Source organism: Emydura macquarii, unplaced genomic scaffold (assembly GCF_026122565.2).
Source record: "Emydura macquarii macquarii isolate MOO-44397 ecotype Brisbane River unplaced genomic scaffold, CSIRO-AGI_Emac_v2 contig_2246, whole genome shotgun sequence".
NCBI classification, from domain to species: Eukaryota; Metazoa; Chordata; order Testudines; family Chelidae; genus Emydura; species Emydura macquarii.
This window is the reverse complement of record NW_027132383.1, coordinates 1,986,348-2,120,917: the sequence shown is the minus strand read 5'-3', so window position 1 is coordinate 2,120,917 and position 134,570 is coordinate 1,986,348. Positions and strand designations below refer to the sequence as shown.

Sequence of the window (134,570 nt, the reverse complement as noted above, 5' to 3'; positions counted from 1 at the left end):
AGATTGCCGGCCTGTAGAAGGAAAGAGTGGGGCGTGCAGAGACTGCAATGGGGCACTTGTGCTGCCAGCAGCCCGTAGTATGGGGCAAGCTTCCCCCCTTGGGGACAGACTAGCCCCCCTCATGCTGCAGACAGGCAACAGTGATTCATCCTGTGCCCTTGGGTGACCCCAGCAGTGTCCCAGGGAGCTCGTCCCAAGCCTGAGGGGCAGCTCCGGAGAAGCACAAAGGGGCTTGTTTGAAAATTTCCCAAGTGGGCGCTGGAGGCTGAACGATGCTGAATGAGAGGTGACAGGTCGGGCGGGGCCGGGCCATGAAGGCCTTGAAAGTGCAGAAAAGGCCCTGATGTCGGATGTGACGGGCAGGGGAGTCGGGGAGGGATGCGAAGAGTGGTGACGGGGTCCAAGGACAGGCCGGGAGAAGGGTCTCTGCAGCCGTGTTCTGAGCGGCTACGGGCAGGGCGACGCTGCATTTGTCCAGGCGGAGAGAAGACTATTGCCGCAATAGAGACGTGCGGTGGTGAGGGCCTGGCTGGGTGTTTCAGCCGCAGGGGTGGAGAGGACAGGCCGGCTCTCAGAGACGTTCCGCAGGGGGATGGGCAAGGCTTAGACCTGGCCTACACGACACGGTTTTGTCGACAAAAGTCAGCTTTGGCTGGCAAAGCCGAGGAGGCGCAGGCTGAAATCCTCCTCCTGCCGCTGACACGCAATGAAACCACCGCGACGAGCGGTGCAGGGCTTGTGCGACGTCGTTAGAGCGAAGCAGCGTCGGCGTAGACACCCGCTTGGTTAAGTCGCCTGAATTGGCCTCCAGGAGGTGTCCCACAATGCCCGTCCAGACCGCTCTGCTCAGCAGTTTGAACGCCGCTGCCCTGAAGGTACAGGTGTGCGCCCTCCCCCATTTAAAGACCTGGGAAGTTTTGAAATTCCTCCTCCTGTTTGCTGGGCGTGCAGTTCACACTGCATCTTCCCAGCTGAGCATGCCGGCTGAACACACCGGATGCTCTCCTGCGCGGAGCACACCAGAGCTGCTGGATCTGCGGAGTCTACGGGGAAAGGAGGCTCCAGCCATAGGAACTTTGATACCCACGGGCTGGTTGCTAGCGGCGTGCAGGAGAAGAGGCCTGGAAGGGACACGCAGCAGTGCCGTGTGAAGAGCAAGGAGCTGAGGCAGGCGTACCAGAAGGCAAGGGAGGCCAACCGTCGCTCTGGTGCGGCACCAAAGACCTGCCGCTTCTATAAGGAGCTGCACGCCAGCCGCAGTGGGAATCCGACCTCCACTGCCAAGAGCCTGGATACTCCCGGGGGACTGGAGGCAGCGTCCGGCGGACTCAACCCCAATAACAAGGTGGTGGACGAGGAAGTGGAGCTGCAGAACGATGTGGAGCAGACGGCGAGGTCGTCCCCGCACTCCGGCGTGGGCACACAGGATGCAGGAGAGGGGTGCTCTGGTAAGGGTTCATTTTGCTTTGATACCGCACGGTGAGAGAAGACTGAGCTCTCGAGTACTTTGTTACACGGCACAGGAGGGACAAGGGACAGAAATTAAGACAAGAGCCGGTCCAGTGAGGCAGTAGGGCCACGGCGGAAAAGTTTGTTAACGTACAGGGGGTGTCCCGGGAATCCTCCACAGAGATCTCTAGGAAACATTCCTGCAGGTATTCTGCACTCCTCTGCTGAAGCTTCCTTAGCAGAGCTGCCTTGTTTCTCCCCCCACGGTAGGAAACTTTGCTGCGCCACCCGGCAATTATTTCTGCAGGGACCAGAGCGGCGAGCGGCATATGGAGTTGGTCTGAAGCCACACGCATGCAGGAGATGCACCATTGCATCCTGGGTTACCCTTAGGAGTGAGAGATCGCGTTCGATTAGCCTAGCCTGTGGAAAAGGGCACCAATATTCAGAATAGTCTTCCTAGCCACCTGGAGTAACCCCCTTTGCCAACCACCCTTTGTCTCTTCTTGCCCATTCTCCCTTGCCACCCGCTGGCGAACTCACTCGCTGTGTGCTAGCTAAGTGACAGTGGGAAAGAGGCGTGCTAGCTTTTGTGGTTCATGGCTGTGAGCCCACTCACAATATTGCCTCTGTTCATTGTTTCTTTGGCCCACTCCTCCACGCCGGCAGAGCATCTCCCTCAGCTCAGGCGGCGACTCAGGAGGAGTAAGGAGGATATGTTTTGCAAAGTGCTGCAGTCAACAGAAACAAGAGCACGGAGGGAGACAATTAATGACGGACTCAGGCTGCATGGCCTGGAAAGGACACAGGAGCAGGAGCGGATGATAAAGCTCCTGGAGGGCCAGAGAGAGATGCTGAAGTCCCTCATTACCCTGCAATCTGAGCACATCTGTGCATGACTCTCCCTGCAGCCAGGACAGAACTCTGGTCCATGCCCTCCCCAAACTCCCCCATCACAGTCCTCGTGTGTTCCCAGTCCCTCACAGTGCCCCGGGCACGCCACGCCTAGGGACTGGTATCACAACCGCAGCTGGAGTTACACACAACTCTCAGAGCCCTAGCCGCAAGACTGGCCCTCATCGTCAAGTCCCCTGTTTGACCAAAAATCTGTGTTTTGTCCTGTTGTTCATCTTGAGTCTTTGAAATAAAATGAGTTTTTATTTGTGCCACAGACACGTTGCTCAGTGCTAACATTCAAACACAGCGGCAAAAGGTGGGAATATTTGCTTAGTACAATTAACGCTCAGGAAACAACCACTACAGGGGTGATTAAAGGTGGCAAGGAAGCAAACATTGCCAGGCCAAATGCATCACATAAAGACACATTACTGGGAATCATTATCAAAATGCTCCTTCAAAGCCTCCCTGATTTGAATAGCCTCTGACTGCACCCCTCCCATTGCCCTTAGAATTATAGAAGATGAGGGTTGGAAGGGATCTCAGCAGGTATCTAGTCCAACCCCCTGCTCAAAGCAGGACCAACCTCAGCTAAACCATCCCAGCCAGGGCTTTGTCTAGCCAGGCCTTAAAAACCTCTAAAGACGGAGATTCCACCACCTCCCTAGGTAACCCATTCCAGTGCTTCACCACCCTCCCAGTGAAAAAGTTTTTCCTAATATCCAACCTAGACCTCCCCCACTGCAACTTGAGACCGTTGCTCCTTGTTCTGTCATCTGCCACCACCGAGAACAGCCTAGCTCCATCCTCCCTGGAACCCCCTTTCAGGTAGTTAAAGGCTGCTATCAAATCCCCCTCACTCTTCTCTTCTGCAGACTAAACAAACCTAGTTCCCTCAGCCTCTTCTCATAAGTCTTGTGCTCCAGCCCCCTAATCATTTTTGTTGCCCTCTGCTGGACTCTCCCCAACTTCTCCACATCCTTTTTGTAGTGGGGGGCCCAAAACTGGACACAATACTCCAAATGCGGCCTCACCAGTGCCGAATAGAGGGGAATAATCACTTCCCTCCATCTGCTGGCAATGCTCCTACTAATGCAGCCCATTGTGGAATTAGCCTTCTTGGCAACCAAGGCACACTGCTGACTCATATCCAACTTCTTGTCCATTGTAACCCCCAGGTCCTTTTCTGCAGAACTGCTGCCTCGCTCGTCGGTCCCCAGTCTGTAGCTGTGCATGGGATTTTTCCGTCCGAAGTGCAGGACTCTGCACTCGTCCTTGTTGAATCTCATCAGATTTCTTTTGACCCAATCCTCCCATTTGTCTAGGTCACTCTGTACCTATCCCTGCCCTCCAGCGTATCTACCACTCCCCACAAATTAGTGTCATCTGCAAACTTGCTGAGGGTGCAATCTACCCCATCCTCCAGATCATTAATGAAGATGTTGACCAAAACCAGCCCCAGCACCAATCCCTGGGGCACTCCGCTTGTTACTGGCTGCCAGCTAGACATGGAGCTGTTGATCACTACCTGTTGAGCCTGATGATCTAACCAGTTCTCTGTCCATCTTAGAGTCCATTCATCCAACCCATACTTCTGTAACTTGCTAATAAGAATACTGTGGGAGACCGTATCAAAAGTGTCCACCACTTTCCCCACATCCACAGAGCCAGTCATCTCAGCATAGAAGGCAATCAGATTGGTCTTGCCCTTGGTGAATCCATGCTGACTGTTCCTGATCACCTTCCTCTCTTCCAAGTTCCTCTAAATGGATTCCTTGAGGACCTGCTTCATGATTTTCCAGGGACCGAGGTGAGACTGACCGGTCTGTAGTTCTCTGGATCCTCCTTCCTTTTTTGAAGATGGGCACTACATTTGCCTTTTTCCAATCATCCGGGACCTCCCCCAATAGCTACGAGTTTTCAAAGATAATGGCCAATGGCTCTGCAATCACATCAGCCAACTCCCTCAGCACCTCGGGTGCATTGCATCCAGCCCCATGGACTTGTGCATGTCCAGCCTTTCTAAATAGTCCTGACCCTGTTCTGTCAGCCCTGAGGGCTGCTCACCTCCTCCCCATTCTGTGCTGCCCAGTGCAGTAGTCTGGGAGCTGACCTGTCTGTGAAGACAGAGACAATAAAAGCATTGAGTACCTCAGCTTTCTCCACATCATCTGCCACTAAGTTGCCTCCCCCATTCCGTAAGGGGCCCAGCACTTTCCCTGACCTTCTTCTTGTTGCTAATATACCTGTAGAAAACGTCATGTTACCTTTCTCATCCCTTGCTAGCTGCAACTCCAATTGTGCCTTGGCCTTCCTGATTTCACTCCTGCATGCTCAAGCAGTATTTTTATAATCCTCCCTAGTCATCCGTCCAAGCTTCCACTTCTTGTAAAGCTTCCTCTTTGTGTTTAAGCTCACCAAAGATTTATTTGTTAAGCCAAGCTGGTCGCCTGCCGTATTTGCTGTTCTTTCTGCACATGGGGATAGTTTGTTCCTGCACCCTACCAGATCTTCCCTGTTTGTGAGCAGCAGGTCAAGAGGCGCACGGCCCCTAGTTGGTTGCTCCAGCACTTGCACCAGGAAGTTGTCCCATGTATCAGGCTGTTCAAAATCAGCAGCCAGACAATCAGCCTCAGTGGTCCATCCTTGGGGAAACCTTCCCCCTTCGCTTCAGAAATATTATGCAGAGTACAGCAGACCGCAGTGACCACAGGAATATTTTTCTCATTGACGTCTAACTGGCCAAAAAGGCAGCGCCAGCGACCTTTCAATCAGCCAAAGGCACATTCAATGGTCATTCAGCACCTGCTGAGCCCGTTGTTGACATGCTCCTTGCTGATGTCCTGGTTCCTGGTGTAAGGCTTCATAAGCCATGGGAGCAAGGGGTGGGCGGGGTCTCCAAGGATCACTATGGGTATTTCCACATCCCCCATTGGAATCTTCTGGTCTGGTCTGAAAGAAAGTCCCAGTGTGCAGCTTTCTGTATGGCCCAGTTTTCTGAAAGATACGTGCATCATAAACCTTCCCTGACCACCCGCACTGATGGCAGTGAAACGGCCCCGGTGATCCACTAGCACCTGCCACACCCTGGAGAAGTAGCCCTTTTGGTTGATGTACTCCATCGCAACATGGTCTGGGGCCAAAATTGGGATATGTGCCATCGATCGTCCCTCCACAGTAAGGGATCCCATTGCCTCAAAGCCATCGATTATTTCCTGCACCTTACCGAGAGGCGCCATCCTTCCTAGCTGGAGGCAATTTATGGCCCTGCACACTTGCATTACTGTAAGCCCCACGGTGGATCTTCCAGCTCCAAACTGAATTGCGACTGACTGGTAACAGTCTGGAGTTGCCAGCGTCCACACAGCGATCGCCGCTCACTTCCCCACAGTGAGGGCAGCTCTCGCCCTGGTGTCCTTGCACCGCTGTGCTGGGGCGAGCGCCGCAGACCGTTCCCGGAGTTCTGCAGCCACTGCTCGACACCCCAGACTTGCATCACGGGGTGATCCCACCACTCAGGGCTTGTTTCCTGAGCCCAGTTAACTGACAGGTCACCATGGCAAGCTGCCCCGTGAACGCCAGCAGCAATCTAGAATTATTGGGCTCCATGGCAGACAGCAGAGCAGGAGTCACCAAGTCACTCGCTGTCTCGCAGCTCCTGAAATACTGCCGGACTAGCTGCGTTGTGTTCATGACGCCTGTGCCGCTGGCTGGATGAGGGGGACCATTTGTGATACTGTTTAACATCAATATTTCAAAATTACAACAATTCATATGAGATGGGCCATGTCAGGTACCCTTAGAAAGGTTGTCGTTTGCTAAGGATGATGACGTTGTTTATGTGCATGTGTCATATTTGTGTTGGAAGTGATGGAGATGGTTGATGTGTCTGTATTTCAACTTGTGCTGTGTTTCTGGCGACACCCCAGGCAGGATGGCTGCAGCACTAACCTGCTTAATGGCCCATTAAGGAAACTCACACAGGTACAATGGGCCCAAGGGGAGAAGCTAGGAATACACCTGATGAGTCACCGGAACTTACTCATGTGACCCTGGACTCCATCTTTCCTGTAAATTTCCACAAGCAGCACGGCAAAGGCCAAGGGACATAAATGGCAGCTGCACCACATCCATTCAGTCGTCAGTCGTCAGTCGTCACTTGCCTCTGGATCAACTCATCTACAACTGAATCTGTGAAACAAAGGACTGAGACCCATCCAGGTACTGGGTGTGCACCAGAAAGACTGTACGAGCCTGCAAACGCCACAATCCTACTGGAAACCTGATGTAAATGGACTTTCCAATCATTGTCTGTATCTGATTTGCTTTAATCATTTAATGTTTCTCTTATAGTTTGTTTCTTTCTTTTTACAATAAACCTTTAGTTTAGTTACTAAAGCATTGGCTGGCAGCGTGGTATCTTGGGTAAGATCTAAACTTATATTGATCTGGTGCTGTGGCTGACCCTTTGGGGTCAGGAGAAACCTTTTTGATAAAGAGCAGAGAGTCTAAATAACTGGTCTCTTTACTGGATCTAGTGGCTGATTGGGAGCCGGAGACTGGAATGCAGTAAAGGGGGCTGTGTGTATTTTTGTTTTGGCTTCGTGCTAACCGGTGTGGGGAATCAAAAGCACAGTTCGTGGCTGGTTGGGAAGTCTGACTTCAGTGTCACTCACCAGCGCTGGGAGAATCTGCTCTCCGTTTGCAGCCTGCCCTGACCTTGGCATTTTCAGGTGGCTGCCCTGGGCACGGACGGGTCACACCGCTCATCACCAGACTGATCCGCAGCTCAGGATCCACGCCGGCAGGCAGAGCTGGCGGGCGGTTTACAAGGGCTGCTGGAAAACGGCGCGAAGCGAAGTCGGAAGCCCATGGAACGCTAGGCTGGAAAGGACGGCAGCACGGGATGGTGAGCACGTCTGCATGACACCCCGCGATCCGCTCCCGGAGCTCCCGACGGCAGAGCGTGACAGCGGGCGGAGCGTGGCGCAGTGGGAGAACTACTCTACCCACGGTGCGACGCGTTCTCTGCCAGTGCAAGAGCAACGTGCGCGGACGCGCTCCGCCGACGCGAGGAACCTCGTGGGGCCGTGCACAGCCAGGGTCATGAAAGCGGCTTGCCTTCGCTGACTCTGTCTGTAGCTCTGGCTTTAGGCACAGACTGGCTGTGGGGCCCCGAGACACGTCGGCTCCAGGCCAGCGTGACAGGCAGGATGGGGGGTGTCCACAGTGATCGAAGTGGAGAAGGCACCTGGGGACGGGGCCAGGGTACAATGGGCAGCCTGGCTGCGCGTGTCCCCATGTCCCAGGCAGCCAGAGCCCCACGTCCCCAGGCGAACCCCTGGGAGGGGTCGGGCGCTGGGAGCGAATCCTCTGAAACACGGACGGAGGCACCGGCTCTTGTGCACACTCCCAACAGCCGCAGGTACCGGCGCACTGGTGCTAGGACACTCTGCCAACCGCACAGGCTGCTGCTGACAACCGCACACACTGACACACACAACCGCACACTGCGAGCAACACCAGCACACACCGATACCTGCACGCCCTGACACACACACTGACACACACAACCACACACACACTGATAGCAACACCAGCACACATTGATATCTCCACACCTTGACACTCACATTGACACGCACAACCCCATACACACATTGATATCTGCACACAGACACACTGACACACACGACCACACACTGATATCTGCACACCTTACACCCGCACACACGGCCGCTGCTACCATGCACATCCTGACACCAGTGATGACACTGGACACCCACCCACACCAACACAGACGGGCACAAGCTCCAATGCCCACTGGCACCATCGCCCCCTGCCCCGCCACCACTGCTCACACCCCTGCCACCTGTACCCAGGGGTGCTGGCACACGCTGACTTAGCACTGCTTATTGCACAGACCGACCAGCCCCGCACTGGGGCAGCCCACGGTGACAGGCCTGGCCGAGCTGTTCCTGTTCTGTCGCCCCCCGCCCCGAACTCTCTGCCCCCCCTTGATGGCCAGATGCAGAGCAGCCGACGGGACCTTTCCATGGGCACCGATAGGGAGCCCCCATCTCTCCCTCCTGCATTCCCCTCCACACATTCTCGCCTCCCTGCCCCGCTCTGTGGCCCTGATTATCCTAACGAGGGGCTGCAGCGCTAATGAGGCAGCTGTGGCAGAGGCTGAAGGAACTCTTGGCCAGGTGGCTGCAGCGGGGAAGGCGCTGACGGGCGGCTGCGCAGGAATCTGCCCCCCCGCAGCCCTCCCGCCCCCCCACCCCGGGCTAGCAGGAGAAGCAGATGCTCTGGCAGCTCATTAGCTGCTTCTCTGCAACGCCCGGCTGCCAGCTCCCATCTTCATCACCTCTTCCCAACTCCTTTGTTACACAACCCCCCCCCCCGCCCCCCAGGTCTTGGTGTGCATGTGTCTGTGTGCTCTGGGAGGGAGTGGGGTCTAGTGGTTAGAGCGTAGGGGGGGGGTCAGGACTTCTCGGTTCTATCCCAGCTCTGGGAGGGAGTGGGGTCTAGTGGTTAGAGCATGGGGGGGGGGGGAGACAGCAGCAGGGAGCCAGGACTCCTGGGTTCTATCCCTGGCTCAGAAAGGAAGTGTGTCAGTTCCCCCTGTTGCCGGGGGCTAGGAGCTGGGGCTGGCTGGTAGCGTGGCCCAGCAGCCTCCAAACTCGGGGGGGGGGAAACGGCTCGTCCCAGTCCCACAGCCCAGCCGTGCAGGCCCAGCCACCAGTTCAGGAATGGAGCCGGGTCAAACACCCAGCACTGCATGGCGCTCTGCTGGGGGACTGTTCCCTTCCGCCCGCCGGGATCAGTGGGCCCAGCCGAGTGCCCGTTCCCGGCTGCGGGGTGCCAGGCCGTGGTGATGCCAAGTCAGAGCCTCACTCCCTGCACGGCTCAGGGCCGGGGGCAAGGGGCTGCCCAAACCTGCACTCAGCAGAGCGGGCCCAGGCTGGGCCGGAGAGCTCCCCTCCCCCCGCCCCCTGCCCCTGTGCAGCTGGTGACGGGCAGCTCCACGCGCCCAGCCACGGCACAGAGTCGGTCTCCGTGGAAAGGCAGCGTGGCGCCCCCGTGGCTGTTCTGGCCAGGCAGAGGGGCTGGGACTGGCAACCCCGGCATTCGCCTTCCTCTGGCCAGCGAGTCTCACCTGTGCCACGGGGGGGATCCCCACTGACTCCCTCCGGGACCCAGGTGCACAGGAGGTGGGGGAGGGGATGTTTCACAGGGGCACCCCCCCAATATTCCAGCTGCCATGCAGGGTGGCTCCCTTCTGAGTCTTCCTCGCTGGTCCCCACCGAGACGGCAGGATCCTGCCCCCCCATCACCACACGTCCCCCCCATGCAGATGGAGCATGCCCCGTGCACCTGCCACAGGGCGTGCTGCTAGCATGGGGAGCCTGCTCTGGGGAGGAGCAGACAGGCCTTGGCCGCTGTGAACGGCCTGTTCTCTGGGCCACTCCCAGTGACTCTCCTGGGGTTTGTGGGGTGCTCGACTCCTCAGAGAGCCGGGCCGCTTGGCGGGGTGCCAGCGATGGCTGGGCCAGAAGGGCCCCTCAGCCAGGGACGCCCAGCCCAGCCTTCCCGACCACGCCAGAGCCGAGCAGGTGGAAAGAGGCAGCCAGGCTGGAGTTACAGCCTCCAAGTGATGGTGAGTCCCCCCCATCCAGGGAACGTTTCCGCCGTATTTCACACCGTGCGCGAGGAATCGCCAGCCCCGGGAGAGGCAGGCACGGTGCTCGGGAGACGCGGGGTCTGGTCTCAGCTGGGCCCCCTGGGCAAGTCACTCCCCCTCTTTGTACCACAGCCCCAGCTCTGCACAGCGGGAAGCAGAAATCCCCCTGGGCCGGGCACAGCCGATGGTGTCCCCCCCGCTGGTGACGGTCGCTGCCCAAGGCGTGCCTTGCGAGGGACCATTGGAAACCTCACGATTTGCGGGTCGGTAGCGTCCTGGTAAAATACCTGCGGCAACACAGCACGTGAAGGTATAACCGACCCCTGGAGGGCGTGATTAACACACGTGCCAAACCCCACGGCCCGCCCGGGCAGAAGGCGGCAGGCGAGCCCATCCTAGGCAAAGGCATGTGTGCTTGCCTGACTTGGCGTTTAAGCAGCGAGGGAAACAAAGGAAGTTCAAAGGGGTGAGAAAAAGCCAGCCGGGAACATCTGTCCGCACAGACTCTTTGTCTCCTGGTGCCTCGCTGGAAATGGTTTTCAGGAGGGGACTGAAACTATAACAAGGAGGGACAAACACCCCAAGGCCCCCCCACCTCTGTCCATCGCATTGGCGGCACCTGCAGAGGCAAAGGAAGCAGCTGCTGGACTCTGGGGCTGGGGTCCTGACCTGAGCGTTTGGTCAGTAGGAGCACGGAAAGCGTGTGGTGAGAAAGCTCTGCTTTGACTCAAAGCTCGTTCGTTGAGTCCGGCACCAGGGAACGTTTCCTCTTTATTTCTCTTGCAGCCATTTCTGACTTGTTATGCTTCATCACCTGCACTCACTCCACGTCTCTCTCTTCGGAGGTAATACACTGGCTTTATTGTTTCAGCTAATCCGGTGCGTTTCAGCTGCAGCGTCTGGGTAGCTCCAGCCAAGATAACTCCTAGCGTCTGTTATAACTCCCAGCGTCTGTTATTCCCTTAAAGGAGCAATGGATCTCACAGATTTGGGCTGTCTCGCAGAGAGCTGGGCAGTACAGGCCGTATGTTTTGTGTGTGTAGGGAGGGGGGGGGGGAATAGTGCTGGGGTCAGCCTGCGATGTAACCCAGGCTGGTGAGAGCCAGGGTGTGACAGGCACCTCTGGGAACGACCTGCACGCTGGCGGCTGGCTGGAGGCTACAACAGCAAAGCATTGCAGGGCCCCAGGTTCCAGGGCAGGGGTGACACAGCCTCCACGCTGCTCGGGCTTGTACCCGCTATGTCACACCCACCCGCCCAGGAGTTGCTTAGATGCAGCAACCATGGTGAGGCTGTAAGAAAAGCAAGATGGCTAATTGGATCCTTAAAACTGAGGGGGAAGCACAGCCCGGCTACTGAAGATATTGCAGGGGCGCCGTGTTTCAGAATGAAAGCAAACTGCACAGAAATGTGTGCACCCGCACTGCACACCAGGTCTGCAGCTGTGCCCCCCCCGTGCACCCACCCTGCACACCAGGCCTGCAGCTGTGCCCCCCCTCGTGCACCCGCACTGCACACCAGGTCTGCAGCTGTGCCCCCCACCCGTGCACCCACACTGCACACCAGGTCTGCAGCTGTGACACCCACCCGTGCACCCGCACTGCACACCAGGTCTGCAGCTGTGCTCCCCCACCCGTGCACCCACACTGCACACCAGGCCTGCAGCTGTGCCCCCCACCCGTGCACCCGCACTGCACACCAGGCCTGCAGCTGTGCCCCCCTCGTGCACCCACACTGCACACCAGGTCTGCAGCTGTGCTCCCCACCCATGCACCAGCACTGCACACCAGGCCTGCAGCTGTGACACCACTCCCTCCCCCCCCCGTGCACCGGCACTGCACACACATGGACACTATATGTTTTTGCAAATGCCAGGATAAGGGAATTTCTCAGCTGACTTGAAGGACAAATGGCTCCAGCGCCCCATGGGACCGTGACTTAACAAGCAAAACCAAAGGAGTATCAAGCTTTAGACTATTAGGGACAGGGCCCAGGCATAATTTTTTGGGGCCCAGTATAAACTTGTAAGACGGGCCCCGTCCCACACACATCCCTCATCCCCCATCCCAGACAAACCATCTCAGGAGCCATGAAACATTTTTTCTTCATGGTAATGGGGGTTGCAGCCTGGGCCAACCCCCCAGACCTCCGGCCCCCGGTAATGTGTACCCTTCCCCCCCCATGTGGGGGACCTGTTTAGGGAAAGCTTTGACATTGGCTTAGTTTAGTAGTGTGTGTGTGTGCTGGGGGGTGTGGAAGAGGGAGAAGCGAGCAGGTGTGCGTGCGTGTTTGTACGTGTGTGTGCGACAGCCGGGACGAGTATTTCACAGCTCCCTTCTTGTAAAAGTACCCGCTTGGCCTTGGTATGTCTCAGGTGGCGTTTGATCCCTCACTCCCGGCCACCCCCCCAGCTCGCCCGCTGCTCACTGAGCGGTGTGTGGGGGTGCTGTGACCCGTGCGTGTGACAGCGCTCGGCACGGAGCAGGCCTGGGTGCAAGAGAAACACAACTGCTGTTGAGTTGTGTATCATGATTGTTTCGTGTGATGTGCTGCGGGTTTCTCCCCACGTGTGCGTTTGTGTGTGTGAGGGTCGTGCCGGGGAGGGGGTCGTGTGACTAGCTTGTGTGTGCATATCACTATGTACGTGTGATTGGGCGTGAGTGTGACCTTGTGCACATCGGTATCCAGGTGTGCCCGGAGCACTTGTACCGCCTGGCGTGCCACTAAAATCTCATTGACTTGAAAGTGTGTGTGTGTTATTGTCATGTATGGTTGTGTGTCAGTGCGTCACTGTGTGTGTGTGCTGGTGGGGGAGGGTTAGCGTGTGTGTTTGGAGGGGCAGGACCGGCCCCGCCTGGCGGCCAGTGGAGCAGGGATGATCCCCAGGCAGGAAGCCCCCATCCCTAGCCACTCTGCAGGCCTGGGGGGAAGGTGCAGGGCCATGGGGGCAGGGACCCCTCGTCACTCCACTCCCACAGCGCGCCCCACCTGCAGCTGCACGGAGAGCTCCAGCCGCCGCGTCCCTCCAGCCTGACTCACGCTGCTAGCTGCCCGGGGGATGAGCCACCATCCAGCTGCTAGCAGTACACTCGGGGCCCCCATAACAGGGCAGTCAGACCTAGTGGTCAGAGTCAGGGGCAGCATCAGGGCTGCAGTCCCAGCCCAGAGCCACCCCAAGGGTTGGTGCCAGAGACAGAGATGGTAGCCACTGTGACGCCGGCAGAGCAGGGGCCAGCTCACGCCCAGGTCCCGTGTCTCCACTGAACACCCGTGGCTGGCCCCTGTCTGGCCCCCCTGCGTGTCGGTATTGTTCAGACCCGGATTAGAACGATAAGAAGGTGGTTAGTGTTTAGACTGCACGGGATGCGTGTGAGTCGCTGCTGGCATTAATCTCCCCAGAACACCTGGATCCCCCGTGGTAAGGGAACGTTTGAGGGTGGGAACCTGTGACTGTGTAAATCACAAGACAGGAGAGAGACGTGAACTGGTGCGAAGTGCTGGTCTCAGCAGCAGGTGTGACGTCCTGCCCAGCAAGGGAGACTCATGGACATAGCGGAGCATTAAAGAGGACAAAAGACTTTGTTGTTTACTCTCCTCCGCCTCCCCCGCCCCGTGAGGATGAGTCAGGCAAGTGGATTCCTCCCGTCAGCTGAGTTCGCAGCTCAGAGGACATGGGGGGGGGAAGGGAGAAAAACCCTGACAGGGAGGAACTGGATTTCATTGCTGCTTGGATTCAGCCGGGCCAGGTGTCTAGGCAGAAACAAGGGATCCCCAGGGCTCAGCCTGGGTTAGCCCTGCCGGACACAGAGACCTGCTTACCACAGGAGCTGCTACTCCCCTTTGAAACGGAAGATTCTTGCTCACGTGCCTGTGTCTGCTTTCACCTTGAAAGAACTCTCTAGCTCCCTTTCCCTGTGTAATAAACCTGTGTGCAGCTTTTCACGGGATTGGCCACAAGCATCGTCTTTGGTTGTGAGATCGAAGGTGCAACTGACCCTGGGGTACGTGACTGGTCCTTTGGGACTGGGAGTGACCCTAACCCTCACTGCGATCCTTGGGGTCAGGGACCCGCTGTCACACGGGCAGGCTCCCCAGGGTGGCGAGACAGATCGGCGTATCCACGGCCAGGCCGTTCTGGTGTCTGAGGCGTGTACACTCGGTAAGTGGCTGGGGAAGTGTAAGTCCAGGACTCACCCAACTGGGGGTCTGTGCCCGGGTCCCAGCAGTCTGCTGAGGTTGGCACTCACGCTCTGGAGTCACTGCAGGCGGCTGGACGGCCGCACCAAGGATTAAGCTGGCATCGGAATCGGACACCACGCCAAAAGTCACGCCCAGGTCGGTCCCTGGAATTAGGGCCCAGAGAGCAGCAGGGACCTGCTCTGCCCAGCAGTGAGCGGCTCAGTCAAAGGGCAGGCCAGGAACCAGAAGCTTTATACCTGGCGGCAACCAATCAGCCAGCTGCTGCTAGTCACCTGACCCAGCTGAGTCAGTGGGCGGAGCCTCTGGTGGCCTGGCGTTAGCTGCAGTTTGCGTTGCTGGGCAGTGGTGCAGTGGGTAAAGCTATCGCTTGGCGGGCCTGGGTTCGAGACTGCTGGCAGCTGACGGGGGTCTGTGTGTGCGTGCAGGTGGATGTTGGGGGTGGGGCTGTCTGTCTGTCTGTCTGTGCTTGCACTACTGGAGGTGCCAATACTAGGGGCTGAGAGTAGGCCCAGAAACTAGAGGGGCTGCGGGGAGGGCAGGCAGCAGGGCCCCCCGTGTGCGAGGCTGGACGCTAGGTGCTGCAGCGAGGGGCGTGATGGATGGATGGAGCGAGCGCTGGCTGCGGGGAGGGGGAGAGAGAGAGAGTTGATGTCCTCCCCCCGGAGCTGTGGCCCTGCCCCCTGGGTCTAAGCTGCTGACACCTGGCCGCACGTGGGTGGGAGCTGAGGGCACCTGGCAGGATTGGTTCCTCCAGGAACATCCCCCATGGTGCCCCCCCCCAGCCGGGCCACTCATTCAGCCTGGGGCACCCAGCGGGCGCGGGGCTGCCCGGGGTCCGCGGTTCCCACGGGCATTCGCGGCTTCCTCCTCCGTCCACCCGACGGTCGCGTGCCAGGGGCGGGGCCCGGCGTCTCCCTGCGCCGCAGAGCACCGGGCACCCTGCGCGGCCCCCCTCTTCCGAAGCAGGTGGCGTTAGGACCCAGCCCCGCTCGCCCTGCCATCTGGGCAGCCCCTCGGCCTGCCCCTTTGTGTCTGCGCCCGGGCGCCCGCCCCGTGGCTGTCACCGCGCACAAATGAAGCGGTAAATAAAGAAACAGATCACCTCTCCTCTGGGGAGTGCCACAGGCGGCCGGAGCCTGGCAGGCGGGAGGGGAGGGGGTCATTAGCTTCAGATGGAGTCTGTTGCCATTGTGCACTTTATCAAAGCCATTAAAGGGCTCTGCGAAGGGGGGAGGGGCGGGCCGGGCGGGCCAGGGGCTCCGCGTGACACTGGGGGAGGCTGCAGGACACGCCGGGGCGACGTGCCAGGCCCCGGGACGGCTCCCGCCCAGCAGCGAGGAGGTGCTGCCCTGCGCGGGCAGGATGGGCTGGGACACCCCCCGAACTGGGCAGCCTGATATAGCCCCGGCTCGTTTCCAGGACACGGGGGGGTCCGGCGCAGAGAGCCCCCCCCCGGTCCCGGTGCCTGGCCCCAGGAATGCCCCCACGCTCACCCCGCCAGCCCCGCTGCAGAGCCCTGGTGCTAACGGGCCTCGTCTGGGGCGGAGGGGCTGACCTCGGGCAGGGGTCGCTGCAGGGTGCCAAGGGGCGCCCGCTCGGAGGGGTCACAGTGCGCCCCAATGCAGCTAGCAGGGACATCTGTGCAGCAAAACACACGGCCCAAGGCCCCACATCTATCGGCCCCCCCCGGAGGGGAGACGCTGGGAGGGCCCACGCATGCCCAGACACCTGCCCCTGCCGCACGCATGTGCCCGCCTGCACCTCTCTCCGTGCCCCGCTGCAGTGGCAGCCCCCCGCCCCTCTATGCCTTGCGGGCAGATCCTTTCCCAGGCCCCTGCTGCCTCTGATCTCGGGGGCCTTCAACAGGCCCGAGGCGCGGGCTCCGTGTACCCCTCTGCATGCCAGTCGGGAGCACCACGCTGCGGGGCTGTAATAATCACCCCAGGCGCCCAGGGCCCCGCGCTGCCCGCTCGGATCTTGGGAAAGCCACTTAGACTCTCTGAGCCTCAGTTTCCCATCTGGGCACTGGGGCTAACGGCTAACGGCAACTCCAGCCTGGCCAGCGCTGGAGCTGGGAGCTGGGCAGTGATGCCCGCAATGGGCTTGGCAGCAGGAGGAGCCCCTGACCGCAGAGCCGCGGCTGGGCCGGGTGCGGGTCCCGAGCCAGGAGGCTGCCCGGCAGGTCCCTGGGGAAGGGCCCAGCCCAGAGCTGGCAGCCGCCCACGACCCCCCAAGGAGGAGGGATAGCCTGGCCCGCAGGGAGGTCTCTGCTGAGGAATACCAATGAGCCAGCCCTTCCCACCCCATCTCGCCGACACACACAGGCTTTGTCTGCGCCAGGGTGGGACCCAGGGGCCCTGGCAGACGTGATGGATGGCCCAGGCCCCCCAGGAAGGAGGGCAAATATTGGCAGCAGGACGACAGGACTAATGACAGCGGAAAGGCTGATGCTCCTTCCCTTCTGAAGGGGGGCCGGGCCAGCGCCTCTGCGGGCGTCTCTGATCGGCCGGAGGGAGCCCGGCCGGGTCTGCGGGCTGGACGTGGCGGTCACCAGGCAGAGAACTGCCCCGGCTGGGAACCAAGGGCAGGGGGCAGGGCCCCAGCAGGGGTAAAAGGCCCCAATGCTACCTGTGCACTGTGTGGCGATGGACGGTGTCCTGGCGTGCGCACTTGGGGGGCAGCTGGCTGGATGCTCCGCGCCATGGGGGGAGGGCAGGGCATTCAGCTCCGAGCCCCTCTCTGCCCCCCAGCACCAGCCAGACCCTCCAGACGGCGGTGCCCACTCAGGTCTGAATCTCACTGCCTGTGCCTAGGGAGGGGCTGGGGGCCCGCCCAGACTGGGAAGGGGTCGGGCACGCCTGCCCTGGCACCTCAGGGGCCTCTGCGCTGTCGGGCGCTGGGTCAATTCCCTGCCCCCAGAGCCTGCCCACACGTAGCAGGTCTCACCCTGGCTCTCACCAGCCTGGTTACTCCATGCCGGGTGGTACCAACAGCCTTCCCGGGCCCGGGTCGCCCAAATCCAGCCCCTCTGAGTTCTCAATGACCAGCCACTCGGACCGTTCCCCTCCGGCTCATCGCCCCCAACAGCATGAAACCAGCCCCCAGCTACCAGTTCCCTCCCCCCGCCCAGTTTGCACCCCAGCAACCTGCTTGGGAGGAAAAAAAGGTTTATTTAATAGAAAAGCCGCAGATTCCCAGACGCAATAGCCGGCCGGGGGGGACGGACACACAGACACGTTCCACAGAAAAGAAAGACGCATCCTCAGGCTTTACACTTCCAGCCCAGCCCAGCCCTGGGGCTAAGGCAAGTCCCCTAGTGTCTTTAACCGTTTCCCAGCGTTCCTGGACAGCCTCCCTCGTCCCGCCTGGAGACAGGCCCCAGCTTCTGGCTGCTGCTTTCTGAAAGGGTTCGCGGCTGTTTGATTCAGTCTCTATAGAGCGTCCAAGTGGGGAAACCTCCCTCCTTCCTCCGCGTCCGAAGACGGGGATTTCCTGGTCACTTGCAAGCGGTTCCCATGTGCGGCGCTGCTCTGCCGCTCGGCCCTCTCCAGCCGGCACCGGCCGGGGTCCAGGACGCTCCGTCCCTCGTGCTCCCACTCCCGGCGCCGGCAGCACACAGGCCGAGGGCAGAGAGGTTGGTTCTCCGCTGCCCTCTGTGCCAGGGCCATTGGCTGAGAAACTGGTGCTCTGGCCAGCCTAGGGGCACACCTGCCCCGGGGGGGCTGCGGCCTGGGATCGCCAGGCAGGGTAACCAGAGCCCTCACTCTGCAGGGCAAGAACTGCCTGAGCAATGGGCTCCCCTTCCCCCCGGGCGCGGCTCTGGCCGGGGGAGACGCAGAGGAGAGCAGAGTTGGCGTGTGCACGTGGGCAGGGCGTGGATACACCACAGCGCGCAGCCTCCTGCATCCAGGGAGCCCGTCAAACAGAAGCCCCTTCCCTGCCCAGCACCCGCCCACTCCCCACCACGCTCTCCCCTTCCCCTCTGGGGAGAGGGCCCAGGGGGTGCCCAGAGCGTCGGCGAGACGCACAACTCGCTAAAGGGTGGCCCAGGAGGGCTGGGCTGGGGGTCTCCATCCCGCTGGACGTCTGCACGGGAAGCGTACCAGGCGTTATGTCGGCTGAACTGAAAATGATCTGCCGGAGGCCGGGACCCAGCAGGTGAGGTGCCGCAGACAGGGTCCCCTCCACAGGGTGACAGGCACGTACCTGGGCTGCGGGCGCTGGGCGGCCCGAGGGAGGCCTGTTTGCAGACGGAGCCAAGAGCCGATTGAGGTTGTGAGAGCGGCACAAAAGGCGGATACAGGAAAGACGGGGGGGGTAAGGGGGGCTGTTTGTGACTAAGGACAGGGGATTGTCCTGACACGTCTGGGCGTGCAAGCACACACCTGGGCTCTTTCCCAGGGCGGGGGGCAGCTGACAGCGTGCGGCGTCCCATGGGCAGATCACAGCCAGGCCTGGCTGGCCAGCGCTGGAAGGATGGGGGGCGCATCACTCCCTGGCCAGCCTGGCACCCGCTGTGGGGCCGCTCCAAACGCTCCTTCACCGGCCTCGCGGCTCCGTCCCTGCCCTCTACCAGCCTCTGTCCCCCAGCACATCCCACCCACCGGCAAACCCCTTCCTGCCCTGCCTTCCCCGCTCCGGCGGCTGGGCTCTGACGCCAGGCACGCCCGTTCGCACGGGGCGGCCGACAAAGGCGGGAGCGACACAGCGGCGATGGGCATGGCCACGAGAACCTGGCAAGAGCTCGTCGCCGCCCACGGGCACCTCCCTGGAGCAGCGAGACCTGCAGCTTTAACCCTGGCACTGGGGAGACAGACAGACAGACAGCTAGATAGATGGGTGCCTTGCCCAGCTCTATGAAGTGTCCCGGTCCAGGAGGGCATCGGAGAGCTCTTGCCCCCTGTCCCTTGGGGTTTCCTGCTTCTGCTCCCCCTATCCAGCGCCGTCATGCCCAGGCTTCCCTACTGACAGCGCATCCGAGCGGGTGGGGCAGCGTGTGCGCGTGCGAGGCTTTCAGGTCGGGGCAGGCGTGTCGACACGTGCGTGTCTCCCCGCCCCTGGCCGCTCGCCCGGACGAGCCCAGGTGGGCCCCGGCCTCGGGGCAGCTGCCAACCAGAAGCAGAGGCTTTGACCCAGCGGCGACCCGCTGGGCTGGGCCGTGCCCGGTCTGGCTGCCGTTCACACAGGCTGCCCGCGGCAGCACGTGGCTGTGGGACCGCGTGACCCGGCCACGCCAGCCCCAGCGCCGGTCACTCCCCAGCACGGGGCACCGCCAGGCGAGTACCCTGGGGGCGCTGGGCCGCGGCCCGTCTCCTGGACCGCCCGGCAGCGGCACGCTGCGATTCGAGGCTGGGCACCGGCATCCTCCACACGCCCCCTGCGCCCGGCCTCCCAGGTCAATGTCACTGTCCCCATGTCAAACGGGGAAACTGAGGCACCGCCAGGGACGGGCCCTGCCCATGGTTAGGCACGGCGAAGCCGGGAACCGAATCTCCCGGGTGGCCTCTAACCCCGGCCCCGATGTTGCAGGGTTCCGGTCAGCCAGCACAGGGCTGGGAGTGGGTCTCCCCCCCACAGCTCCCCGACCTGGGGCTTTGCCAATTGCTCCCCCCCCCCCCCCCCACCCCAGCCCGGGGCTCAGAGCTGCAGAACCGTTCGGAGAGGAACGGGCCCCATCTAGCGGCGGAAGGCGGCACGGGGGCCCCCCCCCCCCCATCCCGTTCCAGGAGCCCGGGGGCTAATAGCCACGCAGCCCCAGAGCGCAGCCTGGGAAGCAGGGCCTGGGACCCCTTGCACCCGGGGCCGGGGCTTGCAGGGGCTGGGGCAGCGCCCGGGGCTGATACGTTGCAACCCAGGTTCCAGCTGGCCGGAGCAGAGACGCAGCCACGCCAGGCCCAGGGTGAGGGCAGAGCGGTGCCCTGCCACCCCCCGCCCCAGGCCCCACGTGGCAGATGTGGCATGACTGGAGCAATCGTCCCCCCCCGCCCCCCGCCCCCCGCACACACCCTAATGGCACGAGGGCACCCAGGGCGCCGCTGTCTCCTCCCTCAACGCTGCCCAGGCGCACCGCGCGCCGGCCTGCTCGCCTGGCTGGACGAGGGACCCTCCCCTCAGGGCGCAGGAGACCAGCCGAGGAGGGGAACCGGACACGGTGTGGACCAGCCACCCAAGCGGGCAGCTCTGACCCCAGGCGGCCCGGCTGGTGGATGCCCGCAGCGATCAGCCGGGCCCCTCTGGACCAGCCCTACGGACAGCAGGACTCTCCCGGCTTCCCCAGAGCAGGGGCCATGGGCAAGCGTGCCCACAGCCTAGACCCCAGCTCCCGGCAGAGCCCCGGCTCCGTGCTGCTGCCTGGCACTGCGGGCGTGGAGGGAGGGTGCTGTGCCGCGGCGGCTTGGAGCATTCCCAGGTGCTGAGGGGCAGCTGCTCCTGGCCCCGCAGGTACCCAGCCTGCCCCTCGTCTCCGCCAGGCGCAGCTGGGGTGCTGGGAACAGGCTGGCAGCCCCAGGGACTCCCCTGGCACCGCTATCTGACAGCCCCTGGCCAATGGCCCCTTCGCCGCCGCTCAGACCCCTGCCCCCGGACGCCTGGCTGCACCGCCGCCCCGGGGCAATGGCAGAGCTGCTGGCACGAGGGTGGTGCTGGGGGGGTGGCCAGGCCCTGCCCTCGCTTGCCCTCCACAGCCGGAAATGTCCCCAGCCACCTGGAGCCGGTGCCTGGCGTATTCCATCGAGCCCTCTGCCATCACCGCCCCGGGTCAGCGGCCTGCCCTCCCCTCCTCAGGGCTGCGCTGGTCGCACAGCACCAGGTCCAGGATGTGGGGGGAGCAGGTGACCTCCCCACAGGCAAGAAAGGGGGTCATGTCCCCACAGATAGCGGGCATCTCCCCCCAGCACGGGAGCCTCTGGTTCCCTAGAACCCAGCACTGGACCGAGATGTTCTTGTCAACCACTGCCCGCCCCAGCCCCCATGGGCAAGCGTGCCCGCAGCCTAGTCAGCCCCGACCCACCCGGCCCTCCCACCCGGCCAGCGCCTCAGGCCTGGGCCAGCCCTCGGCGGAGGAATGGGGCCAGCGGGGGGGGGGGGGGGGGGTCTGAACCGGCAGAGCCGGGGGGAGCCCAGGGCACGGGCTGAGGAGCCCCAGAGACGGAAGAGGGGCCAGTTGGCACAGCTGGAGGGCCTGGCCCCAGGCCCGTGGTGCCCAGGGAACGCCATGGGAGGTGCCCGAGGAGGGACCGTGAGACACAGTCACTGGGCATGGCCCCTGCTGGCTGGGACGAGGCGCCCAGGCTGCCTCCGGTGCCCCCCACATTCGGTTCCACGTCCCACTCGCTCTCCTGCGCCTAGAGTTTCGGGGCTGACAGTTCTGGGCCAGCCGTGGGGCGCCGGGGGGAAGCCAGGCAGGCTACGAGGTGGGGGGGCGGGAGGGGGGTGATGCCAGCAGCAGGGTCTGCGGGGGGGGGGGGGCACCAGGGCTAAGGATGGAGCAAAGCCCCAGTGGATGCGCCCCAGGGTCTGGGGCCCGGCATCGCGTGGGGGTGGGGGGGGCGACAGGGCCTGCCAGGCAATCAGCTGTGAGCAGAGAGGGAGGCCGACCTTTACTGACCCCCCCCCGCCCCTCACACCTGCAGCTGCCTGTCCTCGGGCGGGGGCCAGTGGCGGATCACGTGGCGGCCGGACACGTCCAGGTAGTCGAAGTAGTTGAGGTTCAGCTTGCGTGCGATCTGCCTGCCCAGGAACGCCATTTGCTGGGGGGCAACAAGCCGGGCAGGGGGCATGAGGCGGGGCCGGCGCTCGGGGGCCATGGGGTGGGAACATGAGGCCAAGCCAAGTGAGGGGGTGCAGATGGGCATCCTGGAGATGGGCAACCGCCCCCCGCCCCCCAGCACCTGCCCCAGCATGTCTCCCCCCGCCCTGGAGGGGGGCACTCAGCATCCGGGGCCCCTTCACTCCGTGGCCTGGCCGTGGGGCCCTGGGAACGCGAGCGCCCCCAATCACCCCCCCACACACACACTTGTCCTGAGAGGAGCAGCCCCCCAGCCCGCCCACAACCTGTGCAAACTCCCAGCAAAGGGGCTGGGCTGGGCTAGCAGGGGGCTGCAGGCTGGGGTGGTGGGGCAGAACGGAGCTCCCTGGACTCTCTCTGCGGGTCCCACGGGCGCGTGGCTGCACTAACAGCAAGCCCCGGGCGGCTGGCACAGCGCGGGGGCACCAGAGCCCGGGGTGGGGAGAGGGCCGGGCCGGGCTGCTCACCTCGTACTTGTCGGACAGGCTGGCCAAGGCCAGCACCTCCAGGCCGTAGCCGTTGATGATGAGGCTGTAGAAGAGTTTCCCGTAGGCTGCAAGACAGGCCCGAGGCAGCGGGTGAGGGGCGAGAATGGGGGGGCTGCGGCTGAGCTGTGTGGGGGGACAGATCTCCCCGGGGCAGGGGCCGTACCGTCCTGCTGGGCCCACAGCCGCACGTAGATCTGGTGCAGGGGCCCCTCCTCCCACAGCCGCCTCTTGATGTAGATCTGGTAGCAGCCCCGGTTGTGGTTGATGACCAGGTGCCGCTTGTGCAGGGCGCTGAGCAGCAGCCAGAAGCCGACCAGGCTGCCGTAGACGAAGAAGCCGGAGTAATCCTGGAAGCTCTGCAGGGGACAAGGCAGCGGGGCAGCCCCGGGGGACGGACCCCAGGAGCCAAGACCCGGAGCAGGGGCCCAGAAGGACCGGCTGGTCCCTGCCTGGGACGGCAGCTGAAAGACTCGGGGGCGGTGCTGGGGGGAGCCTGTCCCAGGGAGTCAGGCTGGGCCGGTGTATCAGGGCTGTAGTCCCCCGTTAGCTAGAACCCAGGAGGGGGGCAGGATGGAAGCGATGCCCTTTGCCTGGGCCGGCTACCAGCCCCTGGGGACCAGCCCAGGCCCCATGAGAGGCCCAGCCGGGCTGTGAGGACAAGGAGCCAGGTGAAGCCCCAGGGATGGGGGGGCTCTGGGGCAAGGCATGGGGGTCCAGCCAAGCGAGGGGCTCCCCTACCTTCTCAGTCTTGAAGTAGAAGATCCCGCCCAGCACGCAGAGCAGGAAGATCAGGGCCCCCTTCCACAGCGTGTCCTTGTAATACTCCATGACGTACACTGGGGACGACGCAGAGTGCTCAGCATGGAGCCCGGACCCACAGCCACCCTGCCCCGGGCCAGGCAGCGAGGCCCCGGGCAACCGCGGCTCTGGGGGCACGAGCCCGGGCTGCCCAGATAGACCAACGGCAAGGATCCAACCTGGGCCCTTCAGCGCCAAGCCTGCCCCCCTCCCGTCCTGAGCCGCATGGATAACCATGCAGTGGGAGCCCGGAGCAGGCGCGTACCGGCCCGTGAACGGAGCCCGGGGCACCCGTGCTTAGGCAGTGAGCTGCACGGGGCGGGCAGAAAGCCAGCCGGTTCCGCGGCACGGCAGCTGAACAGCAGCGAAGGCAGAGCACGTGCCGGTTCCAGATCACGCATGGGAGCAGGGAAGAGGGAGCAGGCGCGGGCGCCAGGATGCATGCTGCAGCACGGCCGGCAGAACGTCTGCTGGGTCTGGAGCAGGAAGCCAGAACACAGGCGGGCTCTGGAGTGGGGAGGGCAGCACGGCTGCGAGCTCTGAGACGGGGAGGATGGACAGTTGCTGTTTCGGAGAGGGGGACGTGGAGGGTCTGCCAGCTCCAGCGTAGAGTTCGGAGCCGGGGGGGCTGACGGGTTGCGGAGTGGGGGACGGGGACCCTGGCTGGTTCTGGAGCGGGGAAGGCAGAACGCCCGTGGGTTCTGGAGTGGAGAAGGATGGACCGTTGCAGGTTCTGGAGTGGGGCGCGCAGAACGGTGGTTCCCGCGCAGGCTCTGGAGCTGGACAGGCAGAACGCCGCTGGGCTCTGAAGCGGAGGATGCCGAGGTTCGCGCTCAAGAGGGAGCAGAACGCCCATGGTTCCAGAGCGGGTTCTGGAGTGTCAAGGGGGCTCACGGCCCCTTTCCAGACCACGCCTCCGAGACATCCTCCAGGAGAGGCTCAAACACCTCCCGGAGCTTCAGGCGACGTGGGACCATGGAGACACCCGGTGCCCGGGCGCAGGGGAGGGCTCCTCACCGTTGGGCTGCTGCACCTGGAAGGGGTAATGCGCGTTCTCCTGCAGCCTGCGCGCCAGGCCCCTCTCCACGTCGACGAAGCTGACGTTCCAAAGCACAAAGGCCCCTCGCAGCATGGCTGCTCCCGGGAGACGGGCGTCCACCCACGCAGACCGGGGCTGCTGAGAGAAGGGCGGGGAGCCAGTCAGCCAGCAGGGAAATGCACCTTGTGTGAGACACAGTGAGCAGCCGGGAACACTGGAATCATCAGGCCCATTTCAGCAGGGGGGGGAAACTGAGGCACAGAGCTGGGACATGCCTCAGCCAAGATCACCCAGAGTCGATGGCGGAGCTGGGAGCAGAACCCACGTCAGTATCTCCCCTTGCCAGCCAGGAGGATCCCAAAGGGCTCTATCCACAGCCACTGCCTCCCCAGCCACTGAAATGCAGCCACCTCTGGGGTGGGATGCAGCGGCTGTTTAACAGCCGCTGTAACAACACAACTGTGTAGCAGCAGGATAAGCCCTGATCTACTTGAAAATACAGGGGGACTTGAAAGGTAGCGCAGCCCCCTAGAACAGCCCCTCCCCCCACAGCGCAGCCCCCTAGAACAGCCCCTCCCCCCACAGCGCAGCCCCCTAGAACAGCCCCACCCCCCACAGCGCAGCCCCCTACAACAGCCCCTCCCCCCACAGCGCAGCCCCCTAGTACCACGCTGGGGCATTGGGGTCAGTGCTGACTCAGAGCCGAGTGCCCCCTATTGAGCTCCCTGAGCACAGCCCCCTAGTGTCCCCCTGGGCCTGAGGTCGGCCCTGATTCTGCAGCAGCCCCGTCTTGAGAAGTGTCCCATGCCCCAGCCCTGCTGAGCCGGCATGAGCTGAGAACATCACAGCCCAGCTGGGGCAGCTGCGGGCCCCAGAAAGACACCCACTGCGATCCCCATGCCCCCCCCCGCAGACCCGGCCACTCTTGGTGCAGCGCTGAGCAGAGCCCCCAGGTCTCGGCCCTTGCCCAGTCACCCGGCAAATTGCCAGTGCCCCGTACCCGCAGGGGAGCAGCGGGTCGGGAAAGACGGAGTCTAGGGCCCTGCCCGCTTGTGTGCGGCAAGGGAGGCTGAACGGCAGGGCCGCCACGGGGGGTGGCACAGAGCGCACAGCTGCCCCATGGCAACTGGCTCCCATGTGTTCTAGAAGGGGTGGCCGGCGTTCCAGACAAGCCAGGACCCGGTTTCTGCGGCAGCAGTGCTCTGAGAAGGTGGGGCCAACACAGGCCGCGTCCTGAGCCCCATGCACCGAGCTCCCGCCCGCTCAGCCAAGAACCAGCGTGGCTCCCGTGGCGATGGCTCAGCCTGGAAGGCTGCCGCAGCTCCTGCGACTACACCCAGGCAGGAGAGCAGGGGGGCTTGGGAGAGACGAGGGCACACACCACCCCACAGCACAGACTTGGCCTTCAGCGCCGGAAGGCGCTTTTCCCTCGCCAGAGGAACACGCCCTCCCTAAGCGGCATTCTTCCATCCACCTAGCTGTGCCCACTGGGTGCTGGCTGTGAGCTTTCACATCCCTGCGCCCCGTCATGACTTTTCAGCACTGACCGGGGCGGCACAGCCATGCCCGGGAATACCCCGGGTAGAACCCCAGGGTCTGACCAGCTTCTCAGTATTTCACTGAAGGGGGCGGGGGGGGGGGGGTCTCAGCCAAAAGCTAAGAACTAGCTGATCGTCGTGGTTACTGGAAGAGGTTTGGGTGGGAATCGACTTGCGAGGGATGGGACGCGTGGGATGCTGGGTTTCAAAACCGCTGGAGTGAAACTTGTCACTGGAGAGGAAGCAGGTCTGAGCTCTCGCAGGCCCCACTGAGAACAAGGGGCAGCCGGCGAGACGGCCGCGCTTCCTGGCAGGACCGGCCGGAGAGTCACAAAGACAAAGGAACCCCAGGCGAATCCCTAGAAGAGGCGGCCCTGGGCTCAGAGCCAATAGCCTGTGACTATCCAAGTGGTTATCCATTGCAAGAGACATTGTCAGAGGGGAGGATCTCAGGACTGAGCCGTGGGTGGGAAATCCCCCCTAGTCAGGACAGTCACTTGCCAAGAAGCGCTGGCTTTTGATTGCATCATCTCTTACCTGTAACCCGGCGTTTCCAAACCCTTCCACTTGCTTTGATTTGAGTATCTGGCTGAAGCTGTTAAATAAACTCGTTTGGTTTCATTATGAACCCATCTAAGTGCCGGCTGCTGCGAAGCTGATGAGCTGAGGTGAGCCTGTGAACCGGGGTGCTCTGTTTCCATGGAGGCAGCGGAGCGGTGTGCGCTGCGGGTGTCCGGAAGGCAGGGGACTGGGCACTCGGGGATAACAGGTGGGGTGTGTAAATTGCTAGCCTGTGTAAAGAAGGAGTGGGGCTCACAGAGCTTGGAGCAGAGCGCTGTGCCGCCAGCAGCTGGTGGCGGGGAGTTTCCCTGAGTGGTGCAGACAGGGGCTCCCTCCCGCTGTGAGCAGGTGGTAGCAATTCACCCAGAAACCCTGGTGTCACCACCAGGTCTCAGAATTCAGCTCAACTCCACACTATTCTCGGCTTCCCCATGGAGCCCCTGGTGGAGAAACGCCCCTTCCCCGTGCCCAGAGTGGCAGGGGAGCTGGGTCCCAAGAGCCATGTGGTTCCTGGAATCCGCTGGACATGGTGGACTGCAGCTCCCCTCCTCCCCAGGGCTGTGACTCCCCGACCCTCGCCACGGTGTCTGAGCCAGGCCCTGGGGACAGATCCACGAATTCCCTGCAGGAACAGCCCTTTATTCTGCAGCACCAGGCGCTGCGCTGGACAGTCAAAACACTGCAAAATCCAAAAGAAACATCATACAAAAAGGGGGCGCTATCAAAAAGGGGAGAGGGGCACGCGGGCATGGCTGCTCCTCCCTGGGGAACACGCTGCTTGCCGCTGCAGCACTAGCTAGGTGCCCAGGTCCCAGGGGCTGGCAGTGAGCTGCCCACAGCCTGAGGGCACGGAGCCCCACTGCTCCACCCACACTGCCAGGAGTAGCGGGTACATCCCGACGAAACACCAAACGCCGGGCGCTCAGCCTGTGTGGGGGGACGCTCCTGGTGCAGGAATGGGCGGGCGGTGGCTGGTTACAGGTCTGGGCCCCGGGCCCATCTCTGGAGAGGTGAGGTGGCTGGTGTCATTAGGACGTATCCTGTGCGGCTGCCGTCGCGTCAGCGCTGGCCAGCAACTTGTGCAAGCAGTGGCGGATGTCGTCCTGGCCCCGATACACCTTCTTCATGCCCCGGGGCAGGTAGCGACAGGAAGACAGGTTGAGGTAGCTCAGAGCAGGGCAGTTGACGATCAGTGCACTGGAGGGGGAAGCAGAAATGCCCTGAATTGCATCCCTCAGCGTGGTGGGGCTACCCCCTCGAGCCGAGCACGTGGGGCGGCAGACGCAGAGTGGAGCAGAGCCACAGTGGGAGGCTGAAGAAGGCAAGAGGCTGGCCCACATGCAAACGGCGGCATGAGAGAAGGTGGGAGGCCGTGTAGGAGTCCAGCAGCGGGACAGGAGCTGAGCTGCGCACAGGGGAAGAGCCAAGCGGGGCCCTGGTGCAGAAGGAGGGGGGCAGTGAAGGGACTCAGGGCGCAGAGGCCCGCGTAGCAGGAGAGGCTGATTCTCAGGGTGGCGTCTGACCAGGGGGAGAGGAGGCGGCAGCCGCTGGGCGGCGAGCCAGCCATGCGGAGAATCGGTTACACACAGCAGCGCTCCTGGCGAGATCACCCAATCTCGGCGTGCGAGAGGGAAGGCAGTGGCCGGCTCTGCAGCCCCACCTGGCTCAGGATCCCCGGGGGGGGAACGCTGCCATGATCAGCGGCTGTGGCTGGTGGTCCCCAAGCCTGGCAGTCCAGAGGGCTGGCTGTGCGCGGTGAAGAGCTTCCTTTGCCCGCTGCCCAACCAGCCCCTCTGCCGGCGCTCACCTGACAGTGCTCACGGTGACCTTGGTCCCCGTCAGGCTGAGGGATCGCAGGGCTGGCCTGCCGCTGCCCTGCCCGAAGGCGGCCATGGCGTGCTCCAGGTCGCGCTCGCTGAAGTTCTGCCCCGCCAGATCGAGCTCCTGCAGGCTGTGGTGCCACTTCCAGGTGAGCAGACGGCTGCCCTCCGCGGGCAGGAGCAGGTGGTTAGCACTGCAGTACAGGCCCAGGTACAGCTGCTCTAGATCTGGGATGCAGACAGAGATGGGAAGGGTCAGGAAGACAGAGCCCGGGTACCACGGCCCAGCAGGGCCAGCTCCCGGAGTGTGCTTCACACAGCTCTGAGCACAGTCAGGGTGCAGGGCCACCTCGAGAAGGACACCTCTGATGCACTTCTGGGGGGGGCGCCATACTTGAGCCAGTGCCGCCCCATCAGTGGGGAGATGATTTAGTCCTCAGTGGCGCTGAGAATCTGGTCCAAGAAGTGAATATAGCTGAACCACTCGGTAATAGCGACCTTAACATAATTACATTTAACACCCTTGAGGGGGGTGGGAAATACCCATGAAGCCCACCACAGCAACGCTGAACTCCAGAAAGGGGAACTACACCAAAACAAGGAGGCTAGTTAAACAGAAATGTAAAAGAATGGTCACAAGAGTGAAATGCCTGCAAATTGCATGGAAACCTTTTACAAACACCATACTAGAGGCACAATTTAAACGTATACCCCAAATTAAAAACATAGTAAGAAAACCAAAAAAACACCACCGTGGCTAAACAACAAAGTTAAAGAAGCAGGTAGAGGCAAAAAGGCATCCTTGAAAAATTGTGAGTCAAATCCTACTGAGGGAAATAGAAAGCAGCATAAACTCTGGCAAGTGTAAAACTATAATTAAGCAGGGCACAAAAGAATTTGAAGAGTTACTAGCAAAAGACTCAAAAACTAACAGCAAAATTTTTTAAAAGTATATCAGACGCAGGAAGCCTGCTGAACAATCAGGGAGCCACTGGATGATCAAAGTGCTAACACAGCACTCAAGGAAGACAAGGTGACAGTGGGGGAGCTAACTGAATTCTTTGCATCAGTCTTCGCTGCAGAGGATGTGAGAGAGATTCCCACACCTGAGCCATTCTTTTTAGGTGACAAATCTGAGGAACTGCTCCAGATGGAGGTGTCAATAAAAGAGGATTTGGAACAAATTGATAAATTTAACAGGAATAAGTCACCAGGAGTAGCTGGGATCCACCCCAGAGTTCTGAAGGAACTCAAATGTGAAATTGCAGAACTACTAACTGTGGTGTGTAACCTATCATTTAAATCAGCTTCTGTACCAGATGACAGGAGGATAGCTAATGTGACACCGATTTTTAAAGAAGGCTCCAGAGGCGATCCTGGCAATAACAGGCTGGTCGGCCTAACTTCAGTACCAGGCAAATTGGTTAAAACCGTAGTAAAGAACAGAATGATCAGACACAGATGAACACAATTTGTTGGAGAAGAGTCAACACGGCTTTTAAGGGAAATCCTACCTCACCAATCTACTAGAATGCTTTGAGGGGGTTAACAAACACGTGCACAAGGGTGATCCAGCACAGAGTGTACTTGGACTTCCAGAAAGCTTTTGAGAAGGTCACCAAAGGCTTTTAAGCAAAGTAAGCAGTCCTGTAATAAGAGGGAAGGTCCTCTCCTGGATCAGTAACTGGTTAAATGACAGGAAACAAAGGGTATAAACGGTAAACATATATATAAAGGGTAACAAATGACAGGAAACAAGGGACTAAATGGTTAGTTATCAGACTGGAAAGAGGTAAATAGCTGGGTCCCCCAAGAATCTGTACTGTTCAACACATTCAGAAATGATCTGGAAAAAGGGGTAAACGATGAATTGGCAAAGCTCGCAGATGTTACAAAACTACTCAAGACAGTTAAGTCCAAAGCAGACTGTGATGTGTTACAAAGGGATTGCACCAAACTGGATGACTGGGTAACAAAATGGAAGATGAAATTCATAAACATAATCCCAACTACACATACAAAATGATGGGGTCTAAAGTGATCTTCAAATTAAATTAAAATTCCCAGCCAAGAAAGGGATCTCGGAGTCATTGTGGATAGTTCTCTGTAAACATCTGCTTAGCATGCAGGGCAGTCACACAAGTTCACAGAACGTTAGGAGCCATTAGGAAAAGGACAGATAATACAACAGTAAATATCATTGTGCCTCTATATAAATCCATGGTTCACCCATACCATGAATATGGTGTGTAGTTCTGGTCGTCTCATCTCAAAAAAAGATACATTAGAAATGGAAAAGGGACAGAGAAGGGGAACAAAAATGATCAAGGACATGGAACAGCTTCCATAGGAGAGATTGAAAAGACTGGGACTGTTCATCTTGGAAAAGAGACGACTACAGGGGGATATGATAGAGACCTATAAAATCACGGCTGGTGTGGAGAAGGGGAATAAAGCAGGGTTATTTACCCCTTCACCTAACACAAGAACCAGGGGTCACCCAATGAAGTGAATAGGCAGCAGGTTTAAAACAAACAAAAGGCAGTACTTCTTCACACAGCGCAGTCTGCCTAGGGAACTCGCTGGCAGGGATGATGTGAAGGAACTGGGTACAAAAAAGAATTAGCTAAGTGCCTGGAGGCTAGGTCCGTCAACGGCTATTAGCCAAGATGATCAGGGATGCTCTGGGTGTCCCTAAACCTCTGACTGCCAGCAGCTGGGACTGGACGACAGGGGATGGATCACTTGAAGCACCTGGCACATGAAGCACCTGGCATTGGCCAGTCGGCAGACAGAACACTGGCCTAGACGGACCCTTGCTCTGACCCAGCGTGGCCGTTCTTATGTTAAGATGGGGGCTGCTTTAGAATAACTATATCCTCTCACACTGCCATAGCACCAGGCACCCAGGGGGCCTTGCCATATTTACAATGGGGTCAGCTGTGCTCAGGACACAGGGGTGAGAGCTGGGACTCCTGGGTTCTAGCCCCCGCTCTGTGCCTCAGTTTCCCCACCCGTGTAAGGGTGCTAATGACACCACCTCCCATTTACAGAGTGCTGTGAGCACTACAGACCAACAGTTCTTACACGCATGGAATATTAGCTAGCGATCCCCAGTCCTTCTAATCCACCTCTGGATCTAGGCCCTGATGGTGTTATTCATAAACCCCTCTGAGACCTTTCCTCTCTCCTCCTTCCTCCCACAGCTCCTCCCTCTCTTCTAACCCTTGCCTTCACACACACTCACCGCCGCTGGTGTCAGAGCCTTCTCCTCTTCAGCGGCTGCCTTCTGTGCCTCCCCTCTGTCTCCCCAGCTCTCCAACTCATCTCTGCCGGATGCACCCCGCTCTGCCCCCTCACTCCCACCCGGCTTTCTTTGGAAATGGTATCACTGGGGGGACAGCTTGCGGGACAGACGCTGCGCCAAGCAGGGCCCTGATCCTACACATCTATAAAGTCTGTCATTCTGAGGGCTCACACACTCCAAAACCCCGCTAAAATGCAGCCACTTCTGGGTGGACAGCAACTACTATTTCACAGAGTCCAAGGGCCCTCTAGACCTCGACAAGGCAGCTGACCAAGAGTGCTTCCTCTCCTGAGTGCTGCAGAGAAGGGCCAGCCAAGGACCTGGAACGGAACCAAAGCTCTCCGGTGTCTAAACAGAGTTACGCATTAGGCCCAGGGCCTCACCTAGAGGGCAGAAAGACTGTCCCTAACTGCACCAGCTGCACCTGGCCTCCTCATGAGACCCCTGCTCCTCCCCGGACCCGGGGACTCCAAGGCTCACCAGGGCACGGCAGCTCTTGCAGCCCCTTGGGCGTCACGCGGAAGCAGCCACGCAGGTCCAGCACCCGCAGCTTGGTGGAGGCCTGCAGGATCTTCTGCAGGATGCTGTCACTGACGAAGGAATAGGAGGTGGTGGCCAGGCACAGCTCCTCCAGCTGGGGGAAGCCCAGGGAGGTGGGGGCGGAGCGGGGGCTCGGCTTCGGGGACCAGATCACATTGAGAAGACGCAGCACCTGGAAGAGAAACAGGTGTGGGGAGGGGAGGGGGAGAAATGAGCCACCAACCCTGAGACAACAACCTCCCAGCCAGCCGGATCAGCTGATAGCGATGGCTATGGCAGGAGCAACCCCCGGCCTGCTCCGCTCGGGGCTGCTTTAAAAAGAGTTGGCGGCAGGCATTGGCCAAATGCAGCTCCTGATGCTCTACGGCGCAGCCCAGTTAATGTGGGTGTGGACCATGGAAACTACAAATCCCAGCATGCCAGGCAGCCAAACGCATTGCATGCTGGGAGCAGTAGTACCCTTGGACTGCAGCTCCACGGCAGGCTCTATTCCATGTATGTGCAGCGTGCCCATCATGGGGATATCAGGGCACATGAAGACTAAAACAACCAATGCAGATCAAACCTACCCCCTCCCCTCCCTGCCTGCCTCCCAGGGGGTGACAGGCCCCCTGCTCCAGGAGCTAATTAAAAGACAGGGAACGAGGGAACAACTAGATTCTGCGCTGCATCCTAGACCTGGTGTGGACAAGCCCTAGCAGTGGGAAGAAGGGGCTTCCCCTGAGAACGCCCTGAAATCCTGTCTCAGACAGGGGTAGACGGCAAGAGCTTCCCAGCTTCAATAGGCAAAATGGGAGCGGTGACCCCTGAGAGGGCCAGGACCTTATGGAAACTAAGCAAGGCCCTGGATGTGCACTGGAAAAGCAGGAGCAAGGCTCCGGCGTTTGGCAATCAGGAGCCAGGCAAGGTGCCGATGCAGCTCTCGGTGTCACGAAGCTGGGTGTGCCCCGGATCTAACTGGCGAGCCCCAGCCCCACAGCCAGCAGCACTAACCAGAGCCGTGCCGTGCAACGACTATCAGGATAACTCCCTCCTGATCCACCCCCCGGATCACGCTAGCTGCAGCAGTGCACAGCACCACTAAAACCCAACCTGCCCCGGGCAGCTTACACCGTAATCGTCTGATCTGCGTCCGTCGAGATGACCAGGGAAACTAGAGGAGGGGTGAGCTACAGACATCATCTCACTCGCACCCACTGCTGGGGTGGGCAAGGCTCCAGATACAGGCAAGGGGCAATGCGAGGATATGCAGGCACCTTATGAAAAGCAGCTGCCTGGCTGTGAATCATCTGTGAGCAGACAGCCCTTCTCCTCTCCTCCTCTCCCCTCCTCCGCAGCTTTGAGATGCTTGCCCACCCTCGCCAGAGAGAGAAAACACCCAGCGGCTGGCAACGCTCTCAGGTGCAACAAGACCCCTCCTAGCTGCAGGGCATGCTGGAGTGAGCAGCCTTTGGTGCCGGGGGGCCCGCACAGGCTACCGACACAGTGGGGACGCGGACTGAACAGGGAAAGGGCAGAAGGAGCCAACCTCAGCTTCCGGGAAGCCTGTTGAACCGGAACTGCCACGTGTCCAAGGGCAGCAAGCATGGCGCTGCCCGGACCCACACAGTGGGAGAAGGAATAGGCTAGTATAGGAGCCGCAGGGTGGCACAGGCTTACAGGGCAGGGGAAGCGGAGGGAGGAGATAGGAGGAGGAGCGGGTAGGGGAAGGGATGAAAGCTCACGGGTACCTGCAGCTGTTGGCAGGCCATTTGCAGCTGTTCTACAGAGAGCTGAAAGTGCTGGCTGCTCTGCTTGATCTCCGTGTTCACCTCCAGGAGCCGCAGCCCAGGGCAGCAACCGCTCTGCAGAGGGGGCGACAGGTTCAGAGAGTGCCGCGTTTCCCTGCTGACCCGTCAGACCCCGCTCCCAGCTGCCTCGCTGAACCTCTCGAATGCGACGTCTGCCTGAGTCTGCAGAGAGCCTGCAACAACAGCCCTGAGAGGTATGATCTGCCCTGTTCTTTGCAGCAGAGCGTTAACTCTGGAGCCTAATGACACCATGCAATATACTAACTGTTTCACAGCTGATCAGAGCTGCCAGAAAGCGGAATGATGGAGATCTGAAACTGACTCAGTGCATCTCACTTTAGAGTCATGAGTGGGGAGGGCCTGGTTTGTGGGCAGAGCCTGGGAAAGCACCACTTCTTCTCCCAGTTCAACCCCTGCCTTCTGTTGCTGTTCCACTCTCAGCAGACGTACCTTCATGGGTCTCGTAACCCTTGGTTGAAGCAGGCTCCAGAAACTCTCCCATCCCAGATACATATGGTGCAGGCAAACTCTGACAGCTAACACTCAGGCCAGGCCAGTCCCTCCAAAACCTGCCCTGCCCTCCCCCTGCGGCCTTCCCCAGGCTTACTGAGAGCGTGGCGATGATGGCATTCATTCGGCTGCTGTACGTCAGCCAGAGCCGCCGAATCCGAGAGCCAGCAGCCTCCAGAAAACTCACCACAGCTGAGGAGTCAATCTGGGAACCAAGCAGAGGCAGCCACACAGTGAGGGGTCATTAACCAGCGCTTGGCAGCCAGATGGCATGCACCGCACTCAAAGCCATCTGAGGAGGGGCTGGCGAATTAGCCACAGAGGAAGATCCACTGCTGTACACAGCTGTTGGCTACAGCAAATTAGGAAGAACCCGTCTGGGTGGGCAATAGTGGGACCGGATAAGGCCCTTGTCAGGCCCCCGCTGGGAGGGGGCTGGGCGCTGTCCCATGCAATGGAGTTTATAGTCTCAGAGTAGGTGCGGGGGGGGTGGGGGGGGGCTCAGAGCAGGTTTGACTGGCTGTATCTAAGTGTTTCCACGTTCCTAGGGGATCAGAGGGCTGGCAAGCGGCTCCGCTCTCTGGCAGGGCACACGGCACTCCGTGGGGGCTATGCCGGATGGGCCTCACGATACATTTCCTAGACTCCCAACCCCCCAGCAGGTAGCAATAGTGATGTGGACGGCACCCTTATATTTCTGGCCAAAACTGAGCCTGTCTGCCACTCAGCCCAGCAGAGCCCCGCATGCCCCTACCTGGGAATGCTGCAGGTTTAAACTTTCCAGCCGGGGACAGCATTTGGCCAGCGCGCTCAGGGACTCGGCGGTCACTCCACCGCAGTGGGACAGCTTGAGGGATACGAGAAGTGGGCAGGACTCCCCGAGGGCCTGTAATGAGAGAGGGCGGTTAGTCAGCAGGACCTGCCGTCCCATGAGCAGAGCCCTGTAAAAGTGGGGTACACAGGTTGGGGGGATTCATAGTCTCCATCTCACTCCAATTCAGTTCCCTGCGAGGAAGACAATTCTGATCTCAGTTCTTCATTTGACAGAGGCTGTGTCCTGCTTCAAGCAGGGGGCTGGACTAGGTGACCTCCTGGGGTCCCTTCCAACCCTCATCTATGAGTCTATGACAGCAGAGAGGGCCCCGAACTCTGGCCACCTTGCCTGGAGCCCAAGGGCAGGATTTCTTTTGCATGAAAGGAAGCAGAACTTTGTGCCACTGGCTCCTGCTGGCAGACAGGCTCCTGGTTCTTAGAGCTATGGCTACTTCCATCCAAGACCAGGGCGTAGACTTCCATCCAAGACCAGAAGGGCACTGCCTGTGGGGAGCAGACACCAAAGGATGGCATATCATGCCAAACCGACCCTCGCCTTCTCACCTTCAGGACAAAGGGCACGTGGCTCTTCCAGTGGCACAGAGCAAAATCCCGGAGAAGGGAAAACCTGCACGGAAATGGAGAGTTAATCCGGCTGCTGAGCCAGCATGCCCGCATCCAGCTGTCCTGGGGGAGGACGATGTAAGGGGAAGAGGGGAGAGGAGAAGGGGAGGGGCCGAGCAGTGCACAGCCCCTCAGGGGAGGTGGAGTGGGAGGAGAAGCCAGGGAAGGAATGGGGGGGCCAAGGCACGTGTCATGCATAGGGGATGGGCCACCCCCCACCCCCATCTGTAACGCAGCCCCCACCTGTTCGGGACCAGCCACTCCAGCGTGCTGAGGATTCTCTTCTCTGTCGGGGGAGGCTGCTTTTTGCCAGGCTCCACCCAGCAGAAGCCGACTGACACCTGCTGCCACAGCACCGGATTGGAGGCTGCACCGTACCACAGCCGGCACACACGGGCCACCCTTGGGGATGGAGACACCGGTCACTGCGATGGCACACGCCAGCTTAGATATGTAGCGGAGGGGGGAACAGAGCCGTCTCAGCACAGCAGACCACCTGGGGCCCACCGCCAGCGGGTGGAAGCACAGCTAATTGTCAGGCAGAGCTTTCCAGGGGCTCAGACTCCTTCCCAGGGTGGATATAAATCAATGCTTTTTGTTTTTTTTAAATAAAAAAAATTTGATTTTTTAAATATTTAAATTGGATTTTTTGGATTCTTTTTTAAAATCATCAATAAAATACTAAATTTCTCTCTCGTTTAAAAAACAGGTTGCAATTAAATCTCATCACAAACATGCTAAACCTACACTTACGGTCTCATCTAAATGAATTAATGGCTCTAGTCTGTCCAGCCTAATTACCAGCTCTTGCTTCTTGGAAGTTCTGGGCTTTCAGTTTCTGTTTCTCAGCAGACTAAAGTCACATGTGCAAAGACAGACACAGGCTGGACAGGATTGTTGTTGTTCTGTGCTTATGTGGTGGTGGAGCTGGGCTAAGCAAGGCAGAGCAGTTAGTTAAGACACTGTCTTAAAGACAGAGAGACAAAGGATGGAAGCAGAGTAGAAAGGAACAGTGGAGTGGACTGGAAAGAAAAAGGGATGACATTATTCAGCACACACACAGCTTCCTATATTCCCCCCCACTTTTGCTACAGAAAAAATGTCATGTCTTCTCGGCGTAAGAGAGACCCTATCTGGGAATGTTTTGAAGAAATTCCTTCCCTGGGTAAAAAAGGAAAACGTGTCAAGTGTAAGCAGTGCAAGAAGGAGATGCAGGGCCTAGCTGCAAGAATGAAACATCATAACGAAAACTGCTTCTTGGGAGAAAATGATGTGGATGAAGATGTGCATATGTCTGAAGAACAATGTGGGTCAACTGGTTAGTAATTTACATAATTCACTTTGCAATGCATCATTCTTCAAGACTCTCTCTATGCCTTTTAGTATAAGTGTGATTTAACAAGTACATTCCCAAGCTGTTTGCTATGTTGGATGTTGCTAGAAAAAAAGGTTTAGCTTAGTTAATCCTTATGGCTTATTTAATTAGTTAACTAGGTTTAGAATCTATCACCCAAGTATACGGTACAGAAAGCTGCAGTAAGAGAAATCTAGAGTTGCCAGTTGCCACTGGGTGTCATTTTCTGATTTTATATTGCAGAATACACGCCCCTTATTTTGGATCATGGCCACAGACCATAATGGTGATGCCATAAATCTATTCCCTATTTTACTTCAGCATAACTCAGCTTTCCCAAGGGAACCCCATCCTATACTTGTCTTCTCAAAAACAGAAGTGCCAGTGAGTTCTGTGAGGCTTAATCCAAAATTAAGTGCACACTAAGTGCAGTCAGTCTTAGCTTTTTTGGTAATTTGGAATCGGATCCGCATCCTTGCTGAAAAAAATGTGAAAACCGTGATAAAACCGATGGAAGTATCTCATCCAAAGTATCTAACACTGGATTAAAGAGGAATGTAGAGGATATGCTCAGTATACTGAAGCCTATATCCATAGCCTTAAACCAACTTCAGAGAAATTGTTGCTGCATTGCTGATGCTGTCAAAATTTGGAAGGCACTTCAAGAGACGTTGAAAGAAATACCTCACCAGAAAGTTAAACTGCAGCCAATAAAGAAGCGAATGGATGAAGCACTAACTCTGCCTCATTTTCTTGCGAACATTCTCAACCCCAGATATAAAGGTAGATGCCTAACTTCTGAAGAAGATGCTGCTGCCATGGCATGGACATCTCAAAATCACTCCTCAGTTATGCCGGTCATAATACATTTCAGGGCTGGAGCGGAACCATTTAAACAGCACATGTTTACTGAGGATGTTTTCAACAAAGTCACTCCCCTGAATTGGTGGAAATCATTAGCCAGGCACCTTGAAACAGAGTTCCTTCAGTTGGTAAGTTAATTTTTCACAGCTGTAGCTTCCTCTGCAGGCACAGAGAGAATATTTTCATCGTTTGGTATTATTCACTCAAAGCTAAGAAATCAACTGGGAGTTGAAAAAGCAGGAAAGCTTGTATTTCTGTTTCAGTCTATGAATAAAAATGACAGTGGGGGTGGGGAAGCTGAGAGCTAGTTGTAGAAGTTTTAAGGACAACGTACGTTTAGTGTTGTGATGGCTTGTCTGTTAGAGTTAATAAACTTTGAAAATTTAAAAAAAAAAAAAAGAGTTTACGGACAGCCGTCAGCTGGCAACGCAGCAGACTGCTGCAATTGCAAATGTGAAACATTTATGTAACATTTAAGATTTAGTTTAATAAAATATAAGTGCTGTTGTGTGTGTGTGTGTGTGTGTGTGTGATTTAGTTCTTACCATTCCTAATGTGCTGCTGCTGCATCTGCAGCTTGACACAGGTAATGAGTGTTATGTGCTATTTCCTAAATTAATAGAACTCAAGTTATCTAAAGAAGTACACACAGTATACCCTCCTCGATGTTGTACAATGCTGTACTGAGTTGTAAATTCACATGTTTTAGTGAACAGATTTGCACCATTGTTTAAGAAATATGTGAAGAAGTATCAGTGGGAAACTTGATTTAAATCAATGATTTTCTCTTGGTGATTTAAATCAATCCACCCTGCTCCTTCCCCCCGAGTCTGTGTCCTGATCTCCATGCTCCATTACAACAATGAGCTTCACAGGGAACTCCCCTTGGAAACCCTTCTCAGGCTGGAGTGGCGGCAGAATAGGCCGCATGGAGGCTCCAGGGCTTCCCTGCTGCAGAACCTCTATCGATGGCGATGCTGTCAGAGGCAGAGATAGAGCCTAGCTCGGCCTGCCGGGCCAGCCAGCTTGCGAGGAGTGAAGGGACTGTGCTGGATCTGGAATCAAACAGAGAAGATAACCCTGCGATCCCACCATGCCACCTCCCTTGTGCCCTGTCTGTCTGTCTGTCTGTCTGTCTGTCTTAGGAACTAATACGTGTTGTGATCACTGAGCCCAGAAAGTGACCCCAATTGTGAGCTCAACTGTGAAAAGGGAGTGAACGTTCATAAAGCGTCATAACAACATCTAACAACAAAGGTGGATAGGAAAAGGTACGAAATGGTGGCTATTGCAACAGTGGCTGACTGGGACACCACTGTGCCTTCTTAGTCCTAATCCTGAGAGATGTCCTGAGCAGAGTAGGCCAGACAGAGGGACCCAGATGACGCCACTTCTACCAACTCTGGCTGAATCCTGAATACTGCCTGGGATGTGAGACTTTGAGACCCCAGCCACCTGCCATTCCCCCAACCTCGTGTGTCCTTTTCCTTCCCCGCCTTGTTTCTTTTCTTTCCTATCCCTCTCCTTTTGCCTTCTGTCTAAGAAGAGTCCGGCTTAGTCGGACAAGACTGCACATTTTGCAACACTGCCGTGAAGCGGTGACCAGAGAGGCAACTAAAAGCAATGCCCTGAACAGCCCGATGCTGGTGCACGTCTGCCAGCTCTGAGCATGGCTGATCAGAGCGGGTGCTGGGCCTGTGTTTTTCCAGCCGTGAGTCTGCAAGTGAGAGTCAGCACCAGAGACAGAAGCTGCATCTTCTCTTTGCTGCTCCTTTTTTCCCTTCCCTCTTGGGTGTATTTCTCTTGTTTTGTCTTTTAGGAAACGGGATCAGCCTTTAACAACATCAGCCACAGCATCAGCTCCACCCCATCTCTAGTACCTTCTTCACTCTTCCGCAAAGGGCAGTTATTACCGCCTTTACCCCCAGCTAAGACTGTCTAACAGGGGGGTTCTCTCTCAAAACTCTCTCCAGCTGACGGGAAAGGGAACAAGGGATGCTGTTAAAATGAAAGTCGTACTTAAGATCTGACGTTTCAAATGCTTTAACTTTTTTCCCTTCCCTTCTTTTCTGTAACTTTAATAAAGGGCTAAAAGGAAGTTTAATGGGGTGTTTGCCATAGGACTAAACGTGCTGAGCTCCCTGTGTACCAAACGTTGAACCGCGTTCAACGCTGTTTAATGTTGGACAGTTACAGTGTCTTGTTAACACGTTTGACTCTTTGGGCACCTTTATCACATCTAAATGAATACAACATACGGCCTCCGTCACCAGAGGATTTGAGCACCACACAGTCTTCAACGGATTTGTGAATTTATCCTCACAAACGTCCATTGGAGGCAGGGCACAGCTGTTGTCCCAACTGGACAGAAGGGGAACTGAGGCACAGAGAGATGGAAGGCCAGATTTGTAAAGATATTTAGGGTGCCTCATGGGATTTTCAAAAGCATCTAGTACCTAGCTCCCGTGGATTTAAAAATCTGGCCCTAAGTGACTTGCCCAAGGTCACACAGAAAGTCCACGGCAGACCAGGGATTCACAGATTCCAAGGCCGGAATTCGTCTCCTGACCCTTGCCCCTATTCCCTGTGACCCCAGCAAAGCAGGAGGCAAGGATGGAACGCTAGCCCAAACGGACAAAGCGAAGCTGAAGGAAGCCAGGGAGCTTGTTCCCGTAAGCACTGAGTGACTGTGCCGTGCTGACTGCATGGTCCCTGCTGACCTCCTTCCCGCTAACTCCACATACCTGCAGAGGAAGGGCACTGCCCCCTCAGATGCCACCAAAGGCTGGAAGATCCGCACCAGGATTTCCACTGGGAGGCGCTCTCCCCAGGAGGCCCCAGCAGCTGCCCTGGTGCTCGCAGTAGCTGCCTCGCTTTCCTCTGCCTGGCCCCCAAGCGCAGGCTCCTTCGCAGGTGGAGCCCCTCCTTTCTCTCTCTTTCTCCCTTCTGCCACGCTGTTCCTTTGGACGCGCTGCAGCTGCTTCTTCTTCGCTGGCGCTTGCTGCTTTCTCTTTGCCACTTTCCTGGGTGGGCGCTCTTGCCCGTCACCTATGTTGGAAATGATCAGCAGCATGTCATTGTCCGTCTCGTGAACAAAGTAGTCCGGGACCACTCTCCTGGCGGCCTTCTTCTTTTTAGGGGCCTTGCTGGTGTCCCGTGGTCCTGGTCTCCTGCTTGCCTTGGCACCCCGCTTCCTGGAAGCATTCTGCCCTGTGCTGGATGGTTCTGAAGAAGTCCCAGCCTCTCTCAAGTTCTCTGCTGTCCTGGGCTCTTCCATGGTAGCCCATATAGGCTGGGTTAATCAGCGGGGACAACCTGGCAGCACGTTTCTGGCAGAGAAGACAGGTGACAGTCACTGCTGGGAGCTTTGGGGTACTTGCCGTATGTTCCTATTGAAGCACCCCTTCATCTAAGTGAAAATCAGCATGGGCCAAGGACAAAAGCAGAATCTCATTCATCGATGGACAGGGCGTGGTGCTAGGAATGACTGAGATCCGTATTCCGTTCCCAGCTTTGAGGGTGATGTTTGACCCCAGGTGACACACATCCCCTCTCTGCAACTCACGTCCCCCAGCTGTAAATTGGGAATGACAATGGATGGATTTTACAGCCAGACGGGACCGTTCTGATCATCGAGTCTGAACTCCTGAATAACACAGGTCAGAGAACCCCACCCAGGGAGATTCTGGATCCAGCCCAGAACCTCTGGCTGAAGTAGGGCGTATCTTTTAGAAAGACATTGAGTCCACCACAAAGGGACTCCCCTGAGTCCAGCACTTATTGATCGACAGGGGAAATAACGTATTACTATGACAACCAGTCATCTCCCTGCTGCACCCGTTTACACGCACGACCCTAGCTTCCCACTTCTTCCACACAGCTCCAAATGGAGCCCAGTCAGCGCCCCAGGAGACATCTGCCTATCTTCAGGGCTGCTCAACCTGGGGTGAGCCCCGGCCCTGCGCCCCACTTCTGATCTGCCTCGGGAGTGGACTTGCTGAGTCGCTCGCGGCCGGGCGCGCTGCGGGAGCTGGGTGCGCACTCCAGGAGCCGCCGCAGCACCTGTGCCCGTGCCAGTGCGAGTGTGAATGTGCTGGGGGCGCAGGGAGGCAGAGGGGCGCTCTCCGGGCCCTGCCCTAGCCGGAGGAGGGCGCTGCTTCAGGCTGGGGGGCTGGAATCCTCCTGCACGTTGCTGCTGGGAGCCCAGCGCTGCAGGGCCCAGCCCCACGGCGGAGTTGATCCTATGGGGGGGGGGATGAGAGAACGGGTTGGTGGGGGAGGGGGAGGTGACAGGACTCGGGGCGGGGGGCAGGGGTGAGAGGATGGAGGGGTGCGGGGGGGTTGGGGGAGGGGTGGTGGGAGGGGATGGGGTGAGAGGACTCGGGGGGCCGGAGGAGTGGGGGAGGGGTGCTGGGAGGGAAGTGGGGGAGGGGTGCGAGGCCGGAAGGGTGGGGGAGGGGTGCGATCTCAGGGTGACGCGGTACCGGGGATTCCGCGAGGGGACAGCCCAGCCCAGCCCAGCCGGGGGCCCGCGCGGAGGATTGTGGGGCGGCGCGGGGCGGGGGGAGCCGCGCGCTGCTGACCGGGATCCCCGCGGGCGGGCGGCGCCGGCTCCTCAGCAGCCCCGGCCGGACGTGGCGAGGCACCATCCTAGATCCGTCACTTCCGGGGCGGGACCCCCTCTCCCGGAAGCCGGAAGAAGGAAGCTGCTGGAGGCCGGGGGCCGCGTGTGAGCGAGCGGGTGAGTGAGTGAGTGAGTGAGGCGGTCCCGGTCCCGGTCCCGGTCCCGGTCCCGGTCCCGGTCCCGGTCCCGGTCCCGGACTCGGAGGCGGCCCGCGGCGCGCTGGCGGAGGCTGACTGCGGGAGACGCTGGCCGGCCCCGGGGCGGGTCGGGGTCTCGGGTCTCTCACGGGTCCCGGGCTCGGGGGCCGGACCGGCGGTGCCTGCCGGGGGGCAGCGGGGACCCGGGGCAGCCCCTGGGGGCCCCCAGTCTAACGCAGCCGGAGCCCCGCGGGGCGGGGCGGGGCGGGGCTCGAGCTGCTGTAGGGCCCTGGCCCCTCCTCCGCCCCCCCGTGCGAGGCTCTTTGGTGGCGGCGCCCCACTCCCCTGGGACGCGCCCCACTCCCCCCCATGAGGAGGCGCCAATAAACCCGCAGCCCGGAGGACGGGGCTGCTCCGTGGAAAGCTGCTTGGGGCACAGCGTGACCCCCGGCTGGGGGCGGCTGTGTTGGGGGGCAGCAGAGCTGTGGGGAGCAGCAGCTGGTCTGTGTGGGCGACTGGTCGCTCGGCCCTTGGGCCCCGCGCGCCCCACGTCCGTGGGAAGGATGCGGGGAGGGAGCGGCGGGTGGGGTTGATGACATTTACCGGGGACCCTCCACTGGACGATGTATGCGCGGCGCAGCCCATTGCGCTGGCGACCCGCTCCAGGTGGACGTGCGCACCGCGAAGGCAGTGGGCGGGTGGGCTGGAGCCCGGCCGGGTGTAAGGCAGCGTGTGTCTCACACAGACGGGCTCTGCCGTTCCCGGACTTGCCGGGAGCGAACTCGGCGGGTGCTGGGGACGCCGAGCGGTGCCGCAGCTCCATCTCGCCTGCGGTCTGGCTGCCTCCCAGCCTGAAGAAAGAATCTTTTTGCCAGAGGATGCTGTGAAGGCCAAGACTATAATGGGTTCAGGAGAGAGCTAGATACGTTCCTGGAGGATGCGTCTGTCAACGGCCCTTAGCCAGGATGGGCAGAGATGCGAACCCATGCTCGGAAGTGTCCTCAGCCTCTGACTGCCAGAAGCTGGGAATGGGCAACGGGATGGGTCAGCTGATGTTACCTGTGCTGGTCACTCCCTCTGAAGCACCTGGCAGTGGCCGCTGTCGGCAGACAGGACACTGGGCTGGATGGACCATGGCTCTGACCCAGTCTGGCCGTTCGGCTGTTCTTAATCTGCTGAGACTACAAAACTGCAGAAAAGGGCTCTGAGGATGGCTAGAGATGTGATGGGGGGGTAACTTAGCACTGGGGTGAGTGAGAATTGGTCCATCCATCCTTCTTCCTCCCATAAGCTGAGCCTCTGGAGTTACACAGGGAAACTAATGGCAGGTCTATTTAAATTAGATTAGATTGTGGAGCAGACTGATACAGCTTCCTGCCGCCGGAGGGCAGGGAAGTCAGTTCTGGGGCTGGATCTGAAAGCTGCTGATAGCTGACTGACGTTTGTAGCTCTCATGTTAAACTGGGAATGGGTGGCTCGCCAGGTGTTTGGAATCTTCTGTCTACCCGCTCAGAAACACCCATTGCACAACTTCCCCCATGCCCCTTGCACAACCGGCTCGGCACACTCTTCCAGAGGGAAAGGAGAAGTGTGCTTTTCTGTAACATCAGGGTTTGTCTTGCTCTTGTTCTAGCACCAGGAGGCTACCTGGCACTTCGCCCTAGAGTTCTGCACGCTCTGTGCCCTGAAGAGCTTTTGACCATGTACAAGATAAGGCGAAGAGCAGCAGTCCAGTGTAGGGAGCTTTGCAGAACCTGAATTCCTGATACAGCCCAGCACAACATGTATTTATTTCCAGGGCAGCTCTGCATTTTTGACTAATCCAAAAGGATCTGCTGTCCTGACTTCGGAAATGCCGGCTCTGTGCTGGCTGCCGCAGGGTCACTGCCTAGATTCTCCCAAAGATGCGTTACGGGACTCGTAATCCAACAACACTGTAGTGACTTTCTCATAACCACATCCTTGTCCCATGGCCCCCTGAGGTTAACACCCTGGAGGGGTTGAAGAGGAAGCAGCGGCAGGCTGGCCGTGGGGGTGAGGAGCCTAGCTGACATTCCGGGGTGTAATCCAGCCCAGTGAGGGGCTGTCACCATTTGCCCTGCAACTTTGCTTTGCTGCTGTAGCTCCCAACCTGGGCTCCTCACAGCCTACCAGCAGGCAGGTCAGACCCTGAGTGTCTGGATAGCTACAGCCGGGGTCCAGCAACTGTCACCCCCGCAGCCTGTCGGCACACGCCACCCACACTCTGGCTGCCAGCAGCATTGGTTACAATCAGCAGGACGATCCCAACACACTCCCAGTCCAGGATTTTCCCCCAGAAATGTGTGTTGTGCATTGTGCAGCCCTCTCCTGGGCTATATTAGGTCCGTTGTCTCTCTAAGGGGGGGTCAACATACAAGAGCCAGCCACTGTAAATGGAGTTACCCAACCAGTTCACAACTGCTATGGCAATTGAGATAAATGTTTAGGAACTGTCTGAGCAGTTGTGTTCTGTCGGGACTACGTGGGTTTGGACATGTCACAACATCACGGTGGGGGGAATTTGTAACTTGACACACAATGTTGCTATTAATACTTTGATACCTCGATACTGTGGACCAGCGAGTTGTTTGTTTTCAAAGGATACCTCGCCAGGCGGATTTTATACAAAGTTTATTGCCGTGGTCTGTAGGGTGTGAGTAGAGGGGTGCGTTCCATCACAGCCTGATGCTGAGGTTCTGTGCCCCGGATATGGAGAAGGGAGTAGGTCCACGGGGAGATTCAGTGGGGAGGTGGGTGGCTAAAGAGCTAGATCTGGGACCAGGTGGTGACAAAGTGGCGGTTGGGGGGCGTGTAAAGTCACTGTGGGGGCATGGGGCATGCAGTAAGAATCCAGACCAAGCTCCAGTGACTCTGTGCCCCGCTCGGCACCTACTGAGCTGTTTCCCCTGCCCTTGAGTTCTGCTGATGGACCAAATGTGCCGGTTTTGTAAGGGCCCCTTTTCATTCTTTCCCCAGCCTCTCCCAGCTCCGGGCCATGCCACATTTTGTGTTGTCTTTTGTATGGTGAGGGGTCTTCCCCCACAGACATCTGAGTAGTCAGTACTGCCCTGGTTTTCCAGGGGCACCTAATCAAGCAGCCTCCCTCAGCTGCCTGCTCCGTAGCAGGACTTGCCACGCTGCTCCCCTGGGTTTTGTGTCTGGGATTATTGCATGTGTGGGGTGCTCAGTCCGTGTGCTATTGGGGGACTGAGGGACTCTGCCCCACAGGGGGTCTAGTCAGAACTGAGACAGGACGCAGAAAAGTGCAGTGAGCGAGTCCCACAGCTGCTCTTGAGCCTGGGTCCAAAATATTGTGTGAGGGTCTGAAGACAGCTCTGCCAGGGCCCCTCAGACGTGCACCCCAGCCCTGCTGCTATCCCACTCCTGCGGCCCTTGCACAGTTGTCAGTGCCCCTGGATCCTGGCCTGCAGCTCTCTCTGCATTGGGCTCTTACATTGCGCGTAGAAATTGACCATTGGCTTGCCTGTATTCGGCTAATTAGCGTTTGGATGTGCACGCTCAGCGCATTGTCCCTCTGCACCTCCCCTGCTCAAGCCCTGGCTGCTGGCGTTTGGAGCGCTGGGCCCTGGTGGGATAGTTCCATCCCTGGCACATCAGGATGTTGGCTTGCTGGTAAAGGACATTGTTGTCTCTTTCAGGGATGGCTGGCTGCGGGAATCCCTGCTCCCTCCGCTTTGGACTCATTGTTGCCCTTCGCCTGGCATAGCGTGGGCTGTTGGGAGCAATTCGGGTTTGGATCCACCTGCCTCTTGGATAACCACAGGTACAAACCCCCTGTTCTCCCCACGCCTCCATTTACCACCTGTCCAGTGAGAGGGAACTTGGGGGGAGCGGAGACCGGCCCTGCTGCCTCATAGGAATCATTGGAGGGAGATGCAGAATCTTCCCTTTGTGACGGACAGATCCTGCCTCAGACTGGTCGTGCCCTCTTCTGAGCGGCCACGTGCTCAGAGAGAGATTGCCAGCGTGACTGGCCCCTTGCTGTCAGGCCTCAGCAGACAAGGCACTGGCTGGGCCATGGAGACTGACTCTCCTGCCGCTCATACAGACTGAGACTCCGGGGCAGGAGTGAGACTGGATGGATGGATGGGGCTGTGGTGGGTGTGACATTCCTCCCCTGCAGTCTGGACTGGTGTGTGGCTGTCCCCCTAATTCCTCACTCCTGGCCCCCGATTTACTCTGCTTTGCTGTGTGGACCACCCACTCCTGGGTCAGCCCACGCCCAGCCTCCTGTGAGTAATCGGTCCTTCACCTAGTGAAGGAGCGCTCTGGCCAGCCGCTCATGGGAGAGACCCCGAGCAAACACCCCCAGTCCCAGATGCAAACCCGGGAACTCCCGTCTTGCAGGGTTCAGTGCTGCACACGGCCCCCTGCAAGCTCATTACGTTGTCCGTCAATTTATCAAAGACGTCGCTAGGCACCAGCTCTGTCCCGCTACGTGAGATCTCTGCACACACGCCGTCCACACGCCCTGTTGTAGATAAAACAAACAAATACGTTTGAGTACAGTAAGATTTTAAGTGGTTATAAATGAGGTAAAATATGAATCAAGGATTAGATCATAACTAACTAAAGAATAAATCGCATGCTAAACCAAGTTCAGCGTTTCGGTGGCTTTCCAGTCCTTGGTGTTGGCTTACCACACAGGCTGGCTGTAACTTTCAGCCAGGCTCCCCCCATGGGCAGTTTCTCAGTGTCCTCGACGTTGCTTAGAAGACGGATTCCAAGGGAGAGCCCAGAAGCAAAGATGCCGCTTTCTCTTTTAAGAAGTGTCCGTGACCCCCTGAGGTCAGGTGATGGGTCCTGTCCGGCCATGGGCCTGATTTCTTCCACTTCAGCCGAAGTGCTCACAGGCGTTCACTTCCTGTGTGCCTGCCGCTGCGAGCCTGGACCTGCACTCGGTGTTTGTCTGCGGCTCTTCCGGCCCCGTGAGAGACACGTTTGGGGATGTGACAGAGCAGAGTTTCATAGCTGTGTGTACGTGTGACACTGCAGGAAACATGCTACCACGACAGTCCCGTTCAGCATGCCATGAGCACTCCCAAAACACCTCGCACGGCACGCTTTGCGTTAGACAATGCACAGCGCACTGTAGGGGTGAACGGGAATGATCCACAGATCATACTACCAGGTGTCCGTGGGGTACAGCGTGTCACGGGGGGAAGCCTCCCCTGCTCTCCATCTTCGCGAATCCTGACTTTTCCATCGGTGCCTTGCCTGGCACACACTAACCGATACTTAGTGCACTTCTGTAGGGTTGGTTTCCGTGGTGTTCCAAATGGTCACCCCTCATGCAGACAGCGTCACAAGGACCTTCTTCTCTTCTCTGTTGCCAGGGCTGAGAGGATGGCAGCCTCCGTGGTGGGCCGGCCCGTGGTCACACACGTGCTGGTGGCCCTTTTCGGAATGGGCTCCTGGGTCTCCGTGAACTCCTTGTGGGTGGAGCTGCCCGTGGTGGTGAAGTGGCTTCCTGAAGGTGAGGCACGTTGATGTGGCAGTAAACGATGGCTCGCTATAAAGCAGCACCCGCGGCCGCTGCGTGGGTGAGCCCAGACTTCACCCAGCACACAGGGGCGGCCGCGGTGGCCACTGGTTCAGTATCTTGCCTTCCACTGTGAATTCATCTTGCCTTTCTAGCGGCTCCAGAGCCAGGTGAACGGAGGAGAGTTTCACAGGGAATTGCTGTACTTACACGGTCACATCCCTGGGATCGTGAATGGGGCTGGGTGGGGGTGTGCGACAATCCCCCTACGAGGGACCCCTAGTTCCGTGCTTTTCAACTAGGGGAAAAGTCAGATCCCACAGTGCACCTAGTGGGGTGTGCAGTGTTCAGGGTGGGGAGGAGGAATCCCGACTTGACTCCCACATATTAGAACCCGGAGGTTTACGCCCTCTGAATGTGACATTCGCTTGCATGGCTGCAATGCCCCTGACTGCCCAGATTGTGAAGCCTCCGCGTGGGAACCAAAGCTGGGCACGCTCTGGATCACCCAGCTGCTTGTCTTGGCTTAAATCTGCCACTCCGTCCCTGCACGAGGCCACAGAAAAGCAGCTGGAGTTTCCTGGGCTCAGAGGGCTGGACTGGGGGCCGTGGGCCGGGGCTGGCCCTGAAGCAGACGTACTGCCCTGGAAGCGTGAGGTACGTGTTGCACCAGCTGAGCTCAGAGCCTCAGGCAACAAACACCACGTGCCAGCTGACCAGGCAGAGGACAAAGGCAGGAAGGGATGAGGTCGTCCGGCTTCCAGCCCAGGGGGAAGAGTCATTGGAGGGTCTTTGGCGGAGAGGGTAGGAGGCGAGGACAGCGCGTGCATGCATACCTACCTACACATGCAGGCAGCTGCTCTCCGGTGGACTCCTGGCTCTGGAGCGCAGTGTTGGCTTAGGAACCAGGAACACAGGCCCCCCAAGGAAGCTCTTTCCTACGTCCCAGCTGATGCCCCTGGCCGGCTGGAAGGATGTGATGGGGGGCTGAGCCAGCCTGGTGAAGAAGAAGAGCTGTGGGGTCCCCGGGTGTCCCCTGCCGGGGGTGATGGCTAGATTATCCTGATCTCTGGCAGTGTGGACCAGAAATTGGATCCTGGTGCTGGGAGCCAGCACGCGCTGTCCCCACTCTGACCAGGCTTGCTGCGTGGCCTTGGCCAAGTCACCTTCTGCCCTCCGCCCACCCCTGGCAGTGCCAGCCATCGGAGCCTGGCAGGGTCCCGTGAGGAGGAGGAGCTGGTGGATTTCCTGGCTGGTGCACTCAGTGCTGTGGGAAGTGACTTGCAGTCTCTTGTTCCTCGTTTCAGCTCCCCTCCCGTCTGCCCTTCTCTGCCTCCCTGCACGCGCTTGCCAGCCAGCTGGGCACCCGTCATGCACACATTTGTTCTCCCCCCATCCCTGCGTGTGCTGCCCAGCCTGGGGGGACCCTCTTTTCCCCTTCCCCTGCTCCCTTCTGACCTGGTGCCTCCACCCCTTGGGGGAAGCTGTTTCCCCTCGTAAGTGGAGGATCCCAGCAGAGGCAGTTTAGCTGCTTCCTGCTCATCCTGACTCCAGCCGCTCTGCCATGTCTCCCTCCAGGCTCGCCTCTGCGGTGCAAAGCCTGGGTCGCTGGGAGCCAGCCCCTCGTGCCCAGCCAGACCCCTGCAGGCCACGACGTGGGAGCCCTGGGCTGGAGCCACCCTAGCGGCATGCAGCGGGGTCAGGCCTGTCCCGCACGGCACAGGCAGCATCCTTGGGGGAGGCTGGTGTGTTTCCTTGGGGCTTGGTCCCTAGCTGTCTCCGTCTCACCGGTGTGCCGGGGCTGCCCTCCTGAATGCTGCAGGCGCGCTGTGTTCCCAGCTAGGCACTACCAGGAGCTGGAGCCGCTACCCGGCCATGCCAGGGGAGAGCGGATCACGTTCCCTGCAGCGTCTGCCTGAGCCTCCCTGACTCACCCCGGGGAAGGAATGGTCTGCGGCCTCCCTGGATTTTGATTCCCTCCCTGGAATCCCCCTGCAGCTCCCTCCCCCCCACCACACACCCAGGCCTTCACCTGCCCCCGTGGGCCCCGCCACAGCCGGGGCAGGAGGCAGAACGTAGGGTTGCTGCCCTGAAGTCTGTCTGCAGCGTTTGGTTCCCTCCCCCTGCGCGGGGCGTCTTCGGCAGGGGAGCAAGGAGGCTCTGCGGGCCCGCAGTGGAAGGGGGAAGAATGAGGGCTGGCCCCACTGTGGGCTGCGTGGGGAGGCCAGGCGCGGGGCGGCTGGGTGTCACTAGCCCTGCCTCTCTCCCCTTCCAGGCTGGAATCTCCCTGCCTACCTCTCGGTTCTCATCGCCCTGGGGAATATCGGCCCCATCGCCGTCACCCTAGCCCACAGGCTGGCCCCTGGGAGGCTGAAGGAGCGCTGGGTCATCCACGCCATCCAGGCCCTGGGCATGGTGGCAGCCCTCTTCATGGCTCTCTTCTGGCACCGGACGGCGCTGGTGGCGGGGGAGCCCCACAGCCTGGCCTTCCTGCTCCTGGCCTTCCTCCTGGCCTTCGTCTGCTGCACCTCCAACGTCACCTTCCTGCCCTTCATGTACCAGTTTCCCCAGCAGTTCATCCGCACCTTCTTTGTCGGCCAGGGCCTGAGCGCTCTCTTCCCCTGCATCCTGGCCCTGGCCCAGGGGGTGGGCCAGCTGGAGTGCCGCAACGCCACCTCCGGCACCAGCTCCCAGCCCCACTACCTGGAGGAGAACTTCTCCGCCGACACCTTCTTCTGGCTGATGTCCGCCCTGCTCGCCCTCTCGGCGCTCTCCTTCCTGGGGCTGATCCTCCAGCGGGGCCGAGCCAGCAGCCCCGCCGCCCACCAGGAGAGCTCTTCGAAGGGCAGCGTGAATACGGAGGAGTCCTTCCCGCTGCAGGACGGCACCCCCACCTCGGACAGCGCCACGCAGATCACCAACGGGGCCGACCGCCCGGCCCCGGCCACCTTCTGGACAGGGAGGAACATCTACCTGCTGGTGCTGCTGGGCGTCTCCAACGCGCTGACCAACGGCGTGCTGCCGTCGGTGCAGAGCTACTCCTGCCTGCCCTACGGCAGTATGACCTACCACCTCTCCGTGGTGCTCAGCAACCTCGCCAACCCCGCAGCCTGCTTCTTGGCCATGTTCGTCCTCTGCAGGTAGGATGGGGCTGGGCGCATGCTGCCAGCCTTACGCCCCTCCTCAGCCCTGTCCCATGGTGCTGCTCCCCATCCCAGAGCGCAGTTCAGCGCTGTCGGACGCCCCCGCCTTGGAGGGGCTCTCACGGGCAGGATCGAGTGGCGTCAGCGCAGCTGGGGGGGCCCCGGACCGGGCCAGCAAGGGGAGCCACAGGTCACAGCTGCATGGTGGCCCCATGCTGGGAGTTGGGTGCCCGGCACGTACCTGGGTCATTCCTGATGATGCCCCAAGCGACCAGCCAAACGGGTCGAGGGCTTGTGAACGTCACACGTGTGTGTAAAGCTGAGAGCACGTCCCCGTCCAGCTGGCCCCGACTCCCACTCTGAGCCCGCCAGGTGCCTCCGTGCATGACAGGCTCCCCCGCTGTCCAGCCCCCAGGTGGGGGGGCAGAGCTCAGACTGATCGGGCTTTGGAAGCAGGGGCCAGCGGGGACTCGGGATGTTTTGGGAAAGCCTGAGAGCAAGGCTGGCCCAGTGGTTGGGCCCTGGCACTTGGGAGAGCTGAGTTCAGTTCCCTGCTCCGCAACAGACACCCTGGGTGACCTCGGGCAAGTCCCTTAGCCTCTCTGTGTCTCAGTTCCCCCTTTGGCTGCCTCCCGGGCGTGCTGTGCGTATAAATGCAAGGGAAGAGTTGAGGTGCTCAGATACTGAAGTGGTGGGGGCGTGTAAGTGCTATCGAGTGGCCGTGGGGGGGCAGAGCTGAAGTCCCCAACATCCCCTTTTATCTAGCGCTGACCCTTTTCCACCCCATTCTTCCCTGCACTGGTCTCTCATCCCCCCACCGCTCAGACTCCTCCCCCACGCGCATTGCTCTGAGCCCCCCTCCCCACACATCCCCACCATGCACCAGCGTCACCCTCCACCTCGCCAGGCCGGGGCTGTGGGAAGCTTGAGCGGGGCTGTGAGGTGGGCATGGAGCAGGGAGAGGCGGGGAGGGGCACAGTCCCTAGCCCAGATCTGGCCTAGCCGACGGGGAAGGGGCTGCGCACGGCCCCTTCATCTCAGTGGGGTGTTCTCAGCTGAAGGAGAAGGCACCATGGGGATGAGACAGCCTGACTCAGCAGGCCGGGAGGTGTGAACCGCTCCCGCTGGGCGGGTGTTGTCATCCCAGCAGCGCCGCCTCAGTGTAGACGGACAGCGACGGGAGCGGACGGACCGCAGCACCCCCTGCAGGGCTGTGCTTTGAGCCCCGGGTGTGCACAAAAAAAGCGAAGGCCCTGTTGATCTAGTAACGTGGGCTTTTGGGGGGAGGGGGCTTTTTCGTTGGAACCCCTGGCTCAGATCACCCCAAATCTTGCTCACACCTCCACCCCCCCGCACCCCACAGAGCACAGCAAATGTCAAGACTGCCGGAGGAGCCTGTCCCTTTCAGAGCACTTCACCCGGCTGCCCGATCGAACGTGCAGGGGGGCTGGGGTGCGGCTCTGATCCCGCCAGTGCACGGCACTGCTCGGACAGCGGGGCAGGGCTCCCATCCGGCGCGCACCGTCGGCCCGAGCCCGCGCCTGGGCTGCCGGGATCAGCAGCCAGCTCATCTGCTGCAGGCGCCTGACCCGACTTTGCCGTCTCTCTGCCCCGCAGGTCGGCAGCGGGCCTGGGCGTCATTTCTGTGCTGGGCTGCATCTTCGGGGCCTACCTGATGGCGCTGGCTGCGCTCAGCCCCTGCCCGCCGCTGGTGGGCCATGCCGCAGGAGAGGCCCTGGTGGTGAGTACGGTGGAGTCTGGCCACGGTCTCTCTGGGGCCGTCTGCATCTGGCTACAAAGGAGCCGTCAGGGCAAGCAGCCGCCAGCCCTGCCGAGATCTGCCTGCGGCGCTGCCGGGAGGGCACAGGAGTGTCCCCGGCTGGTGGGCTGAGGCTTCACTCCGGGGGCCGTTCTCTGGGGCACCGTCCAGTCAGCGTCTCAATGCCGGGGCTTCCCAGGGCACACGTCTCCCCGCTCTTGAGACCGGCAGGGAGGTTCCCCTCCCGTGGCTCCTGGTTCTGCCCCTCCTGCCCTGTGCCGCTCCTCATCCTCCTGCGGGTTTAGTCCCTTGGTACGTGAGGCCAGCCGCACGGGACAGGAGAAGTGACTGTGAGTCCAGGCAAGGCCTGGCTTCCCCGGGGGCTGCCAGTGCCTCCGCCTCACTTCTCTCTTTAGCAGCGCTGCCTCCACCGGCTGGCCTGGCCCCGTGCATCGTCCCCCGAGTGGCTGGCCCCGAGGGGATTTCTGGCCCCCACCTGCTCGGAGGTGGGGTTGGCTGCTTTGGTTCCACCCCCCACCTTGTCTCTCCCCAACAGGTGCTGTCCTGGATCCTGTTCATGGGACTCTTCTCCTACCTCAAGGTGGTGATCGGCAGCCTGCTGCACGAGGCCGGCCATGCGGCGCTGGTGTGGTGCGGAGCAGTCATCCAGGCGGGCTCGCTGGTTGGCGCCCTGGCCATGTTCCCCATGGTCAGCGTCTATCACCTTTTCCGGAGCGGGCAGGACTGTGTGGACAACTGCGGGGCGTGAGCAGGGGGCCCAGCCGCCCCGTGGGGGGGCCCTGCCAGGATCCAGCTGGGACCAACTGGCCGGCACCTTAGCTAGGGACGCGAGAATTGCCGTAGCGGGTCAGAGTGCGGGGCTGTCTCGTCCCACTGCTCATGGCCAGTAGATGCTTCAGCGGGAAAGCCCCTGGCCAGCTGCTGCTGCTGAGCGGAAACCTCTGCTCTCCGAGGAGGAGGCCGGCTTCTCTCCCGCTGCCCGGAGCACTGAGGGCCGTGGGCCAGTCACTGCCATACAGACCATGGGGCTGTGCGGCCGGGTTCCCTGGCAGGGGACGGGGAGCTGGATCCCCACGGCTGGCAGCGGCTGCACACACGGCTTCTACGGCCTGTTTTTAGGATGCACTGAACGGGGGTTGGAGGGGACCCCTCTGCTGGCGCTGCTGCCACTGGCCCGCTGGGGGCCACCGTAGCGACGTGCTCCACAGGGCATCTCCTGCATCCTCCTCCTGTGCCATGCCACGCCACCTCGGCCCGGCTGGCAGGCCTTCCTGCCTCCCCCTTGCTGTACCAGCCTCCACCCAGTGCTCCCAGTGCGCCATAATCATGCACCGCAGCCGCCCCGGCTCTCCCAGTCCTCGGCATCCCTTCCCCCGCCACCTCACCTCTGCCCTTTCCCAGGGGCCTCTCCGGGACACAGACCCATCGCCAAGGCCTAGGCACAGCCCACCAAGCTCTTCCCACCTGGGACCTGCTCGCGTGCTGAGCCTGGGGGGCTGCGGCTGGTACATCTCACTGCCCTGTGTTCACCCACCTCTGTACTGTATTAGCCCATGGGAAATCCTGCCCCGCCCGGCTGGGGCATTAACCCCTGGTCATTGAAGAGCCAAAACTTACCAGTGGGACCTAGGGGAGCCCGAGGAGGGCCCGGTCTCTGAACCCCGGCTCATCCAGGCCAGGCCAGCCTGCTCCCTGGGCTCGCTGGCGGGTGGGCCCCTCCCATTGGCAGCCCCCTGCTAGGCGGGAGGGTTCCCAGCTGGCTGAGCCGCAGGCAGGCAGGCAGGCAGTGAGTTCATCGTGGCAGGGCAAGGGGCAAGCAGCTGACTCTAGGGGCCTGCGTTGCTCCTGCCCCACAAAAACTAGGGAGGCCTGGCCTGGGGTGATGAAACCGCAGCTGCCTTATGGGAGGGGGTGTTTCCTCGCTGCGGGGGGACACGAGGGGAGAGGCGCCCCACTCCCTGCCCTAGAGCAAAGCCATGAGAATCCAAGCCAGCAGGGAGGCTCCTGCAGCAATCTGCACCATGGGGCTGGGTGTCTCCTAAGCCCTGCTCTGCCCTTCCAGACCTGGACTCTGGATCCCGGGGTGGGTGGCCTGCACTGCCTGGCTATTAGCCAGGTCAGCTGCGTGTGCCACTTTGAATGCTGCCTGGGGCGAGCGTGCACCACCAGGCCTGGGCCCAGGCCGCTTTGCTGCGGGACAGGACAGGGTCGCGCTCTGCCTCCGCGGCCTTAAAAACCTGCTGCTTTTGTTGTGTCGACACTAACTCCCCTCCCCCACCAACCTACGGGGTGGAGCAGGAATAAAGCTTCCTATCACAACCGGTGGGGCTCGGCGCAGGTGTCCCTGGGGGGGGGCTCCGGCCTGGGGGGGGGCCTAGGGCTGACAGGTCCCCCGGGGAGGGACTGAGCCAGGCGGGTGGGAGGCTGCGCGTGGAGAGGGCGGCTGTGGGGATAGCTCCATGCAACAATACTCAGCTCCCAGGGCTCTTGCTCCTCAAACCCGCCCGGGGCAGCCAGGGAGAGGTGCCTGGCCTAGCCCGAGGGCCACGCCTGCCCGAGGTCTGCCAGAGCCCCTGGCCTGGGGCGGGAGGGAGCCTTGGTCCGGGGGGTCCCTAGCCTGGCCCATGCAGGTCCCAGGGGGCTCCCTGGTTAGTGGTGCCCAGAGGTTTGGGCCTCGTGTGCAGCTGGCTGCCGAGAGTCAGCGACGGGCGCAGAACAGCGCCTCCTTTGTCCCTGCAACGCAGGCGGCGGCAGCGCCGGAGCACGAGGGCATTCCGGCCTGGGGCCGGCTGCCGGGACGCTCCCCAGCCCCCCGCTTGCTACGGCCTCTCTGCAAGCCAGCATGTGATCTCCTGGGGAGCACATGAGGCGGGGGGGCCTGGAGCCGGGCAGCAGGGGCACCAGGAGGACAGTGGTGACACGCCCTGGGCTGCTCCGCGCCCGCTGTGTGACCTGAGCCTTCGGAGCTGTGGGGGCGGCCGTGCTCGGCCCCAAACAGAGCCCGCGCCAGGGTCCCAGCCACTGGTGCACTGGCAGCAACGCGGAGAGCGCCGGGGGCAGCTGGCCCGTGACTAGGGAGTAGCTGAGTTGTGGGGGGAGCGGGGCCCCACCCCGCTGCGCTGCAGTGAATGCCTGCAGAGGCTGGTTGTGGGGCAGCTCAGGCAGTGCCGGTGTGTGACTAGCGCTGTGGGGGGTCTGTGCTGCACGTGGCAGGGCAGTGCCCGGGGCCACAAACCTCCCCCGAACAGCAGCCCTTTGAATGTAAGCGCCCGGCTGGGTCTGCCCCGTTCCCTTGCCAGGGACTCGGTACTAAGGGAGCCTGGATGATCTCAGGGCAAGTGGGGGAAAATCTCTCCCTTCCCCTCCACGGCTGGCTAGAAAAGACTGTGCCCGGTTTGCAGAGCCAGAGCTGCCATCGTGTCCCACCCGTCTGCGCCTGCCGGGCTTGGTTCCCACCGCTCCTTCCAGCTGGGAATGGCGCTGCCTTGTTTCCGTCCCCCGGTGTCGGCCCAGGGACACAGCCCCCCGGGGGCACCGGGCCATGCTGCCGTGGCACCACGCTGAAAGGAGGGCGTGGGCGCTTCCAAGCCTTGCAGGGTTGGAGAGGCAGCAGCTGAGACCCCAACCTCAGCAGGGCTGTTCCCCTGTGCCAGCGACCCCGCCTGCCCGTAGGCCACAGCTGGAGTGCGGGCGATGGGACTTTCCTCGGGGCCGGAGCTGGCCTGTGGAACTCACTGCCACAAGAGAGAAGAGACCCTGAGGAGGCCTGGCTGTGCTCAGAGCTACAGGCAGGGTTCGGCTTTGGCTCTCTGCACCCCTCGGGCAAATTACCCCTTTTCTCTCTCGGCTGGGCAGGGGGCAGCGATTGCTGGCACATTGTAAACAGGTGGGTGGATTCTGCATCCCCTGGCGCTGGGCCTGGAGAAGCAGCTGCCTGGCTGTGAGTGATGTGCTGCCGGCCGAGGCCCTGGGCTGCAGGTAACGCTCCTACCACCGCCCCTCCCGGGCGTGAGACCCGTTGTATAACTGCTGCGCAGACACGCATGCCCGGAGCTCAGCCGCTTCCCCTGCCTATGGCGCCGAAGGCTCTTCACCGCTCACCCTCGCCCCAGCAGCTGGCACCGCTCCAGGAGCCTTTTCCTGAACACCTGTGAGGGGCAGGGAAGGGGACACCTAAGCCTGGCTACTGCGGTGCACCAGGCTGGGCTGATGGCCTTCTCCAGCTCAGGGCTGCCTTCCAGCCCCATGGGCGCCAGCGCTGACACGCAGCCAGCTGTGGGGTGGCGCATGGCAGGGGCACAGCACTGGTGTAGAGCAGGACCCATGGAAGAACCCCCCGTCCTTGGGACGTTAACAAAAGAACATCTGCTGGCGTTTGGCTGGAGCTGCAGGAGTTAACGCCCCGGGAGCTGAAGAACAGGGCCCAGCCGGTGGGCAGAGTGCAGCCGCCTTGTGAGCCCCACACCTCGCCCGCCCGGCAGTGCCTGGAGTCACCCAGCTGGCAGCCACCTGTCCTCCATGCCCGGCTCTGACGAGCGTCGCCATCGCCGCCAGCCAACACATTCCCTCGGGGGATCCCCCCGTCACAAAGGGCAGGGAGCAGCACCGGTCCCTCTCGCCCAGGGTCCCACAGCGCGGCCGAGGGCTGGCGCCCCGTCTCCTGGCCAGCACCCCGCCTCTCCCGCCCACGCTGCCGCTGGCCGCTGGGCTGGGCCGGCCCAGACGTCTGTGCACAGCTCCATGGGAAGGCGGGCGGGCCGGGGAGGGGCCCAGGGGCTGTGCCCACTTCCAGTGACCGGGGCGTCTATTCCTGGCCTCTGCATGGAGCTCTCCCTAGGCTGCGCCAGGCCTGCAGTCCACCCTGTGGGCGGGCGCAGAGCAGCATGGCAGCCACCCAGCCCGTGTGACAAACGGGCTCCTGGCCTGCGGGCAGTGTTAACTCGGAGCAGGTCAACGGAGAAGCGATGGCTCCGCTGGATTTAGCCTGGAATCCGGGGAGGCCTGCCGGGCACGGGAGCCCTGGCAGAGATGGGCACTGGGATGTGCCGGAGGGCGGATCTGGGAGGGGAGAGCAGGAATCACAGTGCGGAGCGGCTCTTTTGCTGACTCACCCCTGCTCAGCTTCCACCTGCGCCGCGCGGTCCCGGGGGAGCTTCTCTTTTCCGGCAGGGCCTTCCCCCGGCACAGGGCCAGCCTTGCTCTCACAGCACCAAGGGGCCTGTGCTCTGGGAAGCTGGGGGGGCTGCAGCCGCCTGGTCTCCGAGGCCTGGAAGGATCCGGTGTGTCTCGGGAAATGCTCATTTGGCTGCACCCGCCCGAAGCAACATGTCGGTGGCTGGCATGGGCCTGTCCAGCCAGGCAACGGGTGAGAAACGCCGCTGGCGAGCATGGGCGGACGCACGTGCAGGCTGTGCACGCTGGATGTCTGGAGACGGGCTTTGCCAGTTTGTGTTTTAAAGGTTGCCGGGATTTACCTTTTCGAATCTCAGCCTCTCCTGTCGTTCCTCAATCATTGGCTGACCGCTGGGGGTCCCCCCCCCAGCATCCCACAGCCGCGAAAATCTAACTCAATCCAAATCTGCTCAAAACCCGACGGGGTAACCTCTTCCTGCCTTAGCGCCTACGGGCACGGGCCGTCCCCCTGCCCCTGAGACTTGTTGCTGACGTGTGAGCAAGCTGTGTCCGCCGGGAGACAGACCTTTGACACGTGTCCCCCTCCCCAGGTTTCCAGCAGGTAACCGCTCATCCCCTGACCAGTCCTGGCTGAGCAGCTGGTACCAGCTGGACCCTGCAATGGGCTGGGATGGCAGCAGGGTGCAGCTGCAGGCGGATGTGGGGGGGGGGGGCCTTAAGCCCAGCTGCAGTGCCGACTGGCTGTGTGCGCCCCGCCCGGGGCCTGTCTCCAGCCCTGATGAACGGGGCTGGTCTCCATGGGCCCCCTCGGGGCAGTGAACAGCCAGGTAGGGCCGTAATGACCGGACAGGGGCTTCCCGAGTCTGCTGGCTGCAGAGTCCCCGTTAGTTCTCCCAGTGCCGGTTGCAGGCCCAGCGCTTCCCACAGCTGCTGCAGTGCCTGGGATGGGCAGTGCCCGGCCCCGATCCCCAGCCCGGCTCCCTGCAGCACCTGCCCCGGTCCCCAGCCCAGCTCCCTGCAGCAGCGGCAGGCTGTGCGTGTGCAGATGTTGCCTGGCACCTGCTCACCTTTGGTTTGGTGCATCGGCTGCTTCCCGCGGTGAGCCCCGCCCCGGCGGTCTGCGCACTGAGTGCGGCAGGCGCCTGGGCCCCGAGCCCTGGGAATTACAGACACAGGCAGCTTCCTTCTGCCGGCGCCCGACCTGCAACTACAGCAACAGCCCTTCCCTGCCCCATTAGTTGTATTATGGCAGCGCCAGCCTCGGCCCAGGCCCTGGCTGTGCTAGGCGCTGCACAAACCCAGAACAAAGAGACAGCCCCTGCCCCAAAGAGCTTCCAATCTAAGTCCAGGAGGAGTGACGCCGGCTGGATGCAGGCAGACCCAGGGGGGCACCAGGTGAATCTCATCCACCGCGGAGTCACCAGCTGAGCCAGGGGCCTCGGCGGCGCCTCCGTCTCCTGCCCAGCGATGTGGCTTTGTGCCCGCTCTGCTCCGTCACTGCTCGCCCCGTTTGCGGCCCGGCCCCGGCGGCGCTGATCCGGAAAGCTGCGCAGAGCCGGGCAGCCACAAGTGCCAAGTCATCCCCAGCCCCCCCTGCCCACCTCCAGGGCAACACTCCACCCAGCTTCCCTGCCCAGCTGGGCGGCCAATCGCCGCCACTGCCCCTGGGCAGCATGTTACGTCGGCAGAGCCGGCCAGGACAGGATAAGGCAGCAGGGAGGGGCGGCTAGTCCTGCACTTCCCCAGCTCGGCTCCGGAGGAGACGGCCGGCAGGACAGCCTAGCCCCGCGAGGTAGGAGGGTGCTGGAAAGCTGCTCCAGCCCCCAGGGAGGGGACCCGAGGACGGCTGGGCCCAGGCTGCCGAGGGAGGGGAGGGTGATGCAATGGGCAAGAAGGGGCTGGGGGAGCTTTCTAGGGGATGTGTAACAGGCTGTGTCTGCGTGTGTGTGTGAGAGAGAGAGAGACCTGCCATGCAGCTGCATGTTCGCGCCCGCAGAGCCCCAGGTCCCAGCAGGGCACCAGCCCCGGGCGCGGCTCCACGTGAGTGCCCAGGACACGAGGCCGCTCTGGAGCGCTGCCCAGCGTGACGGTGCCAGGAGGAGCCCGGCAGAGCCCTCCCCCCGCCGGACGCCCCCGGCAAGAATCCCTCCCCTCCCCCGTGCCCCCACATCTGGGGAAAGGGACTTTGGGGCTGTGTAGTCCCAGTGGGGCGGCACTGCAAGTCCCAGCGGGATTGATTCCCCCAGGGGAAAGGGGAGATCCTTGGGGCCTTTAACGGGACCCCAGGGAGCTGGCCTGCCCCAGGCCACTGGAGAAAGACCAGACGTGACCCAGGGGCTTTTCTACCTCTGAGCGCTCGGGCTCTGCAGCCCATTCACCCACAGGAGGTGCTCCCCGCAGGGATTTAGCTCCATCTCCCCGGCCGGCTGCGCTGAGTGCGGGGATCTGCCAAGACAGCGCCCAGCTGGAGCCGGGCCCGGGAACTTCCGACTCCTGAGGCCACGGGGGGCTGGATCCTGCCGCCCCCCCAGCAGCTCGCTCCGATCGCAGCGTGGGGGCCGGGGCCCCTGGGCTGGTCAGTAGAGCCTGAGCACTTGAGAGACAGGAAATGCTCCAGTCCCCCCCCCCCCCGCGCCCCCCTCCCGCACCGTGGCTGGCCCAATGCAGTGCCCCAGCCAGCCGTGGGGCTAGACAGTGCCTGGGGTAAGGCAGGATGCAGACTGAGCAGGCAGAGAACGGGGTGCACAAGGCGCTGCAGAACCACAGCGCAGAGACAGGCCCTTCCCCAAAGCGCTTCCAGTCCAGGTGCAAGACACGAGCCGGCTACAGACAGACGTCCCCAGGGAGCCCAAGGGAAGGAGGCGACCATGCTGGGCAGTGGGACGGCCTCCGCGTGCCACGCTTCGCACAGGGCCAGGGCACCCTGAATGGCTTTGTAATAAAGGGGTAATTGAGCGGTACAGAATCCAGCCGCTCGCCCGGCTGCTAAAACCCTCCGCACGGGACTAGCAGCACCAGGGCCGGCCCAGCTGCCGCTGAATGCTTTACTGAGCCTCTACTAGCCAGAGCCATAAAAGGGTGGATCATGGTGCTAATTTAGACCTCGCTGGCTCCGTTCAGCCCCACGGCGCCGCAAACACAGCGCCCAGTTCCTGGAGCTCTTTGCTCTGGCAAACGCCCGGTTCCCTCGCCGGGAGGGCTGAGCCAGGCTGCAGCACTTGGCCCTCGCTGTGTGTGTCTCCGGCAGATCCCAGAATCAGGCTGATGCAGCCACCGCTGGGGTGGACCGTGGCCGCTGGCTGACGGCGCACAGCTGCTCGGGGCGGGCAGGCAAGGAGCGTCCTGCACCCCGTGGGTTTTAGGGAGTTATGTCGTTCAGCTGCTGTCATGATCTGAGCTGGAATTTCCCCAGGACGCCGGGGCTAACAACATGCATGATCCTGACTCAGGCGTTCACCGGCCGCCGACATGAGGGAGTCAAACTGAATCTGGATGCACCGGGGCCGGTGGCTGGACCTTGCCCTCGCGCAGTCTGTGCTGAGCTTAATGATTCACTGGGCAAGGGGGAAAAGTGACCCAGAGCCGCTCCAGGCTCGGAGCGGGAGTTAAAGCCGAACCCAGCTGCAGTGGTTTCTGGCAGCTCTCCCACTGTTTCACAGGCGAAGCGCTTGGCGATTCCCCCCCGTGGCGCTGTCACAGCCGCTGGGAAAGGCAAAGATGCAGTGCCCCCCGCTGCAGGCCAGGCTGACCCCAGCGGCCCTTTCCACGGCCCCGAGGCCAAGTTTGGTTTCCTTTCTGGGTTCGAATGCAAATCCCAGCTAAGGAGAGGTCCCCTTCTCGGCTCTAGCTGCCCCGACACCCTGGGACGAGCAGAGATCCCAACTGCGCTCAGGGATCCACTCAGCAGGGACCCAGCCAGCCACCCGTGTCCATGACCCTGGCAGTAGCCATGGTGGGGAAATGACCCAGTGAGACAGGCCCAGATAATCCCGGCAAGTGACCCACAAGCTGCCGACGGAGGCAACCCCCCCACCCCGCCAGGGTCCCTGCCAATCTCAGGAGGAAAATTCCTCCCCAGCCCCATCTATGGCGGTCAGACCCTGGGCGTGGGAACAAGAACCCGCCCGCCAAGCACCAGCGAGAAAATGCTCCATGCCAGTTCAGCAGGGATCTCGCCGCCCCACACCCCGGCTGGGCACGGCGGTGCCGGTAAACGGCTGCAGCGCAGACACGAGCTGCACCTCTAGGGTGGCAGGCGGGAGCCGGGTCCGGCTTTTCTCCAGAGCCGTGAGAAATGAGCATCTTTGTTCTCCGTGGAAGCCACGATTCGCCCCCATCCCCCCTGAAGCAGGGCCCAGGCTTCACCCAGTCGGTCTGGCTGGCGCAGCTGGAGGAGCTTCTCCCCCCGTCCGTCACCCACAGCCCGCAGCCTCGAGCCCTGAGCTGGCAGAGGGGCCCGTGGGCAAGGGCCAGGCCTGGCGGCCTGCTCCCAGCCGTGGCACGACTCGCTGCCAGCCGGCTGGGTCCCCAGGAGGGCGAGCGCTAGTGATGGAGAGGAGGCAGGCGGCGCTGCTGGGCCTGACAGACGGATCCTCCTCCAGGGGCAGCTGAGTGAGGGCCACCCCCGGGGCAGCCCGGAGCCCCGCGCCCCAGCCCCGTTCCCGAGGGGGCCAGCGGCCTGGGTAGCCCCAGCAGCACCCAGCCCAGCCAACGTCCTGTGGGAAACGGAGGCGACGCGTGAGCCCAACCCCCGGGACACCCCCCGAGCGAGCCCCCATCTCCCCCCAGCTCTGGGGGAGCCAAAAGCTCGGCTGGGCCCTGAGAGCCGCAGGAGAGGGGCAGTGGCAGGGTCCGGCCCCGCCCGGCGGGGATCAAGCCAACTCCTGCACTCGCAGCCTGCCACGGGGGGGGGCCTCTGGGTCCCCGACACTCTTGCAATGCAGGCGGGTCCCCACTGACCCTCAGCCACGTTCCTGCCGCAGGCGGCGGCCTGGGGCTGCCCACAGCTCTGGCTCCAGCGCCGTCCGTCCATCCGTCCATCTGCTGACCACAGCTGGCTCCAGGATCCATGTTCCCTCCTGACGAGTCACTCTGCAGAGGGGGAAACCGAGGCACCGAGCAAGACAGGGCCATGCCCAAGGTCACAGCGAGACGGGCTGGGAAGCTAGGACGCCTGCTTCCTAATCCTGCGCCCTGCCCACTAGACCTCACTGTCTTCCTGGGCAAGTGTCGGAAGGAGAGGCCCAGTCCGTGCAGCCCGGGCCTCTGTGGGCTATTTCGCAGCAGGAGGGCAGGGCTGGTGGGGGACAGACTCTGCCGCCAGCCATGGAGCTGCCCCGGGAGCCGGTGCCCAGTCCACGCCCCTCCAGGTGGGCAGGGTGCCCCAAAGACTGGCCTGCTGCACGGCGAAGGGCCAAGCCCAGCGTGCGTGTGTCTGTGCACGCCCCTGTGTGCGCACATCTGGGTGTGAGCGGATGCACGTGCCAGGCTGTGCGCGTGCCCCTGGCCATGGGCGTCCCAGGGCTGTTCCCGCTGGGAAACTCGCACAGGCAGGGCAGGGCACAGACAGGTGATGGAGGGTCCCCTGGCTGCGCGGGGGGGGGGGGGCGGGAATGACACAAACAGGAGGTGATGCGGGGGGTCCCCTGACTGCGGGGGGAGGGGAATGGCACAGACAGGAGGTGACGGGGGGGGTCCCCTGACTGTGAGGTGGGAGGGGGCAGGGGGTACCTGGCTTCGGGGTCACATCAAGGCTGCGGTGCCGGCTTTCTGGGGAGCCAGTCTTGCCCCCCGCCCCCGTGGGACCTGGCTCCCTGGTTTAACGCCCCTCTCTCTGTTCGACCCTCAGGCCCGGCTGGTCCCCAGCGGACGCCATGGCGCTGGTGGTGCACGTCCTCGCCTGCCTGCTGGGCACGGGCTCGTGGGTGGCCATCAACGGCGTGTGGGTGGAGCTGCCCCTCATCGTGCCCCGGGCGCCGGAGGGCTGGTACCTGCCCTCCTACCTGACGGTGCTGATCCAACTGGCCAACGTGGGGCCCCTCTTCGTCACCCTCATGCACCGCTTCCGGCCCGGGCGGCTCAGCGAGACCGGGACCATCTACGCCATCGTCGGCGTCGGGGCGCTGGCCTGCCTGCTCCTGGCCTTCTTCTGGCAGGAGACCAGCCAGGTGGCGGGCGCGGCCCACAGCACCGCCTTCCTCGCCCTCCTCTTCTTCCTCTCGCTGGCGGACTGCACCTCCTCCGTCACCTTCCTGCCCTTCATGCGGCGCTTCCGGGCCCGCTACCTGACCACCTACTTTGTGGGCGAGGGGCTGAGCGGCCTGGTGCCCGGCCTGCTGGCCTTGGCCCAGGGCGTGGGGGTGGCCCGGTGCGTCAACGGCAGCCTGGCCGGGAACGCCTCGGGGCTGCAGGCCGAGTACCAGCCGGCCCGGTTCTCCACTCGCCTCTTCTTCCTCTTCCTCGGCGGCATGATGGGCCTGTGCCTGGCGGCCTTCGTCCTCCTCAACCACCTGCCGGCCGCCCGGCAGGAGCGGGCCAAGGAGCGGTTCCAGGCCCAGGCCCGGGCGGAGGCGGGCTCGGGCCTGCGGGCCGTGGTGGAGGAGCGGCCCATGATCGGCCCGGCCCAGAGCGGCCGGCTCCAGCGCGGCTTCGGCGCCGGCACCTACTCCTGGCCCCAGGTGGCCTCCATCTTCCTGCTGCTGGCCTGGGTCAACGCGCTGACCAACGCCGTGCTGCCCGCCGTGCAGTCCTACTCCTGCCTGCCCTACGGCAACGCGGCCTACCACCTCGCCGCCACGCTGGCCGCCATGGCCAACCCGCTGGCCTGCTTCGTCGGCATGTTCCTGCCCCGCAGGTGGGCGCCCCGCGGCCCAGGGAGCTGCCGGTGGCAGCAGGAGACCCCCGCCTGGGCGCCGAGTTTAATGTCCCCGGTGCCGACGGGGCCCGGGTGCTCCAGGGTCACCCAGGGGGCTCGTGGGGAGACGGGCATTGCTGGGGGGGTGGGCCGGCTGGTGTCACTGGGGGGGGGCCGGTGGGTATCACGGGGGGCCAGGCCATGGGGGTCTGGGGTCACTGGGGCTCAGTGACGCGTCTCCCTTCCCCAGCCGCTGCTTTGCCTCCCCAGGTGCTTGCTGACGCTGGGCCTCCTGTCCGCGGCCGGCTCCGGGTTCGGCTGCTACATCATGGCCATCGCGGTGCTCAGCCCGTGCCCCCCGCTGCTGCACAGCCACGCTGGGGTGGCCCTCATCGTAAGTCAGAGCCGCAGGCAGGCGCCCTGGCTCCGGCCGGCCCCGGGCCCTTGGGCAAAGGGAGCCCAGCTCCAGCCCGGCTCCCTGACGTCTCCGGGCAGCCGTGCCAGGCCCACTGCCTCCCGTGCCCTAGCTGTGGAGGAGCAGCCCCCTCGGTGCCCGCCGTAGGGCCCGGGGGGTGGTGGCCAGGGCGGGGTCCGCCTGACGCGCTGCCCTCTCGCCTGCCCAGGTGCTGTGCTGGGTGCTCTTCGTGGGCACGCTCTCCTACGTCAAGCTGATGATCGGCGTCATCCTGCGGGACGAGGGGCACAGCGCCCTGGTGTGGTGCGGGGCCGTGGTGCAGCTGGGCTCCATGGTGGGGGCCCTCACCATGTTTCCGCTGGTCAGCGTCTACAGCCTCTTCCGCTCCGGAGACCCCTGCAACACCCGCTGCCCCAGCTGAGCCGCGCAGACGGGCCGCGGCCTCCAGCCCGGGGGGCGCCGTGGGCCCAGCCTCAGCCGCTCCCAGGCGCTCAGCACAGCCCTCGGAAGGCTAGCCACCCTGGGACAGCACCACCGCCCTCTGCTGGATGAAATCGGAACCATGCTGGTGCACATCATCAGCCCTTTACTGCGGAGAGCTAGTGGTGATTCTCCTTCAGCTCAAGTAGCTGGGGCTGGGCTGAGGAGCGGGAGTCTTTGGCCTCTGTACTCGCTGTCTCTGTGCAGGGGTAACTTGAATGGCCTAGAAGGGCACAGACATGTTTGCTCCACTCAGGTTATCACACTGTGCCCCCCACCCTGGCATCCAGCCCCCCTAGGGACCGTACTAAGCACTGGGCTAGTGCCTCTCCATTAACTCCCTGGTAGATCAGGTTTATGCCCATTTTACACATGGGGAAACTGAGGAACCAGGAGGGGAAGGGACTTGCCCAAGGTCACCCAGCGAGTCAGTGGCTGAGATGGGAATAGAACCCAGGAGCCCTGCCACCCGCTGCTGTGCCTTGAGCCAGGCATAGGCCGGTGCCTTCAGAGATCCCCATCCCCCTGGGCACCGGCACAGGGCTGCACTCGCTCTGCCCAGTAAAGGGTCCTCCAGGGAATGACTCCCCACCCCCCGGGCACGTCAAACCTCACAGCCAGTGGTGGGCTGGGACCAGCCCCATGTTCTCTGGGCTGGACCCTGCTTGCCAGCCAGCGGGGATGTCCCGGTGCCTGCAGTAGCTCACAGCTAAGAGTGCCCGGCTCAGGGCAGACTGGCAGCAATAGGGCAGACACCCCAAACTGGGGCGTTTTATCACCCAGGAACCAGTGTCCGCCTGGCTCACTAGATTCGCCTTCCCTTGGCGTCCCGGACTGTCCCCGCAGGCGCCCCGGCCTCTTTGCCACCCAGACAAGCTGCACTTTACGAGGAAGGTTTTTAAAACCAAAATTCCCCGCACATTCAGTCACTTCCAGCCCCAAGGGCCAGTCACTCACCTCGGGCCGAAACACACTCCCCGTCTCACCACAGACGCTCCAGCCGATTCCTTTCGGAGGACCCTACGGTGCAAGATTTATTACGTGAGAGAAAGTAGCGCGCGTCCTAGCGAGATGAAAGCAGATAAAATACATTCCAGGCGAGCTAGAGTCTGTAGGTCCAAAGTAAAAGCCGCGATGCAGCAACCTGCCCGTCTCACTGAGTCTTCCTAAATTCTCTCTGCCCAAACCTGGCTTTTTGGTACCTTGGTCTGGCCTCTGGCACCTCCCTGGCAGCTCCGATGGCTCAGGGGCCAGGCTCGCACCCCGAGCTTCCCTTTTAGGGTTGAAGCAGACTGGCAAGCTGACAGGCACCGTCACCACGTGGCCTTCGGTGGTAGCAAACCCAGCCGGGCTGTGATCCTGGTGGTTGTTCCACGCTCGCTGGGCCGCTCAAAGACGAGGCGTTTGATAACAGCCGCGCCGAGGGGCCGCGGGCGGTTTGCAGTGGGTAAGCCACACGTTTCAGATCGACGGAGACACGGACACTCGCATTGCCCGAGGGTTCAAGCGTTAAATAACTGCGAATCCAAACGCTGAGCCAGCCGTGGATTGGAGGTTCAGCACGCGCAGGACACAGACGTGCAAAAGGCCATACAACACCCGGGTCATTTAGCTACTCACACACAGCGCCCGGGATCCACACGCAGGGTAAACAGCGCACGGCCGGTTACAGGACCAGTGACATTCACCAGACAAGGGACTCGAGGCACTTACCCTGCCTCGAGGTCTGACCGGAGCTCAGCGAGCTGCTAGCCCGCCGGGGGGCAGTGGGGCCCGGCCTCCCTGCTCCAAAGAAAGGGCACCAGGCGTGATGTGTATGAAACCGACTGGTCCGTGTGTCCGTCCCCTCTGGCCGCTGGGCCACGCGGGACGTGAGCCGACCACTGCAGCCGCGGCACCTGCCAGAGCGGCTGCGCCGGCTCACAGGCAGAAGGCCGGGCAGTGACGCTGCAGGGCCCCAGTGCAAACCCTGGTGCCCAGGTGTGCACAGACGATTCCCCACTAGGCCGGGCCTCCCCCCACCAGGCCGTGCGTGCCACCCCTGGCCAGGCCCGCAGTAATTCACGGACGGAGGCACTGGGCTGCTGGTCGTGTGGGCGCTAGGAAAGGCTGGGATACCGGGTGTTCGGGGGGCGGGGGGGGACCCCAACAACACCCAGTGGTGGCCCTGCGGGCGGAGGTGCGTTAACCCCCAGGGGAGGTTGCTCCCAGAGGCGGTGGGGCTGGCTACGGGGCAGTTCGGAGGCAGCGCGAGGGCAGCCGGTGCCCAGGATTACGGGAACTCTGCCGCACAGGCCCGGCTCTCCTCCCTCGCCAGGGCTCTGCGGGAGCCAGCGGCCCAGGTGTGGCCTGGCAGCCCCGAGTCACGGCAGGGCCAGGACGTCGCTCGGCTGCCTCCGAGCCCAGCGAGCAGGCCTGCGAACCCGCCTCGCCTCCCACTCACCCATGCCAGGGGGAGACGTCCAGGGATCCCCTCCCCCCCCCCCCACGGCCTCAGGGCAGGGTCAGCACCTTCAGCCAGAGACGGCACCTCCAGAGGGGCCACGTGCGGGGCAGGGGCTCTGGGAGGCTGGGTGGCAGGGCCGTCAGGCGGGGCAGGAGGGGAGAGAGGTGCAGCCGCGCGGCTGGGGTGGCTGCCCCTGGAGAGCCTGCACTGCAGCCCATCACTCATGTCCACCGGGCGCCCCTGGGCCAAGCAAGGTCGGGAGAATGACTCGGCTCGCTCAGCACCCTCTGCCCGCGGCCGGTCCCAATGCCAGCCCAGGCAGGCCCTGCAGCGCCAAGGGGGGGAGGGGACTTTCACCTCCGTGGCAGGAATCGGCTCAGGACAGGGCCAACGGGCTGTGGCACTTGTCCCTGCCACGGGCCCCACGGCGTCCCCAGCCACGGTCCCACAGGTCGGACCCAGCCCTGCCGTCCTGTGGGCCAGACACCCCCCCACCGGGCCCGGTGCCCCGGAGCACCCCACAAACCCTGGAACTGGGCCAGTGGTCGGGTGACTGGCGCATGTGGCGAGCCCCTGTCCTGGGGTGTGTGAGCCTGAGACACGGGGGCTGGCATGGCAGGCCTGGCACAGGGCCTGAGCTAAAATACTGGTCACCTCTGAAGAAGCCAGGCCGTGACGGGCAAGGACCGAGCGGGTGTAACAAACACCCCTTCCAGAGACACGCTGGACACAGGCACGTTCCAGAAAGGTCCCAGGCCATGCGAATACCCCGAGATAACACAGGCCCGCCGGCCCCTGCCGATGGCTCTGGAAGGGACAGACACGGCGTGTTAACACGAGGAATAGAGATGTTTGACAAGGGGCTGGGTGGCACCTGCCCACGTCAGGAGGTGCCAGCGCCACCCGTCCGAGGGGTCAGACGTGTTTTTTTGCAGCGATGTGTAAAAGAGGGTCTCGGAGGAAGCAGCTTTGTCCGGCCGAGTGGGTAGCGGACAGTCCCGCCGTCTCCGGGGCCAGCACCGCTGTCGGGGGCGCACAGTGCTAAGAAAACTTGTAGCACGTCGGAGGCGTTTTTCTGCTGCGCTCGTTTGGCAAGACACCTGGCCGGGCGCCTTCGTTGCTCAGCGGGTCTGTGCACGTGTCGAATGGCTCGGTCGCGGCGCGGTGCCTGGGTTACCTGCGCCCAGGCCGGGACACTGCACACACAGGGAGCATGCACACACGGCCGACAATCGACAGCAACGACACCAGCCGGCTCCTGTCACCCTCTGCCGAGGCTGCAGCTCCAGGGGACGTCACCCCAGGCACTGGTGGGCAGCCAGTGGCTGGCAGGGAGGGTGCGGACCCCGAGGCAGACACAGGGGGGTCACTGGCACATGTCGCTGTCCACGTTCCTTTGATTTTCCTAACGTTAACTGAGCGTATTAGGAACAATTGCCAGTGCGGCCACCAGCAAGAGAACCCCCGGCAGACCACACTGCGCCGGGTGTGCTCAGGCAAGCAGCTTCCTGCCCCGTCTTGCATAGGGGACCGTGACTGCAGTGCTCTGGGAATACGAGGGAACTGCTTCCTCTCGGCGCCTGCAGCAATCACCCCTCCGCGCGTCGTGCAGACACACCCACGGACTTGGCCAGACCCCAAGGCCAGACAGAGCCAGTGTGATCACCGGAACACAGGCCAGAGACCTGCCCCCAGATCATTCCCAGAGCAGAGCTGTTAGAAAACCAGCCCGCCTGGATCTAAACTCTGCCAGGGATGGAGAATCCACCCCCACCCTTGGGAAATCATTCCAAGCGTTAATTCCCCTCGCTATTAAAATGTTACACCTTATTACCTGTCTGAATCTGTCTAGCGTCAGCTTCCAGCCTCGGACGGTGTCAGGCCTTTGTCTGAGCTCAGTATCTCTTCCTCGTGCAGATCCTTCCAGACTGTGACCCAATCACCCCGCGACCGGCTCTTCGCTCAGCGAAACAGCCCGAGTGCCGGGAGTCGCTCGCTACAAGCCGCATCTTCTACCCCTTCAATCGCGCTCGCGGCTCTTCTCTGACCCCTCCCCAATGGACCAAAACCCTGCTGGGCACCAGACCTGGAGCCAGGATGCCAGCAGCGGTCGCAGAGGTGAAATAACGCGGGACGCCCCTGTTTGTAACCGAAGGATCCATTAGCCCTCTGGGCCACGGCGTCACCCTGGAAGTGCATGTTCAGCTGATTATCCACCCCCAGTCCTTGTCTGGTCAGGACTTCCCGGGACTGAGCTCCCAGCCTCCAGGCTGAATTACTGCAATCCACTGCCTCCGGAGACAAGGCCGCCCACCCTGACAGATCTCCCGCGGCAGCCTGTCGGCTCAGCAGCACCGGTCACCGTGAGAGCATCGCCCACTGCTCCTTTCCCGGCACGAGCCCTGCACCACGGTCTGCTCCTGGTACTCAAAGCCCCAGCAGGGGACTGGCCCTGGTAACCCAAGAAATTGTCTGTCCCTGGACCCCGACCGCCGGCAGCAGCCACGGCCCAGGGAGACAATCCGGCTGAGACGGGCTCTGCGACGGGGAGGCTGGCGGGGGCAGGCGGCTGCTATTTCCCAGGCTGCGGAACTCACTGCTGCAGGAGTCAAGCCCGGGGGCCTGGCTGCGCTGAGCGCTGCCTGCGGAGCTCAGCTCGGGGCACAGCACGGCCCCCACGCGGCCCTCGCAGCCCTCTGACCAGCGCCTGCCGGGGAGCGGGGCTGAGGGGGCCGTGTTGAGCCCCAGATGGGCCCCGCCTCTGCAAGCAGCGCCGGCCCTGCGGAACTCCCGGCCACAAGGGGTGGGGGCGGGGTCAGACAGCCCGGGGATGGGCGCGGATCAGCCTGGCCCGAGCTGATCCTGACCCACCCACGTGGGTCCCAGCTCCCCCCCCCCCCATCCAGGGGCGGGACCATCTCAGGGCACCGCCCATTCTGCCCACCGACGCGACTGAATCTGTGGACCAATCAGCGGGCGCGGTGGGAGCAAGGGGGCGGGGCCTAGAGCCGCGTGGCCCCGTCAGCGCGGGGCAGGAGAGAGCCACTATCCGGACGGGCCAATCGGGGGCGCGCGCGGGAGCGAGGGGGCGGGGCCTGGGGGCGGGCGGGCCAATCAAGGGGCGGGCGAGGGAGGGGGCGGGGCGTGGTTCTGGAGGTCCGGCGCCGTCCTGCCCGCGGCGCTGGCGGTCGGTGACAGGCGGCGGTCATGGAGCTTCTGCGGACGGTGAGGAGAACTGCGGGCCCCACGCCCGGCCGGTGGGGCTGCCGGGACCGGCCCCCCGGGGCCCGCACCCACCTGGCTGCGGGGCGGGGATGGCCGGGGCACAGGGCGGCTCTCGGTGGGGCCGGGGCCGGGGATGGCGGCTCCCTCCGCCCTCGGTGCTGTTATTATGTGCATTACGGTAGCCCCCCCCTCCCCGTGTTTCCGCAGTGCTCGGTATTATGTGCATTACGGTAGCTCCCCCGTGTTTCCGCAGTGCTCGGTATTATGTGCATTACGGTAGCCCCCTCTCCCCCCGTGTTTCCTCAGTGCTCGGTATTATGTGCATTACGGTAGCGGCCCCCCCCGTGCTTCCTCGGTGCTGGGTATTATGTGCATTACGGTAGCCCCCCCCCCCCCCCCCCCCGTGCTTCCTCAGTGCTCGGTATTATGTGCATTACGGTAGCAAACCCACCACCACTCCGGTGCTTCTGGAGTGCCAGTTATTCTGTACCTTACGGTATATCCCCCTTCCCCCCCCCCCCCCCGACCCCGTCTCCCCCCTCTATCGTCCCCCCCCCCCCGGAAGGGCTGGCGTAGCCGCCCTCGGTGCCCCGAGCGCTGGCCCTGGAGCGTGGCCAGTGGAGCCCAGCTGCTGTCAGCCGCGCCCTGCTCCCGCCTGGCTTTGACCACGGTGCTGGCACGTGGCAGCCAGTCCTGGTGGCCGCCTGGCGTGGCTGGGGGCTGCTCGCCGGGTCAGCATAGCCCCGGCCCGGCCTGCTCCAGGCCTCAGGCAGCACCGCTGGGCGCCCGGGCCGTGGGGGGCCGCCTGGCCAGGCACCCACCCGCCGAGCGCGTCTGGCGCTGGAAAAACCCCAGGCGGCCGATTCGCCAAGGACAGCCGGGGGGTCCGTGCCGGGGGAGACGGGCTGCGGCAGCCTTGAAACGCCCCCTCCCTGGCCTTCCACGTTCCCGCCCTCAAGGACGGCTTGTCCATCCGGCTGGAGGCTGGAAATGGGGAAAGAGGAGCCAGCGCCCCCCTGCCAGGGGCTCCCGGAGAGCGCCCGGGGGGACTGGGGCGCCGGCTGCGCAGGCAGGGAGCCGGCAGGGTGGTGGAGCCGGGTGAGGGCCTGCCCCGGGGCGAAGCTTCTTTCGCCCACAGGCTCTTTTGGGACCGGGCCTGTCCTGCCCTGCCAGCCTACGTCATGTGACACTGTGGCCAGAGCCCAGCCCGGATGGGACTCGACCGTCCCAGCTCTCAGCATCACCCACCCTGGGGGCAGGACCAGCCACCCCTCCTCCGGCCAGCATCACCCACCTCCCCTGGGGTCAACACCCTCCCCCCCGCCAGGGGCAGGACCCAACCCGCTCGCAGTCAGAATGGTTTAAGGGGACTTGGTGGCTCTCGGCCCCCTTCAGGTTGCCCTAAAGATCCATAAACGGGACCCCTCCACGGACTAAAAAGCAGCAGCTAGCCGGCCCAGAGGTGCACGGCCGGCGTCCCCCCGCCAGCGGGCGTTCTGCTCGTGGCATTAACCCAGCGCGCGTCTGTGGAGGCGACGCTGGCCGAGCGGATCGAGCTCTCCCCCCCGTTCCGTTCACCCGCGGCACGTCTCCCGCGCAAAGCCCGGCTCGGCGGCCGGGAAAGCCGGGACAGGGACGGGGCGGCCTAGCCCGGCTGCCCTGGGCCGTAGCAGCCCCCCCGACCCCGCAGCGGAGAGAAGGCCCGTTCGGAGCCGCTGCCCGCCGGCGGGCTGGCCTGGGGTGGCGTGTGGCTGTGAATGCGGCCGGCGGGGCAACCAGGCAACTGGCCGGCTGCAGCTGTGCGTGGTGGGAGAGGCGGCGAGATTGGGCCGCCCCTGCGCCTTCCGTGCCAGTGAGTGCCGGGGGGGGCAGCTGTCTGCGATCCTCGGGGGGGCCGGGCCCTGTGCAGCCAGCTTCCTGGGCGGCCTGCAGCCGGGCCGCGGCCCTGGCCTGGCCCGGCCCATCGTGCACCCTGCAGCTGCATTTGCAGAGGGCTGGGATTCTGCAGGGGGGGCCTCAGGAGGGAGGCTGGCGTGTGGGCGGGGGACAGGCCTACATCCCCCCCCCCATGCACTCACACGGGTGACTCGCAGCCAGAGCTGCCTGTGCACGTGGGCGGTGACAGCCGCGGTCTGCGCCTGCCAGGCCCCCAGAGGCGATCCCGGCCCCCGAGGGGCTCCCAGGGCTTTCCGTCCCCCGCGGTGCCTGCTGCGTTCAGCACGGCCCAGGCGGTCACTGTTGCCAGGGAGGTGGGGAAACTGAGGCACAGAAGGGTGGGGCGCGAGGGACCCAGCCAAGGTGTGGCGGAGCGGGGAGCGGGACCCAGGAGTCCTGGTATTAACCTGGGAGCAATGGAGGAAACGGGGCAGGCTCTGCGGTTCTGCTCCGGGAAGGCTTCCCGCAGAGGCCGATGTCCCGGGCCCTGGCGGCTCCGTGCCGCGCGGTGGCAGTGAGTCCCGCAGGCGGCACACACGGGCCGGCCCCTCCTCGTCCGCGCCGCCCGGGCCCCGCTGATCTTCGCGCCTCGGCCCCCCAGGTGCAGCTCTGCCGCTTTCACTCCCTCCTGCTGCGCAGGCGGCGCCCGGACCAGCTGCCGGCTCTGCACTTCAGCCAGGAGTCCGGCCCTTCGCTGCCGCCGTGAGTCTGCGCCCGGGGGCGGGAAGCCGTGCCCGGGGCCTGGAGTCCCCCAGACCGTCCCCTTCCCCGGGGCCGGGCACTAGGGATTTCTTCCCTGGTTACCCCTTTGGGGTGCGATGGAAACGCCCCCCGCCCGGCCCCCCACGGGGCCTGTCTGCAGCTGCCTGCCAGCTCTGGCACCTCCGCCCTGCCCCTCTGCCAGCGGGCGCCTGGGGTTCACGCTTGCCTGGTTGGAGAGGGTGGGGCCCGGGCCTGCCCGGGGGGGGCTCTCACCGCTGTGCCCGTGTCCCCCCAGCTGGGGCCAGCTGTGGCGCTGGGGGCGGCTGAGGAAGGCGCTGCTGGCGGCGGGGCTGGGGCTGCCCCTGGCGGCCCTGACCCGCTACGGCCTGGCCGACGCCCAGGAGCGGAGGAGGACGCGGCTGCTGGTGGAAGGCGTCAGGCGCTTCGGAAGGTGGGTACCGGCCAGATCCCCTCCCCCTGCATGGGGCTGCTCCAGGACTCCGGGGTTCCCTCCTGGCCTCAGGCTCTGGGTGCTCCCCGGCGAGGCGTGGCCCTGCCCCCCAGAGCCCCGCTGAGCCGCCCTGCCCTGCCTTTGCAGGTGTCTGCGCCTGGGCCTGGGCATCTCGCTGGATTACTGGTGGACGACCCATGTGCAGCTGCGGGGCCAGGACGAGGTGAGTCGCCCGCGGCGCGGCTGTGTGGCTGGGACCCAGCGCCAGGCCCAGCTGGACGGGTCACGCGCTGGGAGCCCCGAGGCCACGGGGATGGGCGCGGTCGGTGTAGCAGAGGGCGCAGAGGTTGCCTGGTGGGGGGCCCTCGCCAGCCGGTGTCGTGCTGCCGGGTCCCGTCTCCCTGGCCGTGCAGGACGCAGGCCCCGGCTGGTGGGTTCGTGTCGCCCCTCCTTGCCCCGGTGCTGACGGCCGCTCCCCGCCCCGGTCCCTGTCGTCAGAACAGCCCGGAGTACGCGGCCGTGACCTCCGCCTGCCACCAGCGGGCGGCCGACAGCCTGGTGCAGGGGGCCATCCTCAACGGGGGCGTCTACGTCAAGCTGGGCCAGGGCCTGTGCGCCTTCAACCACCTGCTGCCGCCCGAGTACATCCGCACCCTGCGCGTGCTGGAGGACCAGGCCCTGACCCGCGGCTCCAAGGAGGTGAGCGCCGGGGGCGGGGGGCAGCCGGCTCCTCGGGCACCACCCTCGCCCCAGGGCAGGGCTGGAGGGCGTTTGGGGGGAGCAGCTCCCTGACGGCCGGCCCGCCCGCCCTGTCTCCTGCCCCAGGTGGACGAGCTGTTCCTGGAGGATTTCCAGCTCACGGCCGACCAGCTCTTCCAGAAGTTCGACTACCAGGCCGTGGCCGCGGCCAGCCTGGCCCAGGTGCACAAGGCCAAGCTCCAGGACGGCACCCCCGTGGCCGTGAAGGTGCGTGAGCCCCAAGGGCTGGCGGGGCGGGGGCAGCGACGCCGACCTCCCTTGGTGGGGCAGGCTCCAGCCGGGGCCCCGCTCAGCACAGCCGGGCCGGGGCCCTGGAGCCAGAGGGGCCGAGGTGCAGCTGCTTTCTGCCCCAGAGCTCCACGGGGGGCAGAGTCTTGGAGCTGAGCCAAGCGCCCCGAGCAGAGACCCCCACCCTGGGTGGGTGCAGGGGAGGGGGGCCGGCAGGACGCAGGACAGCTGGCACCCTGGGGCCGGGAGGGACACGGAGGCTCTGTCCCAGGCAGGGGGCACAGTGCCCGGAGCAGCCCCAACCCCCAGCGGGAGCCTCTCCCTGCTGCAGACGCGGATACTTGTGGGTCTGGGCCCTGCCCACCCCAGGGCTGTGGCAGCATGGGGTGGGGGGGTGAACAACCCCGAGGCCGGTGAACTGCATTCTGGGAGGTGTAGTCTCCAGCCCGCGTCCCTCCCCAACCGGGGAGGTTGGGGGGTCTCTGCGGGCTCCCAGCACGCCCCGTCTCCGCCCTCCCCAGGTGCAGTACATCGACCTGCGCGACCGCTTCGACGGGGACATCCGCACGCTGGAGCTGCTGCTCCGCATCGTGGAGTTCATGCACCCCAGCTTCGGGTTCAGCTGGGTCCTGCAGGTACCGGCCTCCGCTGCGTCCCCGGCGCTGGGCAGGCCACGGCCCCTCGGGCTCTGCGCAGGGAGGACGAGGCGCTGAGCCAAGGGGGGGGCTCCGTGCCCCAGTGGAGGGTGGGAATCGGGACCGTGGGCGTCCCTGTGCTGCGGGGCGGGTGAAGGCTCCAGCTGGAAGGGGCCCTGGCCGTGCCACCGCCTGCCCTGCCCTCCTTCCCCGCAGGACCTGAAGGGGACGCTGGCCCAGGAGCTGGACTTCGAGAACGAAGGCCGGAACGCGGAGCGCTGCGCCCGGGACCTGCGCCACCTGCCCTACGTCGTCGTGCCCAAGATCCACTGGGACAAGTGCAGCAAGGTGGGGACAGGGGCCAGCCCTGCCCCTGGGGGTGCTGCCCTGGGGGGCTCCCCTGGCCACATCTCCAGCAGCCAGAGGGTGGGACACCCCCCGGTAGCCTAAGGTGCTGGGCTGGTTCTGGGGCAGCTGGGCAGGCAGCTCCCCTCTTGTGCCCATGTGGATTTAGCACCCCGCCCTGGCAGGAATGGGGGGGGGGGGTCACCTTGCCACCACAGATGTGGGCTCCATGGAGACCATTACTAGCCGTGGGGGGGGGGGGGGGGAAGCACAGGAGACCTCCCCGCCCCATAAACGAGCGTGGCCCCGCCTTGGAGAAGGACCCAACCCGTGTCTGTCCCCACAGCGAGTCCTGACGGCGGATTACTGTGAAGGCTGCAAAATCAACAACGTGGAGAGCATTCGGGCGCAGGGCCTGAGCCTGCAGGATGTGAGCGAGTCGCTGGCTGTTCGGCCAAGGGGGAAGCCGAGGCAGCGGGGCGGCCGGCAACTCTGCCCAGGCTGGGGGAGCCCGACGCGTGCGGGGCTGTGCCCAGCTCCCCGGGCCATGGGCAGAGCGCCCCTGGATTTGGTGAACCTGCTGCTGGGCTTAGGGCCTGTCGTAGCGTTCCTGCGGGTTGGGAATCGGCTGCCACGTTCCACCCCAGAGGCAGTTGCAATCAGTGGCAGGCAAAGCACTTCTCTGCCACGAGCACTGGAGAATAGCAGTCACGCTGCTGGCTGGGGGCCTTCCCTGTAAACGTAGCCCCAGCGTTACCCTGCCCGGCCTGGGGACACAGCCCTCACGGGGAGACTTCCACTCAGCTAGCTCAGGCCCCTGCAATGGGACCCGATGCCCTGGGCCCGCCTGCCCTTGGCTGGCAGGCGGCTCTGGCCTGGCCCGTCTGCAGCCCCCCCTTCTTGCCCTCTTGCAGACGGCAGCCAAGCTGATCCGGTTGTTTGCTGAGCAGATCTTCTACACGGGCTTCATCCACGCGGACCCGCACCCTGGGAACGGTACGGGGGGGAGCCCAGGCTGGGACCCGGTGGGGGGGCTGGCCCAGGCTCCCTTGCCCTGCCCATAGTGATGAGGGGAGCTGGGCCTGGGGGGAGGCGGGTTTGGTACCTGGGGTCGAGGAGGGCAGGGCTGGGGGGCGCCCCGCAGTGACCCGCTCTGTGTTGCAGTGCTGGTGCGGAGGGGCCCCGACGGGAAGGCCCAGCTGGTGCTGCTGGATCACGGCCTGTACGAGTTCCTCAGTGAGAGGTAGGGACTGGGGGGCCGGGGGCAGACCAGCCCCAGGGGACTAGCGCTTTAGGGCCCAGAGGTGGCCGCCCCCTGGGGCGGGCTGGCCCGGCGCGGGGCAGAGCAGCTGGCAGCTGACGCGGCCCCTCTCGCTGTGGCAGGGACCGGATAGCACTGTGCAAGCTGTGGCGAGCCATCGTCCTGCGGGATGACGCAGCCATGCGAGTCGGGGCGGCCGAGCTGGGTGTGAAAGGTGAGTGGGGGGGGGCTGGGTCGTTGGTGGGGGCAGCGAACGGCTCGGGCCCCCCCCTGACAGCCGGGCCTGTCCTCGCCCCAGATTACTTCCTCTTCTGTGAGATCCTGATGCAGAGGCCCATCCACATGGGGCAGCTGAAGCTCTCCAACATCCTGACGCGGGAGGAGACGCGCTACATGCAGGACATGGCCCGGCACCACTTCGATCGCATCATGCAGGTGCTCAAGGACCTGCCCCGGCCCATGCTGCTCGTCTTCCGCAACATCAACACCGTGCGCAGCATCAACATCACGCTGGGCGCCCCGGTCGACCGCTACTTCCTCATGGCCAAGAGGTGAGCGGGGAGCCCAGCAGGCTGTGGCGAGTGGCTCTCCCGGGGGGGGGGGGCTGTGCCCTGAGGGGCATGTTCCGGGCCCCGGGGGAAGCCCAGGGCCTGAGCCGCAGCTCTGTCCCCGCAGTGCCGTGAAGAGCTGGAGCAGGCTGGCAGGTCACAAAGCCTCAGGTCTCCGCCGCAGCAGCCTCTACTGCTGGTTCCGGGTGCAGTGGGAGAGCCTCAAGTTCGAGATCGCGCTCAGGTAGGGGGCAGCGCCGGGAGCTGCGGGCACCTGGGCTGGAAGCAGGGGGCAGGCGGGGCCCTGCAGCTGCTGGCGCGCGCTCCATACGGCTCCCGCTTCCTCCCCAGGCAGGAGACCTTCTCCATGAGGCTGATGGCCTCCCTCTTCCGCTTCCTCGCCTACATGGGCTTCCTCCACGACAGCGAACAGATCTACCAGTACCTCCAGGCCTAGCGGAGACGGCGGCTTGGACGCCCCGGGGCAGCGACCCCGCAGCGTTCCCTGGGGCTACGGCCCAGATCCTGAGCGTGCACGAATAAAACTCCTGCGGGTGCCCTGCAGCGGGTGATCAGTGGTGCGGCCGGGGGGGAAGGAGCTAGGACGCTGTGCTCCACGGAGGCTGTCTGTACCGGGGGGCACCGCTCCTCCAGAAAGGCTCCCCAAGCAGCCATGGCCTGCCCGCTGCCCCGGCGCAGCCTGGAGGGCCAACTTCTCACTCCACACCCGCTGCCCCATTAGCACCAACCCCCTCCCCCAGCAAACACGCCACAGCCACGAGTCTGTTCTGCCTTTTCTTTACAAACCCTTCCCAGTTCATACAAAGCTGAGCCGGGCCCTCCTCGCCCGGACTCCAGTGAATTTACAACAGCGGGGGCAGGCGCTGGCCCTGCGGGGCCCCCCCCAGGCCATTAGAAGTGAGCCGTGACGCGGTCAATTTCCAACAAGTCCTCCAGGATCTGCGGGGAAAGAAGCAGGCAGGTCAGGGGCAGGGCCTCGCCCCCAGGTTACTGAGCGGGTGCAGAGGGTGAGGGGATGGCTGCCTTGGCTTTACGGGCCCCCCCAGCCGTCAGAGCGAGGGGGCTGTGCCCCCCAGGAGAGGGGATGGGCCGGGGCCCTACTCACAATGTCCGGCGTGGTGCCAATCTTCTTGGCCAGCTCGGTGCGCTCCATGGCGCTCAGGTAGAGGTAGCGGTTGAGCAGCTCCCCGTCCAGGATGTTGCGGACGGCGTTCTGCAGGGTGCGGCGGTCCACGTGCAGCATCCTGCGTGAGAGGAGCAGCTGCCAGCCCTGGGGAGCCAGCCGGGGCACGCCCCAGCCTGGTGCACGGCCAGCGTTCTCGGGGCCCGGGGAAAGGCACCGCGGGCGAGCCCCACACGCCCCTCGCAGGGAGCAGCTGGGGGAGCTCCCTGACCTTGGCGGAGGCTGTTGGGATGGCAGGTGCGTGCTGGGGGCCCCGTCTCCTACCCCGGCCGAGCCCCACAGCCTGCTTCTGTGGAGGCCCATCCCCCCTTGCTGTATAGCTGGGGGGCACCAGGGCTGAGTGCAGCAGCTCCCCTGGCAGAGGGGACGGGGTCCTGGCACCCAGCCGCAGATCTCCCACCCAGCCAGGGTCAGACAGGCTAAACACCATCTTCCCTGAAGGATCCCACAGATGCAGCCACCTCTGGGGTGGAGAGCAGCAAGCAGGTGCACAACAGGAGGGGAGGGGCTGTCTGGCCAAGGGCAGCAGGGCAAACTCCATCTGTGGGAAGGGCCCATGGCTCTCGGTGTGGGGGAGCGGGGCAGGTGGGGGGCTACCTGAAGGCGCGGGGGTTGAGGCCGGCATGGTGCGATAGCATGGTGGTGAGCGCGTTCTGCAGCATCAGGAGGCGCCGGTACGTCTTCTCTTGCATGGGTAAGAGGAGGCCGATGCCGCCGTCCAGCGTGGCTGGGGAGAAGAGACGGCTCAGCGCAGGGCGCCCCATGGCAGGAGAGGCTCCCTGACCTCAGCTGGGGCAGCAGCCAGCCCAGGGTAACGGAACGGACACAAGCGCCGGCCGGGCCAGCCCTGAGCAGAGCACGGGCTCATGGCTGCTCCTCCGGCCTCCCCAGAGAGGCCCCCAGGGAGCTGCAGCCTGGAGCAAGGCCAGCAGCTCCAGCCCCTCCCCTGCCTGCTGGCCCCACAGCAGGCCTCTCTAGGGGCACGGGAGCACATGGGCGACCTGCGCCCCTCCTGCCTGCAGCCAGCTGCTGCGTAGCATCCTAGGCTTCCCTCGGCTCCAGGCAGGCCCCAGCCCCACGGTCCTGACCCTCCCTCCCCGAGCCCCATACCGCCGTGTCCAAATCCACCGCCCAAGCTCCACGCCCCGGCCTGGCTCCCTGCCCTGCTCCCTGCCCAACTCAGCCCTCCTGCTCCTTGGCCATCACACCCGCTGTCCCCGCACGGCAGCTCCGCTTCCCGGCACTGAGCACGTGCTTCTCCCACCCACCTCCACCACCCTCCGCCGACCTGGGCCGCCCACGTCTCCCCCCACCCAGCTGGGCGGCGCTCAGCCCCGCTCTGAGGGCAGAGGCGCAGGGGAGTCTCACCCTTATCTGCCCCCTTCTACCCCCCCGGCTCAGGCTGCTCGGCCCAGGGCCCGTCTGCGTTTTACAGCCCCCAGCACAAGCGGGTCCGTCCCGGCTGCTCCCTGAGCCAGCGCGGCGCTGCCTCTTACCGAACCAGGTGATGTGCTTGTTCTCCCAGGCGATGGACTTCTTGGTGACGCCGTCGGTGGCCCAGCGGCAGGGCGTCCTCCAGAAGGTGTTGACGTGGGCGCCCACGTGGAAGTCGGCCCGGCGGAGCAGCCGCATCCCCCCAAAGCTCTCCTTGGCTGAGAGGAGGAGAAGGAGCAACTCCATCAGGGCAGGGGGCAAACAGAGGCGCAGCCAATGGAGACTACAGCTCCCAGCATGCTCCACTCTGGAGGCAGTGCATGGCATGCTGGGAGATGTAGTCTCCACCGGCTGCCCCCTGAGAGGGGCTGAACTAGCCAGAGCTCTCCGGCTCCCAGCCAGCTGCCAACGCGGCTCTGGGCCAGGGCCCCCTCTGCACCCACTGCTGGCACACCAGCAGCGAGGAAGTTACAGCCCAGCTTCCGGCGGCTGCGGGTTTTTAGATGCTCCTGTGGGTTCCACGCTGGTCTTTGTTTACACGGAGCCCTACAGTATTATTGTCTGGCACCGTAGCAGGCCAGAAGCAGAGCCAGACGTGGAACGGCCGCACTGGCTCCGACCAACGGCCCATCTCGCCCAGGATCCTGGCTTCCGGCAGCGGCCAGGGCCAGGTGCTTCAGAGAGAATGAAGAGAGCGGGGCCATGGGGAGTGATCCGCCCCATTGCCCAGGCCCCGGTTCTGGCAGGTCAAAGCGAGGAGCGGGGACTCCCGGAGCATGGCAGGGTGTCGGGGGCTGATCAGAGAGACAAGGCTCGGTGCAGCTCGGACGCCGGTCCGATCAGAGCTGTTCCCTCGCCCACCTGCGCTCTCGAACACCCAGAGAGGACCCGTCTCGGCTAACAGCCCTGACCGACTCCGCTCTTCCACAGCACGTGTGTGGGGGGCTCCCAAAGCAAGTGTCGTGTCCACACTAGAGGGGAAACTGAGGCCCAGAGAGGGGAAGGGAGCGAGTCTGTGGGCGAGCAGGGACTAGCCCCCGTCCTGTGCGCTAGCCAGTTAGCCACGGCTCCCGCTGCCCCCGCAGGAGGGGCCTGGTTAGAAGCTAGGCGGCGGAAGGCCTCACCTTCAGGCAGGTACATATAGACCATGAGGTTACGGTCGCGATCGGACACTGCGGGGAGAGAGCAGAGATCAGCAACGTGGCTCCGGGCAACCCGTCAGCCCCGCCGGAAACACAGAGCTACTCTAGAGCCCCTGCCCCGGCCGGCATGCTCCAACCCCCGGCACTGGTTCCGACCCTGGGCCAGCCCCCCGCCTGATCCCCAGCTGCCGGCAAGGCGCACACTGCCCTCAAACCCCCATCCAGCCGGGAATGGCGCTGCCCACGGGGGTCTCCCTCCCTTGCTGACCCCGCAGCACCAGGCGGCACCGCCGGGCAGTGGGCCCGCCCCGGCCAAACTCTACACATGGGGGATGGAGGAGGAGCACAACGTACCCAAGAAGCCCAGCTGGCAGGTGTCTACCATGAAGTCGACGCTGTACACCTCCAAGGGCTTGGCATCCTGGGGGCAGGAGAGGCAGGGATCAGTGGGGAGCACACGCAGCCGCAGCAGCGGGCAGGGACCCAGCACCCCCCAGGGTGAGGAAGGTGCCAGGCTGAGCCCCGCTCTTGGCCCCGGCAACCTCTTCCTGCCTGCAGAGCCTGTCCACCCTCCCAGCTCCTGGGGGAGGGACCTGCTCCCCCACGGGCCGGGCCATGGCCAGCCGTGGCCTGGTGCCCACGGACAGTCCCGGCCCCTCCCCCAGCACGCACCCGGCTGACGAGCGACAGCGTCTTGCTCTCCTCCTGGTAGCGCAGCAGCGAGATGCTCTTCATGACGTCGGCGGCCAGGATGAAGTTCTTGACGCTGATCATCTGGTGGATGTAGAGCTGCGTGTCGATGAAGGCCATGCCCGTCAGGTCGTTGTCCTTCAGACTCCACAGGAAGATCTGCAGCAGGGCGAGAGGGCGGGGGTCACGGTCACAGACAGGGAATGCACGCCGTGGGGGGGAGGAGTGGGGGGCACAGCCAGCCCCGAGCTGGGGCCCGACTGGAACCAGTGCCCTGGAGTACCCCATGCCCCAGTCCCAGGGCTGGATCAGAGCCAGCGCTCCGCAGAGGGGACAGGCCCCGAACCCCTATCGTGTCTCCGGCTGGCCCTGGGTGACGCTCAGAGCCCACCTCCCAGAGCTCTTGGTCCCCAACACCAGCTGGAGGAGACGGGGCTATGCTCTCCTGGTGGTGCCCCCCCTGAACCGGGGACCCTAGGGTGCCAGCTGGGATGGCGTGGCACCGGGCACACAGCCCCCTCTAGGCCCAGAGGCCCTCACCTTCTGGCCAATGGCGGACACCAGGTAGCCGTGGCAGTGGCACAGCGCCGTCACCGGGCCCTTCTGCTCCTTCTCGTACAGCACCTTGAACTTGTTCTTGGTGAGCGGCTGCCCCGGCTCCGGCACCACCTCGATGATGTCCATGATGAGGATCTGCAGAGACGGGCGGGGCGGGGGGGCTTTGAGCGAGGGAGAGCGTCCTCCGGGCTGCCCTGACAGCCCAGCCCAGGGCCGCCCGCGCCAGGACCCACACGCAGGCCTTGGCTTGGTGAGGGAGGCGACCCCCACGCCCCCCGGCCCGGCAGGAATACACTAGCTCAGTGGCCCCCTGGCTGAGAGAGCGCGTGCCCCACATGGAGCCCTGCTCCGTGGAGACGGCCTGGGAGCGACGCCTGCCCCCCCGGCGGCATCTCCAGCAGCCCCTGCACGGAGACCTGGCCGAGGGCTGGGTGCAGACATGGCTTCCCCAGGGAGGGGCAGTGTGGTCCAGCCCCCTCCAAGGTGCAAGGTGGAGCAGTGCGACCCAGGAGGACGGGCTGGGACCAGGCAGGTGACTGGAGGCATGGCAGGAGATGCAGAAATTGCCCTGGGTGGAGGGGGGGGAGAGACAGGGAAAGGCCAGGGGACGCCAGGCCAGCCCCCCCACCCCGCACTCACCCGGCCGCGGCAGGTCACCTCCTCGCCCTGCATGAGGCACGTGCCGGCGGCGATGTAGCCCTTCAGCCCTGACACGGTCTCCTCGCTCTTCAGCGACACCGTCTTCATGCAGGTCACGTGCTCCCACTCCTCCAGGTCGATGCTGGGCAGGCGGGAGGAGACAGGCATGGGCCAGGGACGTGAACTGGCCCATCGGGCCCACGGAGCCAGGGCCCTCCTCCCAGACACCGCCCCTCAGGGGCCGCGTCCTGCCCCAACCATCTCCCCTCTGCTGCCGGGGAGGCCAGCACCTGCTTCTCGTCCTGTCGCCTCCCGGCGCAGGGCTGGGCCCCCGGCCCCATCAGACCCTCCCTAGAAGAGGCGGCGTGCCAGGCCCAGCCCGAGCCCAACGCCTGCCCCCGGTCGCGGGGCCCTTACCGGGTGTTGGGGATGGTCTCCCAGCTCACCGGGGAGATCAGCTGGATGGAGAACGCCTCCTGCTGCGGGTGGATGTAGCGCTCGTCTGGGGAGAGAGCAACACAGCTCCAGTGGCCAGCAGGCCCCCAGGGGAGGGCGAGGGGCCGGCGTGGGCCCAGCAGCCCCCTCCAGTGTCACACGGTGTCCCAGCTCAGGATGGCACCCCCCACCCACAGCCCAGCCCCACGGGGGGGGTTCAGTTCTGATCGAGGACCCCCCAGGGCTCTGTAGGCTGGAGGGGCCGTCACAGCCACCAGCACAATGGGGAGGCCCCCCACGCAGCCCAGTGGGGCCTGTGCCAAAGGGGCTCTTGATCTTGAAGCCAGGAGCCGGGTCACAGGGTCCGCCCGGCCAGGGAGCGCCGGCCCGAGCCGAGCCTGGAACCGCTGCCAGCGTACTCCCTGCCACACGCCTCCTCCGCGGCGCGGGTGCCACGTGCTAGGCGGGGGGCCGGGCTCTGCTCACCCCGCTCGATGCTCTCAAACTCCTTCTCCTCTCCGGTCATGCGGGGGATGCGGGTGCAGGAGTTGACGATGCTGGTGGCCACGGCGTAGACCTGCCAGAGACACGCAGCCGGTAACAGGCCCCTCCACCACCTCCCTGCCGTCTGCTCGCCACGCTGTGCGGACGCAGGAGGGACCCGCTCCTCCCTGGGAGCCCACCTGCCCCCCTGCCTGGCGTCGTGCAGCGCTGGTGGGACGCAGGCTGCGACAGGCGGCCGGAACAGAGCCAGGCAGAAAGATCCAGGCAGGTCTGCGGGGGGACGTGTCCTGCAAGACCAGGTGCCCCTTGGCCAGGTCGGGGGAGGAGTCCCTGGGCCCCTGGCTGCCTGCACCGTGGGGGGTCCTGGGCCGGCAGTGCTGAGCTAACGGGGGACGCTGGGCCCCAGGAGGGAGCCCCCCGCTGCACTGCCCGTTCCCACGCAGCAGGACCACCCCCAGCAAACCCCGGTACCTTGGACTCCACGTGATACGCCACGTAGTGCGTGGTGCAGCGCAGTGGGATCTTCCTCACGGGCCACGGCGCGTCGTAGGACAGGTACGCGGGCAGGACGCTGATCCGCAGCTCCCCCTGCAACCAGACACCGTCAGGCCTGCCTCAGTGCAGCCCCACAAGTCCCTCCCCCTCTTCACTCACAGCCCCAGAGGAGAGCTGCCGGCTAGCGCATGCCCTGACGGAGCAGTGCATGCTGGGACCTGTAGGCCCTCTGTGCCCCAGCTCCAGAGAGCCCAGGCAGCGGCCGTCCACGCCCCGTGGGCCCCGTGCTCTGCCCCGCGTACCTGCCGGTTGAAGTAGAGAAAGCCCTTGGGGCAGTTGACGTTGTGGAAGGGAGCAAAGGACTCGATCAAGCCGTCGATCGTCATGGGGTGCAGGCGCAGGGCCCCTCGGGCTGTCACCAGCAGCCAGTGTGGGGAGGGGCCGCAGATGAACACCTGGGAGCAGAGACAGCGCTGGGTTACAGCAGGGAGCCCAGGGCCCGCCGCCAGGGCGCTCCGGACGCAAGGCTCCCCCCATGGGCTCTCTGGCAGCCAGCAGGCCAGCCACAGCGCTGGGCTGACTCCCAACCCACAGCCCCTGCCCCTGCCCAGGTCTCCCCTCCACGTGCTGGCCTAGCCAGCCCCCGCTTAGCTTCTGGGCTCTAACAGGATAGCAGCCTGCGGCGGGACGCCAGGAAATCCTGCAGTCACCTCCCGCGTGCAGGAGCCAAAGCGCCACGGCCTGGGGCGTGTCACACTGCAGGGCAGAGCAGCACAGTGCCCACCCGCCACTGGTGCCCCTGGCACTGACCCCAGGGACCTGACCAAGTGGGGCTGCCCCCTTGCCCAACTGGAAACACCCGCACTCTCCTGCTGTCGCCAGCCCGCAGGCACCAGCGGCTGCCCCAGGCCTCTGAGCCGAGCCTGTGGGTAATCTGAGGCCAATCTGAACCGTGAGGGGCTAAACCGGAGGGAGACTCTGCCGCCCCACCAGCCCCCAGGACAAGCCTTGGCAGCGGCTCTGAGCCGGGTCTGTCCCGGCAGCAGTGTGGTGGGGGGCTCACCCCTGAGTAGCCATAGATGTCCTCAAAGAAGCGGAAGCGGGCGACTCGCCCCCGCGCGCCCCCCGACTCCTCGCCCCCCGCGCTCTCCGATTTCTTTTTGGACTGCTTCAGCTTCTTCTCCCGGAAGTTGATGTTGTGGGGGACCTGGCAGGGAGGAGAGATGATCACAGACGTGAGCGCCGGGCGCCAGTTGGACCCGAGCCCTGCAGCTGAGACTGGGAGGGGCGAGCACAGAGCAGGGAACCCGCACAATGGCTCAGGGTTCCCACCTTTCCATGTCCACAGGCATGTCACCCAAAAGTGCCCTGGGCGCAGAGGGCCCTGCAGACTGCCCCTAATTCTCCCCAGCCCCGCTCAGCGCTGGCCCCAGGGAAGTGACCGGAGGCAGCCTGAACTGCCTGTGGAGCACTGGCACTGCAAAGCAGGGCTGTGTGACGGGCAAGCCCCGGCGTAGCCCTCAGGAAGCAGCAAGCTGCTGGGGCGTTTTAACTCGCACCGGGTCCGGATAACGCACTGCATGCTGGGAGCTGCAGGGTCGCTGGGGCCGAGGGGGCTATGAAGCAGGGCTTGGTCGCACGTGGGCCGTCGCCAACGCTTCCCGTTACCTTCTTAAAGCGGACTTTCAGGTTACTCTGGCCCAGCTGGGAGTCGTGGCTGAAAGCCTCGTAAATCAGCAGCTCCTGATCCACGTGAACCTGCGGACGAGGCGAGAGGAGCTGAGACTCCTGCCCCCCCCGGGCCCAGAGCCACAGCTCACACTCAGGCCCAGCTCCAGGCAGCAGAGCTGCGGCAGAGACAGGAGTGTGAGGCCCTGCCATGGAAGGAAGCCCACCCGGCGATCACAGGGATGGAGCGAACCCAGCAGGTCCTACCCGCGGGGCAGGGCGGGGCCCCACAGACGGACACCCAGGGACGGGGCTCCCACCGCTGCCCTTGGAAGGCAACTCCCAGCCGGCGGTCGATTGTGCAGCGAACGCTTCCTTAATATCCGGCCTACGTGTTCTTTGCTCCATCTGCCCTGTCCCCCGGCTGCTCCCCCCAGCACATTCACGCTGGCTGGCGACAGCCCTGGCAGTTCGAAGTCCCCAGGTCGCCACCCCCAGCCCGTCCCCTCCTCTGCGCTTCAGCTGCGACGTCGGCACGTGCGCTGCCAGGAGCCGCGGGGCGGCGAACGCCCTGGCGGTAAACGACCACTCAGACCCGCCCACAAAGGGGGATGGGCCGAGGTCCCCGATCCGGGGTCTGCCCGTCTAGCATTGAATTCTTGGTGTCGTCAACCAGCTCCAACTCCTCCTCTGGTGCTGGGTCCTCAACCTAGCAGGGATTTCCCTGACCCACTCTACAGCCCAGCCCCCTCCAGCTCAGAAATGCTGCCTGGATTTCCCCACAGCTGCAGTAAGCAGTCATCTGCACCCCGCCCCTGCCTGAGACGTGCGCACAGCACCAGAGAAACCTGCTCAGGCAAGGGCGCTGCTCCAAGCGCAGCAGCGAGCACCCACAGCCCAGCTCACCAGCAGGTACGGCCGGCTCTGCCGATTGCCCAGCGCCACCAGCAGGACCTCCTTCACCAGGGGCATCTCCCCCTGCCGCGTCACCTCCTCCTTCTTGGCGTCCCCCTGGGCTGCGGGCTGCCCGAACGAGCTGTCCACCAGCACCCGCTGGCCCATGGGGAAGTTCTTCACCAGGAAGACCAGGCGCCAGTCCGGCAGCTGATAGATCTGCAGGGAGAGAGAGACAGACACTGAGCCAGGCAAGGGCCCATGGAGGCTCCGTGCAGCAATCCCCACCCCGTCAGAGCAGGGTCTGCCGAGCCCGCTCCCAGCTGCCCCGAGAAATGTCCCCCAAACCCCGCCTCTGGGCCTGGCTCCCGCCCGGGGGTAGGACGGCAGGCGCTGTTACGCTCATTAGCCATGGGAACATCGAAGCCTTTCTGAACACTTTTGCCAGGAGCCTTTCCAGACTCTCGGACTCACTCTTGTGGTCATGGGTCCCACAGGTTACGCACACGTGGGGTCAACGTGACTTCCTTGCCTCGGTTTAACTGCTCCCCTTTGGGCACCTGCCCCCTGGGGCAAGAGCGATTTCATGCAGCCGTGAAACGCCCCGGAAGAGGCACAGTAGCAGTGGGACGTCAGAGCCGAGCAGCCGTCCACCTGGGCCTCGCCTTCCAACCGTGGCAGTAAATGCACACCTCATCCGACAGCAGCACGGCACCTCCTGGGGTCAGCGCCCCACAGACTCTCTGCCACTGGGCATTAGTCAGCACTGGGTCCGGGGGAGGGCACCTCCTACCAAGCCCCCCCCTCAGTCCCTGCAGCCACAGTTCTGAACCCGGCATCCAAGCCCTGACCGGGCTGAACCTCGTTAGCTCACAAGGGGCCAGACCGGGCTCCTGCGGGAGGGACTGGACCAGGCCTCACCTCCATGGCGCCGTTCTCTCGCACCAGCACGCACCAGTGCGTGGGCTCCACTTTGTACTGGCGGGGGTCCCTGTCAGCCAGGGGCAGGCTGCTGCGGCGCGGCTCCTCCTTGGTGGGGCTGAAGAGCGAGCTGGAGTCCCCGTAGAGCATCTCCTCCTCGTCGTCCACCGTGTTACTGCACCGGCCGGCCGGGGCGGGGGAAGCAGAGAGAGGCTGTTACGGGGGCCCAGGCGCCCCGTCACTGAGCTCCACCCTCCCTGCACACACAGGGCAAGTGCCCAGGGCCACGCCCATGCTGGGGGAGGCTCCTGCACCCACCCCTGAGCAGCTGCGCAGATGTATGGGTCACTGCAGATGGCTCTCACATTACTAGGAATTATCCTCTTATCCCCAGGCAACCGTCAGGCAATAAGAGATCAACCCCCCAGCAATCAGGATTGGAAACGAATCATTTTGGGGCAAAGGAAGCTTTTGCAGCAGCCTGGCGGGGTGGGGGGCAGCCCCCCGCTGTTCCCCGTCCCACAGATCACCCGCCCTCATTCCCCGAGCTGCTCACGCAAAGACAGGGCTGCTATTCCCCTGCCACGGGCCGCTGGGCATGGCTTGGCTGCCGGTGGGCCAGGACAGGCAGCGCTAAAGCCACCCCGCTGCGTGCGCCTCCCTCCATGCACCTGCCCATCGCCGACGGCCCAGCCTCTGCTCGCACCTGATGTCCTGGATGACGGTCTCCGCCTCCGAGTGACTCCTGAGGGAGAGCTCGTCCCGGGAGCTGCTCGTCCTGCTCTCCGTGGTGAACATGCCACTGACGTCCCGGTACACGCACAGCGCGATCACCTTCGACTGCTGCAAGGGAGAGGGTCTGCGGGTACCACCTAGCGCGAGGAGACGCCCAGGCTGCGCCCAGCCTCTGAGCCCCGTGTGCAGACCCCCGTATCCACACCCCACCCACCACTGAGATGATCTTTGTACGAGGGATACCTTGCAAGCTACCATTTGAAAACCCAGTTTGTTGGTCAGCATCGTCCTGGCGAAACACCTGTGGCAACACTGTCTGGGAAGTTACAGGATTCCCCTGTACGGGGTTATGAAGACATGCGCCATACGGCACGGCAAACGGGCCTGTCCTAGGCAAAGGAATGTGTGCGCTGCTTCATTTGCGCTTAAATACAGTCATCAAACGGGGAGGGAGACAACGGAAGTTCAACCAGGTGAAACGGCCGGCAGGGAGCAGCGTCTCCTGGTTCTCAGCTGGAAACGTGCTTCCAGAGGGGGACTGACACTATGAAAACACCCCCAAGAACCCCCCACTCCGCATCGCAGTCACTGCACCTGAAGAGGCAAAAGCAGCCGCCGCTGGACTCAGGAGGAGGGTTTGCTCAGTTACCTGCTGGAGCAGGAGGTGAGAGACACTGCTCCAGTCCGCTCACGGCCCTTCGTTCAGCCAGGCATTAGTAAACACCTTACCTTGAATTTCCTCAGAACCAGTCCTGACTTTTATGCCTCATTATTGCACTCGCTTAAAATCTCTGTGTCGTTCACAGACTTATTGTACCTAATCCAGTGTTTAAACTGAAATGGCTGAACGACCATTTGAGATAATAACCGGCCACATCATTCCCTTGAAGGAGTAACAGACTGAAAACATTTCTGCCTTCCAGGAGAGAGCAGGGCAGGCAGGACATACATTTCTGGGGAAGATCTGGGACCGGGGCAGTGCTGGGCTCATCCGGCAGCATAGCCCAGGCTGGGGAGAGCCAGAGTGTAACCTGCGTGTGGCTGGCGGGCTGGTTGTGAGCAGCCCAGGGGGCAGGGCAGGGGTGACACCTCTCCCCCTGGCATGTAACGCACAACCAACTTGACCGACAGTGCCAGGACCTTTCCCTCCAGCGCCGCCCAGTCCCCACCTGGAAAGACAGCACCACCGTCCCTTTTACTCACTCACTCACTCTCACTCTCTCACACACACACACACACACACACACACACACACAAGGACGGGGGCCTGACAGCCTGCCCCCACCCAGGGCCGGGCGCCCCATCCCAGCAGCACCTTCTACTCACACTCACGTGGTGCAGCTGGGGCTTCTGCAGGGTGAGCCGGTGCGTCCTGCCCCCGTACGTGTCACTCTTCAGCACGAACATGGTCACCTGGCCCTCAGCGCTCATGATCACCACGTAGGGGTCGGCCACGGCGCAGTGCACGATGGGGGAGCCCAGGTCCACGGGGATGAAGTGCAGCTGATTCACTGGAAGACAGGGCCACGGAGCTGAGCCAGCGCCACGCCCAGGGCAACCAGGCCCAGACCCAGCCCAACAACCCAGCACCCACCTTCAGATCAGAGCAACGGGTTCCCCCAGCCCTGCATCCCCCCCACGTGGGCAATCAGACCGAGGGGGCCCCGCCCCAGATCTCAAGGGATGGTCCCAGCATGCAGCAGTTCCTCCAGCGCCAGCCACAGAAGGCCCCAGCTACTCGGTGACGGCGCGGTGACGGAGGCAGACAGGGAGAGACGTGGCTGCTCTGCCCGACCCCCAGCCCCCCGGCGGTGCCCACCTCCTTCCAGCAGTCGGATGCCCAGAGGCGACACCTGGACGATGTAGCGGTTCTCCCCGATGTTGCCAGCGAATACCGTGGGCCCCTGCGTGGCGAAGCCGCTGGTGTCCAGCTCCATGATCTCCTGGCCCGTCTGCAGGATCTGAGGGGCACACGAGCCGAGGGCAGTCAGCGCAGAGTGCCAGCCAAACCGTCCCCTTGGCCCGAGCCCCGCACTAACCTTCCTATCAACCCCCTCGGCAGGAGCCAACCCCAGCCCTTTGAAAACACCGCTTCGCTCACCCAATGCAGCCACCTCTGAGGCGGGGCGTGCCAGCTGATGAACAGCGCACAGCAACACCAGGGTAGGCAGGAGATGAAGCTCACCATGTCCCAATGAGCCCGGAGGGAAATCAGGGCAATAGAACAGAGTGATGCAAGCTGGACTTGGGGGCTCACTCCCCACCCCCCACGTGCCAGGAAAAGGGCCAGGGCCGTTGTTCTCTCTCACCCGAATACAGCCCTTCCGGCAGGGCAGTGCACCCGGGTTCCCGCCGCCCAGCCTGTGGTCTGAGGAGACGAGGCAGTTTACTGCTGGGGCGCCTGCCCAGAAACCAGTCTGACTCAGAGCCTCAGTCCCTCAGGGACAGTCCCCACAGACAGGGCCCGCTGGCACCGTGTCACGCTGCCTGGGCCCTTACCATGGTGGAGTCCTCGCGGCTCAGGATCAGGAACCCGTGTCTCTTGCCATGGTCCTCCGGTTCAGGGGGGCTGGGCTCCTTCTCCGCACTCTCCCCTTTGGCGGTCTCGTCCTACAGGAGAGATTGAAGCCAGGTCCCGTGAGCGCACAGCACCCCCCCAGCCCCTAGGGGCTGAGCCTACACTAACCCGCCCAGCTCTGCACCCCAGCAATGGGGCATGGGAGCGCTCCTCCAACAGACTCACCCGGCCAGACACGGCTAAGGGGCATGCCAGAAAGGGGGCGAAGGGACCTCTCCAGCTCCACCCTTCACGGGCTGGGCTCTTGCCCCATCAGGACCAGCCCAAAGGAACCGGGGCTCAGTGGAAGCCAGTGGAGGCACTAGGGGTTCTAGGGCCAGGCCCGGAGCCTACCCCCGCCACACCGCGGGACAGCCATGCACTAACCTCTTCCTTCTTCTCGGGGGAGATCACTGTCCACATGTCGTAGCAGCCGGGCAGTTCAAAGGTCGTCACCACTTGGGGGCGGATGCTTTTCTGTTCGGGAGAGGTGGAGGCTAGAAATGCAGCGTCCCAGACACCCCCGTCTTGGTGGCGGAAGCACCGAGACCCCAGACTCTCTTAGGAGATCCTCTGTCACTCCTGAGCCCCCCAGCCCACTGACAAACACCGGCACGGAGCACAAACGCTGCCCCGCCAAGGACTGCCCGGCAGGAGGCCAGAAGGCCAAGCCCTTCCCCACGTGCACAGCCAGGCCCAGCTGCCGCACTGCATGCTGGTATGTGGCTGCACCTTTAGGCCGGAGAGACGAGGCCACGGTCCAGCCAGCCCTGCTGTGCCGAGCTCCAGATGCCTCCTTCCTCCGAGCCAGCAGGAGAGATAACAGCTCACTCGCCCAGCCCGGCCTGCTCCTCTCCACAGCCCTCCCCCAGGCAGGACCCGTCTCTGCTCCGCTGGGGGCTCCCCCTGCAGGGTTCCCCAGGCACCCCCACTTCTCCCACAGCTGTGAGGCAGACCTGCAGGGCAGAGATGCCAGAAGCCCAGCCTAGATCCTGGCCGTGAGGCCCGCACTCTCCCTGAAATCACACAGCCAGGGCGAGGCCCTTGGCCGGTCTATGAGGCAGCTGGCATGGGCAGAGCTCTGCCCCAAGGAGACACTCGGCACCCGAGTGACCGAGGAGGGAGCAGTTCCTGGGGCTTCTCCGTGCAAACGGCTGGCAGCCAGGACCTTGGGAAGGGAGCTAAGGTGCTTCCATGCACACATGTGCCTCCCCCAAGTACCCCTGCGTGCACATACGCCCCCCACGCACAAGTGAGCCCCCCCCCCCCCCCCCCAGCGCCCCCATGGACACCTGCCTGCCGCCTCCCACACGCCTGGTGTTTCCAGGCTGTTTCAAAGATCTCTGAGACAGCCCTGGTGGGCCTGGGAGCTGCTGCGGCACCAGTATCTGACCTAGGACGGGCTCTCCACGCCACCAGCCCTTCGCCCGGCGCGCAGGGACAGCACTGGCCACGCCACGCTTGGACCAGCTCATCCCTGGGCACAGGCGCTTTCCCTGCTCCTCACCTGCAGGACAGAAAGGGCCCCGTTCTTCCCGTAGCCTGAACAAACCACGATCTCCAGGTCCGGCTCCAGGCTGTTCTGAAACTGCAGCCATGGAGACAAGCAGTGGGTGTCAGGAGCTGCCCCCTGCCCGAGATGGAAGCCCCCTGCCCCCCAGGATTGGCTGTCATGAGTGGGAAGTGCTGTGGGCCCTGTGTTGAAGGGCTGGCACCCAGGCACTCATGCCTTGGGGCCGCTGCTGCGTGCTGACGTCTCCGCACACCCCAGCCCCCTGAACCAACCCCTCCCACTCGATCCCTCACCCCCCGGCCCCCACTCCCCGTGCCTCTCCTCCACTGCCCTCATCTCCTTGTCAGACTCCATCGTGTCAGAGCCCTGACCTCTCCCCCAGCTGCGCTGCAGCGACAGGGACTCAGGCAGGCCGGTGGGCATTGCTGGAGAACGGAGGGGCCAGCGGGCTGGAAACGGCCATTGCTAGTGACTCTGCCATGCGGAGATCAGACAGGTCACGAGGGAGGAGGAAACAGCTGGACTTGGCTGCTTTGGAAAGCCGAGTGCTGGCTGTTCTTGGGGGGCAGAGAGAGAAGAATGGGGGTGTAGGGACTTTGGGGCCCGGGAAAGAGTCATCGGCTCAGGGGAAATGTCTCCCCGGCTCACGCTGCACCGAACACAGCCCTCCCGTCTAGTAGAGGTAGCCCAGGGAGACTCCAGATCCCAGCATGCACTGCAGCCAGGCCGCCTGGAGCACTGCCTGCTGGGACCTGTAGTCCCCCGCTCCGGTAGCAGAGAGGAGTGTGCTGAAGGCAGTACGGGGACGCAAGGGGACCAGTGAGCACGGTACGCACCTCCTCGGAGAGGAAGGCAGGCTCCCCCATGGCAGCATTGGCACAGGGCCCGATGTTGAGGATGCTGTCACACACCTGCAAGATACAATTGGGGGAGATTAGCGCCCTGCGCCCACAGGACCTGCCGACGCCATAGACCAGGGCAGGGGAGTTCAGTGGGTCAAGGGATTGGAAATGGGGCCTTTCAGCCTAGGGGCAGCAGCTGCAACCCAGGCCCAGGGGCCTGGAGAATGGGATCCAGAGCCCTGCCCCCCAAGTGCCAGCTCCAGCCACCCCGTACCTGCTGGAAGTCGAGCTGGTGGAGGTCAGCCTAGTTCCCAGGTGAGAACAGTCAGCACCACCAAGTCACTGGCCCCAGCTGCTTGGGGACCCATGACAGAGCTCCCCCTCCCCCAGGGGGCAGCGTGAGTGGGGAAAATGGACCCCTCTACGGCCTGGCTGGGGCACTGGGGGTGTCAGGCTGCCGGGGGAGTGTGGGGGACTCACCCCAGAGGCTGACCCAGATGAGGAGGCAGAACCAGCCTGGCAGGCGAGGGAGAGCCCAGCTCAGGGTCAGGGTTCAGTCCCAAGGGGCAGCAGGGGCCTGGGTCCCACCTGGCTGTTTCCTGGCTGTCCCACCCAGCCCCCCCAGCCAGAACTGCACGGTACCTCGAAGGAGTAGGTGGCAAGCTGGGTCCCGGACTGGGCCTCACTGCCATACACCTCGATCTCATCCACCTCGTCCTGCGGGGCCGACTTCCCCCCTGCAATGGGTGGAGCCAGAGCCTGAGCTGGAGCCTGAGGCAGCGCTGTGCCCCCGGCCTCCTGCACCCCCCGAGCCACACCAGCCGCCTGTGCCCCCCCTTACCCTCCCGTTCTCCCAGCCCAAGCCACGCTAGCTACATGCGCTCTCCTGTGTCCCCCTCCACGCCCTGCACCCCAAGCCATGCCTGCAGTGTCACTCCCCATGTGTCCCCTCTGAACCCCTGCATGCCTCACACTCAGGTATGGGGTGGGGGTATTGCGCACACCTGGGGAGCACCTGTCGGCTGAAGCAGCAGGGTAAGCGGATCCCCAAGCTTCCTCCCCTCAGGCCCTGTATCCACCTGACATGGCTCCCTCCCAGGACACTAACCCCCCTGCTTCGGGCTGGGCCGCTGCTGCCAGGCATCCCCGGCCAGCAGGGCCCCCACATTGGGGGGAGGGGGGAAGAGTACACTTTGCCAGGTCCCAGAAGCCCTGGGGGGCCCGGCCCAGGATGCAACCCCATTACCATGAGGAAAAAATTGAGGCTAAATTGTAGATCAGCCTGAGGATATTTATAAAACTTATTTCCCTGTATCTACTGTCCAGATCCTATGAGATGTGCTGGAGCCAATCAGAAGCAGTGTTAGCGCAGTCTCAAGCAACACTGTGAACAGCGAGTTGCTGGGCCGGCCCGTCTCTCGACTAGAGAGTGTGCTTGTGCAGTTCAACTAGGACGTGTCCTTCGAGAGCGAGATCTGTGTGTGCTCCTCTGTGACCTGGTCTATCCTATCAAGATCTGCCAGGCCCAGAGCTCCCTGGGCACAGGCAGGAGGGAGGGACAGCTGGTGGGAAGGGCAAAGCAAAGCACCATAAGACAGCGGGAGCCAGGGCTGCTGCTGCTTCCTCTGATAGGATTTGCAGGCCCAAAATACGTGTAAGTGTCTAATTCACTCACACACACCCCACACGGCCATGCCTGGTGGTGGCTGTAAATACAAATCAGGCAGCCAGAAACGTAAGGAGGTAAAGGAAAGGGAACTCAAAGAAGCTAAAGGACCCCAATCTATCCTCGTTTTTCAGATCAGACCAGGCCTTTCTGCAGTCAGGCAAGATACGAACTAGGGCAGCAGGTGAACCAAATCAAGACGAAAATGATTCAATACAGAGACTGTGTCTGTGGCACTAACGGTGACAAAGAAAAGCTGCCAGAACATGCCTCATGTGACTCTAATCTAATGGCTGAAGATAGTCAGGCAGCATCACCATTAGCACCAGCCCATTCCGGAGGTTTACGAGACGCAGGCGAGAGCAGTGCTGCACTAACTGAGTCTTGTCTTTTCAAAGCTCCCGGCTTGTGGTCTGAAAACACCACAGATTCTATCTGTCAAAAAACGGTTCTATCCGGTGTCCTGACCTTCGAAGAAATGCGGAGGCTAGCAAAGTCAGTGCCAAAAGACACAGATGGGCATCATTTTCCTGAATGTCTTCTCAGATGTAAGACTTCCAACAAGAGAGAAAAGATAGCAAGAGACTGGCTTGTTTGGAGCGCTACCAACGAAGCGTCAAGGATTGCGGCGTGTGTGAGAGGGGGCCCGTGTTACAAGTTTGTACTGGGGCTGAAAAAATTATGCCTGGGCCCTGCCAGCCAGCCCCAAGACGCAGAGCTGGGCTCGGTCAGCCCCCTTTACCGTCTCCCCAAGTGCCCGACGAGGCACCCACCTACCAGCCCAGTTCCCGGACGACTCTGACCGCTTCTTCTTGACAGGGGGCTCCTCCTGCAGGAACAGAGCAGCCAGCAGTGAAGGGGCTGGCTCCACCCCAGAGCCAGGGGCTCCCAGCCCGCCAGTCACTGTGAACGGATGGGGCCGGTGGCTGCTTGGTGCCGATGGGCCAGGCCAGAAGGGACCCACGGCAATCGCACTCAGTGACCACCCTGGGGGAGGAGCTGGGGCTCCCAGACCCGCTCCTAAGGGGAGCCACAGCACAGGGGACACGAACCTCAGGGGAGGGCAAGGGCCGGCTGGAGACTGACATCTTAGCAGAGAGCTGCGAGCAGACGGGTAGCTTGCCCGGCTGCCACCTGGGCTGTCCGTGCTCTGGGACAGGGCTGAGCCTGGCACTTCCAGCCTCTCCGGTTCCCCAGCTGTCCAGCGGGAGACCAGCACCGCCCTGCCCACAGGGATGTGGGGCTAACAGCTACTTGCCCACCCCGAGACACACTAGGTGGCCCCTCGCCACGCTGACCCCACGCAGCCACTCCACCAACCCCGACGGACGGCATGCCAGCGACGCAGGGAGCGCAGCCAGGCTGGCTGGGGCCACGTGGGGAGCCCAGGAGGGGCTGGCAGAACGGCACACTCAGCAGGAAGCGCCCGCAGGCTCCGGGCTGCCCTGACCTGCTTGTCGGCAGGGTCCTTGACGACGTTCACCGGGGGCTCCTGCAACTTCTCCGTGTACTTGAGGAGGAGGGAGTTACCGAGCCGCGAGCCCAGGAACAGGTAACCCGGCTCCATCGTGATCATCTGAGGGGAGCAGAGAATTGACACTCACAGATCCACCCCGCCGCGCTCTGGGACTCGGACACAAAGTACAGCAGGGCAGCAGTTCCCCGTGCCGGGTATGGCCCCGTGTCAGCAAGCCCCCGAGCCCGGGCTCACACGACCAGTGGCCATGTAGTTGTTGCAGCCGGGACTCTGAAGCCTACGGGGAATGGTGGGAACCCAAGCTGAGCACCAGCCTAAAAGCCCCTCCTACACAACTCTCCTTAGCACGGTCGCACAAGTCTGGGCGTCGAGCCGGGCTCAGGGTCTCGCTGCCCCGCACTGCCACTGGCTGTGTAAACGTACCATCGGAGTGCCATGGAACCAAAGCCAAACCCAGCCCCGGGGCCACGAGCTCCTCCCAGCCCCCGGAGCACATGGGTCACTCACAGGGACATTGACTGATCCCCCCAGGCCTGGCTTTGTAGCCCAGGAACCACCTTCAAGTGCAGATAAGGGCCGCCCGCAGCCCCTCTGACTGCACACTGGGCTCAGCCCGCCCCACTGGCCTTGTGCTACCCTGCCGAGTCAGCGTGGCTCTGGGCACCAGCGTCCCGCCGCATGGGACCCCCCACCAGCTCCAGGAGAAGGGGACCCCCCCACCACCTCCATGGTGAGCCACCAGTTCATCCCCCAGCACATGGTCCAGGGGGTCCCCAGGCAATTATTAAAAGCTTCCAGTGACAGGCCCCCCCCGGGAGACCCCTCCTCAGGCCAGGAGCTTACACAGGTGGTGAGGACGCTGGCTGCTGCCTTGTCAAAATGGAAGGAGCGGACGCTTCTCATCCCGTCTGTGATGAGGGTCAGGACGTAGCTAAGGAGAGACGGGGAGAGCAGTGAGGCCAGGATCTTCTCCCGGGCACCCGCAGCGCTGCCGTGGGCCAGCTAATTCCGCTCCAGACAGATCCGCTGCGAAGGCATCCACGCTCAGCCACAGCCACGGAGCCCGCTCAGGAGCCAAGGCAAGGGCACAGCTCCAACCACCTCCGCACAGCGAGGGCCGCTCCGGCACGCAGCGATCAGAGCTCGCGCCCTGCCTGGGAAGCACACCGGGACAATCGCTGGGGCCCGGCGCACGCTGGCGAAGGCACAGCAAGAACAGCAGGGGTGAAAGCGCCACACAGAAGAGTTTCTAACTAAGGCGAGGGTCAGGGCGGCTCCATGGAGACGGGCAGAAAAGCGCATCAGAGTCAAACCACGAGCTCCCCTGCCGGCCGTTCTCCTCGCTGCTAGTGTTCGCTCTTGCCCTGCTGGGGCCTCCAGAGGCATGCGAGGCAGTGTGTCTGCAGCTCGCCCCCCCCGACACTTCTCCCCCCTTTTCCTCTCGGGGTGGCCCCACCTTGCACAGATTCTCTAGCCATCAGCGCCGCCTATGCAGCAGGCCAGTGTCATTGTCCCTGCCTCATGCGCACGCAGGCCAGGGACTTGCCCAGGGCCACTGCGCTGCCGAGGAGAAATAAACAAACCCAGGAGTTCTGACTGCCAGTCCTCCACTCTAGCCACTAGGCCCCACTACCTCCCACCCAGCTCCTAAACAAGAGGTGCTGCTCTGGAGTCACATCTCATCGCTCAGAGGGCAGTACCCCTGCAGACCCTAGCCACCGAGAATCCATGGTCTTCCCCACCACCCCCAGACCAAGCGCCAGAGGGAGCAGCAGCTAAAAGCTCCCTGGGACGGGTCAGCTAAGAGCAGGAGAGCCAGGCCGAGCTCCCCGGGCTGCCGTCAGGGCCTTACATCTCCCCTCCTTTCAGCGAAATCACCATCTTGTCGTAGGAGATGAACGTCGCCTGCGCACAGTCCAGCGTGACCTTCACTCCATCCTGAACCCCTGCAGAGAGAGGGCCCAGCTCAGTGCCAGCACAAGAACATGACGCAGCGCCGGGCCCAGCTGTGCCGGCAGGACCCCCAGGATTGCGCCTGAGCTGGGGGAAAAGAAACGGGGCAGCTGCCTTCGAGAGTTAACCAGCCAGCGCGGCCCACGCAGACCACATGTCCCAGCATGCACTGCTCGGAGCACCCTGCAGCCTTTCAGGATGCCCCACGCAGTTCCTCCGTTTTAAGCCCTGCATCAGGCCCATAGGCTGCACGTCTGCCCTGCTCTGAACACTGCCTCTTCCATGCCCCCCGGCACCAAGTACGCGGGGGGGGCGGAGGGGGTGCAGCTTCTCCAGGGTACACGCTGATGTAGTGGTATATCCACAGGCAAAGGAGTGCACCCATGGACCCGTTAGAGATCCCGGTGCGCTGCTCCAGTTTCACCTGTGTGAGCATGCCTCTCCAACCCACCAATGCCCTGCAGACTAATGACCCCCCCCACCCCCCCCGCAGGTCTGCAGCCAGCACCGTAACAGGGCCCTCAAATAGCAGCAGAGGGGAGTCGCGAAGGGAGGTTCACACCCGCACCCCCACCACCAGAGCTAAGTGTCTCTAGCCTGATGGCACATCACTTCTACCGTCCTCGCTGCTACCCCGGCCCTTCCCCAGCGTGGTGCTCTGATCCCTGCCCCCTGTTCCCCGCAGCGCCAGGCCAGCGAGACAGAGCCTCCTGCAAACACCGCGGGTAGGTGCCCAGTGAAATCAGCCCCAAATCCTCTCTGCAGGGCTCTTCTGGCTGGGTGGGAATTCAGTGCTGGGGAAAGGTCTCTGAGTGGAGAGCTCAGGGAACGGGACATCTTCCCCCCCCGGCCTCAAACTGGACCTGCAGGGGCCACCTGCACAACGGGGAGTGGAGCCTGTCCCAGACTGAGCCAGACCCGAGGACTGAGGAAGCACCTCCCAGCCTTCGCAGCCCAGCTTGCTGGAAGAGGAGGAGAGGCGTGCTGGCTTACGCAGAGGGAACACCGTGGTGCCGGTGGTCAGGCTGTTGAGGGACACGCCATACGGTGGGACGCTCTGGTTCAGATACAGCAGAGAATTGACCGCGAAGATCACCACGCCTCCTAGAGAGAAGATGAGCCCAGCTGTGAGGGTCAGAGGTCGGATACCAGGTGCGGAGCAAGGATGGCCCTGTGGACAGAGCGCCTCCACACTATCCCAGGACAGACACCGCACGGCTGGCTGCAGGGCCCATGAGCGCTGACTGGGAGGGCGGTTTAGGAGGTGGGCAGCTGGTGTGAGACCCACTGCAGACGCACCACCACACAGCTCTCCGGGACGGGTCTGGGTGCAGCGAGCTGGAGGTGAGGGGCTCTGGACCCTATCCCAGAGCGCCCGACTAGAACTGCAGTTCAGCCCGTTCGAGGTCTGTCGAGATGCTGCCCCAAGAACGCAGGGGGGTGCAGCTCCTCCAGGGCACACGCACCCATGCACGTGTCAGAGACCCACGTGCGCTGCTCTAGTCTTGCCCGTGCGAGCAAGCCCCCTCTAACCCACCAATCCCCTGCAGACTAACGACCCCCCCACTCTCTCAAGCACATCCACAGCCAGCACAACAGGACCCTGGAAGAGCAACAGACAGTGAGTTCACACCCCCACAACCAAAGCGAAGTGGTCTCTATTCTGACAGCCGCTGGGCTGACGGCACATTACTTTTACTGTCCTCGCATCTTCCCTCGGCCCTGCCCACCGCCCACTGAGCCGTATGCAAACACCTACGCTGCCCCCTGAGCCCCGGGAGGTGTGCAACCATTACAGACTCATCTGACGGGGGGCAGACGTAGGCCCGGAGAGGCTGAGTGACTTGGCCAAAGCCACAAAGGGTCAGCGGCAGAGGGGGGAACAGAAGCCATGAGTCTTGCCCCCCAACTGGGCAGCAGACGCTCTCCTCACCTATGGGCTTGGGCACGGCCAGGGCCTGCGTGCAGTCGAAGGGCAGGTTGCTGAGTGACCAGATGACCGGATGGACCTTCTGCATGATGTTCAGAGAGATGGCCACGATGCTGCATGTGTCCTGGCGCACGGCCACACGCCTGCACCCAGGGGAAGGAGAGACGGCAGTTCGCACCCACTCCGCCTCCAGGCCTGCTCAGGGAGCCTGGAGCGTGAGGGGCTGCAACAGCTTGAGAATGGGACGGGGAGAGGTGCAGGGAAGCGGGTGGCAGGGGAGGAGAAATGTTGGGGCAGGGTCTCCCCCAGAAAGCTGGCTGCCATGTGCTTTGAGATCGCTGGTCACGTGCCCCCACCAGCCCCCACTTCCTGCTTTCCCAGCAACTGAGTCTCTCTCTGCTGCTGCTCCCCTCACCTGCACGGACGGTTCTCCCCTGCTGCGTTCCACACCCCTCTCGCAGGAGGCTTCAGAGCCCCACAGCCCCTGCCCCTCCATGCAGCACCAGTGGCCCCTTCTTCCCAGGAGAGCTCCCCAGTGCTACAGGTCCGTGCTGGACAGCGAGTCCTGCCCCGTGAGCTGCTGCGGCTCTTGCTGGGATTGACCCTCACCCCAGCGCCATCCCTCATAGCCCAGAGCACCCTGCAACCAGAACTAGCTCCCCCCCCGCCCCAATCAAGACAAGATGCAGCCTCCTCCACAGCACAGCACCCCCCTGCAGCGCTGGATTCAGAGCCAACTCCACGAGCCCCCCTGCTGAATCACCCCCCAGCTCCCTGCAGCGCCTCCTTTTCCCCAGGAGGCTGCGTTCAGCACCACGCTGGCCCGGCCTTGCGTGGGACGTGATCCGCTCGGTGCCCCAGGCGGGCTGGCTGGGGATTCCAAGCTGGCAGGGGTGGGAGGGACGTACCCCGGCCAGGTCTGGTTGGGCTCAAACAGGATGAGCAGGGTGGGTTCGTAGTAGCCGTACAGGAACTGCATGTCGATGATGTTGAGCAGCTTCTCGTCCAGCTCCCGCACGTCAATGATGTAGCTGGGCAGGAAACTCGATTTCTGGCTGCCAAGGGGTGGGGAGAGGAGGGAAAAAGCATCACAGAGCGTCTGGGAGGCCGAGCCTAGCAAACCATCCCCTTGCAGCCCAGCCGCCTCAGTGGCTCCTTCCCCACAGCTCCCGGGAGGACCCCTCTGCACCCCACACAGGGACCCGAGCTCATGGCCACACTCCCTGGGAGAGCCAGGCTGGAAGGAGCCCGTTAACTGGTGGCTGGAGCATGACCGGAGCCTCTGACAATGCAGGCCACGGCTGTTCTCCTCTCCAAGGCACCGGGCTCTTGCATCCCTGCAGGAGATGGCTGGCTCAGCTTCTTGCAGCAGCGCCCCCCACCACCGGGCCCCTGCCTATTCTCGCAGTGATTCTGGTGGGTTTCCTGGCCCAGCAAGCACTGGTAACGGTCCAGCCAAAGTGCGGCCCTCAGCCCTCCGGGGGGAGATCCTGGGCTTTCAGAGCCCATCCCTCCCATCACCATCTTGCCTTGTCCACCCCGCAAACCATGACCCCAGAGGCCAACCTCGCAGACTGCCAGAGTCAAACACGGACGCGGTCTGCAGGCGAGACTGGGATGCACTGCGCACTGGCCTCTCCACCGTCACAGAGCTCAAGTCTCAGGGCAGTAAGGTGGTAATCCCGGGAGCCGGGAACGATGCCAGCTTTGGAATGGTACAAGGGGCACATCCTAGCCCTGGGAGTTTGCAGGCTAGCAGACCATGTCCTGCCAGTTCAGAGGGCTAGCTCTGGGTCCAGCGGGTGCCTTACCCCTCTCCCACGACCCCCTCGTGCTCGTCAGTCAGCGTCTCTCTCCGGAAAGGCAGCACAACCAGGCGCGTGCCGTAGATCAGCATGACCGCACAGCGGCCGTCCGGGTCCACCCGCACCTTGGGGATGTGTACGTTCTGCACAAAGCCATCCTGAGAGCACAGACAGCAGAGAGAATGAGCCACCCCAGCCTCGAATCACGAGGGCCCAGCTCGCTGGGACTGTTGGGCTTTTTACCTGTCATGAGTTCCTGTGTCTCTCCCCTCCGAGAAGGGTGCCGTTGTGCTCCCCCTCCACGCCCAGCTGAACGGGGCTGGACAGGGCACTGGGGGCCACTCCCCACTTCCCCTCTAGCTCTGGGAAGCCCAGGCAGGTGCGTCTCAGCCTGGGAACGCGGGCCATCCCCCTTCAGATGCACGGCCGAGGGTCTCAGATTCAGATTGGCTCGTCAGGGTCCCTGGTGGCAGAGCCATGCTGGGGAGGGCACCTGGACCATCACATACATGGCAGCTTATCAGAGGGGTCCACGGAGACCATGCACATCTCCCCCGAGGTTAGGCCTGGATGTGTGCGCCCCAATATCCTCAGCACAGCTCAGCCTCCTCCTTTCACAGGCAGCCCTGCTCCGAAACAGGGGTCCCGCCTCTTCCCGACACGCACAGCCGTTAGCTGCCAGGGGGCCGAGGAGAACTGCCTGCCCCAGGGATCAACCATCTGGGCCAGGCCTTTTCCCCGCTGTCTTTCACACCCACCCCTTGGGAGCGGAGGGAAGAGGAAGGAGCACAGAGCCGGCAAGACAGCACGGGGCTAGGGGCTGCCACCAGGACAGACCCCACAGCGGCCTTCTGCCTCAGCGTGGGCTGCTCCATGCTGCAGCAGGCATGGGAAGTGGCTGACGAGGGCCTACCCTTAGTTCAGGCTCCTCAAAGTAATGGAGGGAGAGGGTCTTCAGGTCATGGGTGCCCGGGTCGTACTCCACCACCGAGAGCTACGGAGAAGGAGAAGGGGGGGTTAAAGGGATGGCGCCTCCACCCCCAGGTCCCTCAGTTCAGCAGGGCACCATCCACTTATAAGGCATCTCCACGGCCTTCAAAGGCCCACAGGGAGCACTTCAGCCAGCCCTGAGACGGAGCCACGTCCTGGGAGGAGGGCAGCAGCTATCCTGCCCCCCAGCGTCAGACCCGGCCAGCTGAAAGTGACTGCCCCCAGGGGAATTCAGCCAGCCCCTTGGTGTCATGTTCTGGCGGCACCTCCCATGGCACAGTGCCCCCGGGCACTGCCTCGGTACGGACGGAGAAAAGGACAGCACCCGAGACGCTTCCCAGTTCCGTCCTGAAGCACGTCAAGCTACTCCACACACGTCTGCCCCTTTATCCCAGTCCTGACCTGCCACTACCCCGCAACTCCAACCCCAGGCCTCTGAAGTGGGGCTAGATCTAGCCCCTCCTCGCCAGTGGCTGCTAATCCACGGAGACACACAGGACACATCCCTCTAGGAACCCACCACCACTGCCACCACCTCCTACTCCACCCCCCGGAACTTACCTTGGCATCCTTGAAGCTGAGCAGCAGAGCATCCCTCTTGGCTCCCGCCAGCTGCACGCTGGCCATGGACATGACATTGCCGAAGAAGGAGAAGGAGGCTACCAGCTCCAGTTTCTCCTTGTGGCCTTTGCCCTCTGCACAGGCCAGCAAGACAGAGCGTGAGTGAGAGGCCGAGACGCTGGAGCTGAGCCCTGCGCCTGAGCCAGGGCAGGCCCAGTACACCCTGCAGGGCTCCGCCTAACCCACTTCCACCCCGTCCCTGCGGAGGGGAGTCCATGGCCTCACAGACCTCACCAGCACAAAGCATCCCCAGAAAGTCAGTCCACCTTTCCGCCTCTCAATCCACCCCACTACACCTTCTTACAGTCCCAGTGTGGGCCACGGCCTCTCCCGCTGCAGTGCTGGGAATTATTCCATGTACCACCCGGCAACTGCTCTCCCTCCCCAGGGATTATACTCTTCACAGCCCCCGCCCCCACCCCCTGTGCCACACCCACTTTATTGTTTTAGCCACTTCAGCCAGATTTAACCCTTCCTCTCCTTGCCAGCCTCTGATCACTTCACCTGCCTGCCTCTCAGCTCCCTCCAATCTCTCGACACCAAAAGGCAAGCCAGGGGCAGAGAGCCAGGAGCTGCAGAATTTCACAGCCAAGCCTCCTGCCCTTATTCCTGGAGACTCCAGGCCAAAGGGCTGCCCCACTGGAGAGGTTAGGTGGCAGGGAAATGGCTAACGACGCTGGCATATGAGTGGCTTGGAGGAGGCTTTGGAAAGATAGCCCCAAGGAAATGCTGCCCGTGGAGATTTCCCAGCTCTCCACTGCTGGCTGTCAATCCAGCTGCAGCTCATGCAGGGAAGGGCACATGCCAGCCCCGGGGCACTCAGAGTCAGTGCCAGAGAAAGCCATCAGTCAAACCTGGAAGCACCTGGATTTCTATAGGGGCTATGACCCAAAGACCTTCCAGAGTCACACCAAGTGCAGCTTGGATTCTACTCCCACCAGCTCGTGACCTCAGCAGGACAGCAGGAAGCGGAGGCCCTCTGTGTGGATAGGGGCAGGGGGCAGAGCTGCTCAGTCTTGGGTCCCATCCCTCACTGCTCTCACCCCACACATTCCAAGCCTGCCCCAGGGAGATCCCAGGAGCTGCAGCAGAGCTCAAAGCCCAGACTGACCCGCCCTAGCCCCACGTACCTGGGTTCCTCTCGCCTTTCGTTGAGGTCTGGAAGGAAGAGAAAGAGCTGCATCAGTAGTTGCAACCAGACAGCCCAGGCACAGCGAGCCCCGCCGCCTGCACCAGTTGCCAGGGTTGCTGCCCTCCTCTAGGGCAAATGGCCAAGGCATTTATCAGCTTCAACTCCAGAATGATATTACCGCTCCTGAGGCTGAGGGGTGCTTGGTGCTACTCAGAGGGGCAGCTCCAGAGCAGGCAAGAGATGGAGAAGCTCCCCTCACACAGCTCTGCCGGTGCCCCTCAATCTTGGTCGGCAGATCCCCCGTGTTATTCCAGGGCTTCTCCCCACCCCCAGGCTCTGCCCATGCCTCTCACTCCTCACCCACAAGCCCCCCCACCAGGCACATGCCCCATTGAAAATAAGAAGGGATACCAGTGTTAAGTACTGTAGTAACCCAGGCTAACCAGAGCACAAGCATCTCCCTACGTTCTCACATCTAGTCTATGTCTACACCTTACAGACTCTCTCTCTCTCTAAGATCCACCCTTTCCCACCCATCCACACAGCTAAAACCCTTGTGCAGGCTCTTGCCATCTTGTATCTCGATTACTGCAACCTCCTTCTTTCTGGCCTTGATAAATGCAACCTGGCTCCACTCATATCCGCTCAGAGCGCTGCTGCAGAGATGCTTCTCACTTGGAACGGGCCACCCCTCTCTCTGCATCCTTCCTCCGGCTCTCTCTTTTCTACCACACCAAACAATCTTTACTTTCAAAGCCCCTCATGACCTATCCCCACCTGACCCATCAACTCTTGTTCACGATCAAGCTGTTGAGGGTCCATGATGCAGCCCCCTCTGCCCACTTGTGACATTTTCAAACAAGCCCTTTTGTGACGTCTCTCCTGCTGCCCCTCACACTCCCTGTAAACATCCACAAAACTACCCCATCTTCCTCCTCCTAAATCCTCCTCAAAGCTTTCCTTCGCAGCGATGCCTACAAAAATTGTAACAGTTAGTCTGCTGGTGAGCAGAGACCACGCTCACCAATACTGCCTCATTGCTTCCTTGTACTGTCTGTATCCATCTATTGTCTCTTAGATAGGAAGCTAATTGAGCTAGGGGCTACGTTTTTGTTCTGTGTTTGTACAGCACCTAGCACAGTAGGATCCATGACTAGGGCTCCTAGGCACTGCGGTAATACAAATAAACAATAATAATTTACAGATTTCCTCTTTCTTTCGTGATTTATGAATGTAATTTCCTGAAGGTGTTCAAAGAGTTTGTGGTTTTGCACCTCCACTCAGAGACGAATTAGTTCTGAGTTCCCAGGGGTCAAAAAAATATAGCGCTTTCATCTGATTTTAAAATAAACTGGATTTGAGTTAGGAACACAGGACCGTCAGAGACCTCCTGGGTCACTGAGTCCCGTTGCCTGGTATCACAGCCAAGCCCTAGATGCACGTGGATAGGATCTGCAGAAACAGCTGCAGGACGGAGAGAGACAGAGCTCTGGGTGGGATTGCTGGATGGTTTGGCAAGAGGACAGGGTACCTCTGAGTCATGGTTGAGCCTGTACACGTAGAGCTGCGACGTCCCTGCCACTACCAGGTTGCGCTCGGCGTTGGAGAAGAAGTTGCAGTACATGGAGAACTCCACCCCCGTTGGGGGGTGGGCCTGTCTGTATACCGCATACATCCCTGGGGATTGTCAGGGCCACCAGCCTGCACGGGGACACAAAAGAAAAAGTCAGCGGTGAGAACCTTCCCCAGAGAGACCACGGCTGTGCCAGGCCCGGAGAGGCGGCGAGAGCGCCCAGCGCTGGGACACGGGCACGCGCCAGAGACCAGCCCTTCTCCCCGGGGCGCACCAGACCCTTGTCGTAAGGACAGGCCCTGCCGTGGCAGCCAGGGGCTTCCCTGCTCCCCCGGGCGAGCGCCTGTCCCTTTGGCTGAAGGCATCGTGGCCGCGCTCCCTCGCGGCGCTCTGGGGCCCGGGTCACAGAGACGAGCTTTGAGCCCGGTCCCCGCACCGCCTTCGCCGAGGAACCCCCCGGGCCCCTGCCGCACTCAGGGCGCCACGCTGGCACAGGGCAGGGGGGCTGGGGGGGGCAGGGGGGACCAGCCCCTGGGACCCAGCCCCACACCCTCTCACCGCACCAGCCTGCAACCCCCCCAGGACTGAGGGCGGGGCCCGCGGGCCCCAGGCACAAAGGAGATGGGAAGGGGGGACCCCGCACCCCCATCTCCCCCAGGGACCCCTTCCACCCCCTGCAGCCTACGCTGGCCCCCCTCCCCGGGGAACCCCCCTCAGGGACCCCCAGAGCCCCCCACGACCACCGCCCGCCTCTCCCCCAGGGACCCCTGCAGCCTACGCTGGCCCCGCTCCCCGGGGCCCCCGCCCCCAGGGCGCCCCCACGACCCCCGCCCCCATGTACAAAACCCCGGGAACCGCCCCCTGCGGCTGCCCCACAGCCCCTCCCCCACGGGGAGCGCCCCACTGACCCCGCCCCGCCCAGGGCCCCCCTCACCTCACCTCCCCGCCGCCCCCACTTTCGCCTCATGCGGCCACCGGAAGCGCCGGGTCCCGCCGGGCCGGGGCCGCCATAGAGAGCAGCGAGTGACGTCACGTCAGAGCGAGAGAGTGGCCGCGAGGGGGGGCGGGGCTAGTCGCCGGGACCATAGAGCCAGGGCGGCGGGAGTCCGCCAGCGTCTGCCACGCCCCCTGCGGGGGAGGCGGACTGCGCCTGCGCCGCCCCGTCCCTGCGCTCCTCGCTGTGTGCCCCTCCCTCTGCGCACGTGGGCTCGAAAGAAACCGGGTCCCCGCCCCGCCCCGCGCCAGGACGCCTGGGTTCTCTGCCTGACCGGAGCCTCGAGCCGTGATAGGGCTGGGCCGAGGGGACCCAGTGGGCGGGTAGCCGGGCCTGGGGCTGTGTGACGAAGTGGGAATTTTGCTGATGTTCTGTGTGTGTACCCTGTGCGCCTCAGTTTCCCCTGCATTGCACGAGTACCGTGTGCGCCTCAGTTTCCCCTGCGTTGCACGAGTACCGTGTGCGCCTCAGTTTCCCCTGCGTTGCACGAGTACCGTGTGCGCCTCAGTTTCCCCTGCGTTGCACGAGTACCCTGTGTGCCTCAGTTTCCCCTGTATGTTGCCTAGGGACCAACGGGTGGGACAAAGGGTGTGATCGTCGCAGAGGCTTCTAGCGGGCTCGTGTGGGTGACTTGGGGCTTCCTGGGTGCCAACAGCTGGACCCTCTAACACAGCAATTGATGGCTGGGGCCCACCCCATCTGGGGACTCAGCCCGCTAGAGAAGCAAGGGCTGAATGGAGAGAGCCCAGGTGACCCTGGGAAAGAGACTGAGGATGAAGGAGGGGCCATGGGCATGTCTGAGGCCGGTCTGCTGGAGGCTGCTCCGTCTCCTGGTTCGGGTCTGGTGGGGGAGAGCCCAGGACTTTGCTGGATGTTTCTGCTTTCTGTGCTAACGAGCTCTGCATGATGCCGGCTAATAAACCTGCTTTCCCTCACTGGCTGGGAGTCACTGACTGCTAGGTGAGGGTGTGACCTGTCCATGCCCAGGGTAGCCACCTGATAATGCCAAGGTCAGGGCAGGCTGCAAAAGGAGAGCAGATTCTCCCAGCACTGGTGGATGACACTGAAGCCCAACCAGCCACAAACTGCTTCTGATTTCCCCACACTGGATATCAAGAAGCCAGTCCACAAATGCCCACAGCCCCCTTCACTGTATTCCAGCTCCTGGCTCCCAAATCAGCACTAGGTCCAGTAAAAAGACCAGTTATTTAAACCCTATGCTCTTTACTAAAAAGGTTCCTTCTGACCCCAAGGGGTCAGCCACAGCACCAGAGCAATATAAGTTTGGATCTTACCTAAAATACCACGCTGCCAGCCAATCCTTTAGTAACTAAACTAAAGGTTTATTGTAAAAAGAAAGAAATAAACCATGAGAGAAATGTTAAAGGGTCACAGCAATCAGATACATACAAATGATTGAAAGTCCGTATACATCAGGTTTGTAGAAGAGATGTGGAGTTGCAGGCTTGTGTAGTCACCTCTGGTTCACATCCAGTATCTGGATAGGCCTCAGTCCTTTGTTACACAGCTTCAGTTGCAGATGGCTTGATCCAGAGGTAGGCGGGTGGCTGAAGCTCAGGAGAGAAGGCAAAATGGTTTCTGTGGTTTGATCTCTGTATGATAAGGGTTAACTTTCAGATGGCTTATTTCACACCTTTCCCATAGCTACTCAAACACAGCTGACATACCATGGCATCAGGTCTGACAAGATTCCCTTGGGAAACTCCACCCTGCTAAAAATAGTAAACAGAGCTGAGGCCACTATCTCAGCCTTAACATCAGATAAAGCCACAGCCTCAGTGTACCTGGTGGCAAAATCCACCCACACCAGAATATACTCCTTCCCATTTCTGGAAGGTTTAGGGAGTGGCCCCCCAATATCCACAGACACTCTGGCAAACACCTCCCCAATAATGGGCAAAGGCTGCAGGGATACCTTCCTAGGACCCTTCAAACTCTTGTGCTTCTGACACAAATCACAGTTTCTGCAATAACTCCTCACTGTGTTAGGCTTGTAAGGCCAATACAAGTTTTGCTTCAGCTTGTCATAAGTTTCTCCTGTGCCCAGATGTTCTGCAAAGGGATCATCAGGAGCTACCTTTAACACCTCAATTCCATATCCCTCGGCCACTATAAGTTGATGGCAGTTTTTATCATGAGGCTGCTTTTTCCCTGAAGGGAATTCTTTGTATAGCAAGCCCTCATGCATGAGAAATCTGCCTGCTCCCCTTGCTGGGGCTAGGCTTTGGGCCCCCACTCTGGCCCCCTCCAAAGAAACATTCTTTCGTTGAGCCCTGACAAACTCATTCTGCATGTGGCTCCAATTCAGAGCCGTTCCAGGCACGCCCAACTCACTTTCAGCTGGCCACACCCCATCGTCCTCTGTGCTAACAGCTACGGGTAGATCTTTCTCTCCCCTGTCAGGCAGGTAATTTGCATTCCCCACACACATACACACACACACACTAGCTAGTTCACAAGTCTTAACTGTTATCTGATTCAAGTCTGGGCTTGGTTTTAAAGAGACATCCACCATTTTCACTAGCATCTTATAAACAGGTTTTGACGCCCTTCATTTGCCAATCTCTGACTCCACATAGCCCCAAATGTACCTGAGTCCACCAAGAGACTATAAGATGTATTCAAAGCATTGGGAGGTGAGAGTTTGTCTGCCGCCCCCTCTTTTCCCAAGAGATCAACAGCACATCTGTCCTGCTGGGTAGCTTCAGCTGCCCCATTTTTTTCTTTGAAACTGAGGCACTCCCTGTTCGCTTACAGCGCTAACAGCCTGGAGACATTCAGGTTCCAACATCCTTGTCTCCCCACTACAATGATCGAGCACAGCCACTTGGTTACGGGGCTGTTTAAGCTTTCTAAATATCTTCACCCCATCTGGAACCTTTTCCAAACGGGACCTTTCTAAAACAGAGCCAGTGAATCCATCCACATTTGGAAAACTTTGGCAGTCAGAAACTGAACCAAGTTTCTTAACGTGTCAGCTGTCGCTTGCTACAGGCAGCGACTCCGCCTGGGCTAATTTAACCAATTCACTTCCACACCCTTTAGTTGCAGAAAAGTGCTTGCAAAAGCTATCCAGAGGTTTTAGTCCTTCAGGAGCAGTTTTAGGCAACAAATCATTTTTCACAGAAATTCCGCCCCTCCCCGTTTCATCCATGGCCTGCTCAAAAGAAACATTTCCCTGAGCCCTAACAGACTTGTTCTAGGTTTTAGTTAAATCCAGAACCAGCTCTGAGACAACTGACACCCCCTCCATTTGCATAAACTGAGAGGCACAGCCTGTCTGCTCTTTAGACAGACGATTGGAGCCAAACTCTCTCTGCAGATAACCTGCTATTCTCAACATTCCAACCCTTTGAAATTCCCCCCTTTGTCCCAGCCCACATGGCTGTATCCAGACAAACTTTTGGGGACTGGGGTAGCTTCCCCCATGGGCAAATCATTGCCTCCAACTGACACAGGTTTAGGAACCTTTCCTTCCTGGGTCTCAGTTGAATCCAGAACCACTTCTGGTACACCAACTGCTAAATCTTTCACCAGCATAAACTGAACAGTGCTTTCTGCCTCCTCCACAGACCGTACACTGGGGATCACCTCCCCCCCAGCAGATAAACTGCTACTTGTAACACTCGAACAATTTGAGATTTCTTCCCCTTTGTCCCAGCTCACATGGCTGTTCCCAGACAAACTTTTGGGGACTGGGATAGATTCCCCCAGGGGCAAGCCATCACCCCCAACAGACACCGGTTTAGGAACACTTCCTTCCTGGGTCTTAGTTGAATCCAGAATTCCCTCTGGTCCAACTGACAAATCCTCCACCAGCATAAGCTGCGAGGCATTCTCTGCCTGCTCCACAGACAACATACAAGAGACCAAGTTTCCCCCATCTGATAAACTGCTAGTTTTGCCAGCCAAATACTTTGAACTTTCCTCTCCCTTGTCCCAGCCCTCATGGCTCTTCACAGACCAACTCTGGGAGACAGTTTCTTTTTCAGCAGACAAACTGCTTTTCTGAACAGACAAGCTGCTATTTTCCACCATCCCAAGGCTAGAGACATTCTCTTCCTTGTCACAGAATCCCTGGCTAAATACAGACAACGGCTTACATTCATGCACCCCGTCACAAATCTCCCCATTGATTATTGGTAACACAGGAGACTTACATTTATACTCTGTCTGGAACTGGGTGACATTAACCTGGTCATATCTATTTACCACATCAGCATTAAACACATCAACATCGCTACAAACTAAAGAGATTTTTTCCCAGTTGCTGTTAGGAGAAGCTGGGCTTCCAGAAGGATACTGTGTCTGCTTTTCTGGGATCTGGAGTTGGAGTCTGGCTTTTTTCATCCATTCTTGGTGAGCTTTTTTTTCCAGTTCATTCGTCCTTTGGATTTTGGCGATTCTTGCCTCAGCTTCTAGTCTCAGCCTTCCGAGTTCCTTCTCATAATCTCCTTCTCTATCATGCTGCAGACCCTGTCTCTCTCCCCAGGCTTGCTGCCCATCTTCCTCCGCTGCTCCCTCTGTGGCAGAGTCAGCTGGGGACCTTGTTTCCAGGTCCTTGTCTCTGAGCAGATCTCTCATTTTCTGCTGTGAGACATTCCCTTTAAAAGCCAATTTTCTCTCTTTGCACAGCTGTTTAAGCTGTTTCGCGCTCATAGCATCGTATGATCTCTGCTCACTCATCTTGACTAACTTTAACCTTTAACACTCTCAATGTCAAATTTTCAAATTTGGAATAGCGTGAGGTTCTGATCCAAAACCCAAATGTTCTGGTTCTGTGGATCCTGCCGACTACGCCACTGTGACCCGTCCGTGCCCAGGGCAGCCACCTGAGAATGCCAAGATCAGGGCAGGCCGCAAAAGGAGAGCAGATTCTCCCAGCGCTGGTGGGTGACACTGATGAAGCCCGGCTTCCCAACCAGCCACGAACTGCTTCTGAGCCCCCCACACAGGTTATCAAGAAGCCAGTCCACAAATGCCCACAGCCCCCTTCCCTGCATTCCAGTTCCTGGCTCCCAAATCAGCACTAGGTCCAGTAAAGAGACCAGTTATTTAAACCCTATGCTCTGTACTACAAAGGTTCCCTCTGACCCCAAAGGGTCAGCCACAGCACCAGAGCAATATAAGTTTGGATCTTACCCAAAATACTACGCTGCCAGCCAATCCTTTAGTAACTAAACTAAAGGTTTATTGTAATAAGAAAGAAATAAACCATGAGAGAAATGTTAAAGGGTCAAAGCAAATCAGATACATACAAATGATTGAAAGTCCATATACATCAGGTTTGTAGAAGAGATGTGGAGTTGCCAGCTTGTATAGTCACCTCTGGTTCGCATCCAGTACCTGGCTGGTCTCAGTCCTTTGTTACACAGCTTCAGTTGCAGATGACTTGATCCAGAGGTAGGTGGGTGGCTGAAGCTCAGGAGAGAAGGCAAAATGGTTTCTGTGGTTTGATCTTATAAACCCTCTGTCCCTGGCCATGCAGTCTGTGGAAACTTACAGGAGCTAAAATGGAGTCCAGAGTCACATGGGCCAATCCTGGTAACTCTTCAGGCATGTCTTTAGTTTCTTCCTGGACCCTTTGCTTCTGTAAAGGTTTTCATGGGCCATTAAGCGGGCTATTGTCCTGCCGCCGTCCTATCTGGGGTGTGCCCCAGCCAGCCAATTTGAAATACAGGTACATCAACTATGTCCCCAAACTTCCACTGCACACATAACACGTTAATATAAACATCATCATCTTACTTAGCACCTTCTAGCCATTCTAGCAGTACCTGACACGGCATACCTCCTGTGAATTATTATGATTTTGACATATTGATGTTAATCAACATAACCAATGCTCTCCCCCCATCTACCCAGCATGACAGAGGGGCCAGGCCCCTTTGGGGGCGCACGAGGCTTACCCAGTGTCCCATCCCGGGGGACTTGCTGCGGGCACGCATAGTGTGAACGGGAGCTGAACGCCACGAGGGCAGGCCCAGGAGGCGCTGGAGCCAAGGAGCCGTGGTCCAGTGAGCGTGTGCCCGGCAGGGAATCAGGCTGCGCTGGGGCCCTGACTGACTTCATCCAGCGCATCGCAGGGCGCTGGGACTGTGACAGCCTGGGACCCGGGGGCGGGGGAAGCCAGGCAGGCATAGGGCTGGGTGGAGAACCATGGGGCTGGGTCCGGGACCAGCAGGCTGGGTCTGGGACCAAGGGATTTTCTGGTGGGCACAGAGCTGAGGCTGGGGCAGGGGGCTGGTCCCTGTGTAGGGGGTGCCAGGTGGGCTTGGGGCTGGGTCCATGTGACACACTGCACTCCATGTACCCCCTTATGGTGTGATTGCGTATCGTTCATGTTCCCCTTTATAGGGTGTGTATTGTTCAACGCACCGGGTGTCACGTACGGTGTTTCTGGAAAGCTCACAACATGCTGAACGCTGTGGTGGTGTATTTCTCGCAATGCCAGATGTGTGGGGATGAAGCTCTGCCATGTAATATGCCCAGATACGGGTCTCCTCTTGTTTGGAGCAGATGGAGGCGAACACGAAAAGCAGCAGAGTGAGAGTCCACGCCTCGCTATGGCGGGCCTAAAAACCCAGCTCTCCCAGGAGCAACGGACTGGCCTGGGGACGCTCGTGTGACTCAAGCGAAGGAAGCCCTGCCGGACATGGCCGATCACCTGACCTAGAGGGTGGTGGGGAACCTGTGAAAGCCAGAGGCATTCTGGTCTCTGGGGCGCTCTCTCTTGCAATACGTCTACAAGACAACACCACGCAACTGAAAGGCTGTCCACAGCAAGGGCCTGGCACTAACTGCGGGAAGCTACTGGGAGTATGAAGCTTCGTTCACAACGTGATTTTTTTTTGTGATTTTATTTCCTCCTGATCAAATCTGCCCTACACTCCTCTGACTTACAATCACTTCAGATCTTTCTGTACGTCATGGCCGTATTTGTTTGTTTGATCTGAAGCAGTGCATGGGGTTTGGGTGTGTGCAGGGACCTCATTGAAAGTGATAGAGCAGGTGCAGGTCAATTTCTTTGATATATTGACTAACCAATGAGCGTGCAGAGTCCAGCGGGCCGCACTGAACTCTGTCAGATGGCAGTTCTTAGGTTGCGTCTGGGACTGGGGATATTGGGGGCCGGGAGGGGTGTCCTACCATTACATAACCCCATGAGTGGCTGGCCAGAAGCACTCAGTCACTAGGTCAGGGGCCGCTTGCTTGCAGGAGGCTGTGCGGGGGCTGATCCAGGAGTGGGGGGTTCACACAGCAGGGCAGGTGCAAGCCAGGCTCCGGGAGTGAGGGATTGGGGTGACAGGGATATACCTGTCCGGGTTGCAGAGGGGAACGTCACAGTCCAGGACTAGTGGGCAGGGGGTTGGGCCCAGGACTGGAGGGCAGGGGGCTGGGGCCGGCAGGTAAGGGGCACCAGGCAGGCAGGCAGCTGGGCCCCAGGGCAGGGGGCATCAGGTGGGCACAAGGGACCATGCCCAGTATGGTTCTCACTGAGTGGCCTGGGCGCGTCTCTGCAGAGCCCATGGGGCCTTGGTTTCCTGGCTGCCCTGGACACAGAGGGGCTGCATGGCCCAGCTGCGGCTCGGGGGTTGCCAGGGCCACCTGACCTCTGAGGGCTGAGTCTCTGAGCCATCCCGCCCACCGCCGGCTTTGCCGAGCCTCTGGCCCAAGTGGCTCTTGCCCTGGCTGAGGGCCCGTGGGGTTGGTGCCGTGCCCGTTCCTGGGGACCGGCCCCGAGACCCGCCAGCCCCTGGCACAGTCTCCAAGCGGCTGCCGGAGGGGGCTGGAACCTTCAGCACTTATGGGCCCCGTTGGTGCCAGTGCCCAGGTATGTCCCACCCCCACTGCCGGGGCTGCCTGTTCCCCTGACTCTGCCCCCCGCACCCATCAGGGTGGGCTCTGTCCCGCGCCCTCGCAGACCCGGCCCTCGCCCACAAAGCAAGGCAGGGAGAGCGTCTGGGAGGCGGAGCAGTTTATTGTCCATGGAGCAGACGGGCAGGAGTGCAGGCTCCGCGGATGGGCTGAGTGACACGGCGGCACTGAGAGGGGCAGCTCCTGGGGTGGGGGAGGAGTCCCCCCTTAGATCTGTGCGGGGGTCGGGGGGAGGCTGCCCCGGTGACCCGCTTGCTGGACCCACTTCTTGCTAGGCTGGGCCATCCTGGGGTGGGGGGGAAGCTATTCCAGCTGTGCTTGGCTGCGGCAGGCGCCCAGGGCGGGGTGTGAGCAGTGCCACGCCGTGTGGGCGCCCACGCAGGGCCCTGGGGCGTTGCTCCCCCAAGAAATAGCATAAATAGAGAGGGGCTGTGTGCAGCACCCCTCCCGGCTGCGCGGCGTGTGCCTCCCCCAGCCAGCAGGGAGCCCACCCCTGGTCTCCTGGTTTGGTTGTGCCCCCCGCCGACAGCAGCCCCGCCTCCCTCTGGGTGCCAGGCCGGGCGCTGCGGGGTCACAGCGGGCCCAGGTCGTCCTCATAGAGCGACAGCAGCAGCAGGATGGCCCAGCCCCCCAGCAGGCCCAGGTTGTGCAGGACGAAAAGCAGCCATGGCCGCGCATCCTTCACGTTCATCATGGTGGGCAGCTGGAAGGGAAAAGGGGACGGGGCATGGCCTGAATCCACCGTGCCCAGTACAGAGCCCCAGCCTGGGCTGCGTGTGCCCGGCCCCCTCCCCCCCTTGCACTGCCAGGGCAATGGAGAAGGGGACTCGGTCAGGGGCTACCGCACCGCCCAGCCAAAGCTCTCCAAGCAGGATTCACGGCGCCCACCACTGACATGCAGCCACCTCTGGGGTGGGACCTGGCAGCTGGCTCCTGGCCACAGCAACGCTGCCCAGATAAATCCCAGCTGCAGGGGGGACTCGGGGAGGCTGACTGGAAGCGCCCACGTTGGGGCAGGGGAGCTCCCAAGGCAGCTTTGCTGAGTGCAAAGAATCAGGGCCCTGTGTTTTACTCCTCCTCCGAAGGCAGCACCCCCCTGGCGCTGGGCCGGGCACCACAGCCCCTAGGGACGCCGAAGGGGAGGGGCCCCTTACTGCATCCCCACCCCGCTTCCTGCACCGCAGCCCTTCCGTGTGCCACACTGGGATCAGCCCGGACTGGGGAGCGCGCACCCTGAACCACCCTGGCTTCCCGGGCGGGGCCCCCGCCTACGGCACGGCCCAGCTGGCCCACGGAGCTGGGAGAGCCGCTGACATCCCCCAGCAGGCAGCGGGAGGCCGGTGACGGGGGCAGACAAGGGCCGAGACCCCCGCCCTGCCGGGGGCAGCTCACCACGGGGGCTTTGGCGCTCTCCCGGCACAGCGGGGCTCGCAGGGGGCTCAGCGAGTGCGGCCCTGGCTCCAGAGCCGAGAGAGGGGCCCTCGGCTGGAGGCCGCAGCAGGTCCCCCCGGCTGGGCTCCAGCACCCGCCGGGCTCTCGCTGCCCTGGCCGCCTCATTGAATTCAGGGGAGACGTGGGCAGAATTTTGCAGTAATGAAAGCGAGGGGCACCCAGCACTGAGAGCCAGGCTACACCCCCCGAGCCGCTGTGCGGGTGGTGCCCCTCAATCCTGGCCCGCAGCCCCCCGCTCTCCCAGCCCTGGACTCCCCACACCCCCTTATTCCGCTCGAAGGGGACCCTGGGCGTCGGACTCCGACCTCTCCCTTCTCGAGAGCTGGGTCTCCCGCGGCGTGCGAGTCGCTCACCATGTCGCACAGCGCCACGTAGAGGAAGAGCCCCGTGGCCACGGTGAAGATCCAGGCCTCGAACTCCTGGCCGGTGGTCACCGAGAGCGCAATGTAGAGGCCGACGAAGGCGGTCAGGGCGCTGCTGAAGTTCAGAAGCAAGGCCTTCTTGACGCTCAGCCCGGCGTGCAGCAGGGCGGCAAAGTCCCCTGGCGGGCAGGGAACGAAGCCGCGTCAGGGGCTGGCTGCCCTTGGCCCGGGGCCGGCGGCGTCTCCCACTGAGCCAGCCTGGGCAGGAGCCGTGCTGACCTGGGCTGGGCCGGGAGTCACCCCCGCCCCCGGCTAACCCAGTAAGAGCGCGCTGAGCCGGTCCTGGGAAGCTTCCCGTGGGGTCTGGGCTGAACAGCCCCGGCCGTGGGGCTGGCTGAGCATCCGGCGACACCCCCGCCTCCCCCCGGGGCCCCATGCGCGGGCGAGCCACCCACCTAGCTCGTGCGGCAGCTCGTGGCACAGCACGGCCAGCGACGTGGCCAGCCCCGTCTTCCAGGAGGTCGAGAAGGCCGCCCCCACCGCCAGCCCGTCGGCGAAGTTGTGGATGGCGTCTCCAATGGTGATCATGTAGGGGATCATGCGCTGCTCTGCAGAGCGAGGGGCGCGCGTCAGGGCCGGGCAGGGAGCCGGAGCCTCTCACCCGCCCGTGGAGAGAACCACGTGACCCGAGACCCCAGCCAGCCTGGGGTCCCCTGCCCCACCCACCCAGCTCGCCGGGATCCCCCCTCCTGCTGCACCGGCTCAGCCCGGTTCCCATCGGCCCTGGCGCCCGGCTCTGACAGCAGCAAGCGGTGGCTGCTTTAGAGGACGGGTCGTGAAGCCCCAAGGAGCCGCCGAGGCCCCGGGCGGGAAAGGCCTGGCCTGGCCACACGTGGGGTGCTGGGGCCGAACGCAGGCAAACCATTGCCATTGTATCACGGTGTGACAGGAGCCTTTCCAACAGTGGGCCCAGTGGCCTAATGGATACGGCACCAGCCTCCGGAGCTGGGGATTGTGGGTTCAAGTCCCACCTGGGTCGCTCCTGGCTGACAATTATGTCGGCTTTTCCAAAGCCCAGATGTGTCTCTGCAGGGCTGAGCCCGCCATGGGGCAGGGGCAGAAAGGGGGCTCCTGGGGAGCTCCCTGATGGACATGGACTGACCTGGGAGCCCCAAGCCATAGGGTCTGTCCTGCCTGCCCAGCCCCCCTAGGCATGGCAGCCCCATGGATTCACTCAGCTGCTCATTCCACCTGGCCTAGCCCCGCTGGGGGGGTCTGGGTCTGACTGGCATTTGGGAGGTGATGGGGGGGGGGCAGTGTCTGACAGGGGCTCAGGGGTCATGCGGGAGGTTGCTGAGGCTGGGGAGGGGCACAGAGAGGCTCGCTCATTCACTCACCCCGGCTGCGTCTCGGCTTGCCAAGACTGGCTTCCTCTGCGGTGACCTGGAGGAGCGAAGGACAGAGGGGGAGCGTGAGGCACGGCTGCACCGTGTCTCGTGCCCGCCCCGCCCCGGTGGACTGGCCCCTTACCAGGTCGGCCTGCGAGGAGCCTTTCTCCTGCTTCTTCCTCCTCTGCTCGTCCTGGTAGAGCTGCAGGGACATGGAGTGGTCGTGCGGGTGCCCCCCGCCAGCCTTCTCCTGCCGGAGCAACACACACGGCTCACCCCGTGACTGACGGGTAGCGGCCCCCAGGGCCCCCCGGACCTCCGCCTCCGGGCCACGGCAGGTGCAGCAGCCACACAAAGGGCCGGCACGCCAGGGAGGCAGCCGGGCAGCGCTGGGAAGGGGTGTTCGCTGAGACGCAGAGCTCGTGATCCCGTCCCAGCAGCACAGCTGCCCTGGCGTCCCCCCTCTCCCTGGGCATTGGGGGCCAGCGGTGACTGCTGGGGAGAGCCCCCGCCCTCCTCAGCACACCCTTCCCCGCCCCACCCCGCTACCCCTTCTGCCCCCACCCGGCCCCGTCAGCCCCGCACCTCCTGATCCTCGTGCCCCAGGACGCTGAAGAACTTCTCCAGGAGGAAGAAGGCATAGAGGCCGCCCAGCACGGCCAGCAGCTTCCAGGTGGCATCCCGGGTCCCGACCTCCTCGGCCCCGTGCGCATGCCCCTCGCTTGCGTGCGCGTGCAGGCCCAGGAACTGCAACGACAGCGCCACCGCGTCTCAGCCAGGAGGGCAGGGGGCACAGGGCTTGCTTGTGCGCTCTGGGCCCCCCACCCCCCGTGCCCGCTCACGCCCCAGGTCTAAACAAACACACCTGCCAGTGCCACACGCCCACGGGCAAACTCCCCTCACACTAGCCAGCGCTTATCTGCACACCCACGGGCCCACTCAGCCTCCCACGGGCCCACACACCCCTATGCACACCCATGTGCCCACATGCACACGCACGCCCCCCCCCCACGCACACCGCCGTGCACACTGTCCCCGGGCAGCGGGGCCCCGCTGGCCCAGCCGCTCACCTGGGGGATGAGGTGCAGCACGGCGTCCCCCGTGAGCGAGCCCACGGCCAGGCTGATGAAGCCCTGGATGACGTAGGGGTAGACGCTGGCGCAGGTGGCGCAGAGGAGCAGGGCGATGCCAACCAGTGCGCACAGGCAGATCAGCAGCGTGGCCAGCGAGCCGTAGAGGTACCCTGCGCAGAGAGCGGGCGTTACCCACCCCGGCCCGGAGCCCCACGCCGCACAGGGCGGGAACGCAGACATCCCAGCCGGCCCCGGCCGCGCCTCCCCTGGGCAGCTGAGGCAGGAAGGAGCTGGGGGGGGGGAGGGGGTGCCAACCCTGCAGGGCACAGGCCTCGGGAAGGGGCACACGCCGCCAGCCCCTGGCCGTTAGCTGCTGTCAGGCAACGTGGCCCCCGCCCTGCCTCCCACCATCAGGCGCTGGGAAGCGGCCAGGTCTCCGTGCACCCCGGAAGCTGCCCCTCGCTCTAACCCACAGGCACCGCCAAGCCCAGCCGTGTCCTGTTGGAGCCGCTCAACCTGACGGGCCCGGCATCCTCCACCCCCCGCCAAGTCAGCCCGACAGACCCCCCCTCTGCACTGGCATCCCCTGCCCCACCCCACCTGGCCAGCCCAGCATCTCCCCTGCAGCCGCCCCCCCACCCCAGCTCAGCCCAGGGCAGGGGGGCCCCAGGAAGCAGCGCAGGAGCCGGGCAGAGGGAGCCTCACTCTCGGCCACGGTCAGTCGGCCGTCGGGCGCGCTCTGCTGACGGATGGCGCAGGCCCCGCTGAGCTGCTGCTGGATGAGCGCCGGGCTGAGGCCGGTGAAGTCGGGGCCGGAGATCCCGGCGGCGGGGTCGAGCCCGTAGATCTCCAGGAGGTGGCTGGGGCTCAGACACAGCTGGAAACAGACAGTCAGCAAGGGACGGTGTCAGCGTGGGGGCAGCCGCGCCTGAGCCCTGGATCTGCCCCACCGAGCCCCTCGCCCACAGCACCGGAGCCACTCGTCCGGTGGATAGGGCAGCTCCAGGGCTTTGTCCCGGCTCCCAGTTCCCCAGCCAGGTTCAGCCCACCCCACGCAGGTTTCCTGGTTCTCAGCTGGACCTGCCCCGATCTCGCAGCCAGCCCAGCTCCCCGAGCGTGGGGCTCTCGCTGACAAGTTGCCGGGGCTAGCGCCCTTTGCTTCCTGCCACGGGCACCCGCCTGGGTTGGGGGCTGCCAGCTGCAAACCGAAAAGCAGGACCCGAGCCCCTGCCCCCAAACTCAAACTGAAATGCCCCGATCCTGCGGCTTTGCCCCCAGGCCTCTCTGGCCAGCCAGGCTCCTGCCCGGAGCCACCAAGTGCCCTGGGAAAGGCTGTTCTCACAGCCCGGGGAGGAGAGCGTGGCTAGAGGGAAGCTGGGAGTCGGGACTCCTGGGTCCTTTCCCCAGCTGTGGGAGAGGGGGTGTGTTAGAGCAGGGGATGGGGAGCCTGGACCCCTGGTTTCCATTCTCTGGCTGCAGGGGGGAGATGGTCTAGTGGTTGGAGCCACGCATGGGCACTCAGGAGCCCAGGGCTCGTCTCAGCAGACAAGTCACATCTCCGAGCACTCAGGGGTACGGCCGGGAGACACAGAAATCACAGCAGGCTTTTCCTCCTCCCGGGGAGCCCAAATACATCGCAGGGGGGGGGCACCCGGGAGGGGGAAGAGCTAGGGACGCTAGAGGACAATGCTAGCCCAAGAATGAACGGCCAGGAACAAATTCCACCTGGCAGTGAGAGGGTTTCTCACCGCCAGGGGCTGAGGTTTGGGGATAACGGTGGGGTGGGGAAAAGCCACTGAATTCGGTTCAGGAGAGAGCTGGACCCGTTGCTGACGGGTGGGGACAGGGCTGGGCAGCCCCGGGCTCTCGTCCGGTTTGTGTGGCTGTTCCTAAATGTCATGCTTCAGGGCATCAGCCAGCCACCGGCGGGGTCAGGAAGGCATCTTCCCCCCAGTGCATTCTGGGGGGGGGGTTGGCTTTTCGGGAAAGGTGGGCTGGGCTGTGGCTCTAAGCTGGCACTGGGCAGCCTGTCTCTCGGGTGCTGGGCTGGCGAGCTGATGCCCACATGCCCTGGGTCTGACATCACGACGTGTGGGGTCAGGAAGGAATTCCCACCCCCCCCCACCCCAGGTCAGACTGGCAGGGACCTTGGGGGGTTTCTCCTGCCTCTGCAGCATGGGGTGTGGGTCACTCGCCAGGATTATCTGGGGGCTCCCACTTAACCATTGCCCCGCCATCGCCCCGCCGTGGTGCCCCTCGGTCCCTGCTCGTCTCCCCGGTGGGCTGCGGTGCCTTGGGCTCGTTTCGGTTGGCGGGTGCTGGCGGGTGCTGGGGGCCTGTGATACCTGGGAGGTCAGGCTATGATCCGGCGCCCTTTGGCCTTAAACCCGACGACTCTCCGGATGCCCCTGCCAGGGCATCAGTGCCAGAGAAACCCTGCCCTGGATCCCGGGTCCCTAACGGCTCCTCGGCCAGCCGGCCCGCGGAGAACAGCAGCCTACCTTGTCCCAGACCAAACTGGGGTCGTCCGGCTCCCCCTGCCCGGGGAGGCTCCGTCTCAGCCGTCCGGCTGCACCGCTGTGGCGTGGGGCCAAGGGATCCTCGGGGTCGGTGTGGTTGGCCTGGGGAGCTGGTGCAGACTCCTCGTGGAGATGGTCGGTGGGGGCAGCGTCGTCATGGTTATGGTCTGCGTGCTCCTCCTCGGACCCCACGGCCAGCCGGCCCATCAGGGCGGTCAAGCCTGTCACACACCAGCCCCGTCACCCGCGGCTCCCAGGCCAGTCGCAGGAGCTGCCCCTGGAGCCCCTCGCCCGCACCGTGACTGCAGCCTCCTGCCCCATCTGCCCCCCCGGGGGGCTCAGAGCCGGCTGGGGCCCGGGAGGCTGGTGCACCAGCTCTCAGGGGTGCAATCAGGGTGTCTTACTGCGTCACACTAGCAGATTGGGGGGGGGGGGCGGAACTGGGTGGGGGGTTTCCCCGGGGGGCCTCTCAGAACAAGAACCCAGCCCTGGCTCTGGAGCGGTGACGGCAGGACGGAGCTGAAGGGCTGGCAGGACCCCATGGGGCAGGGGCTCAGCAAAGCCCTGGTCGGGATCAGCTGAAGAGCCGCCCCACCACAGCTGTGTCCCTGCCAGCATCCCCCGAGGGACCCAGCCCGCCCCGAAACCCCTTGCGAACCCCCAGGAGGGGCCTGGCGCAAAGGATTCTGGGGCTGTGCGAGGAGGGGGGGAACCGAGCCCTGGGTGACCCACGGTGACTCACCGTCCAGCGTCAGGTTCTGGGAATGGTTGCCGTAGCGATGGAAGATGTACCCCAGGAAGTAGTGGGGGGGCGGCAGGGCGTGGAAGCAGTCCCCCAGCAGCGCACGGTACGCCACCGTCACCAGCACCCGCCCGGCCACCTCGGGCGCCACCCGGCCCGAGACCTCGGCGCTCGCCTCCAGGACGCGGCGCGCATCCAGGCACGGCTAAGGGGAGGACAGGGCAGCTGAGCGCGTCTTCCCGCCCGGCCCCACCTCTGCCCCCGCGGGGGGTTCAGCAGCGCGGGGCATGGGACACACGGGGGGCAGGAGAGCGAGAGGGCGCCCACCAAGAGGCGATGAGCCCTGACACTGCTCTCCTGTGGCTGCGGGGGGCAGACCTGGGCGTCTAAACCAGGTCTGACTCCGGTTTGTGCCCAAGCCCTCTCCCCCACTTCTGTCCACACACAAACTAGTCTGAACTGGGTCAGCCACCACTCAGGACCCGGGTCCTAGGACCCTGCTATGGGGGTGGGCCAGAGCCCAAGTCCTGCTGTGAGTCGGGTGCCAGCCCTGTCACTTTGCAGTGTGGACGGAGCTGAAGCCGCGGACCCGAGTCAGGAGAGCTGTGCAGTGCATCACGGATGTGTCAGACCCGAGGCCTGCAGCTGTCAGCCCGGTTCTACGATGCAGTGTGGACGCGCAAGAGCAGGCTTGGAAACGCCAAGTCCATGAGCCCAGGTCCCACAGACAGCGCAGCATCAACACACCCTAAGCACTGCCAAATACAAATACACGCTAAGGCTACGGCAGCTGGCCCCGGGAGGCAGTTTGCTGAGTTCTGCGTGCGTGAGCAAGTGTTCCGTCTTGGCAGAACCGCTTCAGTTGCTGTTTGGGTTCTGCAAGGTTCTGAACTGATGGAGCGGTGCAAGCTGCAGGAGTCTGCTCTGCGCCAGAGTCAGCTCTCGAGACAGAGTAGCTGCCTGGGAACCGGCTCAGATTCCCGGAAGAAGGGATTGCCCCGGGTGCTGTTTGACACCCCCTCCCCTTATCCAGGACTGGTGCAGGTGTGTAAATAAATAAGTTCCACTCAGACTATACCCAGACCCTGTGTCACTCCTTTCTCTTCCGCTGAGAAGCTGCGCTGCAAAGCGCCGGACACGTGCGGCCACTCGGCCGAGGGTGACGCACAATCATAAGCAGATCTGATTCCCTGCAGTAGGGGGCAGCAGTGAAACACACACACAATTCCCCAGCAGCGGGCAGTGACACACACACACCCGGGCGCGCACACTTACCTGGTGTCTGTCTGCATCTCTGTAATTCTCCCGCAAGCCGCCCAGCAGCTCCGCCACTTTCTCCGGCGTGGGCCCCGCAGCCGGATTCCCGCTTGAGAAGCTGGTGATGAAGGCCCTGGTCTCGCCGGCCCACTGGCCGCCCTTCACGGCAGCGCAGGTGGCCGCGGGGTCGGTCAGGTAGAGCAGCACGCCGGCGCAGAGCGGCAGGAGCTCGGCGGCCGTGAGGTTGGCGTCGCCCGTCCCTGTCCTGCCCACAAGCGTGAAGACGTCCGGCCCGGCAATGCACTGTGGGGAGAGGGACAGAGCTCTGCACAGGCCCCGCCGCGGGCCGGCGCACGCCATGCCACACTGAGCACCGCGCTGGGCCGGCAGACTTGCCACTCATGACGGGCTGTAAATACGACATTGGCGGCCCGCTGTGCCCTGCCACACCCGCCCTCGCTCAAGGCTCATCCGCGCCGGGGGGGATTGCATGGGGGTAACTACCCCGATGCCTCTGCGGGCTGGGGAGCCCCTGGTGGTGACGTGCGGCACTGGGGCGACGGGGGGCATTTTACCCCAGGTTCAGAGTGGGGCGCCCTGGGGCAGCGAGCCTGGGACCCGAGGAGCCTGGGATCCCCTCCGCTGCCTGCCCAGCTCCAGGCCGTTGCTGAGTTGCCGTGTGAGGCTTGGACTCTGCTTCTTCCAGCTGGCCGCAGGGAGATGGGGAAGGGCCTAGGCCGACGTTTTCCAGCCTTTCCCGTCCAGGACCCTCCCCAGAGACCTCAGCCCCCTTCAACAAAGCGAGAGGGACAGGGGGGTCGGGGCCCCGGGCCACAGTCCCTGGCTGAGCTCCTGGCTGGGGGCAGAAGCCCTCGGGACCACAGGGCCTCCCTTACTCTAACACTAGTCTCGTTCTGCGTCAGAAGAAAACGGCTCTTGCTGGGGCTGCACCACGGGCCGGGGCGCTGACAGCTGGGCCCACAGCCTTAAAGTCCCCACGGGCCCCTAACGTTTGGCCCCTGAATGCATGGCCAGATTCTCAGACGTGCTGAGCACCCACAGCTCCCAGGGCAGTGGGCACCGGGCACCCGTGGGCAGCAGGCCGGTTGTATTTGCCACTCCGTGCCTCAGTTTCCCCTGTGTCAGGCAGGGCTAATGCTGGGCTCGCTCCCTCCAGGGAGGTGGCAGTGAGCACACGCACAAAGCTCTGGGGAGGCACTAGGCCCTGCGACACCCTTCAGTGACACCCGGGACGTGATGCTAGCGCTGGTCACACCGCGTCCAGGTCAGGAAGGGACCCTGCTGATAACCTGGCCCCAGGGTAGCCCTGTCCAGGGGGAGCATTTGCCAAATGAGCAAGGTTGGGTGGGTGGGACTGAAGTGAGGACGCAAAGCACGCTGCCTGGAAACCGGCTAGCTCCCTGCACACTCTGGCTAGTCACTGGGTTCATAGAATCATAGAATATTAGAGTTGGAAGGGACCTCAGGAGGTATCTAGTCCAACCCCCTGCTCAAAGCAGGACTAACCTCAGCTATATCATCCCAGCCAGGGCTTTGTCAAGCCTCAGCTTAAAAACCTCTAAGGATGGAGATTCCACCACCTCCCTAGGTAACCCATTCCAGTGCTTCACCACCCTCCTAGTGAAAAACTTTTTCCTAATGTCCAACCTAGACCTCTCGCCCTGCAACTTGAGACCGTTGCTCCTTGTTCTGTCATCTGCCACCACCGAGAACAGCCTAGCCCCATCCTCCCTAGAACCCCCTTTCAGGTAGTTGAAGGCTGCTATCAAATCCCCCCTCACTCTTCTCTTCTGCAGACTAAACAAGCCCAGTTCCCTCAGCCTCTCCTCATAAGTCCTGTGCTCCAGCCCCCTCATCATTTTTGTTGCCCTCCGCTGGACTCTCTCCAACTTGTCCACATCCTTTTTGTATTGGGGGGCCCAAAACTGGACACAATATTCTAAATGCGGCCTCACCAATGCCGGTTCAGCTACGGTGCAAAAAACCCCGGCGGCAGCGAGTCTCAGAGCCCGGGTCTGCAGCCTTGGGCAAGCCAGCTCGGGCTCGGACGCCCAGGGAGGGGGGCAGGGTTCAGAGCCCAAGCGTCTCCCCGGCTATTTTCAGCCCTGTCACGTGAGCCCCCAGCTGTGGAGCCCGGCTCTGAGACTCGCTGCCACGGGGTCTTTTTTTCGATGTACCCAGTGCGGGGTGAGTGTACGCAGCTGGGCTGAGCTCCCCTTCACTAGAGCCCCGCAAAGTCACGGGTATCTGCTTTATCTCTGCAGACGTCCACGTGCACGGCTGCGGATATCCACGGACTGTTTTTCCGCAGCTGGTGGCTCGAGGGCGGATCTCAAAGGCAGGGAAGCAGCTGTCTGCAGCTCAGAGCCTTGGCGGCTGCCTCCCTGCCTTGCAGATCCAGGGCTGGGGGGCTGGCCGCCCATCAGCTGTTCCGTGGGACCCCCCCACTTCCCACTGGCCACCGATCAGCTGTTCCGTGGGGCTGGCCTCCGACAGCTGATCAGCGGCAGCGGCTGCCATGGGGCTGGCCCCCAAAGAGCTGATTGGGGTGGGGGGGGCTCAACAGGTGCCTGCGGGTGCGGACGCCAGAGAAGCGAGAGAGACTGCGTGTGGCGGGTGGGATACAAATTGATTCTCCAGGATGCGGATCCAGCTTTTTGTATCTGCGCAGGGCTCGCCCCTTCAGCCAGGCAGCCCCGGCACCCAACCTCTTCCGGCCTGCCCCGCAGCCTGGCAGAGACCGGAAAGTCCCTTCTGGAGGGCGGCGCGTTGCCGGCAGCTCGCAGCCAGCCAGCAGCAGGTGGGTAGATGGGCTGATGCTACCCGCAGCAGCGGGGCCGGCTCAGACGAGGGCTCAGGACGCACCGTCCCACTACTGCATTAGCGGCTTCTCCGCTAATTTCATTTCTCATTTGTCCCCTGCCCCATCCTGGCGCTGCCCCAGAGGGACGGGCCGGCCCGCGGCCTTCGCGGGGTTCAAAACTAGACAAAACCCGTGTGCCCAGCCCTCTGGGGCTAGCGCTGTCCTGCGAAATAACCACCACGCACACTGCTACACACGCACCACACATGTGCACACACGCTGCACACGCACCACACATGGCACGCACACATGGCACGCACACATGGACACACTGCACATGCTACACACACAACACAGGTGCACACACACACACAGCACCCACACGTACACACAACACAGGTGCACCCACATGGACACACTGCACATGCTACACACACAACACAGGTGCACACACACACACACAACACAGGTGCGCCCACATGGACACACCACACACACACACAGGGAACACACACACACACACACACACATGCTGTGTAGTGCACAGGCCCGACGGCCCCCACCTCGCCCCCGAGTGAAGCGAGCCCAGAGAATCCTGAGCCTGGTTCCCTTGTGATGCAGCCAAGCCCCCAGTGACGTCCTGGGCCATTTCCCTGAGCTGAGCCGAGGGGGGGGTGGGAGGGGCTGGATTCAGCCTATTCAATGCTAATAACGCAGGTCGCTTCAGTAACTCCAGCCCTGGGCAAACGGGTCTGAGGAGCTGGATGCAGCAGGGGCCAGGCTGCGGGCCGGCACTGCCCTGACAGCCCCTCGGTGCTTGCCCCAGCCCCCATGCAGGTCCCTGACTTCCACCCCGCTCATGCAGCCGGGCTGCCTCCCCTCAGAAGGGGATTGAACCGCCTGCTCCGTCTGGGGGCATTTCAGAGACAGGCCGGGGCTAGCCGAGGCCCGGGGGCTGGGGGGAAACGGGGGCCGAGCGGCTGGTTCTGTGTCTGGGAAGAGAAGCCCCGGGGCTACGAAGCGCTTGCAGGTGTTTAGGGCAGGGGCGCACGGGGTTAAGCGATGGCAAACAGCAGAAGAACAAAGGCGCTGCCACCTCCCACCGGTGCCCCTGCCGGAGAGGTCTGTGGGATGGCCCTGAGAGCGCCCGCCAGGCCAGGGCTGCCCCCGGCCGTCGGGGAGACGCTCCGCCGGCCGGATCCGTCCCTGCACGACCACGCTGCCGCCCGTGCCCGGGACCCCCATGGTAACTCCCATCCCCCTGACGCCGGGGCCGCAGCCTGCCCGGGACGTCCCGGCGGGGAGCCTGCGATCCCTGCTGCCTCGGCCCCTCCCGCCCAGGCTGGAGTTTGACCCAGGCGCTCCCGAAGGAAGGCAGAGGAAGGAGGGGACGGGGAGCGAAGCGCGCCGGGCTGCGGCGTTACCTTTCCACACGGCACTGCCGGGCACTGCACACGGGCCGCCACGATACTTAAGAGGGAGTCCAGGGCAGCGTGGGGCAGAGAACCTTCTCCCGACGCCAGCAGGGCCCACGCCATCTGCAGCGCCTGCTCCTGGCCGGCCAGCGGCGCCCCTTGCCCCAGGCACACGGGCCCCCCCAGGCAGAGCAGAAGCAGGGGTGCCAGGAGAGCCATGACTCCCCCGGGGCTGGGGGCCAGCATCCTCGAGGGCCGCGCCGGCCTGGCGAGACGCAGCTGCTCCAGCCGGGCTCCCCGGGGCCAGCGAGCCAGGGCTGTGGGGAGCAGTGGCTCTAATCTTGCAGGTATTTGCAGCCGCCGCCTGTGATTGGCTCGGGGCAGGATTGCCTCAGGTTAACCATTCCACAGGAGCCGTCCAGCTCTGCAGATCCTCCCGCGATAGGGGCAGGGCAAGTGGCTCCGACTTACCCAGCCCTGTCCCAGCCCCTCTGGCGAGTTCTCTGCCAGGAGAGCTGGCACGGCCCCACTCCAGCACCGTCAGCAGGGCTGCCCCAGCTGGGAGGAAATGAGCAGGCAGGATCTGCGCCGATTGCCCAACACTGGTGCAGCCGGACGGGACAGCTCATCCGCCCGTGTCACCTGCCCCTCGACGGGGAAGGACAGCCCTGCACAGAGCGGCTGCATGGGCTACGGGCTCCTGCTCCCAGCCACTCCATTCCCCTCTGTGCCTTAATTCCCTCCCCTGGATGGCGACTCCCCACCCCTGCCCCACGGGGCTCAGGGTTTGGGAACGCCCGGGTGTGTTCTGCTGGAGACAGGCGCTTGGCTCTGCCCTGGCGAGCCCCCACCTCCGCACAGCCCCAGGCACACAGGCCTCGTCAGCCCCAGCACGCAGCACAGCCGGGAACGGGCTCCCGAGGGAAGTGACTCATGCAGGGTCATGCAGCGAGTCGGTGCAGAACTGGAGATTGAGTCTAGGACCCCTGACGCCACAGCCCTCTGCTCTAACCACTAGGTCATGCTCCCCTCCCTGAGCCAGGAACCCTCTGACTCATCCTTCCTGTGGCTCTGCCGGCTAGTCCCCACTTCCCTCCCAGAGCCGGGGACAGAACCCAGGAGCCCTGGCTCCCAGCCCCCCAGCACTAGACCACACAGCAGATTCCTTTGTCTCCCCGGTGCCGTGTGAGGGGAGAGAAGCGTACATTCTGGGGTGGGGCTGGAAGGGTCCCCCCTCGTATCATGAGCAGTGGAACTGGAGTCGGAGGGCCAGGGAGGGGCTGTTGTTGAGGGGACATGGGTGGAACAGGGGAGCTGGTCCGTGACCAGTGCAGCCATGTGGCCACAGCAGGGCCCAGGGTTTAATAAAGTCCCACTTGCTCAATGTACCCCGCACTCAGCTGCCCTGTTTGCCAGCCCGACACGGTGCCAGCACCAGAGCGGGGTGTCCTCTGCAGGACGGCCGCTGGCAGCGGGAGTCAGGAAGGTCGGTCTGACGGCCCCTGGAGCCCTGGATTTTGCAGACCCACACGTAGCCCGGCGCTGGACCTGGTGGAAAGAGGCGTTCCCGCTGCACGCAGACCCGGCCACGCAGGGGGATGACAACAGGCCACGAAAGCTGTTAGTTAACCGTGCTGGGGAACAAGGCAGAGAGGGCTGCCCCACGGTGACGCTCGCAGCATCCTAGGGCCCTCGGGCTTCCCAAAGCGAAGGGAGGGGGGCTAGACCCCTATGTTACTGCCTTACGCACACGCGCTGCTCCATGCAATACCACACAAGCCCTCACTCAGACCCGGCTAGTCTGCCCCTGCAGGAGCGGCTGCCCCAGGAAGATGATCTCACGTTAGACCCTTGCTTAGACGAGGGGCATGCCGTGGAAACCTCAGGAGAAAGGAGGGAAGCCCTGGGAGGCAAGACACCCCCCGGAATACATCCCGTGAGACAACCGCCAAGGGAAGCAGGTGGCCAGCGTTCCAGTCCCCCCGTGAGAGGCATTTACCGGGGGACACGGCAGAAGCGGGGAAAGGGGTAGCACCCCGGCCCAGGAGAGCACTGCGCGGAGCGTGGCGAGTCCGACTGTCTGAGCAGAGGGATGCACTCCGATGGGGGGAAGGGCACATTGACAGCGATGATGACATCACGACTCTCTCCTCGAGTCCGAGAGCATGTCAGACGCGGGCTGCCGGGACAGGAAAGCAGCCAGGGACAGCACCAACCGGCGTGCACCCAGCAGTGGGAACAGGGGAACGCCCCGCGTGATCTCAGCTGGTTAGCAGGGCCTCCCGCCACGTGACTCCTCGGGGGAACTGACTCAAACACCCTCTTACAAAGAGCAGGCGCAACCTACTCGCGTACGACGAGCGCACGATGCTGCCTGGAGGGACGTGTGACCTCAGCGCAACTAGCCCGAAAAATAACAGGCGCCACCAGGTGAAGTTTTCGGAGGTGGATGGCAGACACCACAGACCCCTCTGGGGAAACAGCCACGGAGCTGCTCAGGGCGCAGGGCCAGGATTTTGGAGCTGCCTTGCAAGAAGCAAAAGGAGAAGAGAGACTGGTTTAAAAGCGCCCGGGGCGGTTTTCAAAGGCAATGGGTGCCTGGAAGGAAAGCTGGGCGGGGAAGCTGCCCCCACAGAAGAACCTGGGCGCTGAGCGCGCAGGAAAATTCCAGTGGCACCACGCACTTCAGTTCACAGGAGCTTGGCAATCTGCAGAGCAGGTGTGTCCTAGACCATGGAGAGGCCCATACAGCCAGAGTGAGCAGTGTGGTGCGGGTAAGAAGCCATCAGGCAAGTAACACATCTGCATAGACCTAAAGCCACTGGCCAGAGCATTCTAAAGATGCCCACGGCTGATGGCTTCTTGCCAGAACTCTCCAAAGCCTGAATCTTTGTGGTCTGTGGGGCAAGGAACTGGGGGGAGGAGGATAAAGAGTCCAGCAGCCGGACAACCTTTGCGTCACCACCTGGTCGCTACTGATGGCTGTGAATGCCGATGGGCATAAACCCAGCCCCAGAGGTGTTCCAGAGAAGGCTCAGGTAATGATGCCTGCAGTGACTCACGCGCGTGAGGACCAGCCTCAGGACAGACTGCTAGGAGCCGGGCACAGACCCCCAGCCGGTTGTTAGTTCTATCCTTCGATTTCACCAACCAATTATCCAGTGTAAGCGCCTCAGGCACAACAACAGCCCGACCCTGGAGTCACAGACAGGTCCCTTGGAAACCGGGATCTGTCCACCAGGGGAGCCTGCATGTGTGATAGCTGGTCCCTCACACCAAGGATCACAGCAATATTCAAGTCACACCCCGGCCCGAAGAACCAGTCGCATTCCCCAGGTCAGTTGTACCTTAGATCTCACCCCATAGACGGTGCCTGTAGCTATGTTGCTATTAGCCTATAATAAACTAAATACTGATTTGTTTAAATGGGAAAAGGACAGCAGAGAGTTCTCTGCCAGGTTGGAGCAGTAACCACAGATACACGGTTACAGTCGTATGTTTCACAAAGTAACAGAAGCTTGTATGTTCAGCAAGCTCTAGATATCCTTGAGGACGAACCTATCCTGGAGCACTGGGGATCTCTTGCTTCTGCCTAGAAACCTTGCCCCGGAGTCCAAGCAGCACCAGGATCCAGTTCCTTCTTGTCAGGGGTTTTTATCCCCCTCTTCTCTTGTGATCTGAGCTGCAAATTCACCTGATGGGAGGAATCCACTTGCACGACTGATCATCACAGATGGCAGAGCAAAACAACCGTCTTTTGTCCTCTTTATCGTCCCACAATGGTCCATCTGGTGTCGATGGGCCATTCCTAGGGGGCAGGACATCGCACCTTCTGCCGGAGACCAGCACTTCACAGTAGCTAACGTCTCTTTTCTGCCTGATGATTTACAGTCACAGAGCTCATGAGCCAACCCCTTCACTCTTCCCTTCAATAAGGGACAGGAGTGAGATTAATGCCGGCAGCAACTTACAAACATTCAACAAACATACTCCTAGACGGCTGATCCTGACCTGAACAATACTCTCACACAGGCCAGCCAGATGGGTTCCAGCCCAGAGTTGTCAGGGTTCCCTTGAGACGTGGTGACTTTGGCATGATCTGTCACCTGTTCTGCCAGCGTCACAGCTCACACAAGCAGCGGAAGGGCTGCTGGGCTGAAAATAACTGCAGACGATATCCTCCAATCCGCCATGCAGGTGAAGGGGGAATGATACAGCCCCGGCACAAGACCATGTCTGAAAATGACAAGCTTTTCTACAGCGATGCAGGGACAAGATCACGACACTCCGCCCAGACACAACGTGCCTGGCGCTGCACCAGGCGACACACGCAGGGCGTCTGCTCATGGCAGAGGGACTGGAAGCAGATCCCAACAAGCCCAAAGCAGTCAGATGCCCAGCTGCAGTGGATGGGAGAGGGGCAGCGCGCTTCATAGGAATGATACGTTTTCTGTCCAAGTTCTGCCCACATCTGGCCGCAGGAAGGGAACCCAGATGTCAGCGCACACGGCAGGATGGCGAGTGGGAGTAGGCAGGGCCGCCCTCCCCCCCACAACCGCAAGCACTGGACACGCTGAA

At 62.6% G+C, this 134,570-nt stretch overlaps 7 protein-coding genes and 1 non-coding gene across 14 annotated transcripts; 4 read left to right on the top strand and 4 right to left on the bottom strand.

Annotated features, from left to right (window-relative positions):
- Window positions 1-21,852: 21,852 nt before the first annotated feature.
- Window positions 21,853-24,437, bottom strand: TMEM249 (transmembrane protein 249). Its single transcript, XM_067560052.1, has 5 exons — window positions 24,323-24,437; window positions 23,246-23,343; window positions 22,671-22,863; window positions 22,487-22,572; window positions 21,853-21,981 (listed from the first exon to the last, which is right to left on the bottom strand). Exons 1-5 carry the CDS (start codon window positions 24,435-24,437, stop codon window positions 21,853-21,855), a joined length of 621 nt encoding a protein of 206 aa, XP_067416153.1.
- A 2,606-nt stretch (window positions 24,438-27,043) lies between these two features.
- FBXL6 (F-box and leucine rich repeat protein 6) lies at window positions 27,044-42,802 on the bottom strand. Of its 4 annotated transcripts, none has more exons than XM_067560147.1 (10): window positions 42,550-42,802; window positions 40,810-41,394; window positions 36,091-36,249; window positions 35,788-35,851; window positions 35,165-35,296; window positions 34,508-34,615; window positions 33,841-33,954; window positions 32,051-32,282; window positions 28,251-28,491; window positions 27,044-27,640 (listed from the first exon to the last, which is right to left on the bottom strand). In XM_067560147.1, the coding sequence occupies exons 2-10, from the start codon at window positions 41,340-41,342 to the stop codon at window positions 27,472-27,474; spliced, it is 1,752 nt and encodes a 583-aa protein (XP_067416248.1). In that variant the 5' UTR covers window positions 41,343-41,394; window positions 42,550-42,802; the 3' UTR covers window positions 27,044-27,471. The 4 variants fall into 4 exon arrangements, with proteins under 4 accessions (XP_067416248.1, XP_067416247.1, XP_067416250.1 ...); XM_067560146.1 differs by having other exon boundaries at window positions 40,810-41,639; window positions 42,649-42,801; XM_067560149.1 differs by having other exon boundaries at window positions 42,649-42,801.
- A 3,710-nt stretch (window positions 42,803-46,512) lies between these two features.
- SLC52A2 (solute carrier family 52 member 2) lies at window positions 46,513-56,089 on the top strand. The gene is made up of 5 exons (XM_067560158.1): window positions 46,513-46,631; window positions 48,205-48,344; window positions 50,626-51,490; window positions 53,111-53,234; window positions 53,809-56,089. The coding sequence occupies exons 2-5, from the start codon at window positions 48,215-48,217 to the stop codon at window positions 54,019-54,021; spliced, it is 1,332 nt and encodes a 443-aa protein (XP_067416259.1). The 5' UTR covers window positions 46,513-46,631; window positions 48,205-48,214; the 3' UTR covers window positions 54,022-56,089.
- Window positions 56,090-60,104: 4,015 nt separating this feature from the next.
- On the top strand, window positions 60,105-67,417 carry LOC137161101 (riboflavin transporter 2-like). Its single transcript, XM_067560159.1, has 4 exons — window positions 60,105-60,198; window positions 64,255-65,259; window positions 65,530-65,653; window positions 65,883-67,417. The coding sequence occupies exons 2-4, from the start codon at window positions 64,280-64,282 to the stop codon at window positions 66,093-66,095; spliced, it is 1,317 nt and encodes a 438-aa protein (XP_067416260.1). The 5' UTR covers window positions 60,105-60,198; window positions 64,255-64,279; the 3' UTR covers window positions 66,096-67,417.
- A 4,331-nt stretch (window positions 67,418-71,748) lies between these two features.
- ADCK5 (aarF domain containing kinase 5) lies at window positions 71,749-80,333 on the top strand. Of its 3 annotated transcripts, XM_067560142.1 has the most exons (15): window positions 71,749-71,825; window positions 74,362-74,462; window positions 74,758-74,913; window positions 75,061-75,136; window positions 75,412-75,612; window positions 75,739-75,879; window positions 76,422-76,535; window positions 76,752-76,883; window positions 77,227-77,310; window positions 77,795-77,876; window positions 78,045-78,123; window positions 78,264-78,355; window positions 78,440-78,692; window positions 78,817-78,933; window positions 79,041-80,333. In XM_067560142.1, exons 1-15 carry the CDS (start codon window positions 71,808-71,810, stop codon window positions 79,144-79,146), a joined length of 1,752 nt encoding a protein of 583 aa, XP_067416243.1. In that variant the 5' UTR covers window positions 71,749-71,807; the 3' UTR covers window positions 79,147-80,333. The 3 variants fall into 3 exon arrangements, with proteins under 3 accessions (XP_067416243.1, XP_067416242.1, XP_067416244.1); XM_067560141.1 differs by lacking the exons at window positions 71,749-71,825; window positions 74,362-74,462 and having other exon boundaries at window positions 74,549-74,913; XM_067560143.1 differs by lacking the exons at window positions 71,749-71,825; window positions 74,362-74,462 and having other exon boundaries at window positions 74,786-74,913; window positions 75,417-75,612.
- On the bottom strand, window positions 79,472-109,096 carry CPSF1 (cleavage and polyadenylation specific factor 1). Of its 2 annotated transcripts, XM_067560132.1 has the most exons (38): window positions 109,007-109,096; window positions 108,026-108,195; window positions 106,493-106,520; window positions 105,303-105,436; window positions 104,665-104,745; window positions 103,758-103,909; window positions 102,855-103,001; window positions 101,950-102,089; window positions 101,010-101,120; window positions 99,916-100,009; window positions 98,907-98,994; window positions 98,037-98,162; window positions 97,364-97,415; window positions 95,563-95,657; window positions 94,915-94,989; window positions 94,073-94,153; window positions 92,953-93,042; window positions 92,508-92,618; window positions 91,828-91,969; window positions 91,341-91,519; window positions 89,980-90,116; window positions 89,274-89,448; window positions 88,365-88,571; window positions 87,459-87,548; window positions 86,854-86,997; window positions 86,093-86,245; window positions 85,767-85,883; window positions 85,278-85,368; window positions 84,774-84,858; window positions 84,357-84,498; window positions 83,700-83,852; window positions 83,142-83,318; window positions 82,824-82,890; window positions 82,452-82,499; window positions 81,390-81,545; window positions 80,491-80,620; window positions 79,816-79,954; window positions 79,472-79,649 (listed from the first exon to the last, which is right to left on the bottom strand). In XM_067560132.1, the coding sequence occupies exons 2-38, from the start codon at window positions 108,167-108,169 to the stop codon at window positions 79,602-79,604; spliced, it is 4,329 nt and encodes a 1,442-aa protein (XP_067416233.1). In that variant the 5' UTR covers window positions 108,170-108,195; window positions 109,007-109,096; the 3' UTR covers window positions 79,472-79,601. The 2 variants fall into 2 exon arrangements, with proteins under 2 accessions (XP_067416233.1, XP_067416232.1); XM_067560131.1 differs by lacking the exon at window positions 79,472-79,649 and having other exon boundaries at window positions 79,741-79,954.
- Window positions 109,097-117,516: 8,420 nt separating this feature from the next.
- On the bottom strand, window positions 117,517-130,211 carry SLC39A4 (solute carrier family 39 member 4). Its single transcript, XM_067560138.1, has 12 exons — window positions 130,002-130,211; window positions 125,772-126,056; window positions 124,497-124,701; window positions 123,737-123,975; window positions 121,941-122,112; window positions 121,233-121,405; window positions 120,748-120,909; window positions 120,305-120,412; window positions 120,172-120,217; window positions 119,230-119,382; window positions 118,766-118,953; window positions 117,517-117,663 (listed from the first exon to the last, which is right to left on the bottom strand). The coding sequence occupies exons 1-12, from the start codon at window positions 130,209-130,211 to the stop codon at window positions 117,532-117,534; spliced, it is 2,073 nt and encodes a 690-aa protein (XP_067416239.1). The 3' UTR covers window positions 117,517-117,531.
- Window positions 119,741-119,813, top strand: TRNAR-CCG (transfer RNA arginine (anticodon CCG)). Its single transcript has one exon. It is a non-coding gene; the product is annotated as a tRNA-Arg (tRNA).
- Window positions 130,212-134,570: the final 4,359 nt, after the last annotated feature.

Excerpts from the sequence above, each read along its gene's own strand:
- SLC52A2 (XM_067560158.1), top strand. The coding sequence starts at position 48,215 with ATGGCAGCCTCCGTGGTGGGCCGGCCCGTGGTCACACACGTGCTGGTG. Across the intron at positions 48,345-50,625 it reads GGTGAAGTGGCTTCCTGAAG|GCTGGAATCTCCCTGCCTAC; the intron begins GTGAGGCACGTT and ends CTCCCCTTCCAG. Across the intron at positions 53,235-53,808 it reads CCGCAGGAGAGGCCCTGGTG|GTGCTGTCCTGGATCCTGTT; the intron begins GTGAGTACGGTG and ends TCTCCCCAACAG.
- CPSF1 (XM_067560131.1), bottom strand. The coding sequence starts at position 108,169 with ATGTATGCGGTATACAGACAGGCCCACCCCCCAACGGGGGTGGAGTTC. Across the intron at positions 101,121-101,949 it reads GGCCGTGCCCAAGCCCATAG|GAGGCGTGGTGATCTTCGCG; the intron begins GTGAGGAGAGCG and ends TCTTCTCTCTAG. Across the intron at positions 91,970-92,507 it reads GCCGCGAGGACTCCACCATG|ATCCTGCAGACGGGCCAGGA; the intron begins GTAAGGGCCCAG and ends TGTGCCCCTCAG.
- ADCK5 (XM_067560141.1), top strand. The coding sequence starts at position 74,579 with ATGGAAACGCCCCCCGCCCGGCCCCCCACGGGGCCTGTCTGCAGCTGC. Across the intron at positions 75,137-75,411 it reads AGCTGCGGGGCCAGGACGAG|AACAGCCCGGAGTACGCGGC; the intron begins GTGAGTCGCCCG and ends CCCTGTCGTCAG. Across the intron at positions 78,356-78,439 it reads GGCCGAGCTGGGTGTGAAAG|ATTACTTCCTCTTCTGTGAG; the intron begins GTGAGTGGGGGG and ends TCCTCGCCCCAG.
- TMEM249 (XM_067560052.1), bottom strand. The coding sequence starts at position 24,437 with ATGCTGCGAGGGGCCTTTGTGCTTTGGAACGTCAGCTTCGTCGACGTG. Across the intron at positions 23,344-24,322 it reads CCAGGTGCAGCAGCCCAACG|TGTACGTCATGGAGTATTAC; the intron begins GTGAGGAGCCCT and ends CGTCGTCCCCAG. Across the intron at positions 22,864-23,245 it reads TCTACTTCAAGACTGAGAAG|AGCTTCCAGGATTACTCCGG; the intron begins GTAGGGGAGCCC and ends TGTCCCCTGCAG.
- SLC39A4 (XM_067560138.1), bottom strand. The coding sequence starts at position 130,211 with ATGGCTCTCCTGGCACCCCTGCTTCTGCTCTGCCTGGGGGGGCCCGTG. Across the intron at positions 124,702-125,771 it reads GAGATGCAGACAGACACCAG|CCGTGCCTGGATGCGCGCCG; the intron begins GTAAGTGTGCGC and ends TCCTCCCCTTAG. Across the intron at positions 121,406-121,940 it reads CCGACTGACCGTGGCCGAGA|GGTACCTCTACGGCTCGCTG; the intron begins GTGAGGCTCCCT and ends CTCTCTGCGCAG.
- FBXL6 (XM_067560147.1), bottom strand. The coding sequence starts at position 41,342 with ATGGAAGAGCCCAGGACAGCAGAGAACTTGAGAGAGGCTGGGACTTCT. Across the intron at positions 35,852-36,090 it reads GAGTGGCTGGTCCCGAACAG|GTTTTCCCTTCTCCGGGATT; the intron begins GTGGGGGCTGCG and ends ATTTCCGTGCAG. Across the intron at positions 35,297-35,787 it reads ACGTGCCCTTTGTCCTGAAG|GCCCTCGGGGAGTCCTGCCC; the intron begins GTGAGAAGGCGA and ends CTCTCATTACAG.
- LOC137161101 (XM_067560159.1), top strand. The coding sequence starts at position 64,280 with ATGGCGCTGGTGGTGCACGTCCTCGCCTGCCTGCTGGGCACGGGCTCG. Across the intron at positions 65,260-65,529 it reads GGCATGTTCCTGCCCCGCAG|GTGCTTGCTGACGCTGGGCC; the intron begins GTGGGCGCCCCG and ends TTGCCTCCCCAG. Across the intron at positions 65,654-65,882 it reads ACGCTGGGGTGGCCCTCATC|GTGCTGTGCTGGGTGCTCTT; the intron begins GTAAGTCAGAGC and ends TCGCCTGCCCAG.